The 144179-nt window shown below is 38.7% G+C and overlaps 3 protein-coding genes across 6 annotated transcripts in view; 2 read left to right on the top strand and 1 right to left on the bottom strand.

Moving 5' to 3' along the window:
- The window catches only part of nemp1 (nuclear envelope integral membrane protein 1), an 11431-nt gene extending 2271 nt beyond the window's left edge, over window positions 1-9160 (top strand). For both annotated transcript variants that reach the window (XM_012957067.3, NM_001039743.1), the window contains 6 exon segments: window positions 938-1010; window positions 1853-1946; window positions 2909-3023; window positions 3276-3501; window positions 4248-4421; window positions 8186-9160. In XM_012957067.3, the coding sequence (XP_012812521.1) occupies window positions 938-1010; window positions 1853-1946; window positions 2909-3023; window positions 3276-3501; window positions 4248-4421; window positions 8186-8357 (854 nt within the window). In that variant the 3' untranslated portion in view covers window positions 8358-9160.
- Window positions 9161-26000: 16840 nt separating this feature from the next.
- Window positions 26001-83650, top strand: myo1a (myosin IA). Of its 3 annotated transcripts, XM_031895899.1 has the most exons (30): window positions 26986-27652; window positions 32728-32865; window positions 37751-37890; window positions 39526-39641; window positions 46917-47011; window positions 47992-48096; window positions 51387-51433; window positions 52760-52823; window positions 54580-54678; window positions 55498-55601; window positions 56584-56731; window positions 58164-58282; window positions 58738-58824; window positions 60576-60641; window positions 60997-61101; window positions 62542-62604; window positions 62919-63119; window positions 63266-63492; window positions 63994-64194; window positions 65415-65508; window positions 66057-66206; window positions 68641-68709; window positions 71460-71546; window positions 74913-74987; window positions 75382-75516; window positions 76579-76685; window positions 78077-78209; window positions 79239-79388; window positions 80513-80640; window positions 82278-83650. In XM_031895899.1, exons 3-30 carry the CDS (start codon window positions 37765-37767, stop codon window positions 82396-82398), a joined length of 3222 nt encoding a protein of 1073 aa, XP_031751759.1. In that variant the 5' UTR covers window positions 26986-27652; window positions 32728-32865; window positions 37751-37764; the 3' UTR covers window positions 82399-83650.
- Window positions 83651-86600: 2950 nt separating this feature from the next.
- ccdc89 (coiled-coil domain containing 89) lies at window positions 86601-89099 on the bottom strand. Its single transcript, XM_002939711.5, has 2 exons — window positions 88247-89099; window positions 86601-87471 (listed from the first exon to the last, which is right to left on the bottom strand). Exons 1-2 carry the CDS (start codon window positions 88826-88828, stop codon window positions 87049-87051), a joined length of 1005 nt encoding a protein of 334 aa, XP_002939757.3. The 5' UTR covers window positions 88829-89099; the 3' UTR covers window positions 86601-87048.
- Between the last annotated feature and the right edge of the window lie 55080 nt (window positions 89100-144179).

Here is a 144179-nt window from a genome sequence, read left to right as displayed (position 1 = left end):
GTTGTCGCATTGTAGAATATTTTAGGCACTTAGGTATTATTTTCTGGATTGCAGTGTTATAAAGTATAAGAGTTCAATCAACATAAAGAAAAATCTTCAGCACACCACTTTCATACATGTTCTCAAAGGGTGCTTGACTTCCACAGCCGCTCCCAAGCCTTTTTTCCATATATCTTTGCAAAGGGGAAGAAGCACTCCAGTGTGTCGGCAATACCTTTAATCATTTATTTGCAGAAATGAACAAACAGCACACGCTTTCGGGGGTGACCCCTTTTTCATTGCACCTGAAGAAGGGGTCACCCCCAAAATCTTGTGCTGTTTGTTCATTTCTGCAAATAAATGATTTAAAGGCATTGCCGACACACTGGTGTGCTTCTTCCCCTTTGCAAATTGTTATAAAGTATTCATTAAAAAAAAAAAATTGTTACAAGACATTTGGACAAAACTTTGTGACTGACTTGGTTAGGGATTATGCCTAACAATGACCATTTGCTGCAAAGATTGTGGGTTAAGTTTTGAGCAGTTAAAGGTAATTATGGAGATGATGAGTTTGTGATTTAGCATTTTTTATGTTCTGTAGATGTGCGGGGGAAGCTGCAGATATTACACGTTCTATCTGCTCTACCCCCATCAGACAGGCATTGGAATTACTTGTAATAAGTTGATTGTTGTGTGTCCCGTGAAAATCACCCGTGTAATTTAGCACATAAGTTAAAATTCTACTCAGGATATATTTAAAATAGAGTTTATAGCCTTACAAAAAAGGATTTAGACTTGTACAGGCATCCGGAATATCAAACTTTTCATAAGCAATATATTTGTTCAACTGTCACATCTTCTTTGAACTTAGCTGTTAAAATATTTTCCCCTTCATATAAAAGCATATTTAACTTTTCTTCCATGAAGGCAACTATGCTTTTCTTGTATGTTTCTGCAGGATTTGATCCCAGGCTCTTCTTTGTGTTCTTATGTGGCCTTCTGCTTTTCTTTTATGGTGACACACTGAGCAGGTAAGCTTTAAATGCTTTGTGGACCCTGATACTAAAAATTAGTTGTATGATCTGCATTAATGTTTGATGCAAGTTTTTTCAGGCACAGCGAAAATATTCTAGTATTTTCTGCCCTGTAATTGGTATGCAGTATTTATACTTTGAAGGAAACATATAAATTCAAGAGCCAATCTTTTGCAGTATAGGGGGAATGAGCGGAATTTCATGAAATTATCAGATTGTCAAAGGTTAAGAGGCATCATCCTTCTTACTAGCGAGAGGATGGAAAGATCCTTGCTTGTGTTCGCATCCAGAGCTATTGAATTTTACTAATCTTGTTATTTCAGTTCATCTGTGTTTTAGCCTTGACTTCTGAAGGAAGACAAAGTATCAATATGTATTCCCATGATTCCCTTCTCCAAAAAAGATGTCCCTTTTGTCCTGCAAAAGGAGGCTGAACATTAAAGATATTTTCCCATTTATTTTAGGATACCGTGGTTAAGATTTTTGTGTAATTATTTTTAAGGGACATGTGCTTGTCTGCTTCTTAGGAAGCTTGGAAAATCTCTCCTTACCTGGTGGAGATATTAGAAATAGTGCTGTCCTTCTATTAGCTCTATTTAGTCTTATGGAATTGCCCTCAGACATTTGCAGAAGGCCAAGAAAGAGTTTGAGAAAATTTCCTATGCTTCTAGTTCCAGTGGATGGATTGCTGCTCATGTCCCTCTAAATATTCCTTTTTAATGCTCTGCATTTATTAGTTGTTCTGACTATAATTTGAATCGGCCATAAAAATGTACCGTACACTCTCAAGCAATTTATGGAAGTTGCAGCATAAGTTTGTTTGTCCTCTTTCTTCACAGAAGCCAAATCTTCTACTACAGCACAGGGATCACTGTAGGGATGTTGGCTTCAATGCTAATACTTGTGTTCATGCTCTCCAAACTGATGCCGAAGGTAACCTTGACTTTAGAATATATGAATGGAATAATTTGTTGTGAAAGTAGTGTTGTATGCTGTGCATTCATTCATTCATTTCACTGTTAGGTTAGGGTTGCACAGGTTGTGAATCAACAGGTTAGGTGTTCCCCTGTGCTCTGACACAGATACTAATTTTATGATTATGCCACTTCTGGTTTTATGGCAGGTAGCTGGTGAGATGTGTAAGTGTGTTTAAGGTGGTATAAATACATTTTAGCTGCAGGTCCACTCGGTGAGACCCTGACAAGTCTCTAATATATATGAATTTGTATCTATATAAGTATATATCTATATATTCTGCAGGACTGTACAATATAAAGGTGTATACATCAAACTAACAGATGACTTACAAATAAACCAGTACAAGAGGTAAAGAGAGCCCTTCTCAGTAGAGCTTGCAATTAGTAACTTACCAGTAATCCTTGTAAAAAAAGATTTTATATATAGTGCTCTTTAAAAAAAAATGTCAACAGTAAAATGTTAGTATGGATAAATGATAAATTAAATGGCTTTATGGTATACTTGGGTTTTAGTCCTATGGAAATAAGATAACCAAATACCATATACCAAAAAAGGTAACATTACAATTTTACTTCCAATCCATAGCAGATAAATTGTTTAAAGGATATTGCTTGGCAGACAGGAGCAAGTATGCCACCATTTTTCACAGGAGGCTGGCCTCTAGAGGCCTCTGATGTATTTTTGCCTCTTAGTGTGTTCCTAGTTTGAACAGTCTGTTAGTGATCTACGTAAAAAGAATAGTGGTCATTTAAATGTGCTCAAGAATTATTCCAGTCTGTTTCTGAAAATGTTAAAAAAGTGAATGTAAAACATACTTGTAAATAGAGTATTTTTTCTGTTAAAACCTTTTCAATCTTATAATTAAAGGACAAAGAATATTTAATACACTGATATGATGTAATGTTTAATCTTTCCAGAAAAGCCCCTTTGTTGCATTACTGCTTGGAGGTTGGTCAGTTTCTATTTACGTAATCCAACTGGTCTTCAAAAATTTGCAGGCAATCTGCACTGAATACTGGCAGTATCTTTTGGGTAAGTAAAAACTGTGAAACGGTTAGTGAGTTACTTACGGAATTCTTACGGACTAAACATTATGGTAAATTCAATAATGTGGCATTTTGCCTACTGAGAGCAAACATTAAAAGACATTAATATTGCAGCCTACTTTTATTTACTGTTAATATCATATTCGTTTCCAGTTTAAATGATATATGATATGGATGTTTTTATCATGTCATTTGCCAGTTTTAAATTGTGATGATATCCTTTGCTAATATTTTTCAGGGTATCTGGGTATAGTTGGATTTGTCAGTTTTGCGTTTTGTTACAAATATGGGCCCTTGGAGAATGAACGCAGCATCAACATTTTGAACTGGACACTGCAGTTGATTGGTCTGCTGCTAATGTACATCAGTGTGCAGATACGGCACATAGCAGTGACTATGGTAGTCATTGCGTTTTGTACCAAACAGATAGAATATCCAGTAAGGTGGATTTACATACTATACAGGTGAGCTGCTTACGGTTTCTGCTTAGCTTTTTAGTTTACTACAGTACTAGATTAAAAAAAACCTACTTCCTACCAAGGCACAATTTTGCTTCACTGTGATGTGTTAAGTTGCGAAAAAACAGTTCCTTTGGGGTATCAGCACACCTGTCCATATTCCACAATAGTTCTTAAGTAATTCATTCTTATTCTTTCTCTCTGAGCCTTTATTGCTATAGATAGTTAATAGCCTTTGGCACCATAATGTTCTTTCAATGACAAACTATGGTCAATGCGAACATCCACAGCTTTTTCTTGGCAAGAGTCTTATTCACCTGACTAGTATTTTTTGGGAGAAAATAACCCGCATGTCTTAGGCCTTTCCTGTGTTGTGAGTAAAGCGAGTTTTATGATTCTGTGCATATAAACTAACAAACCTCTAAGTAACATGTTCTCTTATGAATGTAGTTTGACTCTTGCCTGTAAAGTATATCAATACTGCCTTTAAAGTAGGGATACAGGGGGGGGAGGATTTCTTTTTTAACCCCTTCTGATCCTAATTAGCATATGCTAATTAGGATTTGGTTCGGTATTTGGCAGAATCCGTCGGAGTGGGTTCGGGGCTTCCCTACTTTAAACAAATACACAATTACAGGAAACATACTACTATATTCAAGTGCGATTTTACTTTTTCCATTTACCTTACCATTAATTAACTATATTACTTTAGTATGGTTATAGAAATGACATTTTTATGTGGAAATTCATAGAAAAATAAAGCTGAAAAGAGGTAAGCCAAGCCCTCCCCGCCTGCTAACAGAAGAGGAATACAGAAAGCAAGGAGATGTTGAGACCAGGAAAGCTTTGGAAGAGTTACGAGGATATTGTAGTAGTCCAGATTTTGCTGCATGGAAAACTGTTTCTCGCATCCAGTCACCTAAGAGGTAACCTTGGTGTAAAAAATACAAACACATACAAATCACATGCTTTTTTTTAAAAGATTATTTAGGTAACTAGTATTTGAATATAATGTACAGTGAAAAATACTGGAAAAAAATTAACGATATTTCTAAAAGTCAAGCATAATGGTGATTTTTTTTTTTTTTTTTTTCGTCTGCAATGGGTGCTGTATTTGCCTGAATGTATATATAATATAAGCATATTCATATGTAAAGAGCTGCTAACTTTCAAGCATACACTATAAATGTATCCAAAAAATACAACAAAATATAAAATGCAATATATCTGTTTAATTTGTAAAAACCTTGCAGCCCGTATACTACAGTTAGGTCCATAAATATTTGGACAGGGACAACTTTTTTTTTATAAATTTTGGTTTTGTACATTTAAGCTGCGAAAAAAGAAAAAAAACAAACAAGAAATTGCTTCGAAATTAGGAGTGGCAAAATCTACAGGTTGGTACCTGAGATCCTGAGTAAGAAAGCAAGCACTGGTGAACGCAAAAAGACCTGGACGTCCATTGAAAACAACAGTGGTGGATGATCGTAGAATTATTTCCATGGTGAAGAGAAACCCCTTCACAACAGCCAACCAAGTGAACAACACTCTCCAGGGGGTAGGCGTATCGATATCCAAGTCTACCATAAAGAGAAGACTGCATAAAAGTAAATACAGAGGGTGCACTGCAAGGTATAACCCTCAAGAATAGAAAGGCTATATTGGACTTTGCTAAAGAACATCTAAAAAAAGCCAGCACAGTTCTGGAAAAACATTCTTTGGACAGATGAAACCAAGATCAACCTATATCAGAATGATGGCATGAAAAAAGTATGGAGAAGGCGTGGAACAGCTAGTTATCCAAAGCATAACTCATCATCTGTAAAACACTGTGGAGGCAGTGTGATTGCTTGGGCATGCATGGCTACCAGTGGCACTGGGACACTAGTGTTTATTGTTAATGTGACACAGGACAGAAGCAGCCGAATGAATTCTGAGTTGTTCAGAGACTGTCTGCTCAAATCCAGCTAAATGCAGTCAAATTGATTGGGTGGCGTTTCATGATACAGATAGACAGTGACCCAAAAAACGCAGCCAAAGCAACCCAGAAGTTTATTAAAGCAAAGATGTGGAAAATTCTTGAATGGCCAAGTCAGTCACCTGATCTTAACCCAATTGAGCATGCATTTCACTTGTTGAAGACTAAACTTCGGACAGAAAGGCCCACAAACAAACAGCAACTGAAAGCCACTGCAGTAAAGGCCTGGCAGAGCAATTAAAGAGGAGGAAACCCAGAATCTGGTGATGCCCATGAGTTTAAGACTTCAGGCTGTCATTGCCAGCAAAGGGGTTTCAACCAAGTATTAGAAATGAACATTTTATTTCCTGTTATTTAATTTGTCAAATTACTTTTGAGCCCCTGAAATGAAGGGAGTGTGTTTTAGTTGCCTCACATTTTTATGCAATTGTTTTGTTCACACCACTGAATTAAAGATGAAGATCTGCACTTTAACTGCATCTGAGTTGCTTCATTTAAAATTCATTGTGGTAATGTACAGAACCAAAATTAGAAAAAAGTTGTCACTGTCCAAATATTTATGGACCTAACTGTACATACGCCAAAGGTAAATTGGAATGATACGCTAATTTTTTTTATATTTACTTTGTTTTAGTTGTACATTTGTAGGTTATTTGTATATGTAACTGCTATTAAAAGTTGCATATGCCTATCCCTTTCTGTTCTCTGCCTGGGTGGTGGTCCTGACCAATAAACAATATAGCAAAAGCCAGCTGATTAAGAGACTTGTGAAGAAGCATGGATGGCTGACCTCTGCTACATTGTTGCAAGAAACAGCAATACAGAAACAAGCAGAAGATTACTGCTTCCATCCACATTTTAAAATAATATATATTTTTAATGGCAATACATTGATAAGTTGCTTTCAATTAAAAGAAATTGAGCATCCTAAAAAACATATCTAATGCCATGATTAGTAGTATGGGTGTTTTGGGAAAAGGGTTTTTATGGGTGGAGTGTTTGTAGATAGTTATTTTGTGGCCAGAGAATGGGATGTTTCTAGTAAAAATAAGTTCTAACTATGCTGGTGTCGGTCTGTTGATGATCCAGAAGGGATGTCTGGATAAGCAGTATGGCCATCAAGAAGAATTGCTAGAGTATCAGTAGAAAGACACAAAACAGATGAGAAAGTGAAGGAAATGTCTCTTTAACAAGAGGACTTTATGCTGGTCCCACAAGTCTGCTGCATGTCCTAAATGTAAAAATTGTCTTTATTTTTAAAACATGTACAACAATTAGTGGCATACCTTATTCATCCAGTAATTAGGAATATTAACATGGAAAACAGAGAAATGATTAGACATAACATTATCTATACAATAATTTCCAAGATAGTGGCTTGGATAAATTGTTTTATTTACAGGAGGAGTGGGTTACCTTTCAAAATTTCTGTGTCATACGATGTTGTGTTTTAAAAAGTATTAACTATTAGATTGTGAAAGGGTGTTGATATATGTAGTCCAGATAGAAAAAAAAAGTTTTTCTTTGTTGGTTGCAGTTTCCAACCAGTCCATATGGAAAATATAATTAATTATGTTTCTACAAGTGTAGTGGATGGGGTTTCTATAGAAAGTCATTGATGTAATATGTCCTTTCCGGCCGCAGCTGCCAACCTTTCTGCCCAGTGTTTTTCTGTCTTATTTAATTGTGAGTAGGTTGTTACATTACTAAATGAAGCACAGTCTATTTGTAGTTGAAGAGGTTTATCAGCCATCTGCAGCCAGGTCTTCAGGAGGTCACTTCCAGCCAGAAGGTTTGGATTTTGGGACATACAGTATGGTGTTTGGCTTTTTTGAAAGGGAAATCTGATGGCCAATCCAGTGACAAATCTAGTGTTATGAAATTGAAGTACCTCTGATTTTTCATGATTAATTTGGAAACTTGTTACTTGTTTAAATCTGTGTATTATAAATAGTATTGTTGGAATTTCGGTTTGGGGTTTATATATATATATATATATATATATATATATATATATATATATATATATATATATATATATATATATATATATATATGTATTATATGTCATCTGCAAAAGCTGTAACTTTCAGCTGTGTCTGATTTATTTGTATATCTGGAATGTTTGAATTCTGTAGGTCCTACAGTGTAGGAAGTGTCTAAATTGAATAATAGGGGAGATAGCAGACAGCCTTGTTGTGTTCTCCTGCTTCTAGCCCATTCCTGATGAAGGAAGATCATTCTAGCACCCCTATAGGGTTCATTGGCTCAGTGTGGCAGTTGTGGGGCAATGAAATATGCTAAATGTTTTATCCATTTATGGTTGTTTAGCACAAAAATGAATATGACTGAATATGCTGTATTTTTATACTGAACTTACTGCACCAGCCCATATGTACAGCATCTCTATAACGGTAATCATCCAACCATTTCTAGCCTACTTTGTGAAAACCAGATCAGCTGCTTTATGAGCTGCAGTTTTAGTTGCACAAAATTTTGACCACTTTTACATCCCTTTTTTATCTACTTTAGTTAGGATGAAGTAAAATTACCCCATGTATGCCTTCATATAGACACTTATCATCCAACATAGAGGATTCTCTTGGCCACTGAGGTTGTTTTTAATGACTTTAAGTGTCTTCTTTCAAGTTCTGTAGAAACTAACTATTTTACTGTTTTTTTTTTCTATTCCCCTTTTATGCTCATTTTAAGATTTGCTGATTTTGTTGAAGGCTCATCTCACCTGACACCCAATGAAGTATCTGTTCATGAGCATGAGTATGGTTTTGGTGGTTCTTTCTTAGAAGATGAATTGTTTGGAGAGGACAGTGACGTTGAGGAAGAAATGGAAATTGAACCTGTGCTTTATCAAGATCTAAGATAATGCTTATAGGATACGCCTAGCTCTCTTAATAATTCATCACCTGTGAAAAACAATGGAAATAGCCATGCCGCTAAGGCCTGTGATGGAAAGGCAGCACATGTGGTCACTGATACACTGATAATTTGGTTTGATGGCCGATGAATGTGATTCCTAAGAGACATTAATGTTATCAGTTTACTTACTACAGGGCACCTGAATGGCAAACTATCTTTTGGATGCCTGTTGGAAGCTACATAAGAAAATACAAATTCACAAGACATTTGCAGAATAACTGAGAAAAACACTCTGTTGGTTAATGCACAACTTAGAAAATGCAACTTCCTGTCTGGAAACTTTACCCTTACCTTTTTTTAAACCAAAGATATTGCTGATTTACAACTATTTGAAAACAAAATAATGATGGACATCTCCATCACAGCTGCTCACCCTAAGTGAAGTATATATGCAAAATGAGTGACAAACTAGTTTGTATTAAGGAACATTGTGCTGTACCACCAGCCAAATACAGCAGCCCTATGCAACCCTCCTATCTGGCTGTCTGATTCTGTCCAATCCAATGTCTGGATTAACATTTATACAAAATCACTGGACCATGGTGACTTTGCTGAACTTTATCATGGGAGAAACATGTCAGCTGCACAGTATAACTGACCTGGTGTCTGCCTACAAACTGCATGCTCATTTGAGTTCAGTTCCCTTTTCATGTTGCTTGTTTTATTTTATATTTTTTTTATAAAAGGTACCTATGTAAAAAAAAAAATCTCTATTTTTAAGTACCAATAAAAAGAGGAACACAATCCAAACTCTGGTATTTGCGTTGTTTATAGCTTATATTTTAAACAAATAAGGGCTTCGTAAATCCAAATGTTTTTGCTTTTTTTTTTTTTTTTTTTTTTAATCTCCTGGTTTACCTTAATACTGATAAATGCATATTGATAGGAATAATTAATCAGAAGCCTCTACACTTGAATTTAGCAAGGTATACATTTGAGTTAAATGTTGCTAAGAGATAAGAGTGCCTCCGTTGGCATGAAATAACATATTTTTTTCTTAAAAGGGGTTGTTCACCTTTGTACAACATATACAAATCTAACAGTTCACATTAATAGAACAATCTTTGCCATATATATAGTTAACAACAATCGTGCAGCTGATGAGATATTCACCTCAGAATCATCCCTCTCCTGGGAAGGGGGGGGGGGGGTGGTGAGTGACTGCTGCAAATCTAACAACAATATGTTAGATTTGTGATATGCTGAGCTAGAGCTGGGCAGTATGACCACAAATTTATATCGCAGTATTTTTCAAAATTATATCGGTGTCACGGTATTTGATGGTAATTTTTTTTTCCATGCATGATTAGGTGTTAACCCCATTTCCTATTAAATTAGAGAATAATTACCGCAGTATTGAAAATCAGAGTCAGGCAAGCGAAGGATCGGCAACAGAAAGTCGTAAGGTAAATCAGGCAGGCTTAGTTTCCCAGGCAAGGCCGCAGACAACATAGCACAGGAGGAGGCATTTGATAGCTTTAAATACCCCCCACGCATGCGCAGAACCTGCGCCGTCCGCGCGTCACGGACATGCACGCTTTGACATGTACGTGCGCTTTGACGCACGCGCAACGGGACGCGTGCACGCAAGGAGGCGCGCGAGACCGGGCCGCACCGGTGAGTACCCTGACACCCCGGTATTGCGGTGTCTGAAAAATGAATATAGTTTTTATAAAAAAAACCTCTATTCGGTATTAAACGGTATATCGCCCAGCCCTATGCTGACCCTATTCCATTGCAAGGGAGAAATTAACCAATGACCAAATCAATTTATGCAACTGGTCGGTCCATTTGGAAAAATGTAAGGGCAAAGCCTGGATGTGATGATATAAGCATATATGAAGTTCTCAGTGTGTCCGGTTCAAAATAGGCCACTCCCATCCCTTCAGAAAACTGACCAGAGAGACAGAAGAGGACTGATGTAAAGTAGCATTTACAGTGGCCCTTTTCTTGGAAAATTGATTTTCTGACATCCTGAGAGGCTTGTTGGTGGTTTCATAAGATTTGGACATTGAAGGTAAACCACCCCTTTAAATGAAGTAGTCATTCTTATATTTCTTTTAAACCAATCCATTTCTTAAAGAAGCTAATCTGTGTAGGCACCCAGGAACCAAAATATGTGTGGACATTGAATGAATGCACATCTAGTGTCTTACTGGAGACAGTGCTATTTTGCCTTTTTTGCTGAAAGGAACAGTTCAGTGTAAAAATGAAACTGGGTAAGGTAAAATGGATAGACTGTGCAAAATAAAAAATGTAATCTATAAAGGCTGGAACGAGCAGATGTCTAACATAATAGCCAGAACACTACTACCTACATTCAGCTCTCTCTCCAGCCCTTATAGATTACGTATTATGTTTTTTTTAACTTATCAAGCAGAGAGTTAACTCATCAGGTATAGGACCAGGATCAGTGGCATCTCGAAAAGGCAGGAAACCGTTACTGATGCTGACTTAAATCAATTTACAGTAGTTTAGTGCTGAACTATAACGCCCCATAGGGAAGAACTGAATTTGGCAGCTCAAAGCAGTTGGTTCATAGCATTCTAACTACTATGAATGTACTTTTCACAATAATAGACATTCGTAATATTTATAATTACAGGAAGCTACGGTACCGCTCACACAGGTCTTAAAGTTCAATTTTGAAGTTTTTATTGTAGAGGCAAGAGAACTGACGTTTTGGCTGTAGCACCAGCCTTTGTCAAAGTATATAATATACAATTGTAGAATGGAGAGCACACCAAAGTTCAGAAGCGATACCTGGGTGCCAGAGCAAAAAAAACAGAATAGAAGGGCAGGTGTCGGCACTCACAGGGTTCTCATGATGAAGACTCACGGGCAACAAGGCATAGTAGGATGCAATAAAGTGAGATTTATTGGTCCAGCGTTTCGGTTCCTTACTGGAACCTTCGTCAGGGAAACATGAGTGTACACAGAACACTCATGTTTCCCTGACGAAGGTTCCAGTAAGGAACTGAAACGTTGGACCAATAAATCTCACTTTATTGCACCCTACTATGCCTTGTTGCCCGTGAGTCTTCATCGTGAGTACCCTGTGAGTGCCGACACCTGCCCTTCTATATAGATATAGAAGGGCAGGTGTCGGCACTCACAGGGTTCTCACGATGAAGACTCACGGGCAACAAGGCATCCCTGGTTTCCTGTGGGTGCCAGTGCACTGGTATATAAGACCTGATAGCCACATGATTTCTTGTGGTCACAATTTATTTTTGGTTGCCACATGTTAAATTTAGGGATTGAGCTGACACATTTAAAGTACATAATAAAGGCATGTGAGGCTATAAAATTGGGCGACCAAACATTAAAGAAAGCCATCATGTGCATTTGATATATACTAGTTAGATTACACTAATAATAAATAAACTAATAATCTAATAATACTAATTAGATACAGGTATCGGACCCCTTATCCGGAAACCCGTTATCCAGAAAGCTCCGAATTACGGAAAGCCCGTCTCCCATAGACTCCATTATAATCAAATAATTTAGAATTGTAAAACTGATTTCCTTTTTCTATGTAGAAATAAAACGGTACCTTGGAATTGATCCCAACTAAGATATAAATAATCCTTATTGGAGGCAAAACAATCCTATTGGGTTTAATTACTGTTTTATTGATTTTTTAGTAGACTTAAGGTATGGAGATCCAAATTACGGAAAGACCCCTTATCCGGAATACCCTTGGTCCCGAGCATTCTGGATAATGGGTCCTATACCTTTATATACAGGTATAGGATACCTTATCCGGAAACCCGTTATCCAGAAAGCTCCGAATTACGGAATGCCCGTCTCCCATAGACTCCATTTTAATCAAATCATTCAGAATTTTAAAACTGATTTCCCTTTAGAAATAAAACAGTACCTTGTAATTGATCCCAACTAAGATATAAATATTCCTTATTTGATGCAAAACAATCCTATTGGGCTTAATTAATGTTTTATTGATTTTTTTAGTAGACTTAAGGTATGGACTTCCAAATTACAGAAAAACCCCTTATCCGGAATACCCTTGGTCCCGAGCATTCTGGATAATGGGTCCTATACCTGTACTAGTTTTCTGAATTCTTCTATTTTATAATTCTGCTTTATAATTATTGTGTGGCATCTATAGAATATTTTTTTTTTGTTAAAAACAAGCTCCACATTTTTTGTTTGCAGAGCCCCAAGTGTCCATTAAAAATGTAGTAATTTGTTTTAGGTGTCTGGACATGCCACGCATCTTCATATAATCATGTATTATAAGAATATTCATGGAAGTAATACTAATGTTTATATTATAATGAATGTGGGAGATAACAGCGTACAAAGTCATTTTTACTCTTTTTGGATTCTTGGAAGCATCTTTTTTTTAAAAAATATATATGGCAGTGAGCGGCTATGTTTCTGCTAGGACTTTTCCACCTAACTTCCACTAGTTTTTGCTTAAACCACTTTGGCAGTTATTTTTTGCAAGTCTGCCCAGAATTCTGTGGGTGGATATTTCCCACATGTTTAGCCATTTTATATTCTTCAGAAACTGTACTTTCTTTAAAAGATACCATTTTGTGTGGCCGTCATACTATTCAGAAATTTTAACTTTTGAGTTGATTTCTACAAACTTGAATGAATATCACAATTAAGCATGTATTTAGCATATATGCTGTTTGCTAGTTATAACTACAAAGCATATTTTCATATATTGAACTATTCAGGATCTATGTTTTCCAAATATATGTCATATTGTGCTGTTACCTTAGTATTTAAGGCATTTTGCAGGGGCCAAAAATGTCAAAAATAAATGAATATTACATCTATGATTCATATTATGGGGCCCCTAGGAGATGCACACCTTTGTAGGTACCCTATGATTATGTGGTAGAAACGCACTTAATCCATATTTTCTTTTAATCCGCCAAATAATGAATACTCCAATCCAAACTCTAAGGATTTGGCCCATTTCCAAATCCTGCAAAAAGGGCTAGGGTTCAGATCCTTGTATTGGGACACACCTACACTGGAGAGATGGCAAATTAATATGTAAACATCTTCCTTAGCTTCATTCCTATGCTTTCTGTCTGCCGATAAAGATTTATCAGCTTTCCCATGCTTCTTCACCTGTGTTTTCTTGCATACACCTCTGAGTTAAAAGAACCATTCTATTCACTGGACACGCCAGCCCTTTTTTCAGCTTGTTTGGCAAATCTATGATAGAATCGTATGGAAACCTAGCTTATTTTGTAAAGCATTTTATGCAGAGTATATTAATATGCAAACTGGAAAAAACACAATCAGCCCTAAAGTCCTGTGAGTGCTAGCCTTTATTGCAACTGTATTTTGTTATTTGATTTGCATTAGCACCCAGGCAGTGACCCCTTTTAGGTGGAGTGCTACCTCTGCTGGAACTGTATGTATGTATGTATGTATATATATATATAATATATATAATATTATTTTATTTTTTGGAATGATTTAGTTTGCTGGCACTAAAAAAAAAAAGCATTCTGGTTAAGGAGATATGCTCCCTTTTAATATGCAAAGCAAAAGGAATTCTGGGAAGGAAGCCCAGGATCACTCCTAAAATGTCCGCTTACATTGAATACCTAGAGCGGGGATTTCCATCTAGTGGCTCTCAAGCAAGATATTGCTCACCACCCCATTCATGTTGCTCCCAGTGGCCTCAAAGCAGGTGCTTATTTTTAAATTCCTAATTTGCAATCAAGTTTACCTCAAACAGAGCTTCCTGCAGGCTGGCAGTCCATATGGGGCTACTAAACATCCAATCATAGCACTTATTTTGCAACCCCGGGAACTTTTTTCCCTGCTTCTGTGATGTTTTACCTTTTGAGTATGGATCATTGGTTATTTGGTTGGGAAACCCTGCTCTAGAGACTCAGTGGGGGAGGTACAGTCACAGCCAGAGCACGATGCTGATTGAATTCCCAATTGTAGTTCGGTTCCACACTTTGGGGCCCATCAGTGCAGGGTTTTCTCAATCAGCATGTGTAGAGCCAAGGAAGTGGATCCACTAGAAAAGAATCTTGGTTGATTTGGTATGAAAGCAGACTCTAGGGCATAATTTTTAGCCTTTTTGTGTGCTAATGTGTATTTTGCATTCTTTGAAATTTCTACTACATTTTGTGTTTATATTTTTTTGGGGGGGGGGGCTGTGTTTGCTAAAGAGCAGGTAAAAGACAATTGTTAAAAATAACTTTTGGGGACATGTATTGGAATATGAAGGGGTTGTTCACCTTCCACACTTTTGGTACAATTACAGAAATAAAACTTTTTTTCCATTTGCTTCTTTATTTTAATTTAGTCCCTTTTTCTTATATAATAGTTTACATTTTTTTATTTTTCACCTTCTCATGTCTTCCCTGGAGCAGGTCTGGAAGTGGAGTCACCAGTTCTGTAATCTGTTCCAGTTTGCTCCATTAGTTAATACCTTTCTTATTCCCGCTGTTATAATTGGTACAATAGTTGCTAATGTTCCACAGGTGCTACTGAGAAATGTATCAACTAATGTAGCAAACTCTCACAGTCTGTAGCTGGATTACTGGGCTGCCAGACTGAAACACCAGAGAACTTTGAACTTTATTTGATTGTAGAAAAAAAGTCATATGTAAAATCTATACAGATCCATAAAATGATGCACCAGTGCCTGTATTGTATAATGTTTTTATTCAGATGTGTGGCTGAATGGAAAATAGGTTTAAAAAGTAAGTGTAAAGCTGAAAATAATCACTGCATTTGACACAGAAATTTACAGCACAAAATTGTTTCAATGACTATTTCGGGGATCACGATACATGGCTTTAAGTCAAGTGGATAGGCTAACAATGGAGCTTTAAAAATATGCAGTATGTTTTATCACAACCTTTTATGTCATTTTCTTCATTAAGTAATATGCACACCTTTGTAATCAGAAATACATTTTTTATGTTGATTAACCTAATCTTCTTTAATGTTGTAGCTGATGTCTTGCCCTTTTGCCTGGGGTTGACTATTTTACTGCATTCACTGAGAGGATTGAGTTCACTCTTATCTGCCACTAATCACTTAATTGTTTTATGCATATACTCCCTAGCACTCTGCATGATCACTTCCCATTATCACTTCAAGGGGGCTCCACCCAATTTGGTTTTATTATGAAAGAAAAAGCTATTTGATAAAAATATCTTTAAAACTATTAGAAATGTATCATGTATATTATAAAGTTGCTTCCAATGGTACTTTCCTCCATTATGGAAAAAATGATGGGACAATAATAGTTAAATGTCACTGCCATCACTATGGTTGGTAAGAATGTTTTCCAGGTATGGGACCTGTTATCCCGAATGCTTGGGACCTGGGGTTAAGGGGTAAGGGGTATTTCTGTAATTTAGATCTCCTACCTTACAGTAAGTCTAATAAACATTATTTAATCCTTAAACCCAATAAGATTGTTTCGCCCCCAATGTGGATTAATTATATCTTAGTTGATTAAGTATAGGTACTGTTTTATTATTACAGAGGCAAAATGCTTTACTTAAATAAAGCATTTAAATGGAATCCTAAGTCCTGCGTGAGCGGTACCTCTCTTCAACATTTTGTATACATCCATTTCTTTGGGACTGCACCCAGGCAAGATATTTCGATATAACCTTCCCATAATTCAGAGCTTTACAGATAATGGGTTTCCAGATATCGGAATACAAGCCAATACCAGAGCAGGGCCCATGATTAGCTTCCTGTGCCATATGCATACTGCATTTTCTTTTCCTATCTATATCTGTAGATGTGTGCATGTTTATCTCAGCCATGTTGTGTTTATGAGTTTGCATATTAATGTTTTATTGTGTTTGGTTGTAAAACACTGGGAGGCTGATCTTAGATTATTATGTGCTATAAATTCACTGGGGCACATAAATAGCTGCATTATAAGATGAGAGAACTGCAGGACGCACTTCCTCACCTCCCATCCACAATTTTAAAATACATATCAGTGTGTGTATAAAATATATATATATATAACACATTTTATTCTTAAAAAAAAAAAAAAAAATGTTAAACACACGTACAATTTCTGTTTAAAATTTATAGGAAAAGCCAAGCCATAAAGAACTACAGGAGAATATGTGCCTAGTTCAGGAGGATGACATAGGATTTCTAAATGATGCTACATGGATATGTTACGTGCTACTGGGGAGGTAGTGTACCCTTGCCCTACAACATTCATTGCACTGCTTCTAATTTTTCTAAAGTTTTTCTACTGTGCTATTCTATGTTTTATACAAATAAAGGGGATTTTAGGATTATTTATAAATAAAACTTTGCTTTGTGATCTGTTCCAAATGAGAAATAAAGTTAATATAGTATATAGTGTTTATTTTGCGTTCTGCTACTGTATGTATTATTTATAGCCCCACAACTATTTTCTTCCATTATAAAACAAGTAGACAATCAAACATTGCCTTGTTTCTACATATGATTGTTTCTGTATGCAAATAATAAAGTATATTCTTTCCTAGTGTCAGTGTCTCTGTTACAGCAGCACCCTCTGAATTGCACCCTGGGCCTTACTTTATTGCACATACATTTAGTCCCCCCCCCCACCACTGTGAATATCATATGGGTAATGCTTACTGTATTTGTATTCAGTGAGCGGTTTAATGGGGTTAAATTAACTTTAAGTATGATGTAGAGCAGTGCTGTCCAATGTCTGCGATGCCGAGGGCCGGAATTGCTCAAGCATACATGGAGGAGGGCCGCTAATGGAAGCCAGTTTTGACCACTCCCCTTTTTTAAAACCACACCCACTTCAAACCACACAGGCAGCATAGGTCAGGCACTACCTACAATGTCTGAGGTGTGAACAGTTGAACAATGTGGTTGGTTACAGCCTGAGCCTGAGGTGTGAACACTGCAGGGGTAGAACAATGCAGAGATTAAAAGGTGTGAAAAACACAGGGGATTACATTTTTAAACAATACAGGGGGATTACAGCCTGAATCTGAGGTGAGAGCCATGCAGGGGGGGGGCAGTTAATCTCAGTACTGATACCATTTAATGCTTACTCAAAGGTAAGCCATCAAAGCAGCCAGAGGTGCGGGGGCCGCCAGTTGGACAGCACTGATGTAGAGAGTGATAGTCTAAGACAATTTGTAACTGGTTTTAAAATTATTTAGCTTTTTGTTAAGGGGCTCTCCAGGAATTGCTCAACCAGGCTGTGGTTTGAAAGATAGACGGGAATATGAACTGAGGAGGGCCTAAATAGAAAGATAAGTAATAACAATAGAGAGAGAGAGAGAGAGTGAGTGAGTACAAGGGGAAAGAAAGCACATAAGGATGGGAGTGTCGCTCAGGAACAATTAGAAGAAGAGCTTCTCATAGTACCACTGGTGATGTACATCTTGGCTAACCCCATATTTCAGGCATGATGGATGTCTCCACCAGTAGTATATAAAGATGAATTAGAGAAGTGTCTCCCTTTGAATAGGGCAGAATGGGACACATTTATCAACACTGGGCAAATTTGCCCATGGGCATTAACCCATAGCTCTTTTTTCAGCCAGCTGCAGGTAGAATAATGGACATAAAATTTGATTGCCATAGGTTATTGCTCATGTTAATAATTGGGCAGCACTGGGCAAGTCTGCTCCCCCCCCCCCACGTTGTCTCACACCATGGACAGGCGTGCCTGTGACTAAGTGGAGCTTATAAAGATATACATTAAAATTGCCAACTGTTAATATTAAAGGAAAACTATAACCCCAGAATGAATACTTAACCAACAGATGGTTTATATTATGTTCAGTGACCCATTAATGAATCTTTCCAAACTGGAATATATATATTGCACTTTCGCATTCTTTCCCTTGATCCAACATTAAGCGATGGACTGTGTTTTCCCTCAGAGATCAGATGACCAGAAATAATGCAGCTCTAACTAACAGGAAGTAGTGTGGGAATAAAGGCAGAACCCTGTCCATTAATTTGCTGATGGGGCCTAGCATGTATATGAGCCATGGCTTGTTTGTGTGCTTATGCCTCTTACATGTGCCTGCACCCGAATGAATGAGATACGCTCGGGTGCAGGCACATGTAGCCAAAATATGCATAAAAACGCGAGAGTTTCAAAGTCTCACATGGCACATGTAGGAGGTGTAGGGCGGTATTTTCAGCAAGTGCTTTTCCGCTTGCTGAAAATATCCGCCCTACGCCTCGTCTGCCATCAGCCTTAATTCATAAAATGGCAAATATTTAGGATTACCCAATAGCACATACTACTAAAAAGTATATTTTTATAAAATGGTTTATTTAGATGAAGCAGGGTTTTACATATGAGCTTGTTTATGCAATATATTTTTATAGAGACCTACACTGTTTGGGGGGTATCGTTTTCCTTTAACTGTTCTACTGTGTGTGCTATTCTTTTGCTGTGTATTTCAGAACCAGCAAGTGATTTATGCGGCAATATACCTCAAAAGTCAACAATTGCGAAAAGTTAGAAGCAAAGAAAAATTTTCCAGGAAAGGGATATTTTCCATTTATTTCTATATGACCTTGACAGGATTTAGGTGGAGAGTTTTCGGATTCAGAATTGTCACAGGAAAAAATGTATAATAAATCTCGAAAAAGACGCAGGTTATTGAATGCCCTCCCCTTAGTGTAGGGGCCTGTTAGTTAACTTGTGGTATTAGGCTTGTGCGTACTTCTTTTTCTGTTGTCTCTTTAATTGCAGACTGATTGGCCTCTGATGTCATTGGACCCTAGTGCGGATGGGTGTGTGTGTGAGTAAGTGCCTGTGGTAGGGAGATTAGATTGTAAGCTCCATTAGGGTAGAGACTGATGTAAATGATTAAACGTTTTTTTTAAAGAACAGCTCTATTTGTCATCTCTATAAATCAAGGCTGATAATGTAACTTTGCACTGACTTGCTATGTAGCTGCTGTAGCACCCCCATATGCCTTTGGGCAGTGTCCATTCCATGGCTTAGTTAATTGCTAGATGCCTTAAACTGATGGTTTACAAATGGACTCCACATTTTATCCAGCCCAGTGTCAAAATGAAATATCTTTGCTCGTGGGTCTTGATAACTACATTGTAAACATATCATTTTCACCTTTGGCATTGAACTGCTGGAAGAATTAGTAACTCCCTAGTAATACTGCCGTTGATAAATCCTTTCCTATGCAAGGAATGGTAAACTGGCCATCCTTCGTCCTATCACAGCCTTTAAAAGCAAGAGATAATGCAGTGATATTTCACTTTTGACCTTGATTATATGAGACTTGTTGGGACGGTGACCTTTCCATAATCAGTTCATGTAAGAACTTTACCTCGGAACTGTATGCATATAAAGATTCTAAAGATTTTCCTTTCTAGGGTCCCCCCCCCCTAGAAAAAGCAAAAGGAGTTGCTGTATTTATGTGTAACTTTGTGTGAAAATGGGCACTTAATGATAGCAAATGTAGTGATACAAGGGGACATTGGGGTAGAGTCCTGCAGCAGCTCGGGTACCCACTGGTTACCCATATACAAAAGAGAGAGGGGGATTAATTAATGCACATTCCCTGGTCCCCTGTTTCATAAGTAAATTAGTATCTATGCTAGTGCATGTATTTTCAAAAAACAGGGGTTCTAGTTACAAAATTTTGATCATAAGATTGGTAAGCCTCTAGTGATGGGCGAAAAAATTTGGCAGGCATGTATTTGCGGTGAATTTGTGCAAAAAGGCTGACAAAATTTGCCACTGAAAAATTTGCGGCGTGCCCAAAAATTGCAGCATGCATCAAAAGAATTGTTGTGCGTCAAAGGTATTTTTTTGACATGCGTCATTTTCCCCGTTTGGCGAATTTTTCGCCATTTCACAAATCTTTTGAAAGGTTTGCTCATCGCTATAAGCCACCCACCCACTGGTTACCTGCAAGAAAAGTGGGTACCCTGTGGGTTGGCCCATCAGGGAACCCCATACAGGGGCAGATAAGCTGACAGTTTGGACTGAAGAACTCAAATCAGCAGCTTAAATCTGCCCGTGTATGGCCACCTTAATGAGAAAGCTACAGGTAACAGAAACATTGTAATTATTGAATAAGGTAACTGATACAGAAAGTACTGTGTGAAAATAAACCCTTTAAAGCTGATATCCTAAACTTCTGGTTACCATGACACATTCTGAGATGATGAAAAGGCTTTTCTGCCCTCAGGCCATGTATGTCTCCATGTCATTAAAAATTGCTCAGGGAAACCCCAGATATATCATTGTTTGTGTCAGATATATTCATATTTATTTACAGAAGAGTCGTAATCTTGCCTTTTTCATAAATTCCAACAGTTCTTAAAATGTGAAGAAAGTAAGAAGTCATCATTAAATACAGGGAGACAGTAGTGATTCAGGCAAGGGAAACATTGCATAGAGTCTCAATCTTTCCACCTGAAAGGCCAGTTTTCCCAGGCTTTAGGTAAAGCGAGGCTGATTTACAACCACATGGATCCTAACGCAATGATATCTCTTATGTGCAAGGCCTTCATAAATTAACCTTGCTATTCACAAATGATGTAGGATACATTCATCTATTTTACAACCATGTGTTTCCCTAACTGCCTTATCTAAAGGGCACAACCTTCTTCTTATATCATATTCACCGGCTACTAAGAAAGAACAATTTTTTCCTCTTTTTTTTTGCAATGTAAATATCTTATATTCTAGCTTAAAAGGATTATATTTTCTCAGAAATGAGCAATGAGATTGCTATTAACATAAAATGTTGTAGGAAAAGTGGGATATTCAAGTTTGTAAATCAGTGGGAGTTGTCTGTTTTCCAAGATGTTTATTACATAAGTGTTAAACCCCTCTGTGCAATAAAGGGACTAAAGGTGGCCATACAAGGGCAGATTTTAGCTGCCAATTGAAATCCTTTAGGCCAATTTGTTGGCTTATCTGCCAATGTATGGGGACCACTGACAGCCCTACCCGATATCTGGTCGAAAATGGTCCAGGTATCAATCAGGCAGGTTTGATTTTTTAAGTCGTGTCAGGGACAGCATTGGCTTATTGATGCAGTCCTTGCTCAGACTTTTCGTTTTCCCTACATTGTAATGCAATTGTTTGGCCCTGAGGCTATAATGATTAAAACATAGGGAAAAATATTATAAATATAAATATATATATATATGTATATAATGTAATTCCTCTCTTAATATAGTATGTCCATTAGGAGAATTGAAAGGCAAAAGGGAGGTTATGTCCCTCTAAACCTGCAAATTGAGCTCTACAGGACTAAGTGAAAAATATTTCCACCCAGTGCCCATAGGGGCTGGACTGCATATAAGAGGGGCGGTATATGGGCAACCCCTGGTATTCATAGCATAGATAGATAGCATCTAAGGCTACAAACTAGAAAAAGGCAAAAATAACACATGAAAAAATTATAAAAATGGCACATGGGTCCAATTTGGACTCATTTTAAACCATGGGGCCTAAGACACAAAATTAGTCCCTTCTGCCTCCCATAGAGCAAAAATGGCTTGAATCATCAGAAATGGCAATTGTAAATACTTTTTATTCTTAAAACTTACTTTTTCAAAAACCTTGCGCCACAGTTTTTATATTAATAATTAATAAAAGAAAACTTGAATTAAAAAGCAAGCAGTCCTTCAGAGACACAAAGACATACACAGGCTTAATAACCCAGGCCATAAATGCCTGTGGGAGTATTAGTCTGGATAAGATGTGCAATAGAACTTGTACCTTACCCTGCAATAATGTCATTTGCTGTGCCAGTGGATGCCTGCATAAGAACTTTGCTCCAGCCTTGGGTGCTATGCTAACCTCGTAGCCTGTTTATTGCTATGTGTGGACCCTGAACTACCCTTTATGTGCTGATGGGAGGGCCACTGTGGAAAGCTGAAAATATGTAACTATAGAAAAAGAAATTGCTGTGTATATTTGAACAGCCCTGCAAACCTACACTGAAACTTGTTATGTTAAAATTATATTTAGGCAGCACCATAAACGTTTGAAGTTCAGTATCTCGTTTGCTAGAGATCTACTGTCTCTTCAAGCTGCAACTTTTGAATGGCAGGTTCCCTTTTAAGCACTGAAGTTGCACCAGTGCATCTGTAGTCAGTGCAACTTTTTGAATGTGCATATGGCTGTAAAATTAGGGACATTTTCATGAAATGGCCATTTGATAATATCTCTCCTGGCAGATCAGCTTACTGGGTCTCCTGCAAAGTCATAGCTATGCTTTCAAAAGCAGGTGGAGAACCACTAGGGGCCTGTGTAGGCAAACAGGGACTGAATCAGTGCACCAATGTACTCTTGTCCAATGGGGATTTTCAGCCTGTCTGACTGATACCTGGACAATTTTCTCTAAAATTTGGTTAGACAGGCCATTGGGGGTCCCACACACAAAAGCTGACTACTCAGTATAGAAGCGGTATCAGCTCATGTATGGCCACCTTTAAAATTGGGAGGAATGTATATAGGGTTTTCTAGATATTCCTGAAAGTCCAGCATGAAGGTCACCTTGTGCTGTACTAGATATTCTTAGAACTGTGGTTGAATAGCTGTATCCTTAATATCAGATAAGGGAGGCTCTGGGAAATGTTGGACCTCTTTGTAAAGTGAGAAAGTGTAAAGACACACTACATCATAAGCAAAGAAGTCATTTTTATTTACAAATTTTGCCACATAATGTACCTATCCCCAAACCTTAAGGCATCAAAGTCCCACCTCTGACCCCTCAAGCCACAAGCAGGTATGTGATTAGTGTATAGTGAGGGGGACACCAACTCCAGTTTTAAAAAATGGATAAAAGGCCTTGCCTAGAACTGGGGCAAAAGTTATTTTGTTGTTGTTTTATTAGGACCCCTCACATGGGCTCTGAAAAAATACATATTTCTGTATGATGTAGACAATGTTATCTAACAATTGTAACTGATCTCCATCTTTTTTGGTGGTTTCTGAATGCTTTTTGTTACCCTGGCATTCAGACATTCAGTCAGAATGAGCAATGAAAAGGAGAGGACTTTTACAGAAAGAACAGCAATAACAAGTAACAGCATCACAATTCTGGCCTTACAGAGAATCATATTACTCAGAAACACTGATGGTGCACTTGTGACATTTAGTTCTAGTTCTGGGTAGTCATCTACTTCCTGTAGTGCTTTTAAACTTGTAACTTCACTTGTAACAGCACAAATAGCAAAAGATTAATAGGACCTCTCTGCTCTACTGTTAATACCATTACAGCATGTAGAGGCTTTAATAGTAGTCATCCTTTGCCCCCCCTATATGTTATAAAGATTAATATGTACGGCATCAAGATTCCTTGCTCAATATAATATTCCTATGATGCATTATGACATCAAAATTCCATTGTAACATTTTAATTTCAGGATAATATTTTTGTGAATTAATAATCCCACTTAACTTTGGTTCCCTAATGGTACAATAGTTACATTCTGTGCTATCACTAAGGTATCACAATGCTGATTTAGTATGACATCATAAAGACACAACTGTTATATCCAAATCCCTATATAACATTACTATGACACCATAATGATGCCACAAGCTACTAAGTATGACATGCCAGTTACCCTACAACCATATCATGCACCATTTAGCCATCATAGCATTTTCTGAGTTTAAAAAATTTGAATTCGATTTATGGTTTGAAAACTTGAATGTCTGGTATTTATTAAGTGCAAACAAAAAACAAAAACTCGAATTTAAAAACTAGAATAATTCCCGTTTTTATACTTTGAAATTCGAGTTTTTTTTTATCCAGACGAATTTTTCTAATTAATTAATAAGCGAGCATTTGATATGCGAGTTTATTCAGTTTAGTAAAACAGACTCAAATTCACAAACTCAAGTGACAGAGCGGATATCCGCCAGGGAGGCCATCAGTTGTAGGGGAACTATAAACGGCCAGATTTTAGCTGCCGATTTGGCTCCTTCAGTCCAAGTCGGAAGCTTATCAGCCCTTGTATGGGACATTCTGATGGTCCCACCTAATCGATATCTGGACAAAAATTGGGCAGATATTGATCAGACAGGTTTCTAAATCTTGTTGGGGTGATGACTACATCGGTTTGTTGTTCCAGCCCTCACCCCTATGGCCTGTATCTTCGTCTATGATTCAATCGTTTGGCCCTAGTGTATACAATCAGATCAGCCTAATATTGCCTCTCTAGGCGGCCATATCGGGGAAAGATCTAATCATTCGGTGACCTCTCCAAACGAGCAGATGTTTTGATGTATAGCCAGCTGATTTTTGGTCAGATATGGCTAATGGGCCGGGAATCAGCATATGTTTGGGCAGCTAAAGTGACTAACAGTGTTGGAAAGTATTCTGACACTCCTGCACTTGCAGTTATTCCATAAAATACTATTGGCCTTGGCCACAAACAGACAGGTTCATGCAATATTCTAGGTAATAAAATACAGAACTATGGGGAAGAAACATATTGGGGTGCACATATGGAATTTTTAGAGAAACAGGAATATTTTATACGTGTTAAAAACCACATTGTAATAGTCATTATTATGCAGATCTTAAATATGGTTTGATAACATTTTTTGTATCACATACACAGAGCTACACCTTGTCTTTTTACCCATGGGCAGGGCATTATGCAAGCTGGCAAAAAGCCAAAATGTGATTAAAACAATGGAGTATTTTCCTTTAGTAACCCCCAACAAACTCCCCACTTAAATAGGCAATAAATAAACCAATCCCCCCCTTTTTGCTTGGTGTTATCTCCACAAATCCAGCCAGTATATTTGTTACCATCCAGTAATTAAAGGCAGGTGTAATTATGATTGTTCTGTTGGTTTTTTTTAGCAGTATCAACCGTTACAAGCGAATCTCTCCCACAAAACCATGGGAAAATACACAAAATTGGGAAAATTCAGTTGGCCTTTTTCATGGTGGTTCTTTTTGTGGCAACCTTTTCAGCACAAAATATATTAGAATCTATGGGCATTTTTCCGTGGTGACTTTTTCCTTTGGGATGTACTTGTGCATTTTATTACTGATGGAATAAAGACTGATTTTTTATCCCCCGGGTGCTCCGCAATCTTTTCTTTGTAATTTTACTTTTGGGATCCATCTGGGAACGGGTCCGCGTGTAGCACACTTGGGCTAAGTGCTCCCGTGTTTAGTTTGGTTTTTCTGTCATATATATTTACCATTAAGCCATACCTAGCTAAAAATTGTGCAAAAAAAAAAGGAATGACACACAAATTGTTTCCAGGAGGGAACTCTGGCTTCTGTACCAAAATTTGTTAAAGAGCCCCACACAACACAGAAACCCCTAATATACCTATCACTGGAATCTGTTCCTTTAACAAGTATGAATAAATTGCAAAAAAACTGCAAAACAGTTCTTTTATTTCTGCATCATTTAAAAATCTACTTCTCCATGGCTTACAGACAGCATGCAGGAACTACATAACCCATAATGCATTGCACTGTGATGTTTCTTTACTTATTGACATCATGTGTGCAGGGAATTGTGGGATTTAGAGGATTCAGACTGAGTACTATTACATTTTTTTTAGTCTCAAAATAGTTAGCCAGGAGGACAGGGGTCTTTGACAATCAAATAGAGCTGCTCAGCTGAAATCCTGGTATTAGCAGTCTAAAACTGCTAATATCTCAGAAACAGCTACATGAAATTGCAAAAGTGTTCAGAGAAGCATTTTCTGGTTTATCTCCCCTTTAGAGTCACCTCATTGACTTGTAACTATATTAAAATGAATGCAATGCTTGTTTTTTGTTTTTTTTTCTAACTAGTCCCGTGCTAGAATTCTGCTCAGCCTTGCAAGTTTCTTGTCATAGGAAACAATAGAATTCAGCTGCCCAATGCTGGAGAACGCTTTCTGCCAAAAGGCGAGTGGGGGGAAAGAAGAAAAAATGCTTTAATAAATAAGCAACATTGTTAACAAAATTCCAGAACGTCAGGAAAAGGTTAGTAAATGTGAAATATTCAGACTGCTTGGAAAAATGCCAGGGATCCCAATTCAAATGTTCATAAATCTCAGCCTGAGTTCAGGTCTGTTTGGATTTTTACTGAAGGGTCATTTCCCTTTAAGAAGGCATTGCTAGCAGGCATGAAGGATGGGGTCATTGGCCAGCCTTAGCCATGGTTTGTTTGGAGAAGCAGTGAGCAAATATTCTTCTAACGTGGGCTATTTATAACTCATTTGTTCTGATGTACAGTGCCATTATTCTCTAGCCAGTTCAATAGAAGCTTTGGCTTGTGCTGTGTTAGTCATTAAGGCAAGGAGCAGGAGAAATGTGATCCCCCTAATGACTCAATCAGCTTAAATTGCAGCATTACGAGGGTTCCTTTCTCAGGCATGTTAACAAGCTGAGAAAGTTTGCAGTTCGACACGTTCATTTAGCAACAAGGAGGGGGTTCTCCTGTTTCACTAGGATATCTGATATGTGCCATTTCCTGCTTTTTTAGTGAATTAAAACATTTTGTTTACCTTTAAAGGAATGGTATTTAAAAGAGCGGGGGGGGGGGGAGTCCCTGTGACGAAATGGTTTAGGGGGATAAAGTGGGGAAGGGGACAAGCCATTGCTTTAGTTTCTGCTACAAAAGTATATAAAGCATAGGCGCTAATCCCAAAGCCTTTAAATATGCACAATGCAAACAAAAATATGGTTTCTTCCTAAATGATCCTGGGTTAATCTCGTGCCCTTTAATTGTTGTCGAATTACAACTCCCAGAATCCCACCGACAGCAGACGTCTGTTAGCAAAGTGCTATTAAATGCTTAAATGCATTAAAAGCAAAGGGCTCTTTCTGTGAGGACTAATGTCTGCCCATATGGTTTCATGATTTGTCCACATGGATATTTCACTGGCTTAATTATAGGCTCTCATTGTAAGGGTGTCAGGAGCAGGTATCAGGTTTCCAGAGCACAAAAGCTGTAAATCTCAGCAATGCACAAAGCTTTATAGGGCACAGATTTCCTGCTTTGTAATATTGTGATGCATCAGGCAGGGGGTGTCCCAGGCTAACATATAGCGGCCATGAGGAAATAGGTGTGGTAAGTGTAGGAAGTGCTGTGTGAGTGTGGCTTCTTACTTGGGTCAGACAGTGACTCTTGCTGCCAGTCACCATGGACAGCTCTTGCTGACTACACTTCGGGCTTTGTTCTGAGAAGCACTGGGTTTTTCTGGGACTCCAACGCAGAACCTGGACATATAACAAGACCACAAAGCCCTGCTGCCTGGTAAGAACATGATCACTGTACTTTTCATTATGGGGCATTTTAAGAAACCTTAATCAGCCAAAGGGAGACTAATATAAAGCACTTACACTGCCCTGATAGTGGGGAAATTGCTTATTTATTTCCTTTTACTCTGTGACAGATGAATTCTCCAATTGTTTTTTTTTAAAAAAGTGTCTTTTGAGGCAAAATGCTGAAAACAAAGTTTTTCTTTATTTGTTTTTCGAAAGAACAGATTATACTTAGAGTTCTCTGACTACACTGGCATTAAGTTTGGGGGAAAGATATTGTAAAATCCATTAGTGGAAGAAAGAAGTGAAGTTTCAATGCATTTTAGGGAAGACACAGCAATATTGTAACTTGTAAAATTGTATTGTATTGTAAAAATTGCTGAATTCATTGTATGAAACCTTAGATTGAATGGTCTGTTTCTGTGACCTTTATGTTTCTGTGTCTCCCGAGCTGAAATTAGACTCTGAACTCCATATGGAATTCTGAATGTTTGTGTATAGAGACCGCTGCAAATATGTGCTACTTTGTTCTGCACAAAAAGTCTTATGTGAGTCTCTTCCCCCATGCACCATGCCCATCTACACACACAGCAAGTTCAATTATTACATCCTCACCATTTGTATTGTTTATCTAATTAGAACTACTATGGTTACAGCAATTAACAGAGTCCCATGAGTGCCTATAAACTCATTGTTCGTATATAAGATACACTCATCTGAGCAGCAAGTTACACTGCACTATTAAATACTAAGTTGGTGGAAGAATAGGTCATAGGGAGATTTGCAAAAAATAGTTCTGTGGTTAACGAAAGTCTCCGTTTCTAAGCTTATTAACCAGTTCATGAATGGGAATTGTTCCGACACTACCACTGGAAATAAGGGGGCTTAAAAAGAGGGGGTACAGGAAGTGACTTCATCACTACCGGATGGTCTATGGTATTTTCAGTATTGATGCACTGAATCCAGGATTCAGTTTGGGTTTGGGCCAAATCTCAATGCTTTTTTTTTTGCAGGAGTTGGGTTTAGTCCAGTTGTTAGGGTTAGATTTATTATCAGCTGAACTGGGGAATCCAAAAGGATATCAAACACGTTGATCCCTTTTATAGTTTATGGAAACTGTCCAGATTGTCAGCAAAATTGTAAGGTAATTGACACATTTATCAAACCTTATACAATTTGTCACAATCAAAGTGCTTTAAACAGTCCAACATCATTCTGTTCCATGGGGTGAAAGTGCTGACAAATGATATATCGTCCTCGTTGCTCAGCAAATCCAAACCCTTTGAGTCTGGAAAACTGAAGACAGTTTTGCCAATAAAACAGTGCATCTGTCACGTGGGGTTGCTGCACAAATGAATGAGAGCAGGGGAGAAGGGTAACAAGGATTTGAGAGCTTATAATTATATATAAATATATAGTAGTCAATCTCTGTTTGGAAAGGCTAAATCACTAAATATTCCTTATTTCTCAACAATGCTAGGGTGCTTTGCTTTGATCTAGTCATGGAAGACATGCAATTTTCCATGAAGTTGAGGCAGCATGAGTGTTTTCCATATACTTCCATATAGAAAGCACACTGCTCTTAACATAGATCTATTATTGTGTGTAATTGTGTGTAAATATCTCCTACATCACTTATGGTTATTGGACTTTAATAAAGAAATTCTTAGTTAAGTATCCATGTGTATACTTTTTATAAATAATTATTACATATGGCTCTCCGGAGGTAACAGAACAGCCCCAAGGCCAAAAAATGGTGTATGAGTAAGCCCTAATCAATATGGTATTTTTGCTCTAACTTATAACAATCTCCCTTTATCTGAACAACTGGCTTAACTATGTACGTGCTGCTGCCCTGCCCTTATCCATCTACTCAGCAGTCTTATAGGCACTTGGAGTCAAAAAAGCACACCCATATTGTAAAGAGGAAGTCAATGAGGCACCCATATGTATACCAACATGAAACATAAGCAAGAGTTAATTTGAGAATGTATTTTTATTAAAATATTTAATTCATATATGTGTGATACATGTGATCTATACTGTATATGTATAATGTGTGTGTGTGTTCAAAGTGAAGTCCACTTTTACCTGATCAGCTGATCCCCCCCATACTTCATAGATTAGTATTTGGCATTCGTGAGAGTTCACTGTATGAACTAAAACCTGTATTATTGTCCACGTCATGTAGCTTATAGCTAATTTTGATAAATTATAAAAATATTCAATAAGATTGAACACAGCCCTTGAAATCCACTTGCTTGAAGTATGAAACAAAAACTGCTACATATAGCTATATGTGCTCACGCATTGCCTAAAGAAACCTGCAGCTCTCCAGTTGCCAAAAGCAGTGGCTACAGCCAGCCATGCCAACCAGTCACGTTGGGGTAGTTAAGCAACAATCCTCAACATCCTCTTGGAGCCAAACCCTGAAAGTTGTTCATGAATTTACATTTCATCATAAACTAAAGGGCTGCTCTAAGCTTTTGACAAGTTTAATCTAATTTTAAGATTCTGATAGAGTGTTTTTTAAAGGGAATGTACCAGAAGCACAGAACATGGGGCTCAGAATGGTTACTGGATGCAAAATGATCTTTGATCACTCCCTATTTATGACCTAGATTTATGGATTTATTACATAGAAACAGCAGATTATTTAGACTTTTTTATTTAAGGGAAGATAAGATTAGCTTTATTGACCATGCTCGGGAGGCAAAGGTAGATGGGAAGTCTCTTTGTGTCCATGAACAACTTGATTGCTGCAGGAATCTGCAGAGCATTGCACATACTTCAAAGTAAGGACATTGTGCTAAGAATGTTAAGAAAGAGCTGCAGTTAGCGCCATACATGGCAGTACTATCAAGTATAACAATGGCTACCATTTTGGAATGATGGGAAAACTTTTACAATGAAGTGGAACATCACTACCCGTCTTCAAAAGTGGCAGAGAATTCTCTGCAAAGTAAAGGAATGTACAGTTTAGCCACAGCAGGATAATCCCCCCTCCCCTGTTCTTTGGTTAGGACTTTATCATGGAGTTGCTAAAAGCTTTTGTAAACAATATGCTTAAAGGTGACTCCTTGATTGATTGTGTGAACAGATTCCAATCACGTATCCCTCTTCTTCTGGCATATTGTGAAAACAAACATGAAGAATCCCAGCCCAATGCTATAAAACATACAGCACCAACAAAAAAGAAATACAAACCATACAAAAAGACTAGTAGTGATTAATGTTTATTGCTCCTTGCTGATATTTCCAAAATATGTGTCTGGCAAAATAAAGCAAAATAACATTGAGATAGATAGATGGGTTGGGAATAGACACACAAATCACACAAATGTATCAGGATGTAGCCATAAAGCTATGTGCAAGCAACAGCTGGCAAGTAGGACCCAACATCTAAGCAGTCTTGTCTCTTCTTTTTCTATTCCTAAAGAAAATAAACTGTAAAGATAACACTCTGACAAAAACCAAGATTGCAATTGTCCAGTCTGTCCTGCAATGTCTTAATTCTATTGTCAAACTAAGTACACTGGCCCAGTATTATATCGTAGCTGGCTGTCAGTAATGAAAAGCAGTTCTAGCCCAACTGGTATCACAAAGCAATGGGTAGGGCTACATCCTTGTGACTATTACACAAATGCTTTCTTTGTTTCCTATATGTTTGATTTTCTTCCTCTACATATGGTATCTCATTTTTCATTGCAGTATCTCTTTTGAATGTCAGAAATAAGTCTGACATTTGTTGAGCCATTATTACTGTAAATGATATTGTGTATTAAATACTGTATAATACGGAAGCACCAAGGTAGGGATTACTATTCTGTGAGGTTATAGCTCCCTGGCTAAAACAAGAGGTTCAACCCTTAAAGTGATAGGACCTCAAAAGTGTAATATGTGTGGTTCCTTTATGGGAAAACATAGTTCTGGAATTGAAAAAAAAAAAAACTGACTAGGACTATTAATCTGACTATTCTTAAACATCACAATCAGTGGATTACAGAACTTTTCTGTAGTATAATAGTGAGGGTCTCAACCCTGTTAACTGCTAGAGCAACACAGTTGTGGTATCACTGTAATGGGGTACAATGGGTTTGGCAACTGCTCCCCCCCCCCAAGTACAAATGCTTGTCAATGCCAAAGATAGTGCTGAAGAGTCTGAAGTGCTGAAGAGAAAGTTAAAAGGCTCATGGGCACACTTGTCAGGTGAATGAGTAACCTGTTGCTAACGTAATTGTGCCACAACGAGCAAGGTACACAACATTACAGACTCGCACACCCCCATTTTACTCTACAACTGAGGAAGGCAATTGTGTAAACTGCAGCTCAAGCCAATATAAAACTGGCTATGTGCCATTCAATTACCCAAGAGAAGCCTATTCCTTGGTATGAATGTCCAATTGGCAACTCTCCAACAATTACCCAACTTCAATGCCTGGACAGCATGCCCATGGTATCCAGACAGCATTTTGGCAAATCCCCAAATTTAAAGAAGGAAACTGAATGACCAACCGTTTATTCAGCTCAGTGGCTGGCCTCTGCCCATTGGAGGGCTGCACATTCTGTTGCTAGAAACATCTACCTGCATAATTTCCATCTACTTTGCAAGCAGCAACGTCCTGCTTGAGCTTGTTTGTTCCTTCCATGCAGCAGTGATGACTGAACATGTAAATCATCAGCATGTATTCTTAGGAACCCAGCAATATATCATAGACAAGCTTCCGTTAGTTAGAGATCTGCTGTGGATCACACATAATCAAAGGGATGTAAAACCAAATGTACAATATGGCTTACCAGTCCTCCATCCATCCTCTTCTAACTAAAACTATGCCTACCAATGTAATTCTCAGGAAAGAACAGGCCGAGCAAAAAAGAACCAATCAGTTGGCTCACAGCAAGCATTTTTCAAACGAGTCTTTATAAAAGGTTATGATATGGCCACCCTAACTGTACATTAATGCTAAAGAGTTAGGGTGCCATCTAAGTATTCTGTTCTCTGGTAAACTGCTATAAAATGTGTTTTCCTTGATCAAATATTGAAAGCTGGCATGTTCTTGTTCCCAGGTGGGCACGTGACAAGCTGCTATTACTTCCTGTCCTTTGTTCTATTGATTATGTTGCTCCATTTCTTTTTGGAAAACAGGAAGCTGGCCGCCTAATTGTAAAACCTTTGTCATACACTTCTTCTGCTCTGCCTGAAGGGTAATGGTTAAATATATGCTCGGTTCTATAACCATGAAATAAAGTGTGATATCTGGTGGATAATTTATTATTTTCAGCATTGTATGTATGTATATCTTTATTTATAAAGCGCTACTTATGTACACAGCACTATACAGTAGTATTAATCATTTAATCTCTATAGCATTGTGGAGCTCGGCCCACTGCTTGTACACGCGGCATACTTCCCATCAGGATGTTATCTAACAAGAGCTGGCACTTTGAATGTTCCCATAAGCATCATAATATATTTTATCCTTGCAGAAACCTAATGACAATCCATTCAGAGCTTCTGTATCCTTTACTAGTCCGACTTCCTCCCAGGGGAATTCAGCAAGTCTCTAGGCTGAATGTCCGTTGTGGGAAGCATATATAGAAATGTCAAACATATGCTTTTTTTATTATCCTGTCATACTAAGCTATCAGGGTCCAGTTATAAAATAAAATCCTAGGCATTTATTCTAGTTACAACTCATTATAAACCCATTTAGTAAGTAGGGGATTTCCTCTCCCACTTTACAGTACAGGGCATGGGCCTCATACCCCCTATGTCTCCTAATTTGTGGCACTTAATCTTGTTTGTTGTGCTGTCTGTTCCCATTCTGTACTGTTAATGTACAGGTATGGGACCTGTTATTCAGAATGCTCGGGACTTGGGGTTTTCCGGATAAGGGGTCTTTCTGTAATTCGGATCTCCTACCTTAAGTCTGCTAAATAAATTATTTAAACAGTATTTAAACCCAATAGGATTGTTTTAGCTCTAATAAGGATTAATTATACCTTAGTTGGGATCAAGTACAAGGTACTGTTTTAATATTACAGAGAAAAATCATTTTTAAAAATGTGAATAATTTGATTAAAATGGAGTCTATGGGAGATGACCTTTCGGTAATTCGGAACTTTCTGGATAATGGGTTTCCGGATAAGGGTTCTGATACCTGTATTATATGTGCAGCACTGCATTAACAAATAGCACTATATAAATATACAGCAGCGTAAGAGCATTTCTTTAGAAACATCGCATGCCTGGCTGCTAGTAATATGGTTAAAAAAACTGCAACAACATTGCATTCTTAGGGCTTAACTAAAATAAAGAAATATATTATTGTGATTTCCAAAGTATCTGTCACATTGTGACCTTCCTCTAACCAGACCTGCCAACTGGCATCTAAGGCAGATGTTGGATTTAACTGGAGACTTTCTTTCGCCTAAGGATGTGACTGCCACATCCCCAGTATAAAACTGTTAGCAGTTAGACACAAGGCGCATACCCATGGCAGGTACTGTAGCTGTTAGATATGGCATGGGGCAGAGAAGAAATAACCCCCATACTCGTAAGCCAGGGTAAGAAGTCTCAATTCGAAAGACAGAGCCCTCCCTGGCCCCTGCAATCAGCAATACAACCAAAAGAGTTACCATGTAAAAGTAACAACAACTACACCTGACTTAGCCAATCCATACCTACAACATCATGCTTCATACTGATAATCTTACATTTTTATATTTGGCATTTTACAGGCTGGTTATATTGCCTGATACCTTTTTGCATCTGTACCAATGGATCTTATGGCATTTTGATTTTTTTTTTTTCATGATTTCAAATTTTTTTTAAAATGTTTTGGAGCGGTGGTTGCTAAACATACTTGAGGAAAATCATTTTTTCTAACCCATAATTTAACTTTGCAAATCTTGTCAGACTAGTGTGGGCTAATAATTACTTACCAACAACTCTATATAGCTGTAGAAACAAATACAGCTTGACACATTTTCTAGTTCCAGGTTAGGAGACATTAAACCCTCTCATCTCTTTTGTGGTTCAACATTTGGTTTGGCTCTATTTGCTATTACAAAGGTTAAAAATATATAAAATTGTGGTCATAAAAGTCAATCTTCTATGATGGCAGCAAATAAGTATTCAGCCCAAATATCACCCTAGTTTGCCACCAGGTTGAGTTTTCTAAACTCGTAGCAAGGTTGTAGATATACTGTATACAGAGGCATCAGTGTAACAATGACCATGCAATAGTACAAGGCATAGCCACAACATTAAATGAGCATATTACCCAAATCTCACCATTTACAGTTATCTGGCAAAACCCATCTAGCTCCATGTCCATGACGTGATTGCCTTCAGATTAAAAAGTCAGAATCTTCCCACTGGATGCAATATACCTGTATATCTAACACTGGAATGCCAGTACCTGGATATTAATGTTTACATGATGTCAGCCTCACTCTTTACCTCCACTGATTTTGCTATGTAAATTACTGAAAGTACTACAGACTTCTTTAATAAAGACTGGTGGTTTTGTAGTTACAGTAACAACAGTTTCCTTGGTATATTCACATACAGTAGCCAGACAGCAGTTAGCTTTCGCTGCTCTAAAGCAGATGCATAAAAGAAAACAATCATCTGGTCACTGTAGGTTACTGAGAGATTTTTTGTTGGCCCTTTTGTATTAAGTTATAGGGTTATACCTTCAAATAATCAAAAAGAGAATAGAGAGAGAGTGGCGCTGTTATTTTAAGGTTTTATAGGAGAGTAGCTTCTGACACTGAGTGGAATTTTGGGTGTGATGGCCTTAAAATTAGAAAATGGCAGTATTTTTTTTAGGGGTAACCAAATGGTGATGTTGTTGAGAGCTTGCTGGATCATTGATTTTGTTACCAGCTTGAACATAGCAACCTAGATAAATTGGCAGCATTGTTTGATGTCCATGTCATGCCTTTGGGGCTTTCACAGTGCCATGTAATTTGAGTCAATATCAATGAATTTTGGTGCCTTTTTTACCATTTTGGTTTGATATACAGGAGCAAAACAAAAGGGCCAGCATACCCAATAGCTGCAGGAGTCCCAGGAATATAGAGTGCCTGCCATGGTGCATATTTTTGTGAAAAAGGTCAACTCTCTATAGGTTTGTGCAATGCAGAATAGATTTTTTTAATGCCCAGAAACATCTAGTCACGCCAATAAACTGTTGCATTCCACTTTAGTCATTTATTAGCCATGATTATCCCAATGTTTCTTTATCTGATCAGAAGTGATAATCAAATGTTCCTTTCTACACATTTTCAAGCCATTGTAATAATTGTGGTTTATAATGCATGGTAATAAACATGTATATTTTTTATCTTTTCCAGTTGGCATCCAATATTCAGTCTTTATCTTATTATGGCTGTAGTAAGACAGGATATCTACACTGATTATTTCACTCTATATTGTGCAGTTATTTTACTAATACCCAGTGTAAAGGCCTTATTAAACATGTCCGGGCAGCAGGATATAAGGATATACTGTACATACCTTTGCAGTTAATGAATAAAAATGTAGCACAAATATGCTCAAGCTTTTTACCTATAGTTCTCTAATACATAGATAGGATTTGAAAGTTACAACCCAATTTAGAAGAATCAAACTGTTTTTTCAATTTAAAAGCCATCAATTGTTTTAGTATGTTTATGCCGATGTACTGTTAACAAACGTGCATGCCTTAACTTTCTATCTATGTTTCTATGTGCTACATCTGGACAGAGTTAATACATGCATACGTTTTCTTTATTCATGCCTATCACTGCTATAAAATTGTTCCGTTGCTAAGCATTATACCATAAAAGAGTTCTATTGACACTCATAAATGACTGATAAGCCTGGAATGGTTATTATCCTTGAAGGATGACATATTTTTCCCCTCATTTTGTTTTAAATGCTGCAAAAGTAACTACAAAAGCAGCAATATTAGATAGAGAGAAGTATTTCAGTTTACTGCATAAAAATGAATAATTCCACTGATCCTGCAAAATAAAATGCAGAAAGGATTTGTTTAAAGACATACTATCAGCAACAAAATGATATTCTGCTGGTTCATTATCATGTTTTGTGGTTTTGGTTTACTCTTCTCTGTCTGGCTTCCACATTTGTATTATCCTTTATTTATATAGAGCCAATATATTCAACAAAATATACATTCACATTATTCCCAGCCCCTAGTGGAGCTTACAGTCCATTTGTTATCTGCCAATAAACCTTTCTGTATGTTTAGGAGGAAACCCACGCAAGCATGGAGAGACCGTACAACCTGTAAATATATAACATCTCCTTGTACCTGCAAATTAAATATTTCCTCATTGTCCTGTTGCCACAGAATAATGAAGGCTTAGGAGGGCATAGTCTGCCCAAAAATATCCCAACTTCCTTATATAAATATATGATTAAAACCCTTCAATACAGAGCATTCTATTAGTACACTTCCCAAACAAAACAAAAGGCACTTTCCTTCCCTCCTGATTCATAAATTTTTTATACATTTTTGAACAATTCTTTATATAAAGAATTTGTAAATGCAGGCCTGACAGGAGAATGTACTTCTAATGTATTTCTGTAACAGGGGAGTGGCTGAATAACTGATAGCTCAGTGCTAGTAACTGAACTGGTGGATAAAGTGTGTGTCAAGGTTATGCCTCTCCCAGTCCCTTGTGTAACCTGTACTGTAAATGGAATTATGTAAAGGGCAGCTTAATGCTATGTGACTTGCTAAATCCTGCTTTTTCTAAGCTAAAATATTATTTGGCCTCCCTGGTTCCTGTATTGAAAATATGCAATATTTATTGATAGTGATCATTATCCTTTACATGTATTACATATATCACCATTAGGTTAATACCATTAGGAAATACCCCATTCTTTGGGTGAATAATGTAACCCACTTTTTGGTTAACTGTGTACCTCTACTTCTTGGAATCTGCCAGAACACAGGAAACCAAACTCACTATAGATGGTGCTCTGGTGAGAATCAAGCTCAGGATCTCAGTGCTGCAACTTAATGGTGTGCTTATACAGTAACTACTGTCTTGTTTGTGTTTATTTCAGTGAGGTCTGCAAACATGGACTTCAAATCGTCCTTCATGGATGGAATGGTGGGGGTTGGGGACATGATCCTTCTAGAGTCCCTCTCTGAAGAGTCGCTTCTAGTGAACTTGAAGGAAAGATTCAAAAGTGATGAAATCTATGTAAGTATAGACCTAGTGCTGTTCCTTCCCTTTTATCATTTAATCCATATCCAGCTTTGCAGCTTCTTGTAAGATATTATTCTCTGCACATATCCCAGATAATATTTTACCTCAATAAACTCCAGTCAATAACTGGAAACCAAGCATGCATAAACTCCCCAGATATTTTTTGGTTACATCAAATAACCCCACCTTCTGACAAACATGGATTCCATATCAGTGGGGTTTTTCTTTGCTAAATAATGAATTTGTTGAAACCATTCATACCATATGGTATCCATGCACTCAGCAGCTCAGGCATTATAGATTAGAAATAAGCAATTTATACTGGGAGGCTGCCAAAAGTGATTTCATAAGTTTACTTTAGCCCTTCCTCCTCCTTTTTGAATGTTTTTTTTTTTTTTTTTTTTTTTTACAATTTTCAATAATGGCAATAGTAAAGGGTGAGGAGGAGACAGAAAGGCAGAATAGAGAGAAGAAGTAAAGAATGGGGGAAGTGAAAGGAGTAGTAGAAAAGGAAGAATAAATCAACTGACAAAGCAACAGGGAGTAAAGTAAAGTACAGCAAGATAAGAGAAGTCGACTTGGCCTTGCTGATAACTATTTGTTAAATTTAGCATTAAATTAAAAGCATTACTTAATGTGGCAACTAAATTATGTGGACATTTCGGTCACAACTCCTGGATTTTTTTATTTTTCTTCTAAGCCCTGTGAGTGCTGTGTCCTTTTGTTGTTTACATTTCCATACATACTGGGCACCCAGGCAATTTTGTGTGTATATATATACAGGTATAGGACCTGTTATCCAGAATGCTCAGGACCAAGGGTATTCCAGACAAGGGGTCTTTCTGTAATCTCCATACCTAAAGTCTACTAAAAAAATGAATAAAACATTCATTAAATTGTTTCGCATCCAATAAGGATTATTTATATCTTAGTTGGTATCAATTATTACCTTTTTATTACAGACAAAAAGGAAATTAGTTTTAAAGTTCTGAATTATTTGATTAAAATGTAGTCTATGGGAGACAGGCTTTCCGTAATTTGGAGCTTTCTGGATAATGAGATAAAGAATCCCATACCTGTACCTGCTAAGATTGGTGGCAAGGAGACCTGTATCAGTTGCACTTTCCATTGTAAAGCCTTATACATTATCAATGCAGGCATTTGCTTGCACTTGTAATTGCGAAACGCCACATTCTTTGGTGGGAGTTAAGTGCTGTTATCTCTGACTGGTGAAGAAATACGTCTCAGCTATGTGAATAATTTTTATTAAACCTGTTCATCAAGTGCAATATGGACTGGGCTGCTGTCACAATGCAAGGCCTTTCACATGGATCTGTGAGTTGTTATACATGTTGGGAAGTGGGTGCTCTGTGCAGAAAGTGAATTTGGCAATTATACAACTAGCTTTCACACCCATTTTAAACGTAGGTGCAAAGGTTGGTTAGACCACAATGACATAACTGTGGTGTAAGAGTAAATGTCCCCTGTACAGCAGGCAGTGCCATGTTACCTCCAAGTTAGTGCATCAGTAATTCTGCCAATAAAAGATCCCACAGTCGAAATATGAGTACCTACCCTTTATATAAATATAAATGCTTTTCTTTGATATGTTTCTTTCTTTCCTACCAGACATATATAGGAAATGTGGTCATTTCAGTGAATCCTTACAAGTCGCTCCCCATTTATAGCCCAGAGAAAGTGGAGGAGTACAGGAACTGCAATCTGTACCAGCTGAAGCCACACATGTAAGTTACTTGCAGAGTTTTCTGATCTAATGATGCAACAGCTGCACAAAGCAGACAAGTAATGCAAACAGACAGTAAATTCCTGCTCAGCAGAATGTAAAGCAAGTTGTGTGCTGAAATTCCGAGAAAAGCGATACTAAACAGGACTGTGTTATGTTTATACATACTGTATATGAGTGATTATATTTTGTGTTGGTCCATTTAACTACATTCATCAATATAGAAAAATAAACTAATAATGCATGTATTTAATATACATCAATTCTGTTTAATGGTTTGTATAAGTATATCAGACCGTATAGTCTTTAGCTGTCTAGGCTTACCACATAACCTTGGGTATAGCTTATATAGTTTTCCCATGGAAATATGGCTCCCTAAATCAGTGTATTTGTTCATATGTTAAGGCAAAGTATTGCTGGGCAAATCCCTACAATATTGTGTAGTGAAATAGTGTAGTACGTGTTGCGTGGGTTCTGATGCACAAGCTGAGAGGTTACCTAATGGACTGTATAATATAGTAGAGTAGGTCCAGCCTTCACATTAGAGCTACCTGATACAGTTATCTCTTGTATTACATCTGTCTAATGGCTATGGCATAGGGTTGCATGTTATTTGCCTTTAAATATAGTAATTAATTGGTAATCACCATGGGTCACTTTCCACTTACATAAATAGAAAATGCCATGATAGACAATGGTCCTTTTTCCATACACCATATGTAAAAATACAGATACTAGTAGCCTGTGTAAAGCACACTGAGAGCCGCTCATTTGGTGACAGTGCCAAACATGTGAATCTCTGCCCTATTTTGCCACCCACATGCTGGGCTACATTGAGCTTATCATACAGCTTGCCTACGGAGACCAGTCAGACGAGGAATGCATCAGTGTGCCAATGTGATCCTTGTCTGATGGGGTTTATGAACCTTCCTAATATCTGGGAAATTTTGTTTTACTATTGATAATGTCACAGGGTGCCATGGGCTTTACAAGACTTCCAAGTGTATAATACTTTTGGAAAATAAATAAGCATTGTACATGAGTAATTAATACAATTGCATTTAAAAGGAATATTAGGAAGTAATTCATGTACCAAAGATTCTGCAGACTAACTAGATGTACTTTTTGGGAACAAGAAACAGAAGCAGCGAATGTCAATTTAAGTACATAACAGCTAAGGAATGGGTAAGGTGCAGATAAATTTATCTGAAATTAATGAGAGAATTACATTAAGAAGAGATTACATCTTTAATTTATGTACCGGAATGAAGTCCCAGTTCTTACCATTACAGAAGCAGCATTATTCCTATTTTGCACATATTGTAAGAGAAAAGTTGAGTCACTGGAATTCCCCTCGGCAAGACAATAGGGATCATATGTGCTCAGTTTTCATTCTATCCATAGACTTGCACTCTGGACTGTGACACAAAATATAGGAGGTGCCTGGGACACCTGTCTCTAAAGCTGGGAACATATGCAAATATCTGCCTATATGACCCAATGGCCCCATGCACACATGATTTGTCTAAACAAAGTAAGCCCAATTGTCCAGTAAGGGCCCTGATACAGTCATCTGGCAGTTGCCTAAACAATTTGATCAAACTGAGAGCATATACAGTTTGTATGGGGGTGTAAAGTGCAATTTCAATTTCATAATGCAGCTTTTATCACCAACATAATGACGGCTGCATGTGACTCTTTAAATGCTATTCTACTGTTCCTATTAATGCAGCAAGGGTCAGGCTGGGCTAGTGGGGCATTGGAAAAACCCTGCCGACCCAGACCTAATCCCCGTAGTGCTCCCCCGATCTCTGATCTCCCTTCACAAAGCACTGAAGATAAGAAAAAAGTATTCATGCTCGGAGGAGTGGGCCGGGCATGCAGTGGGGGCCTCTGGGGTGGCTTTAGTGCTATTAAGCCATCTCAGATGTATTCCTGAAAATTAAAAAGAAGAGAGAGAAATAGCTGCACCACCCACACTCAAATATCACTCTCAAATAGACGCTGGTGTGATTTCACTGTAGAATTAAATCAATTACACTGGGACCCACAGGGTAATGTGCAAACGAAGTATATACATATACCCAAATGGTGCATCTGATCGAAGTCAAATTAGGGACCACTCGTAGGGGTGTTTCTCTATTTTCTCCTTTCAGATGTATTCCTGACTCATCAGGTATTGCTTTATGTAAAGCAATACTTGAAGTATTATAATAGAGAAAAGGTGTGCTACTGTATGCCCATATACTAGGGACCGTATTTCTAAAGATAGCCTGATGCGTGTTGTGCCCTTAAGCGCTTACATAGGGCAACAGGTAAGTGTCTAGGTGCACAAAACACACCAGCCAATTTTTGTTCATTGTGTGATTTTTAAAAACTCCTACCTTTTTAGAGAGTTGCTTTGAGTGTCTGCTCTTTTTCTTTAGTTTTAGAATTAATCCCTGGGGGCATATTAATAAAGTGGAATGAAGAAAACAGTTCCACGGACTAATTTCCCTTGAGCATTAGGTGTATGTAATAATCAGTGTAAAACAGGCTTCCTAAACCAATAAACTTGTGTAGAAATGTTACTGCCTTATGTGCTTTCTACACTTCCAGCTCATTGCTTCTTGATTTCAGTGGACCAGTGGTTTGAAAACTGTATAAATTTCAGAGTAACTCTTATGTGCATAAATATAGGCTGCCTAACATGTAGTTGAAAAGAAAACCTTACCATTAAGAAGGCACAAGAGATAATAGTGTCGTGTAGCATATTTTTGTATTTGAATAAAGTGCAGTTCATGTTGAAACTGGGCACCTCCCAGTCATTAAAACACTTCCTCTAGGTGCTCAGGTGAAGAGACAGAGCATGATCCCCGGTGGCACAGTAGATATTATTACATTTCATTCAACTTACTATCCCCTTGAGAGGAGTAGTTTGCACTATATATATAGGAGCACTTAGCAGCCATGCTGGGCCACCAAAGGAAATGGCTATAAGAATAGAAGAGTGAAACCTATAATGCAGTTTGTGCCTCAGTTTTGTTCTTTATCAGTCAGTAGGGAATTATGATGAAAGCCGCAGTATGTCTCTATATGTTGCACTAGCTATTCTTACTGAGACCTCCATTCTGCTTGCTACAGAGACCCTGGAATGAACTTGGTGCTGAACAACTCTACATTTTTAAACAAAACCTAAATAGCAATAGGGCACAGGGTTTCTACAATTCAGCATGGCCACTTGGTTTAATGTTTTGACAGGTAAGAATTCACTGCGAAATTCCGCATTTCGCCATTCGCGGATTCTTTTGCAAAACTGCCACAAAAAATTGGCACGACAAAAATTTGCAGAGTAAGAAAAACGTTGCGGCTGCATCAAAAAAGTTGCAATTGTGTTTAAAAAAAATCACGGCTGCAAATTTTTTTCCAAATCGAAGTGGGACAGATTCGTTCATCACTAGCAGCTGCCACACATAGATGGCAGTATGTAGATAAATAAGCTTTTTATGGAGAAACTTGTGCTCAAAAGGCAGCATTTGTCTTCAAAGTAATGATTCAAGGATTGGCTAAACAGCAGCTGGGACTTCTCAGTTTAAAAACCCATGCATTAGTTTGCTTTTAAACTTTCCTGCTATGTGGTAAATCCTGTGCTTTTGGGAACTCTGAAGTTTTAAGAGACTGGCGACTATTTGTCCACAAAGCAATACATTTAATAGGTCCTATAATGCTGCTTGTGTGAGAGTGATGATAGCCAAAACCAATGTACCCTGGAGACAGGCATATAGGTTTGAGACTCGTTTTTAACCTCCACTGTCTCGGCCACAGGCCAAATCCATTAGAGACCCGATTATAAAGCTATCTCCCTGAAACGAAAGTGCTCAGCAACAACAGAATTCAATATATATACTTCATTAATTGCATTGTGTTGTCTGGTAAGTCTAGCCTCTCTCTTCTTAATATATATGAAGTCATGGCAGCTCCCGGAATTACCACAAGTTCTGCTGGGGGAAGGGGGATGCCATGTCTTATTGAGAAGGAAAAATACTCACCGTCAAAAGAACTAATGCTCAAGGCCTGACTTGTAAATGTAAAGATAAAATTATGCAACATCAGGGATTCATTTGGAAAAAATTTTGAACTGTGACCAAAGGTCATAGCAGTGCTGTGGGGCCAACAGCTAAATAATTTTGCCCTAGGCCAGACTATATTGTTATCATTATAATTATTAACACGTATTTATAAGACACCAACATATTCTGCAGCGCTTTACAACAAATGGTTTTATACATTGAACATACAGAATTTACATAATTACATACAATGTAACCAATAACAGATACTAGAGGTGAAGAGAAAGGAGTTGAGACACAGGTGTGGGAATGATCATGATCAGAATTGGGCAAGGTGAGAGATGTAGCACAGTGTAATGCATTTAGCAGCACACTGAAGTTATGCTAAACTAAATGAGCTTCTCTAAATAAATGCATTTTAAGAGATCTTTTGTAGGCCAAAAGATTGGGAGAAAGTTGGGCAGAACATGTGAGAGAATTCTAGAGAAAGGGTGCAGCCCTTGCAAAATCTTGAAAGTGAGTTGAGACCTTCTTTGAATGTGAGAGTCATTAGTCTGAATTTTATTCTGGATGATAGCAGAAGCCAGTGCAGGGACTGGCAGAGGAGGAGCAATTGCTGAGGTGTATGAGCCTGGCAGCAGAGTTCATTATGGACTGGAGAGGTGACATTATGGACTGGATATGAGGAGTGAAGGAAAGGGCAGAATCAAGGACAACCCCAAGGCACCGTGCCTGGGGAAATAGTGAAAATGTTAACTGTAAACCAATTCTGTCTAAGAAAGGTAAAACTTAAGGTACTCTTGGAACATCCAGGTAGAGATAGCAGACAGACAGAAAGAGATGTGAGTTAAGAGCTCTGGGATGAGATCAGGAGAGGAGAGATAGATCTGAGTATTGTCAGTGTAGGGGTGATATTAAAAGCCATTTGTTGATTAGTTTGCCAAAGAAGGAAGTATAGACAGAAAATAATAAGGGGCCCAGCACAGAGCCTTGAGGACCCCCATTAGAAAGAGGTAAGGGATAAGATTGTAGGAGACACTTAAAGAGCAGACTGAGAGGTAAGATGAGAACCAGGACAATGCAGTGTCACGAAGGCCAAGAGAAAGAAGGGACTGGAGGAGGAGAGGCGGATCAACAGTGTCAAAAGCAGCTAAGACATCAAGAAGTATTAGTAGTGAAACTGAGAAGTGGTTTTTGGCTTTAGCCGATAAGATGCCATAAGTTAGTTGGGTTATAGCAGTTTCTGTGGAGTGTTGTTGCCTAAACCAGAATGTAGGGGATCCAGCAAGTTATTGTCAGAGAGGAATGGTGTTAGTCAGTTGTAAACTAGGTGCTCAAGTAGTTTAGAGATAAACAGAACATAGAGATAGGAGATCAGAGGTTCCCAAGACTGAAAGGATCAAGAGAGGGTTTTTTTCAGAATGGGGGTGACAATTGCATGCTTTAGTTGGAAGGGAAAGATTTCAGTGAGAGAGAAACATTAAATAGATGAATTAAGGCTTTGGAAGAAATGGGAACAAGTAGACAGGCAGTAAGGTGAGAGGCTAAAGTGTTAAATCTTTCTCTTCAGTCTCAGGCGGGAAGGTGCACAGAAGAGACTGGGGTGTGTGGAGGAAGGGAGCTGACAGGCTAGGGGGATTTAGTTGTGTGATGTCACTTCCGATGGTGTCAATTTTGCTTTTAAAGTGCTCAGCAATATCTTGAGCAGTGACTGATACACACGTAGGGGTTGGGGAAAGGGACAGCAGAGAGTTAAAGGTAGAGAAAAGTTGTGCAGGTGTTTTAGAGAGGGAGTTAATAAGTGCAGTAAAGTAGGTTTGTTTAGCTTGGCAGCGGCTGCTATTATAGGAGAGCAGATTTGTAGCTGCAGAAGTCTAAGTCTGAGTCTGACTGGGATTTGTGCCAGTGACAATCAAGGGTGCATAAACGTCTATGGAGAGCCTTGGTATGAGCCTTGGTATGAGCACTGTGCCAAGGCTGAAACTGTTTGGGTCTAATGTTTTGTCTTAGCAGGAGCAAGCTTATTAAGGGCAGGGGTGAGTGTGTTATTGTAGACAGAAGTAGCCCGATTAGGGCAGGAGATAGTTGAGATATTAGAGTGAAGAGAGTCAAATAAGAGAAATGAGACACATCTAGTATTTGCAGGTCATGGTTTGTAATACTATGGTATAGTACCCAATCCCTAAACATTCCTGTATCCACTGTAAATTCACTAAATAATAAAACTGGCCTGTTCATCATGATAACATTTTATGTTACAATGTGGAATCCTAACATTTGAAGGAATGTTTCAGTGTAAAAATGAAACTGGGTAAAATAGATAGACTGCTAAAAATAAAAAATGTTTTCAATATAGTTAGTTAGGCAAAAATGTAATCTATAAAGGCTGGAGTGGGCTGGAGTCTAACATAATAGCCAGAACACTACTTCCTCCTGTACAGATCTCTAAGCTGTTAGCAGTCAGTAAGAATCAGTGACTTGAGAGGGGGTCATATGGGACATAACTGTTCAGTTTATTTGCTTTTGAATCTGACCTGCGTGCTCACAAACTAACTGAACTGGTATGTCCCATGTGCCCCCCCTTAAAGTCAGTGACTAACTAAGAGGTTAGAGAGCTAAAAGCAGGAAGTTGGTTCTGGCTATTATGTTAGACATCTGGTCACTCCAAAAAAAAATACATTTTTGTCTGACTATATTACAAATATTTTTATTTTGAGCAGTCTATCTATTTTACCCAGTTTCATTTTTACACTGAACTGTTCCATTAAGGTGGTCATACATGGGCAGCTGCCTATTTGACTCCTTCAGAACGATTCGACAACTTATCTGGCCCACGAATGGCAGGCAGGTTTGACGTTTCCATTGGATTGAGGATTACCACAATGACCTGTATGCCCATCTTTGTGATCCATTTGTTTGGCCCCAGAGCCAAACGATCGGATCAGCCAGATATCACCCACTTTAGGTTGGAGGTTGCCAAATGAATGGATCTTATAATGTAGGGCCAGATTTAGCATATGCTGCAGCTCGGCAAGGAGATAGTTAGAATGGGCAAAATGATATTCCACCCTATTATCTAAATCCATGTGTTTTCATTGGAGTTACCTTCAAGAGCACTCTCCTGTACAATCCGAGGGCACCTCATCACTAGTTATTTAGTTAAAATAAAAATATTGAGTTAAAACCACTTATTTTATATGCTATAATCTGAGATGATTGGGTTCTAGATATGCTGTTGCTGATGATGCCTACCAGTCTCTACGGGATCGAGACAGAGACCAGTGCATCTTGATTACAGGGGAGAGCGGCGCAGGAAAAACAGGTAACAGTTTGCACAAACTTTAGACTCTTAAATGCTTTTCCATATGAACTTGCATTATGAAATGTGTTCTCTGTGTTCTTTGTAGCACTCTATAGTTTGATTCTGTCCCCTTTACAGGTCACTAGGGGAAACTCTGAGACCTCTACACTTTACTACTACACTCTACTATTTTGAGCATAAAGCTACTCCTAGTACCTAACTTATTAATTTGTTTCAATAATCCACATACCCTGGACTTACTCTACTTTCTCCTAAATATCACGGATTAAAGCCATTATTAGCAGCCTATGCACTTCTCAGGCAGAAAAACGTTGTCCTCAGAATGCTGCAAGGTCTGACTACAGACAAAAGTTTTGTGGAAATAAAAAAAAACCTTCAAAAGCAGGGTCTAATTTTAAGTTTGGAATCCAGTGCTGTAATTAGTCTAGAAGTCTCCTGGTTGTGTTTATTTCATCTCATCTACAGCACTTTCAGCTGACTTAAAAGTACAAGTCCTAAATGTATTTTTAGTTCAGTAATATAAAAAGATTAAAGTTTCTACCGTATTATTATCTCAAGTGGAAATACAGTGTAGGAATACAAAAATGACTGATGCTTCCATGGTTATAAATGATCTGTTTCTTCCCAAAGTGCCCAAACAGAGCCACAAGAGCACTTAACCAAGTTCAATACTACATACTGCACTACTTCCAGACAGGAGTATCATACCCATATATCTTATTATTAATAGGCTGATAGCATGTCCCTCTTCTCTTAGTCTGTGTTTGCTGAATAAGTCTGTACTTCCCCTTTATTTTTCATTGACTGCTTTCCTCACATAGATTCTTATCACTGCCACTATTTATTTTATGAACCAAGCAGAGCAAGTCATTTCTTCCTCCGCATGCTTTTCTCTTTGTTTTTTTTTTTTTCATTTAATTAGGGTGGAATGTGCCAAGAATGCTATAGGTTAACACAGAGTTCAATGCTTTTTCCCACAGAGGCCAGTAAACTGGTGATGTCCTACGTGGCAGCTGTATGTGGGAAAGGGACAGAAGTGAATCAAGTAAAAGAGCAACTCCTACAGTCCAATCCTGTCCTGGAGGGTGAGTATTTCTGGAAAAGCTAATAATATACAGAGTGTGGCTTCCCACATCTGTATTCTGTTAGCAACAGTTTATGGCTGTGCTGGCTGAAGCTGAAGCCCTGTAATGCTCAAGGCTCCTCCTGCTTCTTGCTGAGCCATCATATCTGCCATGCAGGAGAGGTGGCATCATGCAAAAGTGGACTACAAACCAGATTCACATTCACTCTTTTGTCAAATCTAGATATGGCAAAACTGGCAAAAAATCCCCTAGCATGGTAAGGTCACTTTGGTTTGGGTCAGCTTTATTTATGTAGAGGGGCTATCTATGTAATTGATGCACAAAACATAGTCAACTCTATTTGGCCCACTGTGGCATTTATGGAAGGCAATTTTTTCAAATTTTGCTTAGTGCAAGTCTGCAAGTGCAGTGGGCAACTTTCACTTTTCCCCGCAGTCAGTTGTGTGTCAAAATGCGCGCCTTGCGGCTCCTTATAAAACAGCAGGTATTATGGGATATTAGTCCTTCAGGATTGATTTCTCTCACTGATCTTCACACAGTCTCCCAACTGCGCACAATGCCCCAATATAAAGATAGATCTGCGCCTATGCCAAAAACTGAGAATTCAGGAGCTCATATAGTGTAGTATTTTCATTTATCCAGATCAACACCCAGTGTGTAGGTGTATTTCCCCTTTAATCTGCACAGGTAGCATATAGGCTCAGACATTTCTTAGATGCATGCTGTAGTAAAAGTCAGCAAAAATGCCTACTTACAAACCAATGGTTAAAATATTGGCCGTGTAAATCACACTTTGCTCACTACAATTGCAGACATAAATAAGCCTTATTGTGTAACTGCATTACCTAAGGGTACACTCCTATCAGGTTTTCTGTTATCAGTGCAAAGCTGATATAAGCTATTTTCTTCAGAAAGGGTGCCAAGACACTACTGACTTTCAGTTGGCTGCTAGTGAAGGGATCCTATTAGGTTCTGCCACAGCTCTACTGCAAACATTGCAGGGCTATGGGAATATTAAGGTCAATTCCATTGCCCTGAGAAAACCTGTTGACGTAGCTAAATGAAAAGCACCCTTTCCTCAGGTCATAAATCTACATGTTTGTAGCCTGCATGTAGCTACTGATCATACCTGCAGACCAGAATGCATATCAATTATCAAGGACAGGTAATAGAACAACTACCAAACCTCACCTCCCAGCATTCATCATTTTTCTTTTTTGGCCACACCCACAGGATTTCAGACAAACCTCATCACCTTTCCAGAAGGCCACACCCGTGTTTGTGTCCCAGCATCCCCAGACAATGCAAAAAATTCTTATATTGTGCCTTTTAAATACTTTTTAAATAATCCCAGCCTTTACAAATGAGATCCAGGATTGAGAGGAAAAGCATAGTTTCACACCACTGTTGAGCGTACTCAAGCAACCAAGACAGGAAAGGCCTGCTGGTTTTTGCCAGGAAAGGAACATTCCTATGACTAAAGGAAATTCATTTCTCCAGGCAGAAATAACATATGGCTATAATTTCTTGAAACTGAAAAAATATTTTTCCCAACACTACTGTTTACTGTACATAACACTTTGTTTAGGCGAGCTTGCAACTTTGTGACAGGGGTCCCCAAACCTTTCTTACTCGTGAGCCACAGTCAAATATAAAAAGGCTTGGAGAGCAACACAAGCACCATAAAAGTTCATGGAGGTGCCAAATAAGGGCTAAGATTGGCTATTAGGGGCCTCTATGCACACTATCAGCTTACAGGGGACTTTATTTGGTAGGAAATCTTGTTAGCAACTAACCTCCTGCATGGTTAGGAAATCAGAGCTTTTTCAGTGGAAACCAACTTGATGTAGAGCACTAGAAGGTGCCATAACATCTCTAGACCACGTTGCCAGTAATATAGTAAGCAGGCATAGCCAGAGGTACTGCATGGGCTCCCCATATGACCCTGCCGTTGCCCCTAGGACTGAACCTTCTGATCTACCCAATGCGGCCTAACAAATGGCTGCTTGTGTGACCTGACCAACAAAAAGCTCATTATGCCAGCCTATGGCTCAACCTCATCTGACCCCCACAGTGTGACCAGATAGAGAGATGAGTATAGCATACATGGTTATAGTTAGCTCTTCAGGAATGCATGCCTAATTGTAAAGTACATAAGCATGAGTTAGTAAGCCTTGCAATAATGCATATGTTCAGAAGGCTTTTTATACACAGAGGAGCAGGCATAGGTTCTCCTGTCATCCCTATGGCAAGACCTCTTACATTACAGGGAGATTTATAGCAACTGCTTGTATCTGCTTTTTATTGTTTCATATAAGCAGAGCAACATGTTTCTGCAAGACATAGCATAGCTTGCCTCCAGTGTTGGGTGCCTGTGGCTGGCAGTAATACAGTTCAGCTATACAGCACTGGTGTTAGGGTATGCCAGAAAGGTGTTCCCCTTTAAGAAAATGTAGGTACATTAGTATATACATAAGCGTATACGCTCCTGTATACTTGCAGCTTCACATATCCCCAGCTGCAGAGGACAGCAAAGTGGACATTTCTGATGTATGTATCATGCTTTCTCTCATCATATGGGAGCCCCAGAATTCCTGCATTTAGTGAAGGTCTTTTTTACCTTCAGCCCTGAAGCTTCATTTAGGAGGGCTCTCATTTCTGCAAAGCTGCTCTGCATATTGGCCATTATGTAGCTGCAGAAAATATTGCTTACTATCTATTCTGTTATCACAGAGAACTTTCAGCAGGGAGGATAAGTGCCCTGTATGAACATTTGTGTTATAAAACAAAGGCAGGTCCTAAACTGCTGGCGAATCATAAAATGTAAACATAGTTCCAAGGTGCAAGTCAACTATTGCCTGAAATGAACACAAAACATCTCATCAAGGCCATAAGCCGTGTCTCCTGAGCTGATCATATAATTTTATATAATCATGTCTAATTCCACGGCAAAAACACTGCAGCACTTTTTGTTTAAGCTGATAAACATGTACATGCTGCAACAGCTAAAGAGATGAACATTAGACACCAACATTCTATCTGAGTGTCTGTTGACTTTTCTCTGGATGTGGGCATTGCGCTATAATGGGTATATGCCAATGATATCATGCTGAATGTACAGAAACAGACAGTGTGGGCTTGCGTTGGCAGACAGGTCAGTTTCATTTCTTGTATATGTCATGTTGCATTCATTGTATCATAGAGGTGGCAAGGCCCAGCTTTCTCTGTGTGACACCTCTTCATGAACTTTCCAATTCTCACACTTGTTTTCTCTGTGCCATTCTCTGCAGCCTTTGGAAATGCCAAGACCATCCGCAATGATAACTCATCCAGATTTGTAAGTTGCTACAACTGGAAATAGCCAGTTTGTGATTTTGAATATAATTTCTGGTGAAATCTGAGCCCATGGACAAACATATTTTCACGAGGGCTAGAACTAGGGGGTAGGCAGACAAGGCACATGCTTAGGGTGCAAAGGTTGGGGGCGCTACATACCCCTAGTGCCTGCCTACCCCTAGTTCCAGCGCAGACAAGTAGACATTGCAGACATTGCATGTGCAGCACTTGGGGGTTGGCAAAAGCCTTGGGCTCTCATAGAGTTTATCTCATTATCAATGATTTGCAGCGATTTAGGCAAACATTGATCCAATACTATAAGGGCTCTGGTACACGAGGAGATTAGTCACCCGCGGCAAAACTCCCTGCTCGCGGGCGACTAATCTCCCCGAGTTGCCTTCCCTCTGCCATCCCACCGGCGAACATGTAAGTCGCCGGCGGGATGGCAGACGCGGCGGCGCGATTTCGCGCAAATCGCCGAAAAAGACTCGCGAGGCTTTTTCGGCGATTTCCCGAAATCGCCCCGCCGCGTCTGCCATCCCGCCGGCGACTTACATGTTCGCCGGTGGGATGGCAGAGGGAAGGCAACTCGGGGAGATTAGTCGCCCGCGAGCAGGGAGTTTTGCCGCGGGCGACTAATCTCCCCGTGTACCAGAGCCCTAAAGGGCCATATACCCCCTTGTGTTGAACATACTTTTCGCCTATTGTTTTAATCATGAAAAATCTATGTTTTGTTATTTATTGAGTTAAAAGGGGCAAACAGGCAAAACTACAGTATTTGAAATCATTAGCAGAAAACTCCAACAGAGGGCAGCAACATTTTGTTTTAAACTACTTTATCTTGCTCCACTTCTCTTCGGCATAAAGTCATGCCTGAACGGCTGTATAGCTCTGTAGAATTTATTGTTTAACAGGGTTTTTGCAAAGCTTGTCACATCATTAACACGATAGGGTCATCGCATGGCATCACAATCCTTTTTTTTATTGCAAGCTTAAACTATGTTGTTATTGCCTGCCATATTGCATTTTCATTTATTTGTGTATTTTCAATGTTCAACAGTTGTGTTTGTACTGCCACTGCCAAGCTTTCTTATTTCACCCATTCACAGGCAATGTCCAACACAGGCAGCTTTCAGCAACAGCCTAGCAATATATATAAACCGTTAACATTAAAGCAGGCTCATTTGTGCTTTTATGTACTGTATAAGACCCTTGCTTTAATCCAAAGTCTGTATGTAGAGCTTCTCCCTAGTGCACACTCTACTGCTAATGAATTGTTTGTGGCCTGCACCTTACAGTGTATTAACATGGACTCCTTGCCTTTCAGGGGAAATACATGGACATTGAATTTGACTTTAAAGGAGACCCTATGGGAGGTGTAATCAGTAACTGTAAGTGTACAAGCAAAGTTTTTTTTAAATTGAAAATCCAGTCCCTGAATATTATGTACTATTTTTATTGTCTATGTATTTGTCTTAAGAAAGACTGCTTGCTTGAGTAGTAATCATTCCTACCCTGCCTAAGGCTTTGCCTGGAGCAGGCATTACACACAGGGGTACATTTCTGCATTGTGACCATTCCCAGCTATCTTTGTTCTTTAAGAAACATGTGCAGGCCATATGTGCAGCATATGTATCAGGGAACAAGGGAGCTCAATGCTGGGGCATGCTGGGATAAAACTCTAAAAGAGTAATCTCAGAACACTTTAATGAGCCCATACAGCCATAGGAGATTGCATTTAGAGGAGGGTCTGCTCTACTGCATCTTGTTTCTTGCTTCTTACAATAACTTATTGAATACATTAATAATACCCTCCTACAGAATGTAGCCTTTTCTGCTTTCTCACTATAAGAGTGTAATCATGGCCAAAACCAGAAACCCACTTGGCCAAGTGGGCCAAGTACATGGCAAATATTTGTTATCCTGAGTGAAATGCTAGCAGTACAGGTGTTGGATCTATTATACAGAATAACTGGGACCTGAGGTTTTCAGGATAAGGGATCAAGTACAAGCTACTGTTTTATTAGTAAAGAGAAAAAGGAAAAAAAACAGTAATTTGCTTAAAATGGACTCTATGGAAGATAGCCTTTCCATAATCCGAAGCTTTCTCGAAGGGTTTCCAGATAAGGAATCCCATACCTGTACTAAATATTACTTAACAGCTAGCATACAGTAACAGAAAGCTTTCTAAGTGCATTTAAAAATGGATTCCATTTAATTTAACCCTAAATAGGCCCATATCTGACTTTCTGACGCCTCAGTTGTTGTTTTTCTCATTTGCCTCATTATTATTTCCGACTAAACGGGAGCAGGAAAACTGCCTCGTTTCCTTCTTGTGAGATCACAGGATCTGCCATAAAGTGGGACACAAAGTTGTGTTTGCGATGATGGGTTAAAAAGCAGCGCGCATGAAAGAAACCCTGACGAGCTGAGGCTGCTTCTCAAGTTCCAGCTGCATCCTGTCTTGTAATGTGAAACATGTGGGATCTTATTAAAGTTTCCTGAGCAGAGAGAACAGAAAGCATCGCTCTTTTTAAGCCTATTTATGGAATACTTAGATGAAGAGGATTTTTATATGTTTTGTTTGATGCACATGAAATACATTTCTGAGCAGTAAAGGGTACCATATAGGAGATGTGTGAGACTATAGCCCAGATGTGCTTCCTGATGCCCTGTCTTCCTTATTATATTTCTTTTATCATAGTATCGACACTCCACACAGGAGTATGTTTTATACATGCCATGCTTTTGACTTTATGCCTTAGTTAACCAACTGAGAAGATGGCCATGTTTTTGGGGGTGCTAAAGGTGCCCACGTGTATATACTCACAGTGCTTCCCAGCATTTTGCCCAAGAAAAGTCCCAGTGCGCACATTCCACAAGTGACATAGGGAGTTGCCCTTAGGGTCTATTGCCTTATACTGACATCATTATTATTTGAGTTTGTAGCTGCCTCATTTCATTGTTACAAAACTTCTCCCCTGTGCCAGTTTATCCATACTCTAAGGCCCCAACCATAATTCTCCAATGCCAACACTGAGCTTGATCTAAAGAAATGCCATCTCTGTACATTGTAGTTTAGTCCGCTGTCAGCCATATCAATCATCCAATCAACCCCCATATTTCCTTTGTTCTCTCCCTCAACAGATCTGCTGGAGAAATCCCGTGTGGTAAAAAATGTCAAAGGAGAGAGAAATTTTCACATATTCTACCAGCTCCTTGCAGGAGGGGGCACTGAGCTCCTAGGTAAGGATCTGCCCCCAGATACAAATGAAAAAGAAGCTTGACCATGGAAAAAATCTCCAAAAATAGTCAGTGTAGTTTGTGTGGGATTGCATATAAAACAAGGACATATTTATCAATGTGGTTCCTTCCCGACTGGTGTTGATTTACTAACACGGGTGCTAAATTGCAAAGATCTGCATGCTCAATAAGAGAACCATTAGAGGAATCTACAACTTCAGATAAGCTTGCTCAGTGAGCCACTGCTCCAGGTGTCTGTTTTTTTTCAAAGAGATAGAAAAGGGAACACTTTTGGCACTTTTCCTGAAATACTACAGGAAAGACTCATGACTTATTAGGGGATGATCAACCCAAGCCTCTCTTAAACTGTGTTAGTAGAATTAAGTAGCATTCCACATAATATCTACTAGGGGCACTTCACATTAGGGAGTAAACTACACAGCAGATTTTGCTCAGACTTTATATAGCTCACAAACTCTTGGGATGCTACAAAATTGTCTGTAATGCAAGTCGGATCAGATAAAGTTGGATGGTAGGTTTCGTTCCTGCATCTACTTTCGACATTTTGTGTATTTCAATGAGAGAAAAAGTCTTGAAAATTGTGAAATTTTATCTTGATGGATGTAGGATGGATGTAGGCATGTTGTGTCATGTAGTTTACACATCAGTCACATGATATTTTGACCCACGCAACTACATCCGACTGAAGGATGTGCTCTGTCTATCCAACACAATCCTATAAAATCTCCCCTGTAGTTTAACCCTAACAGGAATTTGCTAAATGTCTGCAATGATTACGTGACAGTATAAATTGTCTTTTAGGAAAACTGAAACTGGTCCCTGACTGCAGCAAGTACAACTACTTGAATAACGATCCCAGCAGCCTAAATGGAATGGGAGACAATGAGAACTTTCAGATCGTTAAGGTATATATATGTGAGACATTATGAAAGCATACATTTTGGCTTTTCTCCCAGTACTGAGTATCTCACTCATTATTTTCCATGAATGTTCTTACTCAGCTGAAACATGGGACCTCCCTTGTCAGTGCAATTTAGTTCACATTCACTAAAGCTAAGTAAGCTTATATATATATATATATATATATATATATATATATATATATATATATATATATATATATAAGTCCAGGTAACGGTAGCACACCATGCGATGGGGGTTGAGACCTGGGTGCCTGTGCAAATCAGTTAAATACAGATGCAAAAAATGACGGCACTCTCAGGAATTTACATGATCAAGGCTCAAAAAGTCAAAGGTAGCAACAAAATTTCCAGGAAGGAACTGAAACATTGGATCAATAAAAACCTTGTAAGGAAATTTTGTTGCTACCTTTGACTTTTTGAGCCTTGATCATGTCATTTTTTGCATCTGTATATATATTTTTGCATATGTGTGTATATATATATACAGTATATATATAGTACACAGAGAGGAGCACACCCTATACAAGTCCAAATGCCTTTGGTTCAGGTCAAAAACAAAAATATAATAGAAAGAGTGCCGCACTCACACAGGGGCTTGATACAAAAAAAAATTTATTGAAAAAATTCAATAAAAGTTTTTTTTTTTTTGTATCAAGCCCCTATGTGTGCGGCACTCTTTCTATTATATAAAACAAAATGTGTATTTAAAACAGCATTAACAGCAAACGTTTCATTTCGGTCCATATTGGGACCTTTGTAGGTGCTGCGCTAACAATATATGGTTCAAGAGGAACTCTACAGGATAAAAAAAACAATTTTGCCCTGAAGATTCCAAAGCTCTTATTCTTTAAAAGCATAACCCAATAATAATGATTAAACTCTCCATCTATATTTGCCATATATGTAAAAGTACAAAGCAACATCATGGTGCGTAACAAAGCATTTTTGGTTCTTTCCCTGGCAGAACGCTATGGAGATTATTGGACTTTCCGATGCTGAGGTGACCTCAATTTTAGAGATTGTTGCTGTGATACTGAAGTTGGGAAATGTGGAGATAAAGGGGCAATTTCAAGCCAATGGAATGGCTGCCTGCTACATTACAGACACAAAGGGTGAGTTCATTCCATTTGATATGAGAGGCCATGTATAAAGGAAATGTATCTACAGCAGGTGCAGTTTTTAGCAATGGATAGAAATAGATTAAATTCAATCTATAGAACATGTAATTTGTATTAATCACTCAACTTTTATAAAGGACAATGTTGGTCTCTATAAAAATATGTAAAACCCTACTTCATCTAAATAAACTGTTTTCAAAAAAATATAATTTTTTAGTAGTATGTGGGTACTCCTAAGAAGAAAACTGCTATTCTAAGTACTAAAGGGTGCCCCTGGGATTATACAATTCACAGGGCACACAAACAAACCAAGGGCACACATACATGCTAGGCCCCATCAGCCAATTAATGGACAGAGTTCTATCTTTTACTCCCACCCAACTTCCTGTTACAGTTAGAGCTGCATTATTTCCTGTCAGCTGATCTCTGAGGGAGCACACAGCCCATCACAAAAGGGTGGCTCAAGGGAAAGGATGTAAAAGGGCAATATTTAATGATATATATATTCCAGTTTGGCGAGATTCTTTAATAGATCATGTTTTAGGATATAAATTATCTATTGGTTAAGTATTCTTTCTGCAGGTATATTATTTTCTTTAATAGGTAACATTGTGTTGAAATGGTCCTATGTAGTACATATTGTCATGTTATTGAACAAGTTTCCTTTAAAACAGACATTGAATTGGTTAGGTACTGTGTTTCAGGTCAGAACCAGTTGTGGTTTTTATGAGAGGGACTATAGGTATATAATTTATGAGCTGCACGTCATACAGGCCATGCTTTCTGCTGCTGTGTCTTTTTCCAACATGCACTTCCTCCTATGATGTGTGTTCATTTTATAGACAAGTTTGTAATCTACATTTATATCTTTCCTTGGAGTGGAGTGCAGGGAATCTATAATATAAAATTTGTTCCAGCACTCAAACATTGTGTGAGATAAAACTGATTCCTTTACAGACTGCATCTCTGTAATGCACATAAATAGGAGCCTGGAAGAGCTTTATATTGTCAAGTGGTAAAGAGCCAGTAACAGAATTCAGATCCCAAAGGGTAGGGAATTAAAGTGCATTGCCTATGGTTTGAGTGCATGAGTAGTTAAAACACAAGGCACCACAGAGAACTGAGCCAGAGTCCAGTCATTCCTTCAGAATGCTGAGTTCTACAAACATGAATATAATAATGCTTTTTATTTCCACTTTTAGGGCTCTTTGGCTCCAGTGATAAATATCCATAATAATGAATAGTTGACTGTATTATAATTGAAATCAGGTTTTCGGTTTCAAGCAAATAGAAATAACTGCTCTATTTTTCTTTAAAAAAAAAAAAAAAGTGAATGTGACAGGGTAATGTAATTCATTTATAAATGCAGTTACAAAACTTTGAATTTGTCAGCCAGATTAATGTGTTCCATGTTGCAATTCATCAGGCATAAAGGAGATTGGCGCTCTGATTGGCTTGGATTCCAGCATGCTGGAAAATGCATTCAGTGTACGCACAGTAGAAGCCAAACAGGAAAAAGTTGTGACTACATTGAATCAGTCCCAGGTATGGAATCATCTGTCAGTTGTTTAGAGCAAACAGAATAATGATGAATTATAAACCAAGAATTATTAAAGGCAACCACAAATGAGTACCACTCAGAGAGGACCCATTCACTTGTGATTCACAAAGTCTTGTTGAACCCAGTTCCACATTTAAAAAGCTTGAGAGACACATATGGGCGCTGCTGGCATACGGGAAGTTGAGAAGCTCACCTCAGGCAGCAGGCCCCAAAAGTTACCAGGGACAGCAGAAAGCTGGGAGCTGGTCCAGCCAATTCCAACAGCGCCCCCCAGTGGAACCAGCAATGGCTCAGCAATAGCAAATGTTCCAGGGCACACTGAAAACCATACATTTTGTTGCTGTACTTTTTTTTCCTATATATATTTTTTTTCAGGGTGCATATAGATGTTATTTTTAAATTCAGCATACATTTAAGAATGATACAATGTGTATTTCAGGGAATTTATGCCCGTGATGCCCTCGCTAAGAATCTGTATGATCGGCTTTTTAGTTGGCTTGTTCAGAGGATCAATGAAAGCATAAAAGTGAGTGATTTTACTTATTCTCAGTTACTTATTGGCGGTGTCATTAAAAAATGTGTATGTGTGTGTGTATATATATATATATAATATATAATTTATTTTTTTTTTGCATACCCAGTTTAAGGGGATTAAGTCAGCATATTTTATTTCAGTTAGACAGAGGGACTGTGTTTTGTTATCATCATTAACTTAGAAGTGTCAGTTTAATTTGCATCTGTTTGTGTAGCCTGTTCAGTTTGTCAGTGCCCTTGCTGTATGTTATCTCTAAGAATATCTGAACTTGTTTGCTTTACAAATACATTACCCCCCCCCTGTTTCCAAATAACTGGTTATTGTAACACTGGATAATTATTATAAGGGCTGCAAAGCAGACACGCTGAATTCTTGGTGTATTTTTTTTATTTCACTATTATTTTTTATAACAAATACATAGTGCAGTCTAGAATTGAAATAATGAGTATAAACTTTATACACAATATACAACTTTTTTTTATTTATTATACTATAGAGTAATATTGCATTCAGTTAGAGAAATAGTTATTGAAATTTTAGATTTTCTGCCCAAAATTTTAAAAAATGGCAGCAAAAATTCTAATTTATCAAACCTATGCACTAATACCCCCAGAAGAGATGAGATTAAATAAAACCCATCAAGTCTAGAACTGGAAAATATTAAATCAATATTGACATCACATTTAACATACTTTCAAGACCAATGTGAAAGGAGACGTTTGTACTGTTAAAGGGACAGTAACACCAAAAAATGAAAGTGTATAAAAGTAATTACTATATAATGTAATGCTGCCCTGTACTGGTACAACTGGTGTGTTTTCCTTAGAAAGACTACTATAGTTTATAGAAATAAAGCTTCTGTGTAGCCCCGGGGGCAGCCATTTACAGGAGAAAAGGCACAGGTTACTTAGCAGATAACAGATAAAACCCCATTATATTCTACAAAGCGTATCTGTTATCTGCTATGTAACCTGTGCCTTTTCTCCTTTTTCCCAGCTTCAATGGCTGCCCCCGTGTTGACATAGCAGCTCATTTATATAAACTATAGTAGCGTTTCTGTTGCAAACTTACCAGTTTTACCAGTGCAGGGCAACTGTACATTATATTTTAATTACTTTAAAACACTTTCATTTTTTGGTGTTACTGTTCCTTTAAGTACTTCCCATCCCCAATAAAGAGCATTCCCCTATTTCTCCATAAATACGTATGAGACATAACTTTAGTGCTCATTTATGAAAACTGGGCAACTATGGACTTGGGCTGTAACCTCTAGAATCCAATCAATGACTAACCTTTTCTTAGCCAACTGCAGTTAAAACAATGAAAACAAACATTTGATTGGTTGCCCTGGTGCAAATATGCCCGTTCTTCATGAATGAGCCACAACAAGTGGTCATACATTAAGTAGTTTTTATTCCCCTTAGGGCTCTGGCACACGGGGAGATTAGTCGCCCGAGATGGCAGGTGATAGCAACTCCGGGAGATTAGTCGCCCGCGAACAGGGAGTTTTGTCGCGGGCAACTAATCCCCCCCGTGTGCCAGAGCCCTTAGTGGCCTTGAATCTAGGACCTCCCCACAGCCGCCTATTGAGCAGTCCCTACTGCTACTTTTTAGTCCTAACACCCTGTTTACTTACTAGGATCCCTTTGTCATTACTGCTCATACAGTCTAGGTAGGTAAACCCTGATGAGTTGTGTTTCTTTAAAAAAAATATATATTTAATTACCCCTTTTTCCTTTTAGGTTTCAGAGTTTCAAGGGAGAAAGGTCATGGGTGTACTAGATATTTATGGCTTTGAGATTTTGGAGGTAAGCACAGGACACCTTCTATGCTGCAATCTTTATTTTCTCTGTCTCATTGTATCAGAGCCATTGTTTTTTTTGTCTAAGTTAATGCAAATATGGGATGAATCATTCAAGTACAGGTTCACTATTAGCAGTATAAAGGGATTTATAAATGACTATATTCAAATATTCAATAGCAGCTGAAATCTCCTGTGGGAGAAGACAATGATCTACATTATAATATAGACAAAAAGTAAGCAAACCATTGACTTGGCCTCATACATACAGTTAACCCACGATAGCTCTGCATGTTCTTACAATGGATTTTTATAGAACTATGGCATGTGTTTTACAACTCCAGTGTATTTTTTCCTGCCAGGTAAACAGCTTTGAGCAGTTCATAATTAATTACTGTAATGAGAAACTGCAGCAGATTTTTATTCAGATGACACTGAAAGAAGAACAAGAAGAATATACCAGAGAGGTAATGCCATTCTCCTTTTGAAAAATGTCCTAACCGCTTTTTCACTCAGATACTTTTAACTAAATTCTTATAACTTTCTGGAGATATTTTGAATCTTTAACCGTGACTATTTGAGCTTTCTCCTCTTTTGGTCTAAATATGAATTATATCATGGATTATCATGACTTGAGTATGTACAGTAGATGGCAGTGTGGCCAGTTAGCTTGTGTATAACGAATGCATTTTTTATGTATTGTGACAAACATGGAGCAAAACATTGTATGAAAGAGTCCGGTACAAACTGGTATGCAATTATAAAGAGAGAGAATTAAAAAATTATATTATAAAACATATCAAAAAATGTTATGAAGAAAATTGCAGTTGGCTAGGCAAGCCATGTTTGGGTGTAACGCAAGCTATTTAATCAGGGAGAACTTATTTAAGGCTGAATTCTATGCAACCATACAAACACAAGGAAACCTCAGTTTAACATACCATGATTTTAACCACCAACCAATCTATAACGCATTTTCCTGATTTCACATTTTCCTTTACAGTAAAACCCTCATTTTACATTTTTCAGGGGACCAGAAAAATGTAAAATGAGGGTTTTACTGTAATTTTTTTGAGATGGCAGCCTCCCCCCAAGATGCATCATTGATAATCTTATTGACAGCTTCAAGCTAAGCCATTACTTTTGCAAGTGTCTCACCATCTTCCCAGTCAAATTTTCCCTGATTCTGTATCCAGACCCACATTTCTAAACATGAGCAATCTGTGTAGCTCTCGCTGTCAGTGTCTGCAGACAGTTGTTATCCTGCAGCTGGTAGAGAGCCATGGGATGATGACCCCTGACTTAAGGAAATAGTATGGGAAGCTGCTTTGTTGATATTCAACTGTGCTGATGATCGAACCACTTTTTCCACTTAAAATAAACTACCAAAACATAAACAAGACCAAAGAAAACACAGATGTCCTTGTGCAGCTTTTTTTTATAGCAATTACCTACTTATAATCTTAAGTACTTTGGGCTGTTATTTGTATCAGAATGAATGGTGGACCAGAGATTCATACATAAGTCTAAGTAATAAACATAACATCCATGCTATTTTTAGGTTACACAAATATTTAGCAATGTGTAGTAGTGGCTAAGGAACCGAAGGACAAGATTGCTACATCAAATTTATTATCCCAGCATGGGGCATAATACCCCACCATAAGATTTATACACACAGTCCATACCTCTACTTGTAGAGTGGTTCAGCAATCAAGTGTGGCAAAACGGTATTTTATTCAAACGTGCCACATACTGGTTGCCTACTTGTAGAATGTACAATTGAAGTCCCAGCATGATCAGCCAAGTGTCAGAGGAATTTGTTGTTGTGGTTCATAAAGAACTGGAATGACCGGGTTGATTACTTTAATTTGTTGAAAATCATTGCATTTTATTCATTTTTACAGGGTATTAAATGGACACGGATTGTCTATACTGACAATGAAGTCATCTGTACCCTCATCGAAGATGTAAGTCTATTTTTTTTTCATTCATTCATATTCTGCACAGATAGAGAATTTTTTTTTATCTTATGTATCAGTGATACAGAATTAGAATAAGACCAGATCATAGAAACCACAGTTATGAAATTGTAACTCCCAGTAGTGGTTTGACCACTAGAGAGTGGATTTTGCCTGTTGGCCTGAACCTGTAATAGAGAACTGAGCAGTGTTTCTCATTGCTTGTATTCTGAAATATCCTACATACTAATATATTTATTTTAGTTATACATTTTTCCAAATAGAGAGACTTTTTAATGTTTGTTGATGCCATTTTTCATTAGAATACAAATGGAATCTTGGCAGTGCTGGATGAAGAGTGTCTGCGCCCAGGCAAGGTGTCTGATGCCACTTTCCTTGCCAAGCTTGGCACAAAATTTAAAAATCACAAACACTTCCAGAGTAAGGTCACTCAGAACGATAAGCGTATTGCAGATCTGACATTGCCTGATAACTGCTTCCGCATTGAGCATTATGCTGGTCAGGTAAGTAGCACTGATGGATAAGTTATTGAATAGTTCAATTCAAATGCTTACTAATGTGTACTATATGTAAAGTACAGACCTTGCAGTGGTTTATTTTGTTGAGAGGGTTGGAGGTGCATTCTGTTTACCATGACTTCTCTTTGCAGGTAACATACAACACTGATGGATTTTTGGACAAAAATAATGACCTTCTCTTCAGGGACCTTTCCCAAGCCATGTGGAATGCCAAACACCAACTCCTGAAAACCCTTTTCCCGGAAGGTGATCCAAAGAACTCTTCATTGAAACGTCCTCCCACTGTTGGTTTCCAGTTCAGAAACTCTGTATCCACGCTCATGAAGAACCTATATGCCAAAAACCCCAACTATATCAGGTGACTTTTTGAAATACATTTGTATTTGCAGTAAATCTACGCTGCATGAAATAGATTTATGAGTTCTTTTCATAAGGATGGAAGCTTGCCATTGGCGCATTTTGTCTGGGGACATGAATCGTGGCAAAATCAATGGTCCTCTGCAGGCAAGGGGTTAAAAGACTGAGCCATGCTATAGCCAACCACACAAGGTTAAACATTCAGCAGCACTAACTGTAAGGGCAAAGACACATGGGGCGATTAGTCAGCATGACTACAATTGCGGCGACTAATCACAGTGATCTAGCTGCCATAGGGTAATGTACAAGTTTCCGCAACTAATTGCATCCTGATTTGTGTTTTTTTTTTTTTTTTTTTTTTAAAAAAGTCGCAATCACTTTAATATTAATCATGCCCTGTGTGTCTTCACTTTAATCTTAACAGCAACAAAATGTCTGCCTTACTTTTTCTTCTGTAAGAAATGCAATTCATACATCTTATGCATTTCACTTTTGTCAACAGATGCCTAAAGCCCAATAGCTCAAAGAAGCCATCCCTATTTGATGATGTCCTTGTGAAAACTCAGATCCTTTACCTTGGACTGTTGGAAAATGTAAAAGTGCGCCGGGCTGGATTCGCCTACAGACAGTTGTACAAGCCTTTCCTAGAACGCTATAAGATGATTAGCAAGAAGACATGGCCACAATGGGCAGGAGAAGCACGGTATGAAGAAACAGGCATCTCATGTTAGCAGCCAGTGATCACAGTGCCTTTGGGAATAATGATGATTATACCTATATAATGCACACAAAAAATCATATAAAACATTTCCTTATAAATAGTGCTTAGTGATGCCATCAGTAATCTGTGTATGGTAATGTAATTTATGCCTCATGCACTAAAACATGCAGAGTATATAGTATCCTTGACCATTTAAACGCCGAAGGCCAAGTGCTTTTGTAAAGGTTATGGAACTCTAAGGTGACTTCTAATATATTTTATAACTTGGGGTACTTTATTATAATACACAAGTTAAGTGAGTCATGTGACAGAAATTACATCACTAAATACCAGTTATAACTGATGACATCGCTAAGCACCATTTATAAGTATATAATTTACAGGATATTCATGGCTCTTGTGTATAATAAATAAATGTAGGCCCTGTTTTAAAATATTAGGTTATATATATATATATATATGATTTGTATATTAACCTTCAGCCTCATTCCTTTATATGCTTAATGAACTCCTTGTGACTTATAATATCTTTATATTTTACATTAGAGTGTACATAAGTCACTATATAATAAGCAAAGAGCCATTAACAGCTTTTATATTTTAGCCTATGAAATATTTCCTTATAAATGCTATCAGTTATGATTGGTGCATAGTGATGTAATGTGTGTCTCATGAATCTCTGAAACTTGTGTATTGTGACAAATAATGTACCCCTAATGAAAACTATATGGATATTAAAAGTCACCTCTATGTTCCCTGACCTGATACACTTTGCATTCAGGCCTTTAGGCTTTTTCGTGATGGAACTCCTTGGTGGCTGCAAATATCCTTATATTTTACAATTGGGGGTACATTATTCTCTACATTTCTGTCTGTCTATCTATCTATCTATCTATCTATAAAAATTCAGATGTGTATTACATTGCTATATGTTTAGTTATAATTATAAAATATTTTGGAAGGCTTATGTACCCCTCTGCACAATAGGCTTCTCCTGCCCTTAATTTAAGCATACAATATTATAGGGCAGGTGTTGGTTGCATATAGGGGCAGCTTTTGTCTCCTGCCTCACCACCAGGGTGCAACAGAGATTAAGGCAGTTGGTGGTGACTGGCATTTTGTTAACATGCTTAGCCTTAAGAGTATCTGGCAGTTGTGGTACAAAATAGGCTTCAATATATTTGACATTTTTTTTGTTCCAGGGATGGTGTGGCAGCAATGATGGCAGAGTTAGGCATTCCTGATGAAGAAGCAGCTCTTGGCCATACCAAAATATTTATCAGAACTCCAAGCACGGTAAGTCTTATCCTAACAATTCTCTTTCTGTTGTGAAAGCAGATTGGCCAGTAATTGATTAGTTGTTATAGTAGTGTTGCACTATAATCTCTCACTATACATAATCTATTCTTCTTTCAAAAGCTCATTATACTAGTCACTTGTGCAGAATACATTGGCATATCTCCATACCATGTGCTACTTCTGCTCAATGAGATTTCATATCCTGATCCAAACAGCAGTATGGATATTATACCTTTAAAATGACCATATGTACATTTTATGTAGTGTTTACAGATATACCTTGGCATTGTGTAATCAGCTAATATTTCTCTATTTGGATTTCATTTGTTATTATTTTTTAATGGTTTCGGCATTGCTGGAGAAGATAGACATGCACACTATATATACGGTGTGTGAATATTAGCACTGTCTCTTAAATATTTGCTTGAAAGTCATACACGACATGTGGAAACCATTACAAATATTACTAAATTAAGCCCAGATGCCTCTTTATTGCTTCATTTAAGTATCCAGGACTTGGCTTTTATTGATTTGTTTCTTTCCAGCTGTTTGATTTGGAGGACAGGCGCAGACGTCGGCTGGATGAGTTGGCAACTCTTATACAGACACTTTTCCGCGGATGGAGATGCCGCACTCATTTTCTGCTGATGCGCAAGAGCCAGATTGTCATCTCTGCCTTTTACAGGGGGCATGCTGTAAGTATCATTTGTATCTAAAGTAATGGGCCTAGCTAAAACACACGCAAAGATTTGCCTGATTGGCCCCACACATTGGTTTTATCCAATTCAGCGGTTCTCAACCTGTGGGTCGGGACCCCTTTGGGGGTCGAACAAGCCTTTCACAGGGGTGGCCTAAGACCATCGGAAAACACATATTTCCGAGGGTCCTAGGAATAATTTTATGGTTGGGGGTCACCACAACATGAGGAACTGTATAAAAGGGTCGCGGCATTAGGAAGGTTGAGAACCACTGATCTAGTTGATCTGACAATTTGGCCTCTGACGTGATTATCCAGTAAGGCTGGTGAATATCTGCACAAGTCTGAATGGTAATATAAACTGGCATTAATCTAAATTCATATCACTCTGTGTATAGAAACTTTTGGGAGTGTCCATTTGTTCCTTTCTAATCATGCTTTAGGTTTATGGTATATACTGTCTGTTGATATCAAAGGGAAATTATTGCAAAAATGAAAATTGAATATGAGCTTTATTTTATGAAAATAAGAAATTTTCTAAATCTAATTAATTAAAAATTATGTTACCATAATAAAGAAGTTATTCACCACTGTACCCCTCTTAGTACTATGTGCCACTTCATGTAGCTGTCAGAGTCAGATTATGACAGTTAGCTCTAAGCCTATGCTCCCTTTACCATGACAATGTATTAGAGCTAATTGTCTTTTAAAATAAAGGTATGGGATCTGTTATCCAGAAACCATTATAAGAAAATAATTCAAATTTTTTAAACTTATTTCCTTTTCCTCTATAATAATAATAATAATAATAATAATTGATCCCAACTAAGATATAATTAATCCTTATTGGAGGCAAAACAATCCTATTGTTTTAATTCATATTTAAATGATTTTTCATTAGACTTAAGGCATTAAGATCCAAATTATGGAAAGACCCCTTATCTGGAAAACCCCAGGTCCCAAGCATTCTGGATAACAGGCCCCATACTTGTAACTGACATAAAGCTGCATTAAGAGGGACAGATTGCAGAGATGGGGAGAGTGAAGAGTATCTTATTTATTTAGTTCAGAATCAGTACTGAATTTTCTAATTGATTATATTTAGAATGTTTATTATTTATATCAAAGTGTACATTGACGTTTTCATTTTCACGGTTAGTTCCCCTTTGACTTTCTAAAGGTCACTATACACGGGCCGATAGTAGCTGCCGATATCAGTCCTTTGGACCGATTTGGCAGCTAATCGGCCTGTGTATGGGCACTCCCGACGGGCCTGCCCGACCAATAGAGATGTAGCGAACTGTTCGCCGGCGAACTAATTCGCGCGAACATCGGGTGTTCGCAAGTCCGCAAATTCGCGAACTTTTCGTGATGTTCGCAATTTGGGTTCACCGGCACCGAAAAAATCGCAAAACTTACGATAACGTTACGAATGCTCCGAAAAAGTCGCAAAACTTACGATAACGTTACGAATGCTCCGAAAAAGTCGCAAAACTTACGATAACGTTACGAATGCTCCGAAAAAGTCGCAAAACTTACGATAACTTTACGAAAGCGCCGGAAATTACGAAAAAGTCGCAAAATTACCGATCATTTCGAAAAACGGCGTGTGTCAATTTTTCAGAGAAGTTTTTGCCCTTGATCCCCCTCCTGCATGCCACTGTCCAGGTCGTGGCACCCTTTAAACAACTTTAAAATCAGTTTTCTGGCCAGAAATGGCTTTTCTAGGTTTTAAAGTTCGCCTTCCCATTGAAGTCTATGGGGTTCGCAAAGTTCGCGAATATTCGCAATTTTCGGCGGAAGTTCGCGAACAGGTTTGCGAACTTTTTTTTTGAGGTTCGCTACATCCCTACCGACCAATATCTGGCCTGAAATCGGGCAGATCTCGATCAGGCAAGTTAGAAAATCTAGTCGGATTGGGGACCACATTGGCTCGTTGATGCGGTCCCCGGACTGACTTTGCCTATGTCCGTCATTATAATTCAATTGTTTGGCCCCAGGGCCAAACAATTGAATTACCCTGGATTCTCCCAATATCGCCCACCCGTAGATGGGGGATATCGGGAGAAGATCCGCTCGCTTGACGATGTCATGTATGGGGACCTTTAGTCTTGAAACGCAAATGGGGATGGACAGCATTCCTCCAGTTGTTAATTAACTACTCTTAATTCTTCTTTTGCTTAGGGAGCACTAAGATAATTGAATTTACACTCCATTTATACTAGAACAAAGCAAACTGATTTATTATCAAATAGAATGGATAACGGTGCATGGTTGACATTATGAATTTTGGACAAGGCAATCATAGGGCCCATACAAACAAACCAACTCTATTCTGTTTTCAAGATTAAGTCCAAAGAATGTGTCGCTAGCGTGTGAGATTAAAGCATGTTGTACCCATACCTCTGCATATGTTCTTGTGTTCTTTACAGCAAAAGAAAGAATATCAGAAAATTAAATTCTCAGCATTGCTGCTCCAAGCCTATGTTCGTGGCTGGAAGGTAAGTTTGCTTAATGCTTTGAAAGTCACTTAGAATATGTTAGCTCTATTTAAGGACAATAAGAATATCTCCGTGCAAGGAAAGTTATGACATAAGGATTTGTGTGTCCACAAACTCCTACAAATGGCCATTATTATATAATGGCGCCTCCCTATAGTTGTGCTCAGCACTGTTCAGTCCATCCTGACCAGACGGTAGCCCCAGGGTTCCCTCAGCTCTTTGCATCAATAGGTGCAGCACACTTGCACTGAAAGAATAGCCCGCATACATCTCTGGCAAGCCAAATACTGAAAATGATACCAGACAGACTTCAAAAATATTTTGTGCACCTGAAGTTGAATTACATACGCATTTTGGTTTAACTTGTTTATATAAGCTATAGTGGTGATTCTGAAGCAAACCCAAAACGTTTTCCAGTGCAGGGCAACAGTACATTAGATTTTAATTACTTTGGTGTTACTGTTCCTTTAAATATTTGATATCCCTCTCACAAAGGCTAAGCAGTTGTTATTAATGGTAATACAATTAATAAAGTAGTCCTTTAGGCTAATGCCACACAAGCCTAATTCTTGGCCTGTGGAAAAATGCAGGCCAAGAATCAACCAACTCCCCTGCTATCCCCGAGCTTCCTACCTTGCCTGCACCTGGAAGCATTGTGTCGGCCAGGGTGCTTGCATACAAGGTGGATATTGCCAAAGAAGCACAAGAGTTCACACTTCAGAGCTGATATCCGCTGTGTGTCTGCACCTGGGCTGATTCAGTGGTTCTGGGTGCAGGTCAGGTAGGAGGCTGATACCAGCAGAGGGACAGAGCAGCAGAGGGATCAGCCCCATGTGGAATCATCCATAGGCTGTCAGATGCAGGCAGTTTTCAAGTTAAAAAACTTGAAAACTGCCTGCATCTGACGTTAGCCTATGGATGATTTTAATTAACCTTACACCTCACTCATACTTTTTCACTTAATTTATTAAGGCCTTTTCTTGTTATAGCAAATAACAGAATCCCTGCATCTTTTAGAGTGGCATTGGTATTTTCTGTGACTTTTATGAGTCATATTCTAAGCATACCTGGATCTGACTCATAAAGCGAACAAAAGAATGTACACGACTGTCACGCTGTCAACTTATTCTGTTCTTACAAAGCTTAATTTGTTAGGTATTTCACTTTCTCAAAATGAAACTTATTTCATGTCAGACAAAGAAAACTATTTATTGTGGTGATAAAGTAGAATATTCCAACAAGTTCTTTCTTCTCAGACAATTGTATTTGAACAGTGAACAGTTCCAAGCTGCACCCAATGCAGGGAGTTATCCAATACTAGTTACGGTATATATGGTATACTTATTGGTGCCACTATAATATGTTCATTTAGTATAAAAACAATTAAAAATGAAAGCTCACCAGGTCAAGCAAGTGGCATTAATAAACAGAATTATGCGTTTCTTATCTAATGAGGCAAGTTTACTCATATTATATATCTATGTATGGCAGGGGTCAATGGCAGCTGTTTAAACTCCTTTTAAGTTACCTCTATACATGTACTATTATGTTGCACAATAATAGGTAAAGTATAGAAAACATGAACAAATATATGAAAAATAATAATTCCTTATTAAACCCACTTTGCCCTCTGATGCTCTCAGCCTACAGTGCATACCCAACGTGCTTCTGAACTCAAAGCCACTTCTTCTTTGCCCCTTTTCCTCTCATTTCTCCTGGCTTCTCAATAACCTAAAAGCCCACTCTGAGATCCTCCTTGACCTTCAAAACACATTTAACAATGGAAGATCTCTTTTCAAATCTTTGAAAGATTTCAGAAATCTGACCAACCTTCTGCATTTCTTTTACCCACATTATGGATCAAATACCCCCAGGTATATCATTCCAGCTGTAGTACAATTCAAACTACATTGAATCTTCTTTACCACCACTGGAATTTGATCTCAGAAACTATGGGATATTTGCTCCAGGGCACCTGATTTACACTTAGATCTACTGTATCTATACATTCTACAGTGTTAAAATTGTGCCCTTTCATAAAAACAAACAAATGTAGGGCCCAAGAGTTTATCCAGGGTTGTGTCCTGCAATGGTATATTCCAGTGTTTTCAACACACTTTTGTACCATCGAGGGTTCTTGCTATATGTCATACATAGTTAGGGAAGTTTACCCCTTTTATCTCTTTTTCTCTTATTTTGTTCTATTCTGAATTAATACTATCCAAAGCCACAGCCTTCTAATTTCCAAAGTGAAATCCAGGGACAAGAAGGGGTCTGCAGTGTGCACAGCGCTCTAAGAAAAATGTTGTGCCACACCCACTTTTGGCCACTCCCCCATTGCTGTACACCCGCTCAACATTGCAGCCACATATTTAATCCTAATTCATTCATTAGAAAAGTTCCAAAATAATTTTATACATATTCTTTCCAGGAGGAGGGAAAGAAGGGGGTCAGGTGACAAAAGAACACTCCTTCCTACCTCCTTGCCCTGGAATTGGCTTGGGGGGTGGGTCTCTGTTACCAGGGGGACATCTTTCAGAAACAGGGATGCTTGCCATGGGATCAGGGAATTTTAAACAGGGTGTCACCGTGAAATGCTCACATGCAGAAATGGATGCATCTTCTAGTGCCCTGCCATGTGGTGATTAAATTTAAGGCTTCCTAATTCCAACCCAAGAAAAAAAAAAGATACACATATATTGTTACCCTATTAGAAGGAAAAGATTTCACTGTCATCCATTTTCTACCAGGCACGCGTGCTGCTGCGTAAGTTCAAGCTGGACAAACGTAAGGAGTCAGCATCCTCGACAATATGTGCTTATTGGAGGGGGTACAAGGTAAATTTGCCTATTACGCATGTTTTGGTATTTCTGATTTATGAATGTAGGCACCAGAAGGATAGGGGGAGTTCAACTCAGTGTGACCTATTGTGAGCCCCTAAAACATCATATTTCAGTAAGTGTCCTTTTATGGGTGAGCAAAATGGTTGTCTGATGTTATCCCTTGGTTTGGTGTCCCTATTCTGTGCCTGGGTGGGTGCAGGTAAACTAAGTAACTAGAGATAGAACTGGCCCCTGCCTTCTCCCTCCTGATTAGATGGGATAGCAGGATAAATATACCAACCCCTCAGGGGTTCAGTACCCATTATATTCCTGCTTCCTCAACAGAACTGGGAGATATATATTTGCAAACAGCTTCCCCCCCCCCAGGGCACATGGATGAAGCTCTGGGATCAATGGCTGCCTTTAGTAGCTGTTAATTTCAGGATTCCCTTTGCTTGTGGCACCTTCATGCAGCTGAGAATTCACCCAGTGGTGAATTGTACACTAACTCCAGGCCTGGACTGAGACACAAAATAGCCCGTGGCATTTCAAGTACACAGAGGCCCAAACAGCCCCCACCAGCCCAATAAATAGTGAGTGTCTATGGCATCTTACAGCAGCCCCTCTGGCATTTGCCACAACCCACAGATTGGAAGTTCAGGCAGTGCGAATAGCAGAAAAAATGCAATTTGCACACACACTGATACAAAACACCATCAACAGGAACATTAATTTGTGGAAATAGGGGCAGGAAGTCAGTAACAATGCTATGCAGGATCACACAAAAAACAATATACATTTGTGATACAAAATGAGTTACATGGAGTAACATTATTTTGTTACACAGCAACTCTGGGGAAATGCATGATTGTGGCACTTTTTACACTGAGCTCATTGCGCTTGTGTTTGTAAATCTGCCATTTAGTCTTCATTGAAAAAGTTAAACATTTGACTGTTATACAATATCCATAATATGCATAAGCTTGTGTTTTTTCTTTATCTTTCACTACCACCTTTGCTAACAGCTATTCTCCCCACTTTCTCCTACTATGGCTGTTTGCTCATGTTCCATGCTCAGTGCATTCACGCTTCCCCTTACTCATCTCATCACATCTTTTGACTCCAATTACCGCCTCCATGCAGATGACGCACAGCTCCTTATTGCTCAGGCATCAGCCGCTCTCTCTGTGCCGTGCCGACCCTCCATCTCACAGAAATAGCAGATACTGAATCCGTCAAAACCCCCTGCTTATTATATCAATAAATCCATTGCTTGTTACAGTCAGTAATGCCTCCCAATCACCTCCTTCTCAAGCCATTCTTTCCCTATTATATTTGGCTCATCGCTATTATTTTCCCATCACATACACATTACTGCAGCTTCTTACTGATTCCTTCTTTGTAACATTACTGTAACTAACCTTCATTCGTGTCTATATACACAAAGAAATGTCAGCTATCCCCAATGTACTTTCTGCCTTGATTACAGTCCTATTATTCTGTAATCTACTGATTTCTCTCCTACTGGTATCTACCTCCATTATAGCACATATCAGCAAAATGTTCCTTTTCCCAATCATTAGCAGTAATTCATTTGTTGAAATACAGTGAATCTGCTGCTACTGTGTTTTTATTAAAAGTGCGGCAGGCAAACAGTCTCTGTATTTTATCCCTTTGATATAAGTTTCCACGATATCTTTTACATTGTCCGGTATTTTTTGGATCCGTTGTGATGCAGGGGCCATGGTAGGTAAGGAAAGTAAAAGGAGCTTCAGTTATTTTACTCTTCTTCATTGAGAATAAATGTAAATACAGTAGGAAATACAGTAGGAACTCTGTGTCTAGTCACCTATTTTCATTATTATATTTGCTAGCCTCTAACTAAATGGTGAAAATGCAAAAATGTACAATATACATTTAAATGTACAAATAGTATGTTATAGAAGGGCCTGTTCCTAGCAACTTTGCAATTGGTTGTCATTGTTTATTTTTTGTAGTTTTTTAAATTATTTGCCTTCCTCTTCTGACTCTTTCCAGCTTTTAAAAGGGAGTCACTGACCCCATAAGCCAAAAAAGTATTTCCCTGTGATGCCACAATTTTATTTTAATGTTATTATTACTTTTCTTCTGTTCAGGCCTTTTCCTAGTAATATTCCCGTCGCTTGTTAAAGCACTGTCTAGTTGTTAAGGTAAATAAAACTCTAGCAATCAGATTGCTGCTGAAATAAGAGTTGGAAGAGCTGCTGAACAAAAGGCTAAATAAAAAAACATACAAAATTTAATTGTATGGCTTGTTTAGATATAAAAAAAAGCCAGGTGTCTGGGCCCATTCTCTCAGCTGATGACTGGGGGGGCTGCCACCTATCAACCAGTGACTGATATGTGAATAAATGTTATGTGCACCACATAGTTAATGGAGCATGATATGGAGCTCTCAGTATGTGCAATAAAAATGTAAACTTTTAATTTTGCCCAGTAAGTTCATTGCGTGCTCCATATTATTGCAAGTACAGGTATGGGACCCATTATCCAGAAAGCTTGGGACCGGGAGTTTTCCGGATAAGGGGGCTTTCCGTAATTTTGATCTCCTACCTTAAGGGGCTGATTTTCTAAGACACGATTTCGAATCCGAATTGGAAAAATTCCGATTGGAACATACATTTTGCGACTTTTTCGTATTTTTTGCGATTTTTTTCAGCGTCTTTACGATTTTTGCGTAAAAACGCGAGTTTTTCGTAGCCATTACGAAAGTTGCACAAAGTCGCAATTTTTTCGTAGCGTTAACACTTGCGCGCAAAGTCGCGCCTTTTTCGTAGCGTTAAAACTTAAAAGGCGTGACGTTTTGCGCAAGTTTTAACACTACGAAAAAATCGCGACTTTGCGCAACTTTCGTAATGGCTACGAAAAACTCGCGTTTTTACGCAAAAATCGTAAAGACGCCGAAAAAAACGCAAAAAATACGAAAAAATCACAAAATTACCGATCATTACGAAAAAAACGCAAACAGACGCATTCGGCCCGTTCGTGGGTTAGTAAATGTGCCCCTAAGTCTACTAAAAGAATTATTTAAACAGTAATAAAACCCAAAAGGGTTGTTTTGGCTCCAATAAGGATTATTTATATCTTTGTTGGGATCAAGTGAAAGGTACTAATATATTATTACAGAGAAAATGGAAACCAATTTCAAAAATGTGAATTATTTGATTACAGTGGGGCCTATGGCCTTTCCGTAATTCAGAACTTTCTGCATAATGGGTTTCCGGATAAGGGGTCTGATACTTGTACTTCTAGTCATGATATAATGGTAGCCCCAGGGCATCACCTTGGGCTGAATTGTTTTATCATAATGCAGGCAATTCAGTTTATTCGTTAAAATTACAGGTGCGAAAAGAATTCCGAAAACGGTTTAAATCCACAGCATCAAAGAAGCTAGCCAACTTTATCTACCTAAGAATTGTAAGTCTTTTTTCCTTTTATCTTAGGAATGTGTAGAGTAAATGCCACATCTTCAGATCATCATCCTGTTGGAAAATTGTTCATAGACACTGATTATAGCTAAATACACAGAATAGGTCCATGTTTTAAAGGGAAACTAGACATATAATTAATTTGTGGTGTGTCATACTTTTCTGCCACAAAAGCAAAAGCTCTTTAACTGTTTATGGCTGAGACGCTAGCTATCTTTATAGCAGTACCAAATAGCTCCCAGAGCTCATAGTTTACATTAGTAATGGATTTGGATATCTTGATATGATTTATTATGAAAAGCAAAACCCAGTTTAATGAGAACTCTATATATGTTTTGATTGTATCCTGAAAGGAAATCTCTTTCTCTTTTTCTTTAAAACAGCTGCAAATGTATTTTCTTGGCCTGAAAAAAAATGTACCATCAATGTCCCCAACCAACAAAACGTGGGCTCCTCCAAAGTACAAGTTTCTTGCTCCTGCCAGCCAAGAAATTATGAGGATATTCCACCACTGGAAGGTTAGAATGAATGCCTATGTCTTGCTCTTCTATCCTTAGCAACACACACTGCTCTTTCTCTTTCATTGGCTATGGTAATACATTGTACAGTACTTGTATTCTGGTGAATTAAACCAGTGGGCCTGCAGGTAACCCTACAGGATTGGCATGTCTTATCATATCCATGGTCCTTATTATGTGACTCTCATACCTGTAAGGTTGTGAAGATCTATTTTTGGCATGGTTCAGTTGTTTGGACCTTGCATAGGGCCAATGTTAAATTGCCTTAGTGAACTAATTTACTGCCTCCAATTGTTGTCTCTGATGTAGAGAGTATAAAGTTTTTTTTATTGTTTTGAATACAGAGGTAAGGGCTAAGAAATGTCTAAAGGTCCCCTAAAATTGGCCAGATATCGATCGGCCACGTTAGAAAATTCAGTCAGATCAGGGACCGCATTGGCTTGTTGATGGGGTCCCCGAACCGACTGCCCCATTGCCGCCCACATAATTTGATTGTTTGGCCAAACGATCGAATTATTTTTTTTTTACCTAAATGCTCCCCGATATTGCCCACCCATAGGTAAAAAGGGAAAAGCTTAGCACAGTCAAAGTAATAATCCTTATTTGTCAATTTATCTCTTATCTAGATCTATGTGTGTTTCTTCTTTTTGTGCCCTGAAACAGAAAGCTACACTTGTCTGTGCTTTTATTCACCAGGAATAAATAGTACAATGTGCCATAAATAGTCAATAGCAGTGTATTTATCATTACAGTAATCAGCTCCAAGGGAACCCTGCTGTATTGCTTGTAGGCAGCAGAGCAATAATAGGAATGTTCTGCTCAGTGGCTTCTATTCCTGACTCATCTTATATTTTGGGAACCATAAAAGCACTTCTCGGGCTGGGAAATGATTGATCCTGTCTAAGTGCATTTATTGTTGAAAGGTTAAAACCTAAGAACCTCCCAACCTCCTTTTAAATGAATTAAGCTTTTAGACAACTCTACATATATGCTGGTTAGTCAATTGTGTCTGCATATCAAACCACACTATTTGCTATAACCCTCTCTTCATCTCTTCCACAGTGTAAGAAATTCAGAGAGAACCTAACACCCCAGAAGAAAGCTATTCTACAGGACAAACTCTGTGCTAGTGAGCTATTTAATGGCAAAAAGAAATGTTACCCTGCAAGGTCAGTATTAATGAGTACAGCGATGGCTTGGTTCCTGCTAAACATAATTATGCTGCTATGGTGGGAGGTTTAATGGATTTACTAAGAAGTGCTTGTTTGCAATAGACAAAATGGTTATCATAATGTGCACATTATAGCTGCTGCTCAGGAAACCATCACATATAAACCATTCACTGCTCTGATGGAAATATTTGCCTTTTTCAGAGGAGCTGCAGGATTTGTATTTGTGTTTTAATGTATATCTATATAAATATGCAGGTTTGGTATGGTGGGCACCTTCCAGGAAACCATGAATGAAGGGGCCACTAATCACTCTCCCCTCTTTATTCACCTTTATTTTCTTCTTGTCAGATCTCTTTCCTTGACTCCTTGCTTTCTCTTCTTTCTACCTCTCTTTATTTTTGCTGTCCCCCTTTCTATACTGACCGGTTTGTTTGGACTTTATCTCTCTCACTTTTAACTCCTTTTCCTACCCCTCTCTACTTCTTTTTCTTATCTCTCTTCTTATTTCTAATGATGCCCTATTTATACAGGACCATAAAAAGATTATTGGGTTTCTGATGGTGGGCTTGCTGAGGAACACACTCCCTTAATAGCTTTAAAACTCCTGCAGTGGAATAATGTGAAGGAAGGATCATACTGATCAGTTATATATTTTTCACTTCCGTGTTCACGCGGATATTTAACCCTTCCAAATCCTAATTAGCATATGCTAATTAGGATTCAGATTTGGTTCGGCCAGGACAGCGAATTCGCCCGAATCCGAACCCTGCCATAAAAGGCCGAATATATATATATATATATATATATATATATATACACACAATACAGTGGAACATAGGAGTGCACAGGCATGTAATTGTTGGCATCATGTATACAAACAGAACAAAACTGCTTTAACATCAGACCTTTTTAAAGGTTTGTACAAAAATATTGTTTCTGTTGGTCAACATTTTCTGTCTCCAGTGGGAACTTAAAAAAATATATATAAAGCATTATTCAGTTTTGTCAGCTCAATTGATCTGGTGATAAATGAAGGCAGATTTTGTTCACAGTCCTAGGTATATCTGATTTCTAAACCTGTACCCTATATAATAAAAAATATATCCATCCATGTTATCTTTGCAGCCTGCAGCTTAAACATTCCTTCCGTACATAAGTAATTCATATTCTAGAACACCAATCCTGGCTGTATTCACAACTAGAAAAACAGGCTTTGCTGCAAATGCCCTTAGCCATAAATGTTTCTAAAAGCTGGGATGGTGTATAGCGATTGGGGTTGACATACATAAAAGTGAATACTTTGCCATTTTGCAACAAAGGTGATGATTAACAATGTAATTTCCCAATAAGAGAATATAATTGTAATTAAACTGCAATTGCTTTTTTAGTGTTGCCAAACCATTCCAGGGAGATTATGTGGGTATCCAGAAAAACCCCAAATTACAAAAGGGTGCCAGTGGTGTTTCTGGAAAATTGCTGGTCGCGGCCAATGTGGAAAGAATCACCAAAACTAATGGCAAGGTAAGCTTCTTCAAACTTTTCACTTGAGCTCCCCATCTTGGAAAGTGTCTGTGACACTGCACATGCTCAGTGGGATCTGAGCAGCTGCTGAGAAGATGAGTTTAGGAATCATAGCACATTATTAAGCAGAAAATGAGGCTGGCCTGTCATATAAGCTGATGCTATGGGGCTGATTATTATGAATTGCACTGGTTTCTGAGCTGCCATGTAGTAATTATTAATGTATTAATTACTAATCAGCCTTATATTGTTACATTTATATTCTATATATACAGTATAGTGTGAGTGGGTCCCTAAGCTCAGTAACTGACAGCAGCACAGAGCATGTGCAGGGAATCAGCAGAAAAGAAGATGGGGGGCTACTGGGGCATGTTTGGGGGCACAGATCTTCCCTGCTAAAGGGCTGGGGTTGCCTTGGGATGGTACAGAGGCCCAAAACATAATGTACAAATGTACATAATGTACAACACTACTTCTTTAGTCAGGCTTTAGTTCTCCTTTAAGGTAGCCATACAGCAAGGTCACTAAGTGAGTGGATCTTTCCCCCTGATATGTGGGCGATATCAGGCCAAACAATCTGATTACAATGGCAGGAATATGAGGCAAAGGAGTGAGGTCTGCATCAGTGAGCCAATGTGGTCCTTGATTCACCAGAAAAATCAAACCTGCCCAATTTTTGGCCAGATATCAGTTGGGGAGGCCCATTGGAGGGCCCCATTCACGGATCAGCAGCTTAAATGTGCCTGTTTTACGTAGCATATTATTCACTTATCCCCTGCTCTATTGAACAGTAGCCCATCATATTCTGTATGTCCTTGCTCTCCTGCACATAAATGTACAGAAGCAGAATACTCAGTGCCCTTATATTTGGTTCTTGAGCTTAGAAAACAAACAGGAGCAGCTATGGAGCTGAAATGCATGAAATTTAAGCTTACTGCATGCAATCTAGTGCCCCCATAATTTTTACATATGTCTTTTGCTCTTTGTACTTTTATATGCTGATGTTTATTCTGCTGCTTGCTCTTTTAGGGATCCCCTATGCTGTTACTGTTGACAAATACCCATTTAGGACTTATGACTACCAAAGGGCAAGTAAAATCACTAGCCAAGTTAGACGAGATTGCCAGTGTTTCCGTCAGCAAGTTCAACGATGGAATCTTTGTAATCCAGTTGACTCCGGTACTGTAAATCCTTTCTTTTACAGGGCTACTGTTTCCTATGCTTGTTTAGCCATGCTAAATTGAGGCTACAACCTTGTCCTTGTGTCCTTCTTCTTCTAGATATCATGCTTTCTTATTTCTGATATGGTAAACTTTATTATTATTCACTGACTTAAGCCAGAGTTTTAATGTTTGTTTCATGGCCCCCTGCCTACCCAAAGGCACTTCATAATAACGTCATCATTTTCCTATAATCTAGCCCATAACTGACCCTACTGCACTGACCAAGGGGCTTATTACTGCGTTGCTATGGTTTCCAGCCAAACATCTGCTAGTTTGTGGTATCTTGTTGGGGCAAACTAAAAGGCAAACCAAAATTTTTTTTTATCTCAACAGTTTTCAAAATAAAGATACTTGTACAGATCTCTCATATCCTATTATAAAACATCACTAGCCACATTTCACTGTGTTACCCCTTGTGATATATAGAAATGTGATGCAGGAATGCTGAACAGGAGACCAAAGTTATGTGGGAAAAGGACTCATTGTTGAGGTCTCTAACCTCTATATTGTGAGTGGCTGCAGGTAAAAATGCAGCATATCTGGCTTTATGGATTGGTAGCACTGTCAGCAAAATATAGCTTATTGCTGGGGGGTTTATTTATTGTAGCCTTGTTTGGAGCAGCTGTGTCCTTTGAAAAGTAAAGGGAAAAAGCCCTCTAAATTGGGGGAGATTTATCAACATTCGAGTTTGATTTTTTTTTTTTCATGATTCGAGTTTTTTTTGTACTAAAAAAAATTCAAATTCAGATTTCAAAAAATTGAATGTCAAAGAATCTGAAAACTCAAATGTGAAAATTCGCTATCTAAAAGCTTGCGAGTTGTCCTAGGCAGAGCCAAGCCAAACTTAAATCTTTTGAGTTTTTCGAGTTTGTAAACTCTAAAAGTTTTCCTTATTAATGAGTTTTATTATTATGAGTTTATTCGATTTAGAATAACAAATTCGAATTCACATGCTTGAAAATTGACAAGCCCATTAGTGTCCATGTCAGTGACTTTTTCTTACATTTCATTGTAGACAGTCCTATATGCTTTATATATATATATTCACAGACCCCAGATAACCCTATTATTTATTCACAGACAGCAACTGCAGGATTAAAAGGAGACTTCCTACTGTCCAGCCTGAATACAATCGAAATTCTGTCCAAGCTGTACCAATCTGTACTGGAAGCAACAAAAAATAAACTAAATGTTAAGATCAGCGATGAGTAAGTATTCATAATCGTAGGCTAAGGGCGGGTTTCACAATGCTGCCCCCCATGCTTCGTATCTCTGCGCTTACCTTTTCATCGCTGAAGGAAAGTCAAGGGGGGTGCGTCGCTAGTGCAGAGAGCGTGCTTGTGCTCCCTGTACTAGAATAGCCAAATTTCCAGTTTAAAAACCAGAAATGAAGCTCTTAGGCTGATGGCAGACGAAATACGCTATATGTAGCTGAAATACGCATAAAAATGCAAGAGAATGCAAAGTCTCATATTTTTATGCGTATTTCGGCGACATGTGCCTGCACCTGAGCTTATCTTGTTCATTCAGGTGCAGGCACATGTAGGAGGCGTAGGGCGGTATTTTCAGCAATCGCTTTTTTGCTCACCACAAATATCCACCCATGCCGCGTCTGCCATCAGCCTTAGAGTTGCCAGGAGCAGCATTTTGCCATCCCCATTAACCTGCGGGGGTGCTGCTGCCTGAGGTGAATTTCTAAACTTGCCTCTTGGCAGCAGCGCCCATGGCTAAGGGGAAATACAGCCAGCATACTTGGCATTCTTTTCCCCCCAGCCTTGTTGCTTTTCTTTTGGGGCTTTGTAAAGTCACACAAGGGCAGAGGTTCCTGATTTTTCCAGTTCAGGCCCCATCACCATTAAGATCCAAGATTTGGTCAAGTTCCAAGAATATCTTGGGTAGAAAATAAGTTCTAACCCACTATCTCAGCCTAACTGACCTTCAAGCTCGGTTTCCAGGAGTATCTAGGAGAAAAAAATATGCATTGTCCCCAAATCCAAACCTTAAAGAGATACTGACACCAGAAATAAAATCATTTTTACACTGCCTTTGCATGCTCTTTATAATTTTGCCATAAAATGATTTGCATGATGCTTTTACATTATCTATTTGATGCCCCATGTCCCTCTATGACGGCGGGCCCATATTTGTGCAGTAAGAGTTCGTTTGCATTAGAAGCTGTAACTGACAGGCTGAGAAGGGACAGTAAGGTTGGTAAAACAGTCAGGTTTAGGAACTTCAAGTACTTACAAAATCAGACGTATCAGTGAAAAACCATCTACATGACCTATAGGCAACTTTTATCATACATTCTTTGAAGAGTAGTTTTTTAGTGTCAGTATCACTTAATGGCCTCCAAACCGCCCACCCCCCCCAGTCACTGCTGCATTAGGGGAAACGTTTCTCCTGTGACTGGTCTGTGTATGGGACAAAACTAATTGCTTTATATCTAATTAGGTATAAACAGAGCTTGTTCAGACTGGGTGAGGCAGGGAATCCTGTTGACTGAAAATGTTTTGTGTTTTCTTTTTAACATTGAACAAACCTGCAGTGCATTGCATGTGTAGCTGAAGACTATTACAGAGTTATTTTACATTTGGTTATGATTTAAGCTACCAGTTTATGCACATTTGCACTACTCCATACAAAACGTCTGTGTCACGTCTATATACTTCAGATATACTTGTTCCTGTGTAGATTCATTTCAGGGACTTGAAAATAAGCAGCGGGCAATGCAGATGGAATGGGCACTGCCCTGGATAGATATCTTACTATTATTCTTATATCTTACGATTATTAAAATGAATATGTAATGATTTATTTGAACTGTTTTCTCTTTTCTTTAAAGATTTTCAGTGAAGTTCAAAAAGGATCCAATAGCTCTGAAGTTCATTGAAGCAAGTGTTCAGAATGGAAAGGGTCCCGTCTACAAGAAGAAAAGCAGCCAAACAGTGGAAGTCTTTGTATAGTGATCATGAGTGTATGAAGGGGCTTTAAAACCTGCTTGAACCTAATTTTTTGCAATGTGCAACCTTAAAATGGCTATTCTTCATAATCAGAGAAGGGTTTCCAAACCTTACCGTGATCTCCATCTGCCTTGCAAGCCACAAAGGAATCAGATTCTGTAGCAGGAGTAGGATATACCTAGTCGTGGGTCTTATTCTCACACCTTTTCGTTTGAAAGGCTTTCCACCTTTTGTCATCTATTCTTCCACTTCTTTTAATGCTGCCTTGAATCATCAAAGGCTCCTTCCCCTCCCTATGCATATTGGCACCTTTCAATAATCAAAAAAAACTACCTGCTCCAAGGACTATTTTCTCTTCTCCCTGTGATGAGCCCAAGCTATTGTATAGTTGCAATTTGCACAAATGGCCTCGCTGTGTAAAAATGTCATTTGACTGCTGCACTTACAGTTCCAAGGGATGTCCCTGTGCAATTACATAGTGCTGTGTATACAAGATTCTCCCTGAGCATCAACTTTATTATAGTAGGACCTTAGATGTATTTTAATAAAAGAATGATTTTACCTCAAATGCACTCATTAATTATGCTGAAACCTTTAGAAATCCTCAAATTCCATTTTCTTTTTGTACAAAGGCCCCAAATACATAACTTATATTTTGGGGACAGTTCACAGATTTTCATAGAGGCAAATTCATATTCCTATTTGTCCTACTGCTAGGCCAATCTCTTTCTGATATCCTCCTTCCTAAATAAGAAATGCCACAGATTATAGATGCACAATTTCTGCAAATAGTAGCCGATGGATAATAGCAAATATAATAGCGAATGATTGATGATCCAGTTTAAGGACTAATGTTTGAAGACAAGAGGAGGTATAACTTTGGCATATCATGTTTTAAAATATATTTACATTTATTTATAACCAGTTAAGATAAAATGAAAGCATGATAATGCCATGTTTCAGGCCGTAATGCCTGTATCCTTAGGAAATATGTATATGTAGCGAGAGAGGTACTGGAGGTTCCAAAGGCTGCACCCAAAGGTAGAAGTCAGGCTGCTGGGAATGTGCACAAATCCCTTTTGGAAAGTAATATTTTATGAACTACCGTCTACAGTCTGATCTCCAAAAAATCACTGTAACGTGAGGACAAGTAGATCTTCACTGTAAAGATTGTTCTCTCTTAAGAGGTCTTCACCTGTGCCTTCTTAAGCAGTATGTCAGCTGGTATTAATAAACAATTTATTTTAAAAGGATACTCCTCTGTGTTGCCTCGTTGTGGTCTTCTTCTATAGACTCCATTTTAATACATTTTGAAACATATTTCCCTTTTCTCTGTAATAATAAAACAGTACTTTGTACTTGATCCCAACTAAGATATGATTACTCCTTATTGGAGGCAAAACAATCCAAGTTTTAATGCCTTTTAAGCAGACTTAAGGTATGGAGATCCAAATTAGGAAAAGATTCCTTATCCAGAAAACCCCAGGTCCCAAGTATTCCAGATTACAGGTCCCATACCTGTAATACCTTCAGTTTCAGAGTGGAGTGTTGTAGACTGAGGTATTCCAATCCTTTTGGTACTATATTGTCAGTTATATATTATGAAAAAGTGCAACAACATGTGACAAAGCTACATTTCTACTTTTATCGGATCGATGACAGACAGAAAACTGTAAGGAGAAGCAGGAAACCAACGCGCATTCCTACCTTCATGCAAACCAGTCCCCGGTCTCCATTAGAGAAGCACGCTTCATGCATCTGTCCTCGACGTTGAAATATTGACTATTGAATCTCTGCTGCCTGCCACCAACATTTTGCCTGACTTGACTTCGCCTCTGCCTGATCCCTTTTGTACCATGTTTACTAGAATACCTTTGCTGTGTGTAGGATCCCTGTCAACTCCCCTGCAGAAAGTCCAGGGCCCCAAAAGAGCATCGGTGAACACCGGGGTTGGCAGGGCTTTCCAGCTACAACTAATAGGTACTTCTGGCAGTTTCTGAAGATCTGAGCCGAGTCTCTGCAGATTGTGTTGTGATCCCATCATACAATTCATTATATCCTTGTAATGACATATTCCTCAAAGGGTGAAGAAACAAACTAACACAGTTCACTAGCAGGGAACCCTCAAACAACTACACAAGTGAGCAGACAGTTGTCAATTCTCCTCTCACACAATATAATGAACTGTTCTTTACTCTTAATGAAAGAGCCAAATAAAGAGCCCAAATCTATGAGTAATGCTGGGTTAAACTAAGGGGCTGATTTATCAACACTTGAATTTATTTATATATTTATTTTTTGGGCTAAAATCCATGAATTCAAGTTATGGTTTCAAAAACTTGAATATTCAATATTTTTTAAACACAAAACCTGGAATGTAAAACTTCAGTATCTAAAACCTTGCAAGTTCATGTAGAAGTCAACAGGAGTTGTTCTAAGCTAAATTTAGATTTTTTGTTTTTTTTGATACTTGGTAGACCCATTAAAAACAATGGGTACAATGTGAATGTGATGTATTCAAGCTTTTTTTTAATTCATTTGACCATTATTTTTTATATTGAAATTTTAAAGAAATATACAAACATTCAAGTTTATTTAAACTGAAAAAGAAAACTCACACACACAAATTGGAAAACTGATGAGACTTTATGACAGGGTTTACATTGTTCCTTATGGCAACAGAAGTATACATTTAAGTCCTGACTGTAATAGTTGGACAAATCTGTGTAACTTATACCTTATGACTCTTACCTGATATGCCCCTGCACCAGTCACATCATTCATATCTAATTTGACACAGAAGGTTTATGGCCACAAACACAAGTCAAAATGATTCTAAAACAATTGACAAAACAATGACTTTTTTGGTTAGTTTAAGTCAAATACTCTTGCTTCATAAGATATAATCGTTCATGGGTTTAAAGAGCTGTAAGGCAGATTTGAATGAATACCTACAGCAAGGATTAAACTTTCAGAGCACCAGGAAGATATATACACCTCTGTCTGACGTAAACACAATCGAATATGTGAACTAACCATTTACTACAACATATTTTCAACTGGTAGCAAGCAACATGAGCGCCAAGGCAGTTCATTTAGCAAGAGGGAAGAAAAACATGGTGGAATACCCATCATACATCTAAATGCATGCGAGGAATGGCATTTAGCTATTGTATGTGACTGGAAGTACAGAAACTTGGAAAAGAAAGTAACAGGTATTTCAATTGGTGCTTAGTGATGCCATGTGTCACATGACTCACTGAAACGTGTGTATTATAATAAATAATGTACCCCCTGTTGTAAAATATGACTATATGTCACCTTGGATTTCAATGGCTTTTATAAAAGCACTTGGCCTTTAGTCTGTTATTAGTAATATCCTTATATTTTACAATAGGGGATACATTATTGACTACATAAAAGGTGCTTAGTAATGTCATCAGGTATAATCAGTGCTGTCACATGACTCACTGCAACTGTTGTAAATTAAAGGAGAAGGAAAGGCAAAGTCACTTGGGGGTGCCAAAATGTTAGGCACCCCCAAGTGACTTAAATCGCCTACCTTGTACCCCGGGCTGGTGCCCCTGTACGGAGAAAACAGCACCAGCACGGGGCACCTGGAGCGCTTCCTGCTTCCTTTCCGAAAATGCCAGTGGTTGGCGCATGTGCAGTAGAGTGAAAAGCAGACTTTTCTGTTTAAGTTCTGCGCATGCGCACACAGGGAACCCGGAGGGAGGAAGCGATCGCTGCTACCCCGTGCTGGTGCTGTTTTCTCCGTACAGGGGCACCAGCCCAGGGTACAAGGTAAGCGATTAAAGTCACTTGGGCGTGCCTAACATTTTGCCTTTCTTTCTCCTTTAATAAGGATATTAGAAGTCATCTTAGAATTCCATTAAAGTGCACAGGCTTTGGCTTCATAAATTTATATTGTCATGTAATTCCAAGGAACAATATCCTTATACTTCACAATAGGAGGTAAGTTATTCCCTATTTATTGGAGTCCATTAAATCAAGAACTGGTCTGACTGCCATGTTTTTTTCCACTTTAAAGCAAATTGGAGACAGACTGGGTTTTTGGGATTCCATTGGATCAGCTTGAAGCTAATTGGGGATTATTGGCCACAGCCTTACCTCAGTGCACCATGGTGGGAGTTATTTATCTGAATATATATTCATTTGATAAATGCAAGCAACCACAATTGCTGGCATAAAAGTACTATCTTGAAATGCAGAGCTTCTCATACACACTAGCAAGCAGCAATAAAGTTCAGAAAGCAGCATTTTGATGAGCGTCATACTGCAAGCAGCAGTGATCAAAAGGCACCATAGACTACATTCAGAAACCCCGATAAATAGGGTAGTATGTCAGTAACTGCTCTGTTATATTCTGGCTACTACTAAGAACATTCTGCGGTTGTGCCGCCTTTATAAGATTTCTACACTATTTATTAGTATTACTGCATATAATATTTGATCTCACAGCAGGAGGATTCTCACTTGCTTCTCTCTCTCTTCATAGCTGTACAAATATTAGAATATTAGAAGCATAAATGTATATATTTGTCCTAGCAACTATATTTTATTCAGCATTTTTTGCATCTGTTCTCCTAAATCTATGGTAAAATCTACAGCATTAGAAACACCTCATTGTGTTCATCCAATCAAGTGCCGTAATTTTGAGTTTAGCTCTCTCTCCTTAGCCAGCAAGTCCCCACTATGTTTTTTGTAAGCTTCAAAATCTCTTCTCAGCTGCTCAAAGTGGTTTTCACCATCTTCCAGTTTGCTCTGAAGCTCTGACACTCTGGCATCAGCGTCAACAGCCGCCCTGTCTCTTTGGTACCTCTCTTCTGCCTTCTTTAGTGACTTTTCAGCTTCTCGTAACCGAACACTGAGCTCAGCAGCTTCTCTCTGCCGCTCTTGCAGGGTTCTCCCTCGCTCCATGCACAGATTTAAAAGTTCCTGCTTCTCCTTCTTAAGTTCTTCCAGTCTTTTGTCTGCTTCAACCTTCTCAGCTTTCTTTATCTCCTCCAGACGTGCCAGCTTCTCTTCAGCTTCATGACGGCTTTCCTCTGAAACCTGCAACACAATAAACCAAGTTACACCAATTTTCAGATTTATCTAAATATGTTCATATCCAAATGGAAATAATCCTTTATTATTATTATTAATGCACCATGAGAAGGTGACATAACAGCCAGCTATCACTTAGTGAAACAAAAACTAGAGCGTCAGCGTCTTGCATCAGAGGTAGCCAACCCAATGACATGCTGGGAGAAGGGCCTCATCCCCAGTGCAATAAAGCTACCTTTCTGGTTACAGAGGATGGCAGGAACAGCATTGTCCTCTTGAAAAAACAAAATGCATTCCTGAAGGTGCTTAAAATCATATTTATTATAGACAGGGCCGCCATTAGGGTACTGTTGTGCCCGGCCCGGTGAAAAGCACCTGGCTGCGTTGTGAGAATTATGCAAATTGATAAGTTACATATAAAGTTACTTAAAAACTTTCCCAATTTACAGAATTTCTGCTAAACTAGATGCGTATATAATCTGTATATGGCGCAATGGCAAGGCATGGGAGACTGACTGGGGAATCAGGGGCAAACTCCAATCACCCCCAATGAACTAAAACTTCAGGTAAATGAACTGACTTATTAGCACATGAATCCATATGACTATACTATAGAAGCAATGCCAGGGCAGGCAGGAGTGTAGGGGTTAAACTCCAGGCAAGGCGCACTGCCCCCAATGACCTGACTGCTATTAGCACATTAGCTACTGGAACTCTTTCTGATACACACAGGGACACACAGGGAGCAGGGACAATGTTGCCACACTGGGCGGGCTCTTGCCTTTAGGCTGTGAGAGAGAGAGGCCAGTTCCAGGCCGCCTGTTCGCTTCTCCTCCTGCAGCCGCTGCACTTCCGCCCTGAGTGAGTCCAACTTCCGCCCGGAGCTCGCCTCCTGCTCTATCAGCCTCGCTTCCGTGGCGCCCAGCTGGGCCCTCAGCTCCCGGATACACTGGTCCCTGTGCAGGAGTTGGGGGTGCTCGCTTTCCCGCAGCCTGTCGCACTGCTCCCGCAGCTCCTGGTTCTGCTGTTTGTATTCGTCCTTAAAGCGGATGATTTGCTGGTGATTAGCGGCCAATATAGCGAACCTCTCCTCCAGCCGCTCCCCTCTCTCCCTCTCCGCCTGCAGCCGCCGGGCCGCCTCCCCGCTCTGTTTCCCCAGCTCCTCATTCACCCGCTCCAGCTGCTGCCACTTTAGCTGCGTCTCGTCCGCCCGTTGCTTCAGCATGCAGATCAGCTGCGACTGTTCGTCCAGTCGGGACCGGAGCATCTCATTCTCCATTTTCTCATCCCAGGGCAGCTTGTGGAGTTGCTTGAGGGCGGGGAGCCCATCCCCACCCCGGTTGGCCCCCTCTTCGCCAGGCATATCGCTGGTGACTTTAACTCACTCCGGTGTATGAAGCTCAAGTGCCAAAAGCTTCACTCGTCTCCCAGGGCAACAGCTATACCTGATTGCCATGGGCAACGGCTGTCAGCCAATCATTTGTTGCCTATAGTCGGTGCTCTCCCCACATTTGCTAACAGTAAGAAAGACCCGCCCCCTCTCTATGTTGGTAGCGAATCAGAGAGTTAGCTGGCAGCGGGATGTTCCAATCACGGGCTTCCTGTTGCAGTGCTGCTTGTGTAGAATTAGGGAGGGAGCCGACCCTGCGGGGAGAGTATTGTAGCGTTAACAACACACTTCGAAACGTCAATTTAATAAAAAATGATTGCAGTCATTGCAGCCTCTATAATGAATTTGCTGTGGGGTCCAGTAACATCTATGTTTTGCGACGTATGTAGTGAGAAATGGGCAAATTAAGAGCTTTTAAAATCTGAAATGGATACCATTAGCTTCCATTCCTCAGTAACCAACCGGATATGGGCAATAACTGGGCAGGCTGGGGGAGGGGCTCTGGGCAAAGTCGCCTCTCACTGGTTAGCGCGGCCTTTGGAACTGGAGGCGCATGGAAAGCTTTGAATAATAAACTCAACTTTTTAAGAAATGTGTGAGTTCTCTCACCGTCACTTCCAGCTGTTTCCAAATGATCTTCATAGGAATTGCTGGGTGTCAGAGGTTTAGAGCATATCACCCTAATGCACATGTTGCTAGGTTGGCACCGTGCTGCAGAGCTATGGGAGTGTATGGGCGGCAGTGGGGATGGTAGTGCCATGAGGCGAGGTTAGATCCTTCATCAGGGAACTTTATCTGGGCTGGAAACGGCTTCCCCTGGAAAATCTGCACTGATTTTTAAAAAATTTTTTTGTATTGGAAATTGTGCTTTTGTGCAAAGAGCGATTTTAACATTAAAAAAATGGACATCCTTTCCTTGCCTGGCAACAAGAGAGGGCTACAATGGGTCTGCGGCCTAAGAGCTAAAAAAACTACATAGGAGATGGTGTTGGATCAATAGATCACATCCTACAGTCAAAATATAAAGGGACCGATAGAAAAATCTGATGTGTAACCTACACCAGAACACAACTGCTAGAAGGGAACACTGCAAGCTGCATCCAACTAGATAAAATCTGATGGTGCCTGAAATACTTTTTTCTCTCATTGAAAAATATTGACTGTCAGATAGAGATGTAGAAACAAAACTCATCTGATCTTGCATTATAGCCATGGGGATCTGATAGAATTTGGTAAAAATCTCCCCATTAGCTTATTAGTCTAATGCCAGACAGCGCTGAATCTCGGCCTGTGGATAAATGCAGGCTTAGAATCAGCCCCTACTCTGGCATCAGCCTTCTCCTGTTCTTGCTTCAGTGGCAAAATCCACTCCATGTGGCAGCACGTGAGCCGACAGTAACTCCAGGTTATGGCACAGGGAAAGCACAGGAGCTGATTCTCACCTAGCGTTATACATAGGCAGCAGCAAAACCAGAATCACCCCTGGAAATGGGGTAAGGAAGGCTATGGATAGAGAAGAGTTGCACAGTAGTAGGATGGAGTCCTAAAACTGGTAACAATGAATGATAAGTTGTGTAGGGGATTCAAGAGAAATAATTGCCACGAATAAGTGCTAGCACTCTGGTGCACAGAGGACAAGTTATTTGTAAAAACTTGTTACCAGAAAATTCTGAATTATCCATATTCATTATAAGCAAATAATTCTAATTTTTAATAATGATTCCCTGTTGTTTTTGTAATAATAAAACAGTACCTGTACTTGATCCCAGCTAAGCTAGAATTAATCCTTATTGGAGGCAAAACAATCCTATTAGGTTTAATTAATGTTTAAATGATTTTTAGTAGACTTAAGGTATGGAGATTCATAATTATGAAGACCCCTTATCTGGAAAACCCCAGGTCCCAAGCATTCTGGATAACAGGTCCCATGCCTGTACTTGTATTTCTATTGCAGAAATGCTAAAAGCCAAAATAACCTGTACAGTTTCAAGAACATTAACAGACTGGCTGACTGTGTTTTTTGTAGTATTTTATACTAAATTTGTATGAAGCTGAAAATACATTAGGGTGAGAAGTCTATAGTATTTAAACCCCATCAGTGAAATATTTTGAGACTAACTACATACTGGTACTTGTGCTGTTTAGTTTGTAGCCACAAGGTGGCATGGTATGCCCAGGTTTTGGAACTATTCCTAGGCAAGGTCTGTAGATTCCATTTAATAGATTATAATAAAGTTCTTCTTTTATCATCGAGTAGTGATAAGTCTAAATTAACCAGACCGACTGAGCAGTTCTCAGTAAGGCCAGATGCTTTATACTTGTCATGACTAGATACTGTATTATGAGCTGGATCAATGGAAACTTTCATATGCTTCTTTATTCACATATATTGAGGCACGAGCATGGGTTTTAACCTTGACAAACGCTCTAAATAGTATCCACACTGAATTGGGGAAAATGTTAATACTGTAAATTGTAATAATTATTTTATTTTTAATACCGTCCTTTATTATATAATGCCCACATGCAGTATTGGACTGGGGTGTCCCCTGCCCGTCAAGACGCCCCCCCCCCCCCCCCACGGGCCACCACCACCACACCACCACATATCTCAGAAAACTTGAGCCTCAAACCAATTCCCCCATCCCAGACAGGTAGCGGGCCTAGAGTGGCAGGGCCCACATGGTTTTCTCCCAATGTCTTGCTGAAAATAGACACAGAAGTAGCCTGGGTACAGATACATTGGCAGTAAATCCACGTGCACTGCTATTAAAGGATAAGTAAACCTTACAAAATGAATGCAAAATTGCTCAGGGCAGTTTACATTTGTTATTTTTCCGTTTCAGAGCATAACAACATCAGAACACTTCTCTGTCTTCCTAAAGGTATATCTCTTTGCTAGCAATTGTAAAGATGATGAAGCTTGGAATATCACCCCACATCTTCTCATGCATGCTTCAGGGCCAATACAAATCTGTTCAGATGCATGCTGCAGGCTACAGAAGTTTTCATGTAACCAGACAAAACACACTTGAATTTTGCCAAACATAGTGCCTTGTAGTACAGTAGTGTTTCCCTGAAAAGATGGGTATAAGTGCTAAAACACACGCCCCCCACCAGCCCATAGTGACTGTCTATGGCATCTTACAGCAGCCCCTCTGGCATTTGCCAGAATCAACATTTCAGGCTTATCTACTTGTATCTCCAACAAACAGCTAAGGACCCAAAAAAGGACCCTAATAATACCCACTATTGTTGTAGTTTGTGCTTTCTCCCAAAGTTGTGAATTCTAGTCACTTGTTTATTAGCAATCACTAACCAAAACACAAAATTCAAGTAGATGGGAATTTTACATGTCCAGTTTAAAAAAGATTTAACTGAATGAATGAATGGTTTTTGAAGATGAATTGTGAATGCAGCTGCAAAGGGAAAATATTAGGCTACAATGTGTTTTGAACGAGGATTGTCACACAAGCTTACAAAATGAAAATGTAACTGGATAAGGGATGATGCATGTGAATACTTCAATGTGCTCTTATATATTTTTCATGGTTAGGAAGCATTGTGGCTGGTTTATGAAGACCTTCCAGGAGATTTCTCCTCCCTACAAATCATTTTAGCTATGAGCTCCTTGTTGCCCATATCAGAACTAATGATACCATTTAGGGAAAATGTGCACAGACAAAACTTATAGAGCTAAACAAATCTCTTGAACAAAATCACTGCAGCACCCAATTCCACAACCCAAAGCAATTGATTAATGGCAGCATTCGGGCAGCATAAAATAGCAGCTGCTGAGCCTGATGGCAGCCAAAAATGGGCCAGTTAAGGGGCACAAGGTATGGCTGCCTTTCTAATCATTCGTACAAGAAGAATGAATGCACTGCTATTTAAAGGATAGTAAACTATGGACATTGGACAGGAATGGTGGGCCAAACGTTGCTCCACAGTATTATGGGAGGATGCAGAGAGTTAATACCAGTAGAAAACAAACAATATATTTATCTTATAAGAGGAGTCACAGTAGTTTTGTTCAGTGCCTTGGATAGGCAGTAGTATGTTTCCCACAGGAAAGGACTGTTCTGTGCAATTGAAAGCTAAATCCAAATTAATAAAGGCTTTAGGTAACAGTGAAGACATATAGTAAATATGATTTAAAAAAAACTTCCAGCCAGTCATGGACATTTATTTTGATAAACAATTATAGGTATAATGGCCATTAGTAACACCAATAGGTTGAGTTCCAGTTTAGAAGCAGTAAGTGAAGCTTAAAAGTAGTAGTAGATAAAGGATTCTAGATCCTTAATAAAATCATCTAACTAAAGAGCTTTCAACAGTATCACCATGATCCTATGGTTTATAATCATGAGCTAGTTTTTCGTTCACAGACAGCTTGGAGAAAAGGAACAGGCTAATCAGACTCTTTTCCGGCAACACTGGCTACTCTTGGCAGGAACACGTCAAGGGGCAGAAAAAGAAACAGATCAAGGACAGGGCAGATGTCATGGTAAATAGAGCACCATGGCAATGGGATATCACTCCAACTTGCAGCGTGGCAGTAAAGAGTGGCTGAAGTTTATCAGAGCACAGGTCACATGGCTGTGGACACCTGGGAAATTAAGAATATGGCTAGCACCATGTCACATTTCAAAATTAAATATAAAAAAAATGTTTTTGAAAACATTTCAATGCAGGATTCTTTTGGTGGAGCTTTATTAAAGGAGAAGGAAAGTCATTTTGGCATTTTACTGCCAATAAATTATCCACAATAGTGCCACCTAGAACGCTATATTTATTATGCAGAAAGCTTTACCATACCCGAGGAAACAGCCATAGAAGCTCCCTCCATTTGTTTAAGATAGCAGCTGCCATTATTATAGAATATTGTTTTCTATGATACATTTTGTGCTTCAGTGCATAGTTAACATAGTTAGCACTATCAGAATCACTGGCCTAATACAGTTAGTTGCTTCCAGAACGCTACCAAGGCTGTAGACAAAGGGGCACATTTACTGATCCACGAACGTCCGAAAAGCGTCCAAATGCGTTTTTTTCGTAATGATCGGTATTTTGCGATTTTTTCGTAAATTGTCGACTTTTTCGTAGCATTACGACTTGCGCGAATTGTCGCGACTTTTCCGTAGCCGTCGCGCCGAGTACGAAAGTTTCGGATTCATTCAAGCTTCAGTATCGTGACTTTCCTTGGGCCGGGTTGGAGCTGCAGAGTGCCATTGAGTCCTATGGGAGAATTTCCTTGGGCCAGGTTGGAGCTGCAGAGTGCCATTGAGCCCTATGGGAGACTTTCCTTGGGCCAGGTTGGAGCTGCAGAGTGCCATTGAGCCCTATGGGAGACTTTCCTTGGGCCAGGTTGGAGCTGCAGAGTGCCATTGAGCCCTATGGGAGACTTTCCTTGGGCCAGGTTGGAGCTGCAGAGTGCCATTGAGCCCTATGGGAGACTTTCCTTGGGCCAGGTTGGAGCTGCAGAGTGCCATTGAGTCCTATGGGAGACTTTCCTTGGGCCGGGTTGGAGCTGCAGAGTGCCATTGAGTCCTATGGGAGACTTTCCTTGGGCCGGGTTGGAGCTGCAGAGTGCCATTGAGTCCTATGGGAGACTTTCCTTGGGCCAGGTTGGAGCTGCAGAGTGCCATTGAGTCCTATGGGAGACTTTCCTTGGGCCGGGTTGGAGCTGCAGAGTGCCATTGAGTCCTATGGGAGACTTTCCTTGGGCCAGGTTGGAGCTGCAGAGTGCCATTGAGCCCTATGGGAGACTTTCCTTGGGCCGGGTTGGAGCTGCAGAGTGCTATTGAGCCCTATGGGAGACTTTCCTTGGGCCAGGTTGGAGCTGCAGAGTGCCATTGAGCCCTATGGGAGACTTTCCTTGGGCCAGGTTGGAGCTGCAGGGTGCCATTGAGCCCTATGGGAGACTTTCCTTGGGCCAGGTTGGAGCTGCAGAGTGCCATTGAGCCCTATGGGAGACTTTCCTTGGGCCGGGTTGGAGCTGCAGAGTGCCATTGAGCCCTATGGGAGTTTCCTTGGGCCAGGTTGGAGCTGCAGAGTGCCATTGAGCCCTATGGGAGGCTTCCAAAATCATGCAAAGTCTGAAAGGTTTGCCCGCCGTTTACGAGCGCTCAAAACGAAAAAGTCGCGACAATATACAAGCAAATCGTAACGGCTATGAAAAAGTCGCAACAATTTACGAAAAAGTCGTAACGGCGCCGAAAAAAATCATAAAAAAATACGAAAAAGTCGCAAAATGTTCGTTTCCAATCCGAATTTTTCCCATTCGGATTCGTGGATTAGTAAATGTGCCCCAAAGAGTCAGTCATGGTCCTGGAAGAGGTCAGCAATAAGTATTTATCTCTACTGAAAAAAGTGATACAGGCAAGCCCTGGTGTCTACTCCATACAGCTCCAAAGAAGGCAAATTCCTTTAGTCCTCCCACATTAAATGACACTGTTCACATTGCAAATAATTCATTCTACCAGCATTTTAGCAATGCAAGGGTCAGGGAGCTGCTATCTTGCTACCTTCCCATTCCCGTTCCATGTTTTTGTGATGGGACGAAATTAAGTGTCCCAGAAATGATACCATTAGCGACTCACCTAATCCTATTTCTGTAAAAAGAATAAAAAATCTATACAGCTTGGGACCCCAGTAAAGGTGGCAAGGAGGTCAGTGTGAAGTTGCACACATTTATTACTTTGATATCGCTTCTCTTTAATCGGAATCAGTACAGCCTTCCTCTCTAGAAAAATGGCAAAGGTCCTAGTGTGCAAAGCTATTAAAGCTTGGGATCATTTGTGAAGTTCACATTGTATAGGGGGGGTGTGAGTTTATCAGACTTAAAGAAATGTGCCCTATTGTAATTGCATGTCGATAGCAATCGAAAATATAATAGTCTATTTTGTGCTTGAATTGGTTTGTAATATTGAATCTAGGAACTGCACTAGCATAGAAATTACATGATTTACATGAATTCTTGCATTCCCCCTTATTTTGAGTCAAGGGGGATTAATCTATATTCTTATATTCTTAAAATTAAATATTAGTTAATGTTGTACAGATATGTTAAACATAGTGCAAGCTGATCAAATAAATGAAGGATAATATTCTGTATTTGGGTATATCAGGTTATTCTTATACAAAGTACATAGGACTACTAATTATGTTCATGTCTGTACTTAAACACTTTCTGTCATATTTAAGTATTTTGGCTCAGTTACTAAGGTAGATGCAAAATTAACAGTGCAGGGGTAGTGCATTCATCCACATAAATAGGACTTGAAGACTTGAGTTGGTGAAGGATAACTTAAAGGGATTCTGTCATTATTTTTATGGTGTACTTTTCTTTTTATTTATAAATTACACTGTTTATATAGCAAATAATTCACTCTACCATTTCAAATTTTATTCTTGAATCAACAAATGTATTTGTTTAGCTGTAATATTGGTGTGTAGGAGCCATCTCAGTGCATTGTGCCTGAGTCTGAGCTTTCAGAAGGAGCCAAAGACTGCTTTTAGGCAACCTATTATTTCTCCTACTCCCATGTAACTGGAGGAGTCCCAAGCCGGACTTGGATTTCTTACTATTTTGATATCTACTGGGAGCTGCTATCTTGCTACGTTCCCATTGTTCTGCTGATCGACTGCTGGGGGGAAAGGGAGGGATGATATCACTCAGAGCACAGGTCACATGACTGTGGCACCCTGGGAAATAAAGAATATGGCTAGCCCCATGTGAAATTTCAAAATGAAATATAAAAAAATCTGTTTGCATTTTTGAAAAACGTATTTCAATGCAGTATTCTGCTGGAGAAGCTCTATTAACTTATGCGTTTTGAAGAAAATGTTCCCATGACAGTATTCCTTTAATGGTATAGCAGCATGAGGATCTATAGGTAAGTAGTGACCAGCTGGGGAATCTGAAGACCAAAGGTGACCATACACGGGAAGATATCATTGTGTGAAATTGCACACTTTTAAGGCATTTTTGGAGGTAGTGCAATCTTTCATTGAAAAGTTTTATTACATGCACTGCACACTGGGGCAAATAATAACATTTTCAGTCTCTGCCTATGTTTTCAACATAGATCTCCACCTATGTTCAGATTTGCCATAATCCAAGAATGCGGTGAGCCATTTGGATGGATGATATCCTTGTATAGAACCAATCTCTAGATACATTTCTCTATGAGCACCCCTATGGGCATAACTATTAAGGAAGCAGACCATGTGGCCATGTGTTTGGGGGGGGGGGCAACTCTGCTCCTCTGTTTAGGGGGCATGCAAGGGGGTTGGTCACAGGGGGGACCCACCACACATGTGAAAGCGCAGGTCACCTGCAATTTCTTCTCATGTTGTGGTTGACCCACAATGGATCACCTTAAAAATTTTTCACAGAGTGGCCCATTCGCCAAATATTATGCCACTGAGCACACTTAATGCTTTTCTCTGGTTATGTAATCAACCTTCAGTCAGTTCATTCACCTTTACATAAGAAACTCTGTTTGTGTTGCAAATTAGTTGTCTAAAAGAACTTGCATTTCCTGCTATGTAAGTATACCTGACACCGTATTAGAAAAATTCTATTTATAAAAAATGCATTTGACATAAGCAATGACACATTTTACATTCTGTAATTTACTGTGATGTCAGGGAGGAGACATCATATTTTTATCATGTTTATTCTTAATATACTGTGCCATAATGCTTCACTGGCTCCATCTCCTCCCTAACGCTTGTAACTAGAGGAACACTCTTTTCATTTCATTAAATGTCATTGATACTTAAGATATAATGATACTGATGGCTTAATAACCTGGATACTGGAACATCCTTGCGTGACTAAGAGAGTGTGTTTTAAGGGCAAGTGGGGCACAGCTATGACTAAGAATTTGACACTTTCTATCTATCTATCTTTTTTTGTTAATTGTATCCTCTAATTAGCCATGGCAGCAACTGTTTAAATTGTGGCCAAAGGGAGCTGTCTATCCATGGGCAGTACTTGATGATATAGCTATGAGCAAATGGATGACTAGCGAGGGAGGTAATTATATCTCCTGGGCTCTTATCATGACATTGTGCAGGGGAATGTTTGACTGTATGTAGCTGCAATAAATAAAGTGCTTGGAGCAAAAGATCAGATTTAATACTTTAACCCTTGTGTTGTATTTTGCCTGAGAAATCTTTATTCAGCTTTAAAGATCACACAAAGTATTGACTTCTTTGCTACAGCATTGTACAAACACATGTACAAGGTTCACAGTATGGAATAAAGGTGAGTTAGACTCGGTAGAAGATAAATGTAGTCATTCCGATTGGGTAAGAGAGAATCGACAGTCATAACTGACAGTGTTGCTTATCTGGCATATATAGCATTCCTATCATCAACTGGAAAATGGCAAAACTGTGTTTCCTAGCTGCACAGTTCTGCAGTCTATGTTTTCTGTATATGTTCTAGCACATTTTAAGTGGGTTTAAATTAAATGGCAGATTTATTAAAACATTCAAATTTTATTTGAAAAAATTCAGTTAAAAAACTTTGGCAGCTAAAAGCTGGCAAATTCACGTAGAAGTCAATAGTTGTATGAGCAAAACTGAAGTGATTTTTCAATTTAGATTTTTGAGACTTTGGCGGATTTGGCAGACCCATTGAAAATGACGTGTAGAATGTTTTTTTGCTGCATTCGAGCAAGTTTGAGTTTAGGTAACTCTAACACAGATTTGCCATAAATTAATAAGTTAGCCATCCTGTGTATATTTATTATTTCTCTAGTTGCAAACTGGGCAAATTCTTGTCCAGCGTTTTGTGTAACAGTCATTGGTCAAATGCTTACAGACTAAGTTGTCCTTGGCTGTATACACATCCCTTCTCTCTGTACTGGAAGTTGTCGGCACATAGCTGAAATATCCATCATATCATTGCATGAGAACCAGATTCCTGGGGGTCCATCTTGTAACCTGGACTGGCTTTGACATAGAAGACGCAGTACATACTCAGGAGCCTTGTGGCCATGCCACAGTGACATAGAGCAATATGCAAAGAGATCACATTCTGCTCAGTTGTGTTTTTTTTTTAATGATTTCAAAGTATTTTGTTGCTAGAGCTCTTAAGTTCTTAGTTATATTAGTTATATCTTGTATATTTCAGGTCAAATGCCTTGACTGCTTTGCGTTTATTCGATATATATACAGTCATGGCCGAAATTGTTGGCACCCCAGAATTTTTTTCAGAAAATCAAGTATTTCTCACAGAAAAGTATTGCAGTAACACATGTTTTGCTATACACATGTTTATTCCCTTTGTGTGTATTGGAACAGAACCAAAAAGGGAGGAAAAAAAGCAAAGTGGACATAATGTCACACAAAACTCCAAAAATGGGCTGGACAAAATTATTGGCACCCTTAACTTAATATTTGGTTGCACACCCTTTGGAAAAAATAACTGAAATCAGTAGCTTCCTATAACCATCAATAAGCTTCTTCAGATTTCATGATGCCACACATTCAAGGCACCCAGTACCAGAGGCAGCAAAACAACCCCAAAACATCATTGAACCTCCTCCATATTTCACTGTAGGTACTGTGTTCTTTTCTTTGTAGGCCTCATTCCATTTTTGTGAAACAGTAGAATGATGTGCTTTACCAAAAAGCTCTATCTGTCCACAAGATGTTTTCCCACAAGGATTGTAGCTTACTCAAGTACATTTTGGCAAACTGTAGTCTTGCTTTTTTATGTCTCTGTGTCAGCAGTGAATTTCTTTGGAACTTGTTTGGGGCTGCTTATCCACTATCCCGACTATCCTGCGCTGCAACCTTTCATCAATTTTTCTCTTCTGTCCATGCCCAGGAAGATTAGCTACAGTGCCATGGGTTGCAAACTTCATGATAATGTTGCGCACTGTGGACAAAGGCAAATCTAGATCTCTGGAGATGGAGAACCACAATTTTGGTTCTCAAGTCCTCAGACAGTTCTCTTCTCCCCTTTCTGTTGTCCATGCTTAGTGTGGCACACACAGACACACAATGCAAAGACTAAGGGAACTTCTCTCCTTTTTATCTGCTTTCAGGTGTGATTTTTATATTGCCCACACCTGTTACTTGCCCCAGGTGAGTTTAAAGGAGCATCACATGTTTGAAACAATCTTATTTATCCACAATTTTAAAAAGGTGCCAATAATTTTGTCCAGCCCATTTTTGGAGTTTTGTGTGACATTATGTTCAATTAGCTTTTTTTCCTACCTTTTTTGTTCTGTTCCAATACACACTAAGGGAATAAACATGTGTATAGCAAAACGTGTTACTGCAATACTTTTCTGTGAGAAATACTTGATTTTCTGCAAAAATGTCTGGGGTGCCAACAATTTCGGCCATTACTATATATATATATATATATATATATATATATATATATATATAGCAAGTAGAGATGTCCCGCACTCACAGGTCTTAGGTGAAACAAAGAGTGTTTACAAAGAGAAAGGCTGCGGATGCAGCCGAAACGTTAGATGTGGATTGAATAAACACATTTTGTTTCACCTAAGACCTGTGAGTGCGGGACATCTCTACTTGCTATTATCTCTTAATTTGCCGGTACTGCACCCAGGCATCGTTATTCCCTTTGTGACGTGAGTGCCTGTTTACAAGCCATATATATATATATATAGACAGGCAGAGTACCGCACACATAGGGACTTTATGAAAAAACAAAAAAACTTTATTGAAAAAAATCCTGTTTCTGTATATATATATATATATATATATATATATATATATATATATATATGAAGAAAGCTTTAATGTCTAGGAGCGTGTTACTGATGGATTGCAGAGAGCTAACACTTTGATGTGCAGTAGGATGTTTTTGTTTTGTCCTATGTATGCAGCCATTTTTTGGTAATATTCATTGCACTGTCAAATACAAAAACTAATTTAAACTGAAGATGTTGAGAAGGGTGCCATTGAAAGATGATCACAAAACATAGGTTTTGCATGAACTTTTCTTATTGTTTGCACCCAAACAGTGATTGTTTCTACAGTATATAATGTATTAGCATTGCCCTGATGATGGCCTGGGACTGAACCACTTATCTTGGCCCTTTTAACAGTAAAACAATGAGTGCATATATGTTTGAATAGAAATTCAGTTTTAGACACTGGAGTGTAAGTGAATAATGGAATGTTCACAGCTCAGTTGTTAGCAAAATAAACCATCAACCTGAATAATCAGAAAGAATCTCTGTAAGAAACGCATTGCATAATCCTACACTCTTCCAACTGTATGCATGCATTCTAATTAATTGAGGATTTGATGGAGACAATTAGCCAGTTCCTATAGGTCACCAAATTAAAGGCTGCAATGACTGGGATATGGCTGATTATGTTATCATTTGCAAGCTCAGATGTCATAACTGCATTTCAAGATGGGTTTAGAGCACAAAAGTATATAAAATCTCGTGCGGTTATGTGCTCAAGGAGCCCTAATAATAAATATGAGTTGCCTGTATACAACAGAAAAATAGTATGTGTAATTTTCATTGCATTACTAAACTTAAGGGATAATATTCACTCATGTTCAACCTTAACCAAATAAATAGACTTATATTGGACATTTTTTCTGCTTCAGTTTATCATATGCTATTTAACAGGATCACAGGATGGTCTCTCCAAACTGACCCTTGAGCTGATACATGTATCCAGAAGGGTGGGCATGATGGTCAAAATCTGCCAAACTGTCCAACATGGCCAGTTTTAAGTTAAGGAAACACTAGGAAATTCTACTAACATTCATTATTTTATCAGTGTAAAAGCTGCTAAAATCATGAAAACTGGGTTACAAAGTAATGTACATTGCAAAAGTGCTTAGAAGAGTGCTGTGAGCAATTGTACATGAATTGGTTTTGGGGTGTTTGGTTCCCCTTTAAGCAGAAAGTAGTTTTTAATGTCAGTTAAAATAATGTCCTTTATACAAAACATATACAGAAATATTTGAAGAGCGTTTTTTGCTCTGCTGTTTTATTTTGTAACCCTTTCACGCCAATACTATAAAGAGATGAATCATTTTTTTGGGCTATGTAAATAAATGATAGTGAATATTAGAAAGTGAGATTTGTGATTTTTGTGCCACGCAGAACACAGTGAAGTTGCTAATTATTAGGATTTTTTCCAAAGTTCTCTAAAATGTGTTCAGCACCTTTAGGATTCATGCCTGTTTGGTTTCCAAGTGGGTCAAGAGTCTTATTGCAAAAAAAAATGTAATAAATCTGGAAAGTTCTGCCAGACTACTCTCCTCCCATGTGTTTCAGAGAGCACATTGCGTTAGACCTGTATCCTGCGTAGCTTGAAATGATAACATCCAGCTACCTGCGGATTGCCCTATAAATAGAGCTTGCTACATCCTCTCACATCTATTCCCTGTGCTTAACGTTGTGCATTCTTGTTAATTGTAGGAAGCAGAGCTGACAGATAAGTAGGAAGAGAATCCATTATGTAGCAGGAGGTTGCAGCTGTTAAATATGGCATCTGCAATAATGTTTCTCCTACCAAAATATGTTAGAAGTTTGATTATTGACTTTATTCAATGGCTGCTCAGTCCATAGAGGCTGAAGTGAGGTGCAAGCAACAAATCTATTTTGATTTTCTTCTATTCACAAGTGTGCAAAGTTTCAGTCTTATTAAACCATGTCAGGGAAAAATATTGGTTAGTAAAGATATTGGTTGTGTCACCGTGCAAAGCAGGTGATACAAGGAGCTATGTTTATATGGCCAGGCAATGTGTTCAATTTAAACTGAAATGTTTAACCATCATTCTGTGGGCCTGGGCCTCTCAGGTTATTGATTGGGGATTGGGGGTCACCATCAGAAAATTTGAGGCCCGGCACAAGTTATTTATTATTAGGGGGCTCCCAAGCACGCAGTACCAAAATGTTTGGCCATGCCCCTTGTGTATTCTACACAAACAATCAACTAGCCAGTGGGTAGGCTTTGATAAGACAAAAGCTTGAACTTTTTTTACACACAGTTACAAACTCACAAATCATGTTATTGAAAATTAGGGACGTAACTAGAGTAAACAGACCCTGCAACTGCAGAGGGCCCATGAACTATAGGGGCACCCATAAGATTTATAAGCAGCTGCAAAGTTAAAGATGCCTTGCCTTAGGGGCCCAATGATGTTGCTGTGGGGCCCAATAACTAGTCATTCCGTCATATAGGAGATGCTCATATAATTCAGAAAATAGATTCCAATGTGAACACTTGATGTTACTCTATAATAAGCAGTTTCTATAAATATTTCCATTAATTAAGGTGCTTAATTCATTGGTGGTCAGTGCAGTTTGCCCCTGCCTGCCCCTGTCAAGCTTCTCTGCATATGCAATGGTAGGGTGCACATATTGGGCATAGGGATTCCATATAAATATTGACTGAAACATTTATTTAAAAAAATATAATGTAAGGTTTAATTTTTATTTTTGTTGCATCAATACAGGAACTGTGTCTGGGAAACCCATATTCTAGCTTTTGTTGAATTATACTCCCAGTCAGTACTGTAAATATCCACTAGACAACTAGTCAACGATGAGTAAAAAATGTAGTTGACCTTTTTATATTTAACACTGAACACACCAGTAATTGTTATCTTCCAGACCACTGTCTTTTTACCCTTGACCAGTGAGCCATTGAGAGACTTGGGTAACCCCTACTGCCATTATCCGCCAACAGCAGGGATGCTGGTAGTTAAAGATCCCTGACTGCTGAAAGGTTACAGAGAGGACCTTCCTCGTGAGGGATGTTAAGGGCACTTACTGCACACTGTGCCTCTTTCAATCCATTGCTAGTATTCCAGACTGCACAAATCTTTTATCAATATATTAAAAGCAACAGATCCAAGTTCATAGGATTAGTGGGAATCACTAACTGAATTCAGAATCTAAAAATCATTTATAGTCGTTACTTTCGTTTCCTCTATATCTGATATTTACAAAACGTGAAAAGATAACAATAACATTAGGGGGGGGTTTATGTTCACTATGCAATATGTAAATTTTTATAATGGTCTGCGATTATTCTTAAATTTTCATGGATGGCATTAAAGCAATGACAGAATAATTAGAGTCATCAAAGGCAGTTGTTAATGGTTTTCATTTTCTGCATGTCTTCTCTGAAATTGCAAATTCTTTCTTTGCATAAAGCTATTTTGCAATATAGAATTCATATTTAAGAAAATAGTAGGAGAAAAGTAAAGTATCACTATAAATGCTAGGCTTTATTCATTTGAAATCATCTGTGATCTTTGTTTTACTTCCGCAACTTGATCTTCTGTACTAGGAAACCTTTAGACCAATATTTAAGGTGAAGATCTATATCTGCTATTTGCACCAACTAGTTGTTTCATGACGGTTGTCATTTAGGAAACAATAAAAATAGGCAATCTGTCAATATGCAGGAAGTGATCTGGTTGAAGGAGAGCCACAAATGCCTCACACAAAGCACCCTGAAGTTGAGAATAGGAAGCCAGCGAAGTGGAGAGAGGCCGGTTGTGACTCTTGTGCACTGTCCCTTAGTAATAACTTTTTAGTGACTGGCTGGTAGAAAATATTGATAGAAACAGAGGTTCCAAGATAGAAAGGAACAACAGGGATGATATTAATAGAGAGGTGCAAATGGAGTGAAGTATTGGAATAGAGAAAATAGAAGTGAGGATGTAATTAATTACCATAAGGGACCAGTATAAATAAAATACTAAAATTAAAAAATATCATGCGGATAAGATAGAGAATACTGATATTAGGCCATCCCCTCTCAATGTGCTATCATATGTGAATGGCGAGTTAGGATTTGTGGTTAAATATCATTATCATTAAAATGATTTCCAGTGAGTGACAAGTAAATCCTACCCACTAATTTTTTTAAAGTGTTGTTGCAAAAATTGTGTAAAAGTAGTTGTTTGTGCAGAGTTGGATAAATGGGCCCCATAGTGTGGAGGGGTTAGACAAGAAATAACATCACATCTGTCAGCTGCATGTCCTGCCTCTGAATTCACCAAAACCTACCCGGCAATTCCATCCTATTGTTTCCAAACTGCTGAAATAGAAGTTAATACAGTGACAGACATATCATTGTGTTTTGTCACTTCCTGTTGGGAGGTGTTTGGGGCATTGCCCTTTCAGTTTCTTTCGACATAACATTAACCAGTGCATAAGCAAAGCTGTTGAGAGGTCTTTTTGGATTTCAAATTAATTTTCCAGCTATTCCAAGCGTTCATTTAAGGAACCTCAGCTGCCCAATTAGCAGCTGCCATGCTAATTACTCTCCGTACTCTAAACCCCTGGCTGTCTTTTTAACCTATAGTCTGACCCTTTCCAGAATCCTTCTTTGAACTGCACCTGCTCTCTTTCCCTTCCGATCTCAATCCACTCTATTTATGTTAGATGAGTTCAACGCTTTTACTGTGGTCACTGGCTCCTTAAATCATGTCCTTGTAACTCTGACTGCTTGTAATTCTGACTCCATCCCTCACAGATTCCTTGACAATTTCCCTTGCTAAACCTCAGATATAAAGATAAAGGAGGGCTAGATCTAAAGATGCAGAGTCAATAACTGGGAACTGACACAGCAGTAAACTGATATTTTGCCTTGGGACAATCTGGTTTCTTACACAATCCTTGCCCAGCCACTTCCTATCTACTGCTGCTTTGCAGTTAAGCAGCAATAATGAATTGTGCCACAAACTTTAATAAGCCCTTAATTATTTATTTAAATTCCCATATTGCCAATTTCACTGAGAAAACAGGATGTATAGGCTGAACAATTAGCTTTAAGTAGCTGTGAAAAGGTTAATTAAACATCTAAATCCTGTCTACAGAAATGAGTGATTCATATGCCATCAACTGGTCTGATCAACTCTGTTTCCTCTCTTGATAAGGTTTTCAGGGGAAGAGTGACAGGACAGCAGGCTCGCTGCTTGTTATACATTAATCTGACCGAAGGGCTAAACATGACAACTTTGCCAGAACAAGGATTGGAAACAGTTGGCTTTATTAAATTGAATGTAAAATCCCCTATTTATAGAAATGTGTGTGGTTAGCGTGACTTGTAAAAACCAGATGGGATCCTTTGCCTCAAGCTCAGCTCTTTATTTTAACATGTTGGTTGGAAGACGAAATATATATTTATCTGTATGTGGCAATTTGGCTTTTATTTGCTTATTATCCATAAAGCTCCGATTACAGGAAGGCCATCTTCTATAGACTTCATTTTAACCCAGCATTTCAAATTTTCTTACTTTTAGTATTCTAAATGCCTTTAATAATGGGGGAGCTATTGCAAAAATTAAAATTTCATATGAGCTTTATCTCATGGAAATAAGAACATTTCTAAAGACAGTAAATAAAAAGTTCTGAAATAATCAAATTATTCTTCAATATCCCCTCTCAGCAATTTCTCTTAATACAGCAGAGCTGTCAACCCCCTCTATTTCTTGGGGTGGCTCTCCCCCGTTGTCCCGTCCCCCAGCAGCATACTTTTAAATTTTTCTAAAATCTCACAAAGTCCTGTGTTGAATTCCGGGAGCGCATACATAGAAGCGGGCTGTGCATGGCGTCACTTCTGGGTAAAACCTTCTGGGGAAATCTGACACACCCCATTTCCCCTGGGTGTCATAGCTCTTAGGTTGACAGCTCTGATACAGCTTTGTGTTGGCATTAGTTATTTTACAAGACCTCAAACACATTAGGGGTCATTTACAACCCCCCTGGGGCCAGAACAGCTCATCTAATTAGCAATTGACCCTAGGGGTCTGCTGCACCCTGCTAGGGTTGGCACCCAGTTGCTATTTGACTGGCCTAGCACATACACATACACCGGCCTTTCCAAGGCTTGTAGATTTGGACAAAATGGCATGTCAGACATTTCCGGACTGGGATTTTAAACAGACCCTGGCCCACAAAATAGTTTTTGTCTATGTGGCATCTTACAGCAGCCTCTCTGGCATTGGCCAGAATGTTAGAGGATAATATTGAATTCTAAAGCCAAACACAGGGCAAGGCTTTACAGAGTGGGTCTTGTGTTAGGGTGCATTTGGGATGGAGCTGTGGCTTATTTGAGTGTGGCCTGGGCAGGGACATGGCAAGAATGTACTTAATTTTATTTTTTACTGGGAATGCTGATGGGTGTAATTAGACAGATAAAAGAGATACATTGTATATACAGCACACAAACGCTAGCTTATTAGCTAGGGCCAGCAGGTACATATATAGTGAAATGAAAAAAAATTCAAATTTATTAAAAGTCAAACCTGACTGAGTGTGTAAAGGGGTGATTTAGTCCATTGTGCATCATCCAGCCTAACCACAGACACAAATTCCTCCCAGATTAGATATGATAAACACACCATACATATCTGTAGCCTGAAAGAAAAAAATTGCTGGAAATAAATTGGGGCAAAAAATGAACAAGAGAAAAACTATTTTTTCCCAATCCCCTTCCTTAAAAAAGGAATAAATTATTCCCTTATAATTTTTATTATTTCTTTAATTCTTATTTGTGTATTGGGATCATTACCTGTCTAACTGGCACAACTATAAGTAGTTAGAGGCTGCTCCAGGACTTCTGACCACTGCACAGCAGTCTTTTTCCTAACTGAAGTGTTTGCTTGGAGAGCAGCTTTTCTTCCAGTTAATTAAACAGACCCCATAGAGTTGTGATTGTATAAATTAGCCTGTATCACTCACTAATCACTGAACAAAATGACTTATGATTATTAAGAGTAAGGCTGTAAGTTCTGCCTAGTACTGAAGCTAATTGATTAACTGTGACATTATATTTAAGTTGTTCAATTTGTAAATTTCTGTAAATGACTCTGAGAGTTTGACTTTAAAGCTGTAGATGAAAATATAAATGGCAGCAGCTGACTGGATGAAGGCACATATAATTAAACAATATTTAGTGGAATGCAGGCTTATATGCAGCCCTTAATAGAATAAGGCAAGTGTCTAGTTTATTTTAATGTGGGAAACAACATAATGCGACAACACTGGATATAGATTCTGTTTTTGCAAATTTCTTTTCGCTTTTTGAAGCACGAGACGTAATTTTCTTACATTTTTTATAGAAAATATTAAAGGAATCCCCCCCAGAATGAATACTTAACCAACAGATAGTTTATATCATATTAAGTGCCCTATCAGCTCTAACTGTAACAGGGAGAAGTGTGGTGGTAAAAGAGACAGCTCTGCCCATTAATTGGCTGATGGGGCCTAGCATGTATGTGTGCCTTGGCTTGTTTGTGTGCACTGTGAATCATATGATCCCAGGTGTTGGCCTTTAGGGGGCATTTACTAACATTCATATTTCTATTTTTTCACAATTCATGGGGGTTTTTTTGCACTAAAACTCTATTCTACTCTAAAAAGCTATTTTATCACCATTGTTTATGCATCAAAACTGTGATAGGCCATGTAGAAATCAATTGCAGCTGTTCTTTTTCAATTGGCTAATTTGTCGTTGCTTCGTGGTTTGAGAGGTTTTTGTTTTTTTCAGGCTTTCATTCGTGTGACAGAATAAAAAATAATTGCGTTTTTACCACTAAATGATAGTGTGTCGGGGTATCCATAATTGAGAAGGAGTTTGGGATTTTTGTGGATAACAAGCTGTGTAACTCTAGGCACTTAGTGGCTACTTAAGCAAATAAAGTGCTGCTTTGCATGACTTAACTCGAGGGATGAAAACATAAGCTTGCCCCTTTATAAATGCCTGGTAAAAGGAATGGTAAAATTAAACTGTGCGGAAAGACAGCCATGGTAGGGGTTGTTTGCTTTGGACAAAAGGTGCTTGTGAGGGGACTAGTGATGAGCAAATTTGTCCCATATGGCTTTACTGAAAAAATTTGCAAAACTGTGAAAAAACTCTTGAAATGGTGAAAACATTTTTTGACTCGCATGACTTTTTTGATACGTGTAACATTTTTTTGACATGCACAACATTTTTTGACGCATGTTACTTTTTTTGACGTGCACAACTTTTTTTTCCACTGTAAATTTTTTTGCCTGTTTCGCGAAAAAATCCGCCAATGGCAAAACTCCCTGTGAATCCATGCCTGGCGCAAAAATTTAGCTTATCACTAGAGGCGACATGATTATTCTTTACAAGTACATTAGAGAACATTATAGACAGATAGTAGGGTTTTTTCCTACAGAAAATATCAACACAATAGAGGACTAAAACTTCCATTTGAAACACCGTAGGTGGTTTTTCACGGTGAGGGCAGTGAGGTTGGGGAATGCCCTTCCTAGTGATGTTGTAATGGCAGATTCTGTTAATGACAGAAGGGGCCTGTATGAGTTCTTGAACAAGCATAGTATCCAAGGCTTTTTTTTTATCCAAGGATTTTAAGATTTACAGTTAGGGGTATATTTATAATGCTGTGTAAAAAGTGTAAAACTTTAACAATGATGTTGCTTATAGCAGTCAATCAGATGTTTTGCTTTGGTTTTCTAACTGTTGAACTCTAATTGCTGCTTGGTTTCCCTGGGTAACATCACTGCTAATGCTTCACTCCACTTTTTACACAGCATGATAAATATACCCCTTAGTTTAGTATATTGCTCTGGCATTGTAAAGGGTTAACACAGGTAACATGTGGTTTAGGTCCACAAAGAGACCCTTAATTAGACACCTCCACTGGGGCTGTACAGAGGTCATATCCATATCTGCCTCTGGAGACAATTTGGAGTCACACCATTTGGGCAATGCACTTAGGCCATTCAGTTCTTTTGAACTGTGGATCAAGGAAGGCGTTGTGAACCTAGAGCTGCAGAGGGGACAGTTATGAAAAAAGAATGATTAGAGGAAAGGATCCATAACCCCTCTGATATAGGGTAACAACGCCTCATAAATCACATATTGACTATAAGGGGATCACATGCTTCCTAATGATACCAAACAAGGCCAGCCTATTCTTGCCAGTTACGAGGGATGGATTTTGGGGGATAGGAACATGAGACTGTGCTTGAATGTAATGTAACCCTTTGGCTGCTGGAATGCTTGTTGAATTAGTAGAAACTAAACCTGATTACAGTGAGAGAGAATGTTTGATGCATTGGTGTGCTGTGAGGTATTACCTGTTATAGTCAGCAGTCATATTAGTTTCTATCACTTGTTCTTGATAGCGAGTTAATTTTCTGGGTGTTAGAATGTTTTGAGGTGTCTGACATTAGTCTAAGCTGTGTGTAAAGTGACTAAGTGTAACCCCTTGTAGCCAGAGTCACATACGGCCGAGAGTGCCATTTTAATGACAGTATATGTATATATACTGTATGTTAGCAAATATGATTTGGAGAGGATGAACTTGATGAACATTTGTCTTATTTCAACCCAAATAAATGTGTAAAATTGAAAAATGAGGTGTTTCTTGGCTTTTATGTGTGTCTGTGCATAACAATATCTATAATTATATATAATCTGTATTGTTAGATGTGGCTTTATGCTGGTGAATTGCATTTGAATATAGTTCAGAACAAAGTACTATAGTAATGTACTATAGGAAGCCAAAGTTCATGCATATACACTACTGCTTATTTGGCAGGCAGTCACAATCTACATACAGATACAGAATTAATTTTCCAGGACCCTTTTCGAGCTGTGTCACAGCCTCTCACCTTTGTGGTTTGCTCACTTGGGAAACAAGATTGCTTGCCAAGAATCTCATCTGCAGCCTAATTGCATGGGAGAGACAGAGAGATTTGCTGCCAGGTCTGCTTGTGGAGTTGTCATTGATCAGCTTTTTCCCATTTCCCTGACATATCTAAAGCAAATACCAGGATTCTGTTCACATGCAATAACACTGTATTACTCCTGTGGGAAAACAGCATGTAACGCAGCTTATAGAATCCCTTTTGTAGTTATGATATATTTATTATGTAGCAATAGAAATATTGGACCTGTGGTAGGTCTAATAAACCACAAAGCACAAAGCTTCTTAAGGCAGAGGAAAGCAGTGGTTCAATATGAATATATCTGGAGCTGTATCTTGTTCTAGTTACTGTATACATTTTTAATATGCTGTTGCTGCTATATAAATATTTGATATATGTTCTTTCGTATTACAGGAGTAGCACACCAGTGTCTCAGATGGCAATTGCTATTCTATTCAATGAGTTTGGCTGGCTTTGTGGCAGACAGGAGTGTTTAACTGTAAATACACATTACAACTATTCCAAGACATATTTCCATTAAACACATACATTGCTACATTACACTGTAGGTTATATCTGTGGTAGGAACTAACCCCCTTTTGACATTATTACTTTTTTGCAAGCATGCTGTTTTTTATCATATAGCATTATTTATTTGCAAACATATGTCTCAAAGATTGTACAGTTTTCCTAGATTGTACAAGTAACAGGTTTAAAGGGGATGTTCACCTTCAGACAATAGTCCGAATTTGAACAGCCCCCGTCAGAAGAAAAACATTTTTGTTCAGTCTGCCCGATCATTTTGAACAATGGAAAGTGGCCATGACATCTGTGTCCCCTCTTAGGGAATCTGTTCATTGGCTACCCATCAGTATTGACCCATGTATCCATCTTAACACAGAAACATTTTAGACAATTTCAGATCTGGCATTATCTATTGAAGTCATTTTAGGCAGAAAAAGAATGCTAGCCTGAAAAGGGGTGAAAAATGTGGCTTTCTGTACACATATGCCAAAATGTGTCATGTGCTTTATAACTATTAGGGATTTGACTTGGCGTACTGTGATGATAATTTGTTGATGTTGTTTCAAAGCATAACACTGTCTAGACTGACTTATAGAACACAATCCTCAGCCAAATGGTACTTGCACACTTGAAGTTCCTTTGGAGAATTGCGGCTGAGTGTGGTAAAAACAGTGAGGGTCTTAGGGACGTTAAACTGATCACAGGGGATAGACCGGATCCATCCTTGGTCATACAAATATACTATATATATATGGAGGCCTATTTATTATATAAAAAAACAACAAACAAATTATATATAAAAAAACAAACAAAATTATATATAAAAAAACAACGCCAAAATTTGAAACACATTGCCAGGCTTTGCTGCATAATGGCCCTCCATCCACCTCCATCCACCTGCCCACCCCCTGCTTGCTTGCATCCCCTGCTCCCTTGCACCCCGGCCACTCTCGCCAGGGTAAGTAAGAGATTGTCTAGGGAGGGGGAATTTTTAAATCCTATAGTGGAAATAGACCCCCGCTGTCTGTGTCCCCCTGTCCCCCCTCCCCCCTGTCCCCGCTATAGTTACACCTCTGATTACATTTATATGAGTCCATTACAATGACTGAACCACACAAGCATCCCTAAGCAGTTAAAGGTAAAGTCTCAGATCAAACACAGTGGGGAATTCACAAAAGTGTTGGTAAGTACACAATTATTAAAGTGTCGATCACCAGTTTGTAAAAATGTTGTAAGCACGACAAGTTCACAGAAGATATCTTATAGTTTTATGGATTTTGTTGCAATGCCGCCAAATTTCTCTATATAGGCTTACGCTAAATTAACCTTTTGACATTTTTTTTGCAACATTTTCAAAAAATGTCTTTACAAGTGCTGTGGGTACGAATAATTTTTCACCAAAATAGCCACGCCCGCTTTTTAACAACATTTTTTGAAGATTGTTGGTAAAAGTGGAAAAGTTAGTTTGTGAATAAGTTGATGCAAAAACAACATTTTTGTGACAAAGCCCCAAAGCCTTTCAGGTGTATGCAATAAAATGTATAACAACACTGTCCTAAGGGCATTAAATATAAAATACAAGAGGGCTGATTCACTAAAGGTCGATCATTTTTCGAGTCTATTTTAAAGCAAAAAAGCTTCCGATAAAACTTAACGCGCAATTCGCTACAGTATTACCGCATGCGTTAAGTCGCATATGACATGCATTAATTTACGCGCTACCGCATGCGTTAATTTAAACGCATGCGTTAATTTGCGTGCCGAAATAACACTAACGCATGATTCACACACACACACACTTAGACACGCTAAATATCGCATTTGTCAGTGCAAAAATTAACACCTACTTGAGGCAGGCGGTAATTATAGAAAAGTACAGTTCATGAGCTTTTAGCAACACAATATGGACTTTGCAGTGGGATTTATTCAAGTCTGTGTTGGCCCTAGAGTGATGCAGCCGCCAGTTTGCAGGGAAATGGTCATTTTCAGTACAGTAATTTTCCGCAAGTAATGGAATGTATGGCTAACATGGCGTGTGTTTTTTCGCATGTGGCAAATATTTGTACGCAGTGTGTTGATCAGCGCTCGTTCTGGCAAATACCGCACGAAAATAGTCTTCGCAACTAAAATAACGCAAGCAGCATTGTGCGTAAATTAACACAAGTATGCTTTTGGTGAATCGTGCGATAAGAAGCAAAAAATTAGACGCGATAAAAATTTTAGCTCAGCCCTATGCTCTTTTACATTATATAGTCATGGCCTGTCACAGGTCCTACCTTCTGCCTGAACTTCCTGGACTGACAGATATGTTTTGTTTTGCATGTTTAGCCTTGGATAGGCCAGAGGATTTTTTTTCTTTTGCATTTCCTGATATACCAAAGTAGCACCCTGAGACTTAAATGTCCTTGTTTTCCAAGGGGAAGTTTGAAAGTGCATGTGTGCGTGTTACTGGAAAATGATAGTTGTTGCAATCTACAGAATGAGAATTGTGTTAAGCCGTTAATGTGAGTAAAAAAAATATCACACTGAAAAGAAAATAACAAGAATAGAAAAGAATCCAAAAACACAAGCTTTTTACCCAGTGATGAAATATGGCACAAGCACATTTAAGAAAATAAAAACTCAGTATAACTATAATGTAGCAGCTAGCAAGTGCTCAAGCTGTTCAACCAATTCATCCCTCCTTCTGCTGGTTTCTTTCACTTACGTATATATCTGTCAAGTACAGATTGACAACTAAAGTCAATTTCACATAATGACCCTAGGAATCAATACCTATCAGTTGTTGCCTGCCACAGAAATGAAAAAGGAGCCTTTATATCTTCCCTGTGCCTTTTTTTTTTTTGTGATAAATTACATTTTAACTCTTTCATTGCCCAAATCTACTGCAGCATCCACAGCATTTACCATCATAGTTTTAAAGGAGAAGGAAAGGTATTTTGGCATTTTATTGCCAATATATTAGTCACAATAGTGCAAGCTAGAACACTATATTTTGTAGAAAGCTTTATTATACCTGAGTAAACAGCCCTAGAAGCTCCCTCTGTTTGTTTAAGATAGCAGCTGCCATTTTAGCTGGGTCTTAGTAGCTTCCGTGCTGCAGCTCTGGCTGCTGGTAGCTCAGATTACACAACACAGTTGGGAGGGGAAAAAAGTTGAGATGGGATGGGAAGCAGGAGGAAGGAGGGGGAGAGAGGAGCAAACTGAGCAGACTCATGCCCTGCCCTGAAGGATTTTTCTGAGAGAAGGAAATCTGACACTGAAGACATGTATACATAAAATAAGAAAATAAATCCTGTGTTTCTTTTGATAGAGAACTCAGTGCAGCTTGTCTTTGAGTTTTTATGGCCTTATTTACATGGCTCCTTTTGTTTGGGGTTTGGCATGAGATGCAGAGTGTAAAACTGGCCAAACCTTGTGTCCTTTTAGATAGTAAGCTCCTCTGGACAGGGTCCTCTTTACCTTCTATTGGTTATTGGTTGTATTTGTATGTTTTGCTGTATGTTTAATACATTCGCCCATTTATTGTACAATGCTGCAGAATATTTTAGTGTTTTATAAATTTGTGATAGTAATATTAATGGTAAGTACAGGACCCTGTTGCAATTTGTGTCCACCACCGCTCCCTAACACACATGTCTAAATAACTCACATGTTAGGGGGCAGGAGGGGGGGTGCCTACATGCCTTTTCCCACCTGCCCCTCATGAACTGTATTCGTGGGGGAGGCCGCATGTCTCTGATGTAAAATGAAGTACAGGGACCTGGGGCATTAAAAAATGTTGGCTTTCACTATTTTTTTGCACCATGCCTTTCATGTTAAAAACAAGCTCTATTATGTAGTAGAATGGGGTTTCCTTATATGTCCACAAGTCATTTCTCCAAATAATACATACATAATGATTACTATAAAATGTAGAGGAAACACGCTTTATAGCAAATTACAGCCAAGCAATCAAACTGAACACAAGAATCCCTATTATATCAACACATGCATACATATAAATATGCAGTTCACATCCAAGTAACATAATACAGTGAATCCTAATTTTACATCCCCTGATTTTGACTCATTTTACACACTTTTATGGTCCCACCAATATTTTACTCATAAAGCTTTTCCCTAATTTTACATTTTCCCGGATTTAATACTATTATTTTCAGGTCCCCTGTTATTTTTATAGACATTATTTCCGAATAACACTGCAAAATGTAGGATTTTTTATTGCAAGAAAATCTCAACCCCCAATTGGTAAAACTTAAAGCAGGGAGAGAGGAGAGAGCTGCGTGTCTCTGGCACATGAATTACAGACACAACAAATCTTTTGACAGGGAACTGAGTGTGAGTGCTTATGGCTGTATTTACATAGACCTTTCTGATAAAGCTTACTTAGTTTTTACCTTTCTTTCTCCTTTAAGATGATTTGAACTGGGATTTCATATCTGGATCCAACCTATGGCACTGACTTTACTGTTCATTGTATATTTACAGCTCCCTGATGGGACAATATTGGATTAAAAAAAATAGTAGTACGGGTATAATAGTACGGGTATGGGATCCATTATCCAGAAACCTGTTATCCATAAAGTTCCGAATTACGGAAAGTCCATCTCCCATCAACTCCATAATAAGCAATTAATTCCAATTTTTAAAAATGATTTCCTTTTTCTCTGTAATAATAAAACAGTACCTTGTACTTGATCCCAACTAAGATATAATTAATCCTTATTGGAGGCAAAACAATCCTATTGGGTTTATTCAATATTTAAATGATTTTTAGTAGACTTAAGTTATGGAGATCCAAATTACAGAAAGTTCCAGAAAACCCCAGGTCCCATACCTGTATACCTCACCAACTCACTACCAACACTTTGGGGAGTATTTTCATTTCCATTAATCCAAACTGATTTTAAGATTCTGATCTGTATGCTTCTGTAAATTAGGCAGTCATCTTGGTTAATTTATGGAAATGCATTTTCATTAAATAGAGGATTCTCATCAACATATAAATTGCCTTTGTTACATATCTAATTGCATTATGTTATGTGAAAAATAGCTGAGCAAAACCCATCTCTCTGAATGCAGCCAAACCAATTATTTGTCATTGCTCTAAATTCCTTTTATCACAGTAAAGTGACTAAGGTACATGGTGGGCATCCAGTATATAGCTGTTGCTGAATGTGTGAGCCCAGATACACTAGGGGGCAGATTTATAAAAGTACGATACTCGTACCTTTAAAAAGCATGATACCAAAAAATCGTATTAAATACGATTGTTTTGTATTGTGCTTTTTAAAGTACGAAAAATTCGTATTTGAAAATCATATGTTATGGTGTAATGTCCCGAAAAGTGTGATTTTTTTTTCGGATCTGAGCGATCGTAAAATGCAGGAAAACCTTTCCAACTGACCCTTCAGTGCATGATTTTGGAAGCCTCCCATAGAACTCAATGGCACTCTGCAGCTCCAACCCGGCCCAAGGAAAGTCTCCCATAGGGCTCAATGGCACTCTGCAGCTCCAACCTGGCCCAAGGAAAGTCTCCCATAGGGCTCAATGGCACTCTGCAGCTCCAACCTGGCCCAAGGAAAGCCTCCCATAGAACTCAATGGCACTCTGCAGCTCCAACCCGGCCCAAGGAAAGTCTCCCATAGGGCTCAATGGCACTCTGCAGCTCCAACCTGGCCCAAGGAAAGTCTCCCATAGGGCTCAATGGCACTCTGCAGCTCCAACCCGGCCCAAGGAAAGCCTCCCATAGGGCTCAATGGCACTCTGCAGCTCCAACCCGGCCCAAGGAAAGTCTCCCATAGGGCTCAATGGCACTCTGCAGCTTCAACCCGGCCCAAGGAAAGTCTCCCATAGGGCTCAATGGCACTCTGCAGCTCCAACCCGGCCCAAGGAAAGTCTCCCATAGGGCTCAATGGCACTCTGCAGCTTCAACCTGGCCCAAGGAAAGTCTCCCATAGGGCTCAATGGCACTCTGTAGCTCCAACCTGGCCCAAGGAAAGTCTCCCATAGGGCTCAATGGCACTCTGCAGCTTCAACCCGGCCCAAGGAAAGTCTCCCATAGGGCTCAATGGCACTCTGCAGCTTCAACCTGGCCCAAGGAAAGTCTCCCATAGGACTCAATGGCACTCTGCAGCTCCAACCCGGCCCAAGGAAAGTCTCCCATAGGGCTCAATGGCACTCTGCAGCTCCAACCCGGCCCAAGGAAAGTCTCCCATAGGACTCAATGGCACTCTGCAGCTCCAACCCGGCCCAAGGAAAGTCTCCCATAGGGCTCAATGGCACTCTGCAGCTCCAACCTGGCCCAAGGAAAGTCTCCCATAGGACTCAATGGCACTCTGCAGCTCCAACCTGGCCCAAGGAAAGTCTCCCATAGGACTCAATGGCACTCTGCAGCTCCAACCTGGCCCAAGGAAAGTCTCACAGAGGACTCAATGGCACTCTGCAGCTCCAACCTGGCCCAAGGAAAGTCTCCCATAGGGCTCAATGGCACTCTGCAGCTCCAACCCCGCCCAAGGAAAGTCTCCCATAGGACTCAATGGCACTCTGCAGCTCCAACCTGGCCCAAGGAAAGTCTCCCATAGGAGTCAATGGCACTCTGCAGCTCCAACCTGGCCCAAGGAAAGTCTCCCATAGGACTCAATGGCACTCTGCAGCTCCAAACTGGCCCAAGGAAAGTCACGATACTGAAGCTTGAATGAATCCGAAACTTTCATACTCGACGCGACAATACGACTGTCACACTTTTTGTCGTAGAGTACGAAAAGTCGCAGAAAATACGCAAAAGTTGTAACCTTAAAAATAATAAAAAAAATTTGTATTCGGACCTGTCGTACTTTGATGAATGTGCCCCTAGGGGACATATAGGTTTTTTTCACATTCATATTTTGCATGAATAACAGGGTGGGGTTGATTTATGAACATTAGTTTTAACTGCAATTTGAATGGGGTTTTTTTTGCACTAAATCTCACAAACTTAGGGGGTGATTTATCAACGCTTTATCTCAATTCAAATTTTTTAGCACTTAATAAACTCAAATTCGAGTTATCATGCAAAACTCGAACTCAAGTGCAAAAAACACAGAAACTTGAATGTAAAGATTCATCATCTAAAAGCTTGCAAGTTTCTATAGAAGTCAATAAGAGTTGTGACAAAGTCAAGCCATATTCTAAAAGTCACATTTTTTGAGTTTTTAATTCGAATGAGTTTTCCTTATTAATAAGCAACCATTTGAAATGCAAATTTATTCGATTTAGAGAAACAAACTTGAATTCACAAACTCGAATAGTGATAGATATTTTTTATTAAGCACAAAAAAAATGTGTAAACTCCAAAAGTTTATGTAGAAGTCAATAGTTGTCCTTAGTGATGAGCAAATTTTTTCACCAGACATGGATTCACAGCAAATTTCCACATTTCGCCATTGGAGAATTGTTTCGTGAAACTTTCGCAAAAATTTGTCACGCATCAAAAAAACTCAGAGTCACATAAAATTTGGCATGGTCGTGTCAAAATAGGTGTGGTCACGTCAACAAAAAGACACGGGCGACAAAAAAAAAAGATGCAGGAGGCAAAAATGCGTTTAGTGGATTTTTCACCATTTCACAAATTTTCAGGCGAAACAGGACAGATCCATCACTAGTAATCCTAGCTAAATGTATCAATTTTTTTTCCATTTGAGTTTTTCAATTTTTTGGAAAGTTTGACTCATTATAAAATGATGAGTAAAATGTGATTTCCCAGTGCTTGAGGGTTTTTTGTTTTTTTTTTAACCTTTTTTAATCAATTGAGTTTTTGAATAAAAAAGCACACATTGGTGTTGGTGAGTTTGAGTTTTTTTGCATTAAAAAAAATAGAAAATTCACAAATTCCTAAAATATGCCTCCCCAAAAAAAGTCTCTTCAGCTTTTAGGTGTTGAGGAACATTTTTGTTGTAGGAAAAGACAGAAAATGTATTAACAATGTATTAACATTCACCTGTAAGTCTTTACTTCACTTAGAATCATGAAGCTGAATTTTTTAAACTTAAATTGTGGAGGATTATCAAATGCGCAAAAACCATTAATAAAAAAATGAAAGCCGGTGAGCTTATGTAGAAATCAGTGGGAGTCGTATATTCTAAATTCAAGGTATTTTTCAAGTATAGTTTTCAAAATTTGTCAGATTCATTGAAAATGAAGGGGATAATATAGTATAATTGTGTGTAATCTGTTTTTTCAAGTGATCAAGTTGTCAAGTTTCAATTTTTTCCCTCAATGAGTGCGCATTTAAGTTATTCGAGTTTGAAAAGTTTGAATTTTAAACAAAATGAATCAAAGTTATATTTTAATTTTAAAGCACTAAGTAGGAATGCTGTATGGGCTGATGAGTTTATATCAATGAATTAAGGAATACGGGGCGTGCCATTATTTTAATGTAACTCTATTGATGTTTGTCCATGCTCCCCACACAGATCAATTGTTCATATTTGGTGTGTGCCAATTAATTTAAGCATTTTTTTATTAACTTAATCAACACCACAAATGAATAAGTTAATACAATATATAAAAGTGTATAAAAAATGTATAAAAAGGGAAAGTTGTGCTCACCTCTACATTTTATACCATTAGGCGGGGGAGCAATGAGGCTGTGACCACAAAAAACATATAGACAACAAGAGGCCCTCTGCACTCACCCATTATCAATATATATAGGACATTAAGACATTCTGTGCATTAAGATACCAAGATATGCCCTCCCCTTTAAGCAAAACAGGGGTTGTTTGTCCATTTATTGCAATATACTTCAAGCTGGTCAACTATGTCAAAGTCATCCCCAGTCTGGCCAGCGTACACCCACTTTCATCTGATTCATTAAGAATTCTACTGCTTCAATATACCTTAAACAAAGGGACTAAGTTTTACCTGCAACTTATTGCATTCAAGGTTAAAACCCCCAAATGGTTGCCTTTTTATTGGCTCAACTGGGATCACTTTGGGGTGACTTTGATGTAGTTGGCCAGCTTGAAGTATATTGCAATATATGGACAAACAATCCCTGTTTTGCTTAAAGGGGAGGGCATATCTTGGTAGCTTAGTGTACAGAATGTCTTAATGTCCTATATATATTGATAATGGGTGGGTGCAGAGGATCTCTTGTTGTTGTCCATATACATACATATATGTGTAAGTTTAAATATATACAAAGGAAGGCACTCACAGGGCTTTAAAGTATGATGAAGAGTACTAAAGTGTGTTTGTTATTAAAATGTTTCATTGTTCCTTGGGAACTTTGTCCAGGTATCCAATACACCAGTAACCACTTATATTTACAAACACTGTAAATGTGATATGGCGTTAAATAAATATTATAGGATATCAAAACTACCACTAGCATTTTGCTTACAATAAAATTTACAAGTGCAGGACCTTTACCATTTTCACCTTTTTGTTTTTCAGTATAACTATGTTTTCTACCAGCTGTATAGTTGCAGTAATTATGCTCTGAGCTTTATTACACAACAGTACTGATAATGATGCTAATGGAAGCATGGATCATGCCAGGCATTATGATCTGTGTTCTTTACAAGTGAATGACACAAACAGTAATGTTTTAATGTTGAATGTGAATTATAATTTAGTAGAAAAAGAACATTGTGTTTGGCACTGACACACATATATTTAGGTACAAAATAAAATAAATTTCTTTGTATCAGCCAGTAGACAAGGTGAAAAAAACAAAACAAGAGTGGTATAAATGTGATACTTAGGTATAAGCACAGATAAGAATAATAACAGAATAATAATGCAATGGGTATTCATCATTTTCTTTTGTTAGGTGTATGGCAGTGCAGATTCTTCCTTTCCCTCAATTTCTATCCTTCCCTCCTGTATTATGCATGGCAGTTTGGTTTCTGTAAGTATGACGCTGGCTTACAAAATCTCCTGAGAGGCTAGCACTTCTAGATGTTAAAGGGGTTGTTCACCTAAAGGTGGCCATACACGTAAAGATCCGCTCACCTGGCAAAGTGGCACTGTTGGTTCCTATAGAAACTCTGCTCTAGCTGTCTGCTCCCATTTTTTTCTAACCTCCTGTCCTGTCAAAGTGGTAATATCTGGGAAAGATCCACTCATTTGCCAACCTAGCTTAATGAGTGGATCTTTCAGTGTATTGCCTGCTAATTGGGTTACTCCGTTAAATTAGCATAATTATGCTTATTATATTATGATGCTTGCTAATAAAAAATTATGGGCAACATGTATATTTAACAAAGCTGTGGCAAAAACTATTATTATGCAAGTTTTTGTGGCAAAAATTCAAATTACAGTTTCCAAAACTCAAAGTGAGATGACTGACATCTCTCAATAGTTGCTCTTCCTCTCTGTTGTGAGTAGTTAAAGAAGAGGCCACAGTTAGTTTGGCAAACACAACTGGTTTTTAAAATGTATGTGTTTTTAGAGCGGTTAATTAGTAATGTGTGTAAAATTTGTTCATCACTTACTTGGGTCCCTGTCCCAGTCGAGCATACAAGTTCCATATAAAAATTATCAGGAGCCAATTTTAGCTGCCGACAAAGACAAAAGGTCCTCTGCACTATCCCATTATCAATATATTAGGGACATCAAGACATTTTGTTCATTAAGTTGCTTAAAAGGGCCCTCCTCTTTAAACAAAATAGGGATTGTTTGTGCCTGTGAGGAACTTCCTAAGGAATAGTCTAAAACCTTTCAAAGCATAGTGCTCAATGTCAGGCAGCAGCTGACTTTCATTGTACAAAAGTATTGCTATGAAAATAAATTGCAAAAATGTAACAGAACATTCTATAAAATATAATCGGTCTAAGAATAGATATCATTATACAGTATCCCAGCTGAAATGATTGTTGTTTGAGAAAGGGATGGCCTCAGCTACTTTTCAGGTGTTCACTTTCAGTAAAAGAGGGCCAACACATTGAGAAACATACCAATGTCATCATGCGTCCCGGGTTACTTTATATATTACTTTATATACTGTACAGTACTACAGACTAGCATTTATAAGAATGATGGGTTTCTCTGCAGTTTGCCGTGTAGGTGAATAAGGCAATCACTGAGTCATGAGAAACAGTTCACTCAATTATACTCAGCTCATCTCACTGAGAAATAGGCATACTGATAGACTTAGATGAAAACCCATTCTTCAAGGCTCCTGAAAGCCCTGTAGACGTTACCATATAATTCTGTCTGTTCTCTTCCATGCAGCTAGCTCTGTGTAATGAGCAAGATTTCTAAGTAAGATGAAAAGTACCACAGGGTTCCCTAGGGAGGTATATATCCTTATATATTTCCAGCCCACGTGTCTCAGTATAAATATCCTAACATGACCTTCCATGGTAGGCACCACCAAACAATGGTAGGTTTAAAATGTCGCCAACCTTTCTCTGCAATACAGAACTGTTCCGTGGCCAATTTTTTTCACTCTAATAGCTTACATTTATATATATGGTATATCTAGATTAGTCTTTTTAACATTTCCACAGGTGAGGAATCTATTATTCAGATGCTGGGAATCTGAAGTTTTCCAGATGTTTCTTTCTGTGTGGAAAATAATGTACTTACCTGATCTGTTTATGTGGCAAAAAAAATAGACGGCCTTGACTTTATTTAGAATTTTAGTTGTTATTGAAAGCAACAGTGTGCAGATTGCTGGAGCCAATAAAGTTGTCTATACATTATTAAAGCATGGCAGATAGTCGGCCAAACTGACAAGGAATATTAAAAAAATTCCTTGCAGATAATTTCCTTGGTCATAATGAAACTCTGGGCACAGTAACACTGCTGACCACTGAGCCACCAAGAGTTAAGTGAAGGTTAATGATGATGTGCATCTGTGCATGAAACACTGAAGGCTATTTTGTACCGTATGGTCATAAAGTAAACCATAAAGTAAATCCTTTATATACAGTATATACAGGTATAGGATCTGTTATCCGGAAACCCATTATCTAGAGAGCCCTTAAACTATGGGAAGGTCATCTTCCATTCACGCCATTTTAATGAATTTCCACTTTTTCTCTGTATTAATAAAAATGTACTTTGTACTTGATCCTAACTAAGATATAATTAATGCTTATTGGAGGCAAAACAATCCTATTGGGAATACTGTCATGGGAAAACATGTTTTTTTTTTCAAAACACATCCAAACTTGAGTAAACAACCCTAAAAACAGGGCCGGAACTAGGGGTAGGCAGAAGAGGCACCTGCCTAGGGCACAACAATTAGAGGGTGCTAGTCAGGAACCTCTGTTGCCACCCCTAGTCCGGGATCTCTTACCCTGACATTTGATTTCCCGGCGCTCCCTCCCTGCACGGCATCTGCATGCCTTGGGCGCAGCGCTCCATCCTCTACAGCGTGCACACGCGCGTGGGGGGGAGCAGTGGGGGCGAGGTGGATGCCTGGGTCACCTAGGACGCCAGGTGGACTTGGCCCGCCTCTGCCTAGAAGCACCCTCTGTTTGTTTAAGATAGCAGCTGCCACTTTAGCTTGGTCTCAGTAGCTTCCATGATGCAGATCTGGCTGCTGGTAGTTCAGATTACACAGAGTTGGGAGGGGGAGAGGGAGATGGGAACAAACTAAGCAGACTCCAGCTCCTGCCCTGAGAATTTCAGGAAGCCTGACACGGAGGAACATGTGTACACAAAAAAAAAGACAAGAAATCCTGTGTTTCTTTTGATAGATGACTCAGTGCAGTGTTTCTGTGAGTGCTTATGGCTGTATTTACATAGACCTTCTGATAAAGCTTACTTTTTACCTTTCCTTCTCCTTTAATATCACCAAACAGATGCAGGACTCACAGGAAGTGAATATAATAATAATTTATGAATAAAATGCATCTGTGATCTGCAGTACTTGCAACAATGGGGCCTGTATTTTTCCTGCTTTCTTGGGGGGCTAGGCTGAGGAGGGTATAACAGGCAGTAGCAGCATGTATAGATTATGGCTGGAAATCAGGTTTGGGATATTTGTTTCTAGCAAAAGAGTAACCAGCCCCATCTGTGCTGCTTATGAAGTGATAATGTAGTCATTACCCATCTCTACTCTGCTGGGAATATTCACGACTGTGAGGTAAATAAGTTCATTTAATGGCTCCCATCAGTCTGGAAACAAATTGCATGTAACTATTAGTTTGAAAATAGAGTGGGTGGGGGGGTGATGTTACAACACAAGCACTTTGTGTGTGTTACAGAGAGACACACATGTATTATCATTCCTTCCCACCACCTCCTGTCAGATACAATTGGTTTTATGTAACATGTTATACCGTAGACTTCACATACACATGCACATACACAACATACAGAATACCACTTCATTAAGGATTGTGAAGGGAATGTGCGCACCAACAAATACTCGCTGATGTCCAGGATCAGAGAAATGGCAAATGGAGAGGAGAGAAATTCATGTCATTTGTTACACTTAAATGCTTTATTGTTCACAAAGAAAGCATACTATATAGAGATATGTTCAAAGTGTGTTTCTCATCTCTCCATGAAATTATTTTCTGGGTTTACTTACTGTATATGGATTTTGACCTACTGAGTAAGTAGTAAGCAAAACTGACAGTCAAAGAGCCTGTTCTGTTTCAGTTACTCATGGGAATGCCACCCTTTTAGAGTGACGTTACAAGCCAGCAGGATGGGGGGGGGGGGTGACAAAATGGCAGTCAATGACATAGGAAAGGTGGGGTGACGATGAAAGCAACTACATTGCTGGTAAATTTGTAATACTGGCCCTAGTCTTGGCAGGTTTTACTGTCTAGGCTAGTAAAATCCCAGCCATGTAGCAACCCTCATTGCTCAGTTAGGCTTATTTATTAAACAGTACCTATTACTTAAAAATTGTTTCCCCCACTATTAGTACTGGCAAACAGAGCTCACACTCTAGAAGTAGGAAACAATATTATTTTTTTAAGAAAAGTTCCCTATGAAGCTACTGGTGTGGGCAGCCATGTTGGAGCACATTCATACACATTACGAGCAAATGCCCAAGCTGCATGGCAGTGATGTAGAGTGTCTGAACAATGTTTATGTGATAGGTGCCCTTTTCATATTAAACCCATATCTGGTACAAGTTACAGAGTTAACTTTTTTACAAACTATACAAAGGTTAAATGGTACCACAGCATCAAAACCCCACCCCTTAATAGGTGTGGCCATACAAAACTGAAAAACATGATCCCTTTAGGCTAACTGCTCATTGTTGCCACTTCTTTAATCAGGCACAAAACAGCCACAGTACATTCACCCAATTTTGCGTTAAAAGTAATAAGTTTTAGGTTTTTTTTTTATTATCAAGAGCTCCAATGAGGGCATTTGCCATATGGGAACAAATATACATACACACTACTATTGCAGCCAGCGCATTTTCTCAATAATGTTGGCACATGCACCAAAAATTCAAAAAATTCATGTTGCTGTAGGCATCCTTGACAGGCACTGAATGCACTATAATGTAATGGAAAACGTGCAGCATAGAACATAGGAATTGCACATTTTTTTTAATGTTCCAGTGTATGTGCAGACAGCTAGATAATGTACAAACAAAGTAGCCTGAAAGCTCAACTTGGTATATGGCTGTTCCACCTGGTGCCAGACTAATTTATGTGAAACACCATATAACTACCAAATATATATATATATATATATATATATATATATATATATATATATATATATATAAAGCCCAAAGGTATAACGGTGCACACTGGGAATCCTTTAAAAGGTAGCTTTTATTGAAGTGTATAAAACTTAGTACATGGAAAAATAGGTATATATATATACATACACACAGGTATGAGTCCTGTTATCCAAGATGCTTGGGACATGGGGTTTTCCGATAAACGGAATTTTACGTAATTTGGATCTCCATACCTTAAATCTACTAAAAAATTATTTAAACATTAATTTTACCAATAAGATTGGCTTTGTCCATATATTGCAATTTATTCAAACTGGCGGGTGGGGACCTCTCCCCACTGCTCCGTATGGGTTTGGAAGTTCGTGCATGCACGCTCGCGGGGGGGGGGGCAGAGTGGGCGCGGCCTCGGGCGCGCAAATGACAAAACCAGCGCTGGATCACCTGACTGTAGCTGGGAAGGGTGGGAGCTACAACATAGAGCTGGCCACTACTCCTGTATAAACTATACCAAAAAAGGGAAAGTTGTGCTCAACCACTAAATTTGAAAACATTAGGTGGGGGTGCAATGAGGTTGTGACTGCAAATTTCATATAGACAGCAACAGGTGCACTCACCCATTATCAATATATATAGAACATTAAGACATTTTGTGCATTAAGCTACCAAGAAATGCCCTCCCCTTTAAGCAAAACAGGAGGTATAAATGTTGATTATGATTATACACTTAACCAAATATGCATATTTTATGCTTCCGACTTCTGATACGCGGAAAGCTTTTTATATATCAATTGCCCCAGTTATTATGATGCATGGCTGTTGCTGGCCTCTCCTAGGTGTTCGAATGAAAAATTAAGAAATCTTTCATCATAACAATGCAGATCTGATGGAATGCTTTTTTCTTAACCAGGTTAAAGGTTTATTACTTATCACCTGAGTGCACCAATTTGCGATCTATTTATATCTATATAAATGTATATTTACATCACTGGTATCATTTCTCAGTGTGCAGCACCAACCCTAGCTTAATGCCAGTTATTAGTAAAATTGCCTTTTAAAAGGCTGAGAGCTTTAAGGCTATATATCATAAGTCAATAACTAAATTGTCTGTTTAGCATTTCAGCTTGCGTGGTATCTAATTACCAGTTAAGTAGAAACGACGCAACTATAAGTGAAGGTTTTACATTATAAATCTTGCTCTATATATACATCTTTCCCTATAAACCATCAATCTAGGCTTTCCGCTTCATCTTTGCCATATCTGCTCCTATATGGACTAATATTATTACCTAGGGAGACAAATTACTTTTCAAGAAGAGCTTGGGCTCAATAGAATATTACTCTTCTTTATCTGGGATGTATGCATAGTGGAGGTAAAGGGCCCCCTCTATCACTGGGGTGACCTAAGCCCAGGTGCTTTTCCTTCATTCATTTCTTACAAACACACTGGCATTTTAATATTTTCCTCTTCTCCAGATGTGCTCAGGTTTTGGAGTCTCTGCAGAGCTTTTTCACTATCATTTGCAGAAACAAATACCTTGAATATTTGATAAGTTTAACAAACAAACCAATTCAGCAGAGGGAAATAGCAGTGCGGCGAGTTAAAGAAGCAGGGTATATGATCCACTTTTTCCATTTAGTGTAATCTTTGTAACAAGAGGCTGCCTTAACAGATTTGCAGCATAAAGATGTGCAGTTTATCAAAACACATGTACAGCTGGCTCCTGGGGCTCTGTGTCATTTCACTGAATTTCTGGAATGATGAAGGAAGGGAATGAGAGCGATCATATGAACCATTTGGGTTCACATATAAGCTGTTATTTTCATTATAAGCTTGGATTAATGACTTTTTCTTCCAAAAGGATTGCTGCACCTGCCTATCGCATTGTGCCGCTGTAATGTGATGGCCATTTATGTTCCTCTCATTTCCCTCTGCATTCACAGGCCTCTGCCACACAGTTAACATTCTATTCTGACATATAGAGCAAATTTGTTCCAAATCCCATTCCTTTTCTTTGTGACATGAATTGTTCTTCTATTAAGTATGGTTTTGGCCGTAATTGATACCTGCCGTTTCTTTCCTACAAACTGACCTTTTTTTTACTGTCAACTTAAAATACCGTTTTTTAGTACATTTTGTAATATCCATGTATTCTTTGTCCCACAGCTCCAAACTCACTCACTTTGCAGTTATTGTAGTTTAGTTATTGTTTCCTGCAATTGCTTAGCACCTAGCCACATTAATAGAACAAAAATAACACAGTAGGAAAACTGCTTTTGATCAAAGAGAGGTGCCATTTTTTTATCATCTCTCCATAAAGCCTAAAAACAGGCCTTTTTGCCACATTTATTTGAATTGAGGAAAAAACACCATCCCAACTCCTGATAAATAACCCCATACTGATCATGTGCCTCTTCTTTACAGTAAACAATACCAGATTGGCCAGCCTTTCTTTTGTTTTAGATTCTCAATAATGTTAATTTTTTTTACTTTAAACCTCATCTGCCAGTTAATTGTATATAGGTATGACACCTGTTATTCAGCATGCTTGGGACCTCGGGTTTTCTGGGTAAGGGATCTTTCATAATTTGGATCTCCATATCTCCATAGGTCTACTAAAAAATAATTTAAACAATAAATAAAGCCATAGACTTAAGCATAACTAGCAGCACAAGGTGACATGAGAATATTTTCAAGAGAATATATATAAGGTTTCTAGTTGAATAGCACAATAGTGGCTCACAGGGCACAGAGTATAGGAATCAAAGAAGAGATGAACTCCTACATTTTGGTTTTCCCCTGCCCTCTCAACTCACAGAGATGAATTTTTTCAGGTCCCTTATACACTACCTAAACCCTAAACCCCAAGACCCACATTCCTACTCTTCCAGAACACCTCACAGAAAATAATGGGACTCCTGTAGTGGACTTTGAGGGGATAACCAATTGACAGACTGCAACCCTACATTTTATCGAGTAATTATGTTATGTACTACCCTACACTTGGAGGAAGGTTTATCGAAATTTGAGATTGGAGCTCACCACAGAAAAATTTATTTTATGGTATTTTTAGAAACATATTTATCAAACTCTAACTTTCACATATTGATAAATATGCTTCTAGAAATCCCATAGGAATCAATAGAGAATGGGTGAATTTTCTGTGTTGAGCTCTAATCGCACATTTTGATTAATCTGCCCTTTGATTTAATCACTGATCATTTATAGAAGCCAGAATCTCCCCACCCTGCATGCAATAACACCAATTCCCTACAATAGCGTTGTTACAAGTAACACACAGAATAAAGAAGTTTGCACACTTCCCAATCTTTTTCCCAACTTTCTTCGTTGATAAACAATCAGCCTATCACCCAGCATAAATCTCTTCTCTTCAAAGGTGTTTTGGTATCACTTTTTGCATTGCAATTATCATTTCAAAAGCTAAAGGTGCCTTCAGAGGCAGCTGTCTTCTAATCATAGAGGTTACTTCAAAATGAATGTGATATAAAACAGAGCTTGTGCCTGAAAATGAAGATATTTGCATCTATACATTTTTTTGAACACAGAACAAATTTCGTGACCTTATTTTAAATATACCGTTTTAGTAGAATAACTATTATATCCAAACAGGCATGAATGCTGAAATGTAAGGTGATTAACCATTTAATCATACGGCTATAAGACATATATCATAGCCATTCACACTATAGTTTAAGGCCAATAATTACAACAAAAAAATGAAATAACAATATGCCTTACTGTCTCCACAGAAGAATAAACCTATTGCAAGTTGTCTTGTCATTTCAGAGACAGGTAAATCTGTGGTTCATTAATAGTTATACCGACACTTATTAGGTCCTCTTGCTGTTACTACTTCAAAATAGGTTATTTATCAACACATTTTGTTTTTTATAGATTTAAGTTACTATAGTAGAGTTTCTGAAGCAAACACGCAGCTTTGACCAGTGCTGGGCAGTAGTACATAATATATTAACTTTCATTTTTTGGTGTTACTGTGGTACCATTGTGGTACAGTACTTTGCAGTTGACTGATCAGAGCACATTAGGGTTGCCACCTGCCCAGTTTTGACCCAAACAGCCAGGTTTTTGGGAGGGCTGTCCAGGTTAAAACTGCCTACCCGGTTTTCCAAAGGAGAAAAACTAGGTAGGACTGTATTAGATTGACCATGTCATAATGCCGACCTTGACGTCACCAAGCCTCCCCCTTAAAATTACTGCCCCCCCGCCCCTGTGATGCCAACCCCCCCCCCCCACACCTGGACTTACTTAAGACCGAAGGTGGCAACCCTAAAGCACATTTCTGAATGGTATTGAATCACTCACTGTTCTTCATGCCAGTCTCCAAGTACCCACAGAAGAGTGTACAGTATATACAGGATAGGCACAGCTAAAAGTGCCGCTGATAGACATATAATAACTAGTCAGAAATATGGCCTGACTGTAATGGCGTGCTCATTACAGTCAGCATTAGTTACAGCAAATGTGTTGCCTAATTAATCTTTGCATAAATGTTTCACATTTTAAATGTTTCATCTGAATAATTATTGACAATATTATTGGAGTATTGAATAATATGTTAAGCTTGCTGTAAATTTAAGGCATAACTCGAGAATTTAAGGAGTGTGTGAACTGAAAGACATGAAAGACATAACAAACATTTGTTTGCATCTATGGAGACTTAAAGAAGCAGTAAACTCCCTTTTCAACATGAGTTCAGTCAACAGAGCTTGTGCTGAACATATGTTTTGCCTTTTTTTTAATCAAGAAAAATCTTTATGTTTTGTTAGTTTTTGAGCTATACAGGGCAAACAGGGAAATTAGGTTACTAGTGAGCAGATAGATCCCCCCCCCCCCCAGCATAATGGACTCCTGCTGACAAAACAGTCACAAAAAAGAGTGAAGGAAGTGGGGTTGTATACTGACATTTTAATTATCTACCTCACAAGGACCAAACATGGAGTAGCTTCAGTTCTCCAGGTTGCCATGTTTAGCTCAAGAATAAGAACCATAGAAAAAAAAATTGGTTCAGCACAAACCTTATTCATTAAATTAATGCTGAAAGATTCTTTAAATGTAACATGGGTTGAATTCCTCCCAATATAGTAAGTCTGTACAGCTAATTATTAGTTAGTCTTAGTGCAGTTAATGGTATGTACTGGTAAAACTAATAGCAGCTTTTATCCGGCAGCCTTTTTCCCCCAACATCATCAGTGACATTTACATTTGCAAACGGCACATGTGCGCTGTAAAGTTCATGCAATGAAGAATGCAGGCTTACACAGGCAGACTATTTTGATTAAAAGCCCTGCTTGGATTGGGCAATGTAATGGTTAAGCTGAGCTCAGGAGAGGAGGTTAGAAAAAATACCATTTTTTTCCAGCAGAGTGCATAACTACAGCAAAGTTTCTATGGAAACCAGCAGTGCCATCTCTTCATTGGCTGCTAGACTGGAGGGTGTGTTTAATAACCTGATTTAAGAAGAACTGTCCATGATTAATTAGCCAAGAGCCAAGGTCAGTTCCTAAGGGAGGGGGCTGATTGGGTTACAGGAGGAGAAGAAATCCCAAGTGATTAAGTGAATGCTGCAGCATCACTATTAACCTTTTAACAACTGGAGTGACAAGTATTTTAAGATTTCAAAAAGGCTGTTCACTGACATGTGGGGCATGTTAATATGTCCTTTTATTTCAAAGTCAAATCGTACCCAAATGCAAAAGCCAATTTGAACATGTGCTCTAGTAGTGACGCAACCCACTCTCTGAAAATGCTGGATGCAGCTTGTCACAATTGCAGCAGAAGCAAAATAACTTCTATTAGTTGCTCATTACAGAGGTGATGGTGATGTTTATGTGACAAGCTAAAAGCAAGTGTGGTACATATCAGTACTGAATCTGCAAATACTTGAAGTTAGTTTAGACATCTTTAAGCTTGGAAAAGGCAAAGCGTTCCACAGAATCACCTCTGCTTCCTTACACTGCTGCTTAATTACCAATGTTGGAGGTAAGTCATTGCTAGTCCAGCAGTGAAGCAACAACAACATAGGTCAGGAGCGACAGAAAAAAAGAAAAGAGTGACAGACTTGTCAGCATTTCCCATCAACTACAAGCTACAGCTGAGTGGTTCCACCTCTTCCAGAGCGTTTATCCACCCACACGTTCAGCCTTCCTCCTGTGTCTCTGAAGCGAGAACAGCAAAGTAGCAGTGAAAGGTGGGTAAAAGAATGTGATCATAAATGTCATTTCATCCAGTGCAACATCAGTGCACCTTTTCCAAACAACAATAATATTGCTAAAATCTAATAACTGGAGGTTTACTTGATTGATTTCATTTGATATGATGTGGCCAAAGTAAATATTATACAAGATTCATCACGATAAAGTAGCATTTCTACAGAAGATGAAATCAATTACCTTTATTAATCAGTGTTATTAAAATGTATTTTCAGTTACTTCTCATATGGGCAAAAAGCAAACATAAAAAGATAATTATGTATATGGGTCAGTGAAGGGCTGTTCCCTCTTTGCCTTTTAAGCCTGAAGTAAACAAAGATGCACAATCTACCCTTTTACCTTATGCTAAGGTGCAGGCCATATGTGAATGTGGCCTGTATACAAGGAACACCCCATAGTGGAGGCCAATACTGTAGTAATGAATGTACACCGATGTGCATGCTTTTTTTACCATATACAATATGCCAGTCACTAGTTAAAAACTCTCAATGGCAATGCCCCACACCCTTTACTGATGTTATGGTCCGCATGGGTAGTGACAACGCCGTCAAAAAAAAAGTAGCGGACACGTCAAAATGGACGCAGTCATGTCAAAAAAGGGCGTGGGCAAGAAAAAAAGACGTGGGCAAGAAAAAAAGACGTGGGCAAGAAAAAACTAGGAAGGGCATTCCCAAACATCACTGCCCTCACCGTGAAAAACCATCTACGCTGCTTTAAATTAAAGTTCCGTTCCTCTAATCTAAAGGGGTGGCCTCTGGTGCCCAGGTCATTTTTATGGGGAAAAAGAACACCCCCTATCTGCTTATAATCCCCTCTAATGGCCACATGCCCAAGACCTCGTACCCCACCTGTGTGCAGTGCTGACAAATGCATGTGGCACCATCTATTCGTTTTGTTTCATAGCTTGAAATTCCGAAAATTAATTTCTGGCAAAGGTTAAAAAGAATGTCATGTACATCCACTTTTTGTGTTCTGCACCTTGCCATATTTTTTTTTTTTTTTTTAAAGCCATTTGGTCTGAATGCAGCCCTGATTATCCATTTTCCTGGTGTATACTGAGCAGATCCCAAGCAATCCCATGGATACCATCAGTTTGTTATTTAGCAGCAGTAGGAACAGCAGCTGAATTAAATGCATCCAAGTGTTCTGATAAGAACAGCCAGAATAATTAAGAGGAACATTTATCAAAGTATAAATTTAGAGCTCACCACAAAAAAATCACTTTCAGTTCATTTCTTTGGGATTTTTAGATGAACTCATGGCAGATAAATTTCATGTGAGGCCCCTAGGCTACACTTTCCAGAGCCCCCCCCCCCCCCCCCCCATATCCTTCTAGGCTACTCCCACTCCCAACAATTATACAAATATACAACAATTCACTTTTAAAATAGTAACTATTAGTAATATTTATTAGTACATTAATGCACCTGGCCTGGGAGAGGAAGGCAGTAGGCAGGCAAGAAATAAGTGTGTGTAATCAGGGACCCCTTGTACACTCTTCAAATTTTAATGTACATGGAATAATGCACCTGCCTGGGAGAAGGGAAGGTGGTAGGCAGGCAACTTACTTAAGGTGTGTGTGTGCCGCTGCACCAAGAAGTACAGGTCGTACAGGCACAGAATGCGTGTGCACCTTAGCTTTCTATGCCAGAGCAAGATTGGCGCGTGCTCGTGACAACACTAGCTCTTGCCAAAACCAACATAGAGAGCATGCATGGATTATCTGTATTCTTTCCTTGCCTAAGTAAGTTGACTGTCTACTGCCTTCCCTTCTCCCACACAGGTGTATTAATAAGTGTAAATATTGTTTATATTTATTAATATAGCCTAAGGATGTCTAGGCATTAATCCACCACTGCCAACTTTCACCCATTGAGAAAAATGCTTCTAAAAATCCCATAGGAGTGAAAAGAAAGTGCATTTTTCTATAGTGAGCTCTAATTTTTCACTTTCTTCCCCTTAAAGACAGTAACAGTATATTTTATGGGGGGGGGGGATTTGTCAATGTTTGAGTTTGATTTTTTTCAGGATTCAAGTGTTTTTAGCCCTAAAACACAGCACAATAGCACAATTCAAGTTATGGTTCAAAGACTCGAATGTCTGGTATTTATTAAGTGCAAAAAAAAACAAAAACTCGAATGTAAAACTTTGCCATCTAAAAGTTTCTACTGAAGTTAATGAAGGCAAGTTGTTTTCTACATTTTGCTAAAACCATAGAATGTTAATAGAAGGCAGTACTAAGCTGTAACTGAAGTACAGTGTGCACATTCATATTTCTTTAGTGCTTTTTTATGTCACCAGGTGCATATACACAGACAAGCCAGAAATATGAAGACAATATCAATACGCTGTACATTGCGATGGGTAATGGCCTATACAAGCACAGGTGTTCTAATGTGGGTGTAATTACATATTAGTACATCTTCCCACCTTGTTTCATGTAGTACCTGAGAACACTACAGGAATTTTGGTCAGTAAATACACCAATGCACTTGTGTTTTTTTGGAAGAAACAACAGCAAACTCATACAGAGTCTCACATGCAAGAACCATCTTTTAATATAGAAAAGCTGTACTAAACACTGCACATTTTAATGGCCTCTATGGAAACAACCTACTGATGAGCTGGGCATTTCCTATTCACCCAATCTGTTTATTATTGATCTTTCTACCACATCTGGTAGAATTTCTCAGCTTTTCATTCCCTGCCAGTTCATGTTCATGTAGAATGAAAAAGAAGGATGGAGAGACGAAAGGGCTTTACATGAATAATGGACCTTGATAAGCGCTATCAGAGACAGAAGGAGGAGCAGAGGGGGAATTGCAGAAAAGGGGAAACTTCGTAGATATATCATTAGCAAAGCTTCAAGGGATTGCCCTTTTAAAGAGAAACCCACATTGTGCATTTCTATCAGCCAAGCCTGAGTCATTAGAATAAGAAGGGAAATGACCCCCTATATTGATTCGCTATTAGCAGGCATAATGAAAGAGACAGAATAGTTTTCAGTACTACACTCCTAAGAGCAATAAATAAAACAGAATAAAACATATGGCTCAAAGCATCCATTTCCCCGAAAAAAATAATATATCTTAATATATGTAAGCAAACACAGAAAACAAAGAGTTATGTTAGCAAAAGTTGTTCAACCGGTGGCCTGTGAACTCTTCAGGCATTTTACATCCTCAGACTCCAAAGACTTCTGTGTATTCCATCATTACTTGCATATTATCTGTCCCACTGTCATGTCATATATTGATTCAATGACTGCAGACATGAAAATATAGTGAGCTGCAACCACTGTAACCAGTTAAAGACCTCTTATGAGTATGCCGTCCCCTCCTTATGCACTTGTCACTGTAACAGCAACTGCTAGCTTTGGGTTAAAGGAAAACTACACCCAAACAATATAGGTCACAAAAAAAATATATTTCCCATAAAACAGCATATATGTAAAACCATGCTTCATCTAAATAAAACATTTTTAGAGAAGTATACTTGTTTTTAGTAGTATGTGCCATTGGGTTGATGAAAATTGTCATTTTAAGTACTATGGGCACCCCCCCTGGGATCATAGATTTACAGTACATACAAACAAACCAAGGGCACACAAACATGTTAGGTCACATCGGTCAATGAATGGAGTTCTGTCTTTTACTCCCACACTTCTTCCTGACACAGTTAGAGCTGCATTATTTCCTGTCAGGTGATCTCTGAGGGAGCACAAAGACCATCACAACATGGTGGCTCAAGGTAAGAGATGTATATGGGCAATATTTACAGATAAATATATTCCAGTTTGGTAATACACTTTAATAGGCCACTTAATATAATAATCTATCTGCTTGTTGAGTATTGATTATGGGGGTATTCTGCAGGTATAGTGTTCCTTTAAGCCCCGATGCTCAGGTGACCTAGGACATATGCACTGCATCATAAAGGACAAGCACCAAGATGCTGAAATAAAACTGAGGAAGAATCAGGATCAAGTAAGATGTCATGTTTGAAAGTTTGGTCACTGCTATATTATATACACCAATTAAATTTTGTTGAAGAATGACTATTAGCACTACCACTCCCTGCATAGTACATGGAACTGGTCAGTGTTATGAGCTAAAATGCTGCACCCTGGACTCTACCGCAGACCGTGAGTGAATAGGGAACAGATAAACCAGTCACAAAAGCTTGCTACCCCTTAATGCATAGATCTTGGCATTTCTTCAACCTATCTAATCGGGAGTTCTATAAATACTTACAACTATGACATTATTGCTCAAAATGGATACAATGGGTAAACAGACCATTGGTCTGGAAAAAAACATTTCAAAACCGCCTGCTAAAAAAGAAAGGTACTTCTGTGCATTACACATCCCTACTAAATCCGGAAATACCAAATTATGCAGTCTTGGGAACATGAACTACAACAAACTTACACACTCAACAGTGGATCGCTGCTTTTAAGGCACCCCTTTTATACTCTATGTTTAAATCACTTGGAAACTGCCAGGAAACCTATGTATAAATGGTACCTTACACCAAATAGACTATACTGAATATTCAATACACCAAATGGCTGCTGAAGAAGCTGAGGAGGTGCCAGACATTTTCTGCATATCTGGGGGCTATGTCCTAAATTACAACCGCTCTACAATCATTTAGCCAACCATACTGTGACTAAGATTAACACCTGCCTTAGTCTTACTAGGAATAACAAGTACTACCTTAACACAGCATTATAAACAATGACAACTATATCTACTATTTTATATTCTGTTTGTAACTAGAAAGTCTATAGCCAGGAAGTGGAGAAACTCAGATACACCATCTATACAAGCTATCAAACAGGAACTCTGTCAAAATGTAAATGTTGGCAACCCTGGAACGCATATTGTACTCTTTGATATGTTAGCAAATTGCATGTAGTATCCTACATGTATACTATCTGTGTCTTTATATATATATATATATATATATATATACCGTGTTTCCCCGAAAATAAGACACTGTCTTATTCTATCCAGGATGTGACATCCCTGCAGCAGGATCTTGACCAACTGGCAATCTGGGCAGCTAAGTGGCAGATGAGATTTAATGTGGATAAATGTAAGGTCATGCACCTGGGATGTAAAAATATGCAAGCCCCGTATACCCTTAATGGGACTGCACTAGGCAAATCCATAATGGAGAAGGACCTTAGAGTCCTTGTAGATAATAAACTTGGCTGTAGCAAGCAATGCCAGGCAGCAGCTGCAAGGGCAAACAAGGTTTTGAGCTGTATTAAAAGGGGTATAGATTCACGGGAGGAGGGGGTTATTCTTCCCCTTTACAGAGCGCTGGTAAGGCCCCATCTAGAATATGCTGTTCAGTTTTGGTCTCCAGTGCTCAAACGGGACATTATTGAGTTAGAGACGGTCCAGAGAAGGGCAACTAAGCTGGTAAAGGGTATGGAAAGTCTCAGTTATGAAGAAAGACTGGCCAAGTTGGGTTTGTTTACACTGGAGAAGAGGCGCTTAAGAGGTGACATGATAACTATGTATAAATATATAAAGGGATCATATAATAACCTTTCTAATGTTTTATTTACCAGTAGGTCCTTCCAACGGACACGAGGGCACCCACTCCGTTTAGAAGAAGGGAGGTTCCATTTAAACATTCGGAAAGGATTTTTTACAGTGAGAGCTGTGAAGTTGTGGAATTCCCTCCCCGAATCAGTCGTGCTGCCTGATACATTATATAGCTTTAAGAAGGGGCTGGATGGATTCTTAGCAAGTGAGGGAATACAGGGTTATGGGAGATAGCTCTTAGTACTAGTTGACCCAGGGACTGGTCCGATTGCCATCTTGGAGTCAGGAAGGAATTTTTTCCCCTCTGCGGCAAATTAGAGAGGCTTCAGATGGGGTTTTTTTGCCTTCCTCTGGATCAACTAGTAGTTAGGCAGGTTATATATAGGCATTATGGTTGAACTTGATGGACGTATGTCTTTTTTCAACCCAACTTACTATGTTACTATGTATGTTACTATATTTTTTAAGTTCCAAAATATGCACTAGGTCTTATTTTCAGGGGATGTCTTATTTTTCCATGAAGAAGAATACAGTACACATTTATTCCATCATTTGAGTTGGTGTCTTGTTTTCGGGGGGTGCCTTATTTTCCGAGGGAGGTGAAAAATCGGGGGGTGCCTTACTTTCAGAGGATGTCCTATTTTCGGGGAAACAGGGTATATATATCCCTTTTTCCCTCTGTAATGCTTTTGTTACTATGTGGAATTGCTCTATTTCTGCTATTTTGTTCTGTTTCAAAAGAAAAATTCAATAAAAACGTAAAATTAAATTTAAAAAAAAAAAGTATGTTTAGTAAAAGAAGGATTCATTTACCGCAATGCGATATGATAATTGCATTGTGATAAGTATTGAATGGAAATAGTAGGAACTCCTAATTCACAAATATTTTTTAAGCATTTAATAGCATAAAACTAACTGCAATGAGTGGGTGTTACTAAATAATGTAATGGTTCCTGTAAGTCTGCTGTGACAAAATGGAGTTTGCTCTAGGATTTCTGCAATCTGCAGAAGAGGATCTAGTCAGGGATCCCAAAGTTTTCAGGGAAAGAATTATTCTAGCAGGATTACCAGATGATAAAGTAGTTAGGTGCTACAAATTAAATAGGGCAGCAATAAATGGCTTATATGAGGAGTTGAATCTTTAGCTTCAGCCATCAACTCATCAAAACTATGCTGCTCCTAGAATTGTAAAACTTCTGTGTACATTTCTTTGACCAATAGGAGTTTTCAGAAAGTTGGACGGCTATATGGTGGAGTTTCACAGCCGACATATTCAAGGTGTCTTAGTCAAGTCCTGGATGCACTACGTGCAGTTTCTGGAAATCACATCTATTTTCCAAGAAATAGAAATGACTGGAACAACCTAAAAAGAGATTTTTACTCTGTCAGTGGCATTCGAATACATGAATTGGCTGTGAGGCCTACGCATTGTCATCCCACGCCTACCTTGGTGGTATGCCAGGTTTTCATTACCACGACTACCTCAGCTGTCTCCCGAATCACTACTGTCTTCTGCAGTTTTTGTGGAGAAAAGGGAGGCCCTATTGTGGTAGTGAGTCCTCCATTTTAGGTTTCAGAGTAGAAATGGCAACAGTTACATGATCTATGACATGTCATGGTTACTTGGGTAATAAGGTGTACCTTATTATGCTATAAATTACCACACATACCTGATTATATTTGTGATAAATAAAAAATGAATTTTGCATCATATAGCAGACTAGTAATATTTTAATGAACTGATCTTTAATTTAAACATTTAAGAAGTGATGCAATTTTGTAGCGCAAATTGAATATAAAACTCTAATGTTTAACCTTTTGTGATTCAGCCCCTAAGTCTAAAACCCTTATGGGGTTATGAAATAAAAGGCACTAAGTTTGCCCAAGAGCAGTAACCCAGAGTAACCAATCAGCAGGTACAACTTACTGGTAACCTGATAAAAAGCAAATACCTTATTGGTTGCTATGGGTTACTGCTCCTGTGCAAACTTAGTGTATTTTATTACATATGGGGGTTAATATTTAAAATATTGTTTGTGTTTTTTAATAATAAAAAAATAGCTCAATGATGTATATTTGAAACCAAAAGGTCCCTTTATCTTATAAAAAATGTATTTCAGTTTACTGCTTCTTTAAATAGAAGATACTCTACAGAATCTTAAATATAGCGATGTCATGCAACCAATTAGCGTCACTGGATTCTCAGCTCCTTCTAGTTTTGTCAGTCAATCACACCCTGCTGCACAAAAGCAAGTCTCTTTGAGTGTTTACAGGCCTACAGAAATAGGTACAGTCAGCAAGGGTCAGCACAGGCTTCCCACTGGGCTCCAGCATGAAAAATTCAGCATGTATTTTCTGCCCTTAATTACTGGGCTTCAGAGGGAAGCGGCTGATGACTTTGTACGGGTGTGCAGCAATTGTTTATGAAATATGTAGTAGCAGCTCTTTTTTATTAACCCAATTAAGGATGTAACTGTATGTCAGATTCCAACATGTAGAGGTTTGAAGACCTCAAACATGATCCAGTCTTGTGTGTGTCAACACGGTTTGCTAATGATAGGTGTCAAAATAGAACATCTATTAGGGCATGGCTTCACAAACCTGTCCTCGGGCTTCTGCATCACTTATTACCTGGATATAGTCACAGGAGCACTAAAGGATACATGAGTGACTCAGATCTGTTAGAATTCCCAGTCCATTTACTCATACACCTGTGCTGCTATATGCACATCCAGAAAGTAGGCGAGTTATAATATATTCATTAGAGAAGTGGATGAAAGGGCTCATTTACTAAAATGGTGCCGTGCTAAAACAGGTGCATTCTTGTGCTCATTTACAAGGTCTGACTAAGAAGGCATTAAATACAGTATATAGCTCCATTGCACCCCAGGATGCTGCATTCTGCAGAGAACTCTTTACAGTATTCTGGCTTTGGTGTGCAGAGCAGTAAATGAGACCTGTTTATGTTTTGTTTTTTTCAAATGTACTTTTATTTGCCTCATTGCTACATTATTAACAGATTTTCTTGGGATATAGAGTAAAAAATCTTGTTTACCAGATCTGTTTAATGCTGAACTTATTTCTGTGATCTCCGTAAATAATTTTTTTTCTTTATATTACAAGTCCATACTTGTAATATAAAAAAAAATAATCTGGAGACCTGTTATCCAAAAAGTTCAGAATTAGGGGAAGGCCATCTCCTATAGACTTTATTATAATAAAAATATTAGATTTTTAAAAAATTCTTTTTCTTTGTAATAATAAAACTGTATGTTGTAATTGAACCTAAGATATAATAATCCTATTGGATTTAATTAATGTTTAAATGATTTTTTAGTAGACTTATAGTAGAGGTATGAGGATCCAAATTACTGCAAGACCCTTTTTTTTTAGAAAAATCCCAGGTCTCGAGCATTCTGGATAACAGGTCCCATACCTGTATCTAGTGTACAGAAACATAATACTTGTAAATGCAACATTTTCTATGCTGCCATGTGAATCTGAATTAACTATTTATTAGCCCTGTTTATTGAATATATTTACAGTATTTTGTGAGTCGGTCCGTAAGCTCAGAAACTGACAGCAGCACAGAACATGAATCACCAGAGAAGAGGATGGGGATCTACTGTGGGTATCTTGGATGTACAGCTCTATCACAGCTAAAGGGCAGTGGTGGCCTTGGGTTGGTGCAGATGCCAAAATTCTTTGTAGAGTTTTAATTCTCCTTTACTAATCAAAGCATATTAGCAAGGTCCAAAGTATATAAGAGAAAATTATTATTATTATTAACATTTATTTATAAAGCGCCAACATATTCCGCAGGGCTGTACAATAAGTGGGTTACATACATTGGACATAGAGAGTAACATATAAAGCAATCAATAACTGATACAAGAGGTGACAATACATGAAAGTGTAACACTTGTTTGGCTTAGATATGGCAAAACCCAGACTAGTAATAGGTATAGAGCATGTGTTACATGCGACCTTAATGCACATGAGTGGGCCTCCGCTATATGGGAGGTATTAATGGAGCTGAGGGTGTAGTTGAACTACAACTAGATAGAGCTTGTGTGGTGCAGATAGAATAATGGACGCCAGAAAGGTTCTTGCTGATGAACTATAGTACAAGTTTATTGGACAAGGCACAACTTAATAGTGCAGCAGGGATCACAGACACAGCAGTATAGGAATATGTCACAATGGAGAATGCAGAGGTGACACTTTAGGAACAGAATATCCCACTTGGAGGATGCACAGAGCATTAGCTGATACCTGAGATGAAGACCTTTCAGAAGGGAGTGTTCCGGCCAACTATGGTCCAGGGGAGAGCTCCTAACACTGGTACCTGGCGTCTAATAAACCGGTCCCTAAAGAACGACAACAGAGCCGGGGTAGGCTAAACCCTTTTACAACTCCTGGTTGGGGCTATTAACTGCCCTTTCTAGATAAGCTGACTGTTCTCACCACTTCTAGAGGGTGTTATTATATAAATCTCACTGTGCTGGCTTTACCTCGTTCACGGGGCCCTGTCCCCGACTTAATATAAAGATGTTTCTCTTTACTGGGGCCTTATGCCTCCAGGCTCAATGACGTGAAGCCTGAGACAACAGCAGCCAGAGAGGAAGACACTTCCTTGTGCAAGACACTATATAGTCTGCCAAGGGGAGTGGTCAACCTGGGCTAAACCTATTAGGGAAAGCCTAATAACTGTAATCTGAGTGTAGAGGGCTCTGCCCTATAACAGCACAGATAAGGAAAAGATAAGGGATAACACCATAGGGAGCTTAACCCTATGGGTCCCTACAAAAGCTTTATACATAAGGGCACACATGTATCCCATGATCTAATAATTGCAGTACTTTAAATAAGGGACTGTGTAATTTATTTGGTTTAATGAATAAGAGACAGAGATACATGCAGGTAAGAAAATAGAAACTCTTATATGCAGTGCTGCATAGTCTGTGAAAGTTAAAAAAAAAAAAACAGTGTTTTAAAATGACAGAAGACTGGTAATAATTAAAATGTACCTCTAAACCATGTGTTTGTTGTGCAGAAGTGATACTGACATTGTTTAATAAGGCACAAATGTTAGGGGAGAATATTGGTGCCAAGTGGGAACACAAGTCATTTAAAGAAAGTTTGTTTTTTTAGTAGAACATCATGGAGGAGACAGAATGGGAGGAATTGTAAATGTGGATGTCAAGTAAACAGAACACTGTTGAAAATATAATTTGGACTGGGACTCACAAGAACCTCCAATGTACATGTCATTAAGTATTAAAAGTTTTCCGTTATTCAAAAAGCATGTCAATAAAAAGCCTTATGCGTCACAGGGCACTAATCAAAAGCAACAAAAAGCAAGTAGCACTCAAAGATATAATCATGGGAAAACCCTTTAAAATTTTTATTGCAAAAGTGACCCCTTTATCAAGCATTTGCCCCGAAACGTTGCACCTCTGCAATAAAAATTTTAAAGGGTTTTCCCTTGATTATAGCTCTGAGCACTACTTGCTTTTTGTTGCTACATGTGTTTTGGGAGGGTGCCGATCCCTCCAGCAGTGTGCACCGAGCGTTTAATTTTTGGAGCGCTTGGGTGTGCAGAAAAGGTTTCTGTTTTGCACTAATCAAAAGCAAAACAGTAGGGCATCTGCCCAGAATTTCTATGTGACCCTTCTACCCTACATAGCCAACCCTTACCATATCTCCTAAGCTCTATACTTGCCGGGCAATCCCAGGATAGCAACGACAAGGTCTCAATCCATATTAAACCTTAAGTGACAACCACACCAATTTCTTTGCACTAGTGCAGACACATTAAACATAGTTCCAGTGTTTTCCAAGTCATTTATCAGCAATTCCAGCACCCGCGGTCCCCTATTCACATGCAAGAAGCCTTTGTTTACTTGCGTATGCTAGTATGTTTGTGTTTTTGTAGTTTATTAGTTTGGGTTTCCCTGTGTCATAGCAATGTCTGAGAACACAAAGCCTCTCCTGGCACTGGCAAATTATAATGTTTGCATATTAAATAAAGAAAATGTGTGCCCTGTGTATAAAACAGCATTGCAAGAATAGACTGGGAATGTAAACCCCATATTTCTTGATTCATTCTTAATTCAGAAGCCCTTATTTAATTGAATGCTTTGTCAGTACAAAATGTCACTAGATTATGGTGAAAGATACCCAGATGTGAAGACAAATAAAGTTTTTGTTATAGCAGGGTGAAGGCTACAGAAGACATTGTCCTCAAACAAATAGGTGTGAAACATTATGTTCTTAATTAGTGCTTTCTTCTTGCTGGCACCTTTGGCTATAATTAATGCTCTGGCAATCACAGATGCTGCTCTGTTATTAGTTCCTGTGCTTCAAGCCGCTTTCCTTATGAAGGACCTATTCTGAGATACACTGTGCCATTTCACACAGAAGGGAGGAAAGAATGATTTTAGAAGCAGCAGCAACAACAGGAAAGAAACAGAGAGACAGGACAAAGTAAAGACTCACTTTAAAGAGAGTGCCTTTGTCATATTAGTTCACCCACCCAGTGCACAATGCTCCATTATAGTCACAACAGCAGAAATGTGGGTGCAGAGACCACACAATGGCCTTTTTTTTCTTTCACGCCTTATTTATTTCTTCAA

Source organism: Xenopus tropicalis, chromosome 2 (assembly GCF_000004195.4).
Source record: "Xenopus tropicalis strain Nigerian chromosome 2, UCB_Xtro_10.0, whole genome shotgun sequence".
In the NCBI taxonomy this organism is placed as follows: domain Eukaryota; kingdom Metazoa; phylum Chordata; class Amphibia; order Anura; family Pipidae; genus Xenopus; species Xenopus tropicalis.
Note: the sequence above shows the minus strand (reverse complement) of the source record. Positions and strands in the feature narration are given on the sequence as shown.

What these genes read in the sequence shown, in the direction of transcription:
- ccdc89 (XM_002939711.5), bottom strand. Translation starts at nt 88,828, where the DNA reads ATGCCTGGCGAAGAGGGGGCCAACCGGGGTGGGGATGGGCTCCCCGCC. An exon ending in CTCTCTCTCACAGCCTAAAG is followed by an intron (nt 87,472 to 88,246) that starts GCAAGAGCCCGC and finishes ATTGTGTTGCAG; the next exon opens with GTTTCAGAGGAAAGCCGTCA.
- myo1a (XM_012956815.3), top strand. Translation starts at nt 37,765, where the DNA reads ATGGACTTCAAATCGTCCTTCATGGATGGAATGGTGGGGGTTGGGGAC. An exon ending in AGAACTTTCAGATCGTTAAG is followed by an intron (nt 55,602 to 56,583) that starts GTATATATATGT and finishes TTTCCCTGGCAG; the next exon opens with AACGCTATGGAGATTATTGG. An exon ending in CCTTTTACAGGGGGCATGCT is followed by an intron (nt 66,207 to 68,640) that starts GTAAGTATCATT and finishes TGTTCTTTACAG; the next exon opens with CAAAAGAAAGAATATCAGAA.